This window comes from Sardina pilchardus, chromosome 10 (genome assembly GCF_963854185.1).
Source record: "Sardina pilchardus chromosome 10, fSarPil1.1, whole genome shotgun sequence".
Classification (NCBI taxonomy): Eukaryota; Metazoa; Chordata; class Actinopteri; order Clupeiformes; family Clupeidae; genus Sardina; species Sardina pilchardus.
This window is the reverse complement of record NC_085003.1, coordinates 1,519,518-1,663,696: the sequence shown is the minus strand read 5'-3', so window position 1 is coordinate 1,663,696 and position 144,179 is coordinate 1,519,518. Positions and strand designations below refer to the sequence as shown.

At 39.5% G+C, this 144,179-nt stretch overlaps 3 protein-coding genes across 3 annotated transcripts; 2 read left to right on the top strand and 1 right to left on the bottom strand.

Moving 5' to 3' along the window:
• Nucleotides 1-38,572: 38,572 nt before the first annotated feature.
• Nucleotides 38,573-42,101, bottom strand: ppib (peptidylprolyl isomerase B (cyclophilin B)). The gene is made up of 5 exons (XM_062546687.1): nucleotides 41,825-42,101; nucleotides 41,021-41,134; nucleotides 40,815-40,908; nucleotides 39,255-39,439; nucleotides 38,573-39,126 (listed from the first exon to the last, which is right to left on the bottom strand). Exons 1-5 carry the CDS (start codon nucleotides 41,957-41,959, stop codon nucleotides 39,004-39,006), a joined length of 651 nt encoding a protein of 216 aa, XP_062402671.1. The 5' UTR covers nucleotides 41,960-42,101; the 3' UTR covers nucleotides 38,573-39,003.
• Nucleotides 42,102-64,231: 22,130 nt separating this feature from the next.
• On the top strand, nucleotides 64,232-83,074 carry pclaf (PCNA clamp associated factor). Its single transcript, XM_062546686.1, has 4 exons — nucleotides 64,232-64,434; nucleotides 65,101-65,184; nucleotides 65,293-65,464; nucleotides 82,845-83,074. The coding sequence occupies exons 1-4, from the start codon at nucleotides 64,389-64,391 to the stop codon at nucleotides 82,879-82,881; spliced, it is 339 nt and encodes a 112-aa protein (XP_062402670.1). The 5' UTR covers nucleotides 64,232-64,388; the 3' UTR covers nucleotides 82,882-83,074.
• Nucleotides 83,075-86,325: 3,251 nt separating this feature from the next.
• bbs4 (Bardet-Biedl syndrome 4) lies at nucleotides 86,326-143,707 on the top strand. The gene is made up of 16 exons (XM_062546939.1): nucleotides 86,326-86,450; nucleotides 90,958-91,003; nucleotides 91,399-91,478; nucleotides 107,700-107,763; nucleotides 114,674-114,785; nucleotides 117,647-117,719; nucleotides 125,512-125,565; nucleotides 125,644-125,771; nucleotides 127,329-127,383; nucleotides 127,745-127,813; nucleotides 127,901-128,053; nucleotides 128,174-128,345; nucleotides 131,517-131,586; nucleotides 131,683-131,827; nucleotides 140,655-140,862; nucleotides 143,181-143,707. The coding sequence occupies exons 1-16, from the start codon at nucleotides 86,430-86,432 to the stop codon at nucleotides 143,285-143,287; spliced, it is 1,557 nt and encodes a 518-aa protein (XP_062402923.1). The 5' UTR covers nucleotides 86,326-86,429; the 3' UTR covers nucleotides 143,288-143,707.
• The last annotated feature ends 472 nt before the right edge of the window (nucleotides 143,708-144,179 follow it).

Below are 144,179 nucleotides of genomic sequence, written 5' to 3'. Positions count from 1 at the left end.
GAGTCTGTCTTTGTGTAGATTTAACATGAACAGATATTGTAAGTTAATGTTAACTTAGCTTAACTGCTAATATAGCTGTCATGCTTGAGGCTGAATGAAATCGTCAGGCAGAATATTCATTCATATCACAAAGGGTATGTCTCTGGGTGGACTTTTAAAATCCGCCTGGATTTCTTTTTAAAATGCAGAAGTTAAAAACAGATACATACCTTCCGAAATCGCCTGATTTCCATTGCATTTGTTGGTAGCAGCTGCTGGACTGGACGGTTGAAAGAATATGTCTACCGATTTTTTTCTTCAACCTCTCAAATAACTATGCAGCTGTGTTGAATTCACCCAGGTGCTGGGCAGTGTGCTCCACATCAGGTGGGGGAGAGGAGGGGCACAGTCCTAAATGGTCAACCCAGCAGCGCTGTACTATCAACCCAACAAGCTGGGTTACAGAAATGACCCAATACGAGTTAAAACAACCCAATAAAATGACCCAGCAGCCTCAACCCAGCGGTTTGGTTGAAAAAATAACCCAGAATTTTTAGAGTGTGAGGTGAGCTAACGTTAACGTTAACGGCGCTACGTGTTAGCTACAGCGGAAAGTTAATAATGCCACACTGTGCAGCATTTGGTTGTAATTTTCAGTCAAAAGGCAACAAGGGGAGTATTGCTCCACTGCTTTCCTCACGACAAAAAGTTACGAAAAGAGTGGGAAGTTGCTTGTGGACGAGTGAAATTGCCTAAAGATCCACGTTGTGCTCCCGCCACTTCAGTCCTGATGCATTTGAGGTATTTGGCCGGCTAAAGGAGCTCACTGGTGCTGCTGGTTACAAGCGAAGACTGAAACCAAATGCTGTGCCTTAGATTTTTCCCCACAAGGAATCTAAACGTCCACGTATAACGAGTGAAAGCCGCGCAAACAAACATCGAAGTCAAGAGATGATGGACACTCTCCTGCTAGGACGTAAACAACCCGCTCCTACAGTTGCAGTTGCGGAAGACGAATCATCGGACACGCCGATCATGGAGGTAACCGACAATCCACCAGATGCTGGTAATGAATCCAGGACTGTTGGCCTACAGTGTTCTCCTAGTATGACCGACGCAGCAACGCAGACGGATCCATACATGTCGGATGCAGCGGTACAGTGGCCAGCAGATGTGGACTACCCGGTAAAAACGGACCATACCTACGCAGGTAAACATAGCACTGAGTTGTTGGGCAAACGTGTGCAGGAGGATGAAGTTGGTAACTCCCAGGATCTGTTCCTCTCAGATGATAAACTTAGTGAACAGAGTACGGAATACATTGTAAGTTCATCTGAGTTTTCTCAAAGTACCCAGGAATCACAAGCTTCATCTAACACACATAAAGAAATGAGGCTTTTTCTAGTTTTTGAGGAACAGTTATACCAATTGCTTCAGCGTTGTGGCTGTGTGGCTCCCTGATTGTCCAGGAAGAAGTGAAAGAGCTAAAAAATGAAGGATCACAGCTGACAGAGCTCACATGTGCTAACAACTGTAGTTACAGATGGCAGTCTCAGCCTACTCTAAGTGGGACTAAAGGGTCAGGAAACCTGCTTTTAACAGCATCAGTGTTCTTCAGTGGCATCCATTTTGCTAAATTTGAGCGTTTTTGTAGTAACATGAGCCTCAAAACAATAAGTGAAGACACATACACATTGCTGAGGAAGAAGTTTGTGTTTCCTGTCATTGACAAAATGTGGATAAAAATGTGGAGTACAGTATTAACCACCCTCAAGTCGCAAGATGACGTTGTTCTCTGTGGAGATGGCCGGTGTGACTCTCCAGGGCACTCAGCCAAATACTACATACACGTTTTTGGACGCACAGAGTCAAAAGGTTGTTGACTTCAAGGTTATAAGCTGCACCCAAGTTTCGAGCTAATACCATGGAAATCAAAGGTTTTAAAGACGCTCTCAAAACCATAGAAGAAAATGGAGTGAAGGTCTCTACCATCTCAACTGACAGACATCCACAAATTATCAAAGAAATGAGGGTCAGTAATCCAGAAAAACACCATGAATTCGATCCTTGGCATGTGGCAAAAGGAGTGTCAAAGAAACTGGCAACTGAAGCCAAGAGAAGGGAATGTGACGGCCTGGGACAGTGGATTCCATCCATCATAAATCATTTGTGGTGGAGTGCACAAACCTGTGAGGGTGATGCCAAAGTGTTGAAAGAGAAGTGGATATCGGTAATACACCACGTTACCAACCGACACGACTGGCCAGGGAACAGGCACTATCACCAATGTGCTCATGAGCCCCTTGATGAGACGATCCAGAGAAGCAAGCTTTGGATGGAACCAGGATCTGAATCCCACAACGCACTTGTGAAGATTGTGAAACACAAGCAGCTTTTGAAAGACCTGGATCATCTGACAAAGTGCATCCACACAACAACATTAGAGGTATGATCAAATACAGACATATTTAATAATTAATATTTCAGTTATTATGACGTGGCAGGCTGTGACTCACATATTTCAGTTGTTTAATTTCACATTTAAATTTGTTTCAGGTATATCACTCCATGTACTTGAAATACCTCCCAAAGAGAACACATTTCGGATATGATGTGATGATCCATGCCTCCATGCTTGCTGCTCTGGATCATAACAACAATGTCAACAGGGATCAGGTGTGTGAACTGTTGCAAGCACTATGTGACACTGGATATTGCACATCAAACTGTTCCTAACACCTTGTATTTTCCATATTTGCTTGTATGATATAGTTTTGTGTTTGTTTTTCCATTTGTTTTCCTTTTTTCCATTAGGTTATTGATCTACATTGTGACATTGTTATTACAGTGCATGAAAATGCACTGTACTGTTCTTCCTCGGTCTTCTGCTTCTTCTTATTATTACAGTGCATGAAAATGCACTGTACTGTTATTCCAAGTCTTCTTATTACAGTGCATGAAAATGCACTGTACTGTTCTTCCTAGGCTTCTTATTACAGTGCATGAAAATGCACTGTACTGTTCTTCCTAGGCTTTTTACAGTGCATGAAAATGCACTGTACTGTTCTTCCTCGGTCTTCTTCTTATTACAGTGCATGAAAATGCACTGTACTGTTCTTCCTATTCTTCTTATTATTATTACAGTGCATGAAAATGCACTGTACTGTTCTTCCTATTCTTCTTATTACAGTGCATGAAAATGCACTGTACTGTTCTTCCTAGGCTTTTTATTATTCCACTTCTTCTTCTAACGCACGCAATTGAGCTTGAACCATTTAACGTAGAAACTTCATTCTTTGTTACGTAGGTCTTACTTAGGACAGGTGTGCTATGACTTTTCAACTTTGTCACTTTTATACTTTTTGAACTATTAGATAAAAACTATTAACAATTTCCCCATAGACTTAACATTGCTCATTATGACATCACGGCAGCAATTAGAATGTTACCCCAGCTGGTCAGCCACCTGGGCACCAACTGTCAGTTTCTCTCAGGCTCCTCTCTGAAGACTACATATTCTGTTCCCCTGTATCCTCTGCGCACAACAGTATCAAAATAAGTCCTCCTAATTCCATCCAACTTTATATCCATTCATCTTCTTCAAACCATTCACTCATCCACCCATTCTAAACAGTCTGCCTATCAACAACATCAATTAGACGCTCTACATTGAACTTTTAAACAATCTACTCTGTCTCAGGCTGGCTCTCTTAAGACTAGCCAGTTAAATTGATTACACCTGTATCTGTATCCACTACTCTCAGTAGAGAGCTGTGTCTCTCCATTCTACAAGAATATAAGGCACATTCCATCCAACATTCTATCCATTCATCTTCTTCAGACCATTCACTCATCCACCCATTAAACTGTCTATCAACATCTATTAAACAATCTGTCTATCAACATCCATTAAACTCTCTGTCTATCAACATTAATTAGACTATCTACATTCAACTTTTAAATGATTTACTCTGTCTCAGGCTTTAAGAGTACTCTGGCTCTCTTAAGACTAGCCAGTTAAATTGATTACACCTGTGTCAACTACTCTCAGAGAGCTGTATCAGTGTCTCTCTTAACAAGAATATAAGGCACATTCCATCCAACCTTCTATCCATTCATCTTCTTCAGACCATTCACTCATCCACCCATTAAACTGTCAATCAATATCTATTAAACAATCTGCCTATCAACATCCATTAAACATTCTATCTATCAACATTAATTAGACTATCTACATACAACTTTTAAAGTATTTACTGTGGGTCCCTCTCAAGCAGCGTTTATATGTCCTCCCTCGCTCCTCGATCCTCAATGATCTACATAAAGAAAGATAGAAGAAGGGCTAGACTATCCCATTGTTGCCGCTCCATCATTCTTTATGTAGATCAGTGAGGAGCGAGAGAGGACGCGTAAACGCTATGAGAGGCACCTTCTGTCTCAGGCTTTAAGCATACAATCTCATTAAGACTACAGATCCTGTTTCACTACTTCCTCTGTCCACAACTGTTTCAAAATAAAGGTCCTCACTGCAATAATACACTATTAAATCATTTAACCATTGAAACTACTCAACTATTGAACTGTTCAACCATTCCAACTGTCAGTTATCATCCACTATGCCTCCAGTCAACTACATGAAACCTCCATGTACCTAGCAACTAACATAGCAACCATTAAAATTAAGTGTTTATGACCGTTTCCATAGCAACCAACATGATTATACTGCAGTAACTTCTTGTTTCCTGATAGTGGCCACCATGGATACCCTAGCAACAAATGTTTCAAAATAAAAGTCCTCACTAGCAAGTTAGCTAGTTAGCATGGTTAGCATAGTTAGCATTGTTAGCATAGTTAGCATTTTTAGCATAACTGCAAAATATCATCAACTAAGTTAGCTAATCAACCTGGTTAGCATTGTTAGCAAATTTAGCATTGTTAGCATAGTTACCATTTTTAACATTACTGCTAGAAATCATCGGTTAAGTTAGCTAATTAACCTGGTTAGCATTGTAAGTAAAGTTAGCATTGCTAGCATAATAAGCATTTTTAACGTAACTGCTAGAAATCATTAGCTAAGTTAGCTAATCAACATTTTAACATGAATAGAAATCATTAGTTAAGTTAGAACTGGAACGTTTCATCTTTAACTCAATATGGACAAGACAGAGGTCTTAGTTGTTGCCCCAGACAAAGTGCTGCCCACAATACAGCAAAACCTTGGCTGTCTTTCAACTCTTGTGCGTCCTAGTATAAGGAATTTAGGGGTATTGTTTGACAAGTCCCTATCTTTTGACAGCCACATTAAATCACTCACCAAATCCTGTTTCTTTCACCTGAGAAACATATGCAAGCTGAGATCTGTGGTTTCCCAGTCAGAGTTAGAAATGCTCATTCATGCCTTCATCTCATCCCGTATTGACTACTGTAATGCTCTGTTCTCTTCACTCAACAAATCTGTACTCCACCGTTTGCAATCCATCCAGAATGCAGCTGCCAGACTCCTCACCAGATCAAACAGGCGCACCCATGTCACCCCTCTACTTCATTCACTTCACTGGCTCCCTGTGGCCTACAGGATACAATTTAAAATTCTAACACTAGCATACAGAGCCCTCCATGGTCAGTCTCCTGTTTACCTCACCAACCTCATTCACCCTCACTCTGCTCCCCTCTCCCTCCGATCCAATAACCACAACCTGCTTGCTGTACCCCGCACTCGCCTTAGGACTTGTGGCGATAGGGCGTTTGCTGCTGCAGCCCCCAAGCTATGGAATTCACTTCCCATGGAGGTTAGGTCTGCGGGTAGTATTGACCTTTTTAAAGGGAGGCTTAAAACCCACCTCTTCAGGATGGCCTTTTTAAACCTGTGACATGACCCTCTTTTAAATCCTTTGTAGCTCCCTATTTATTTATGCCTTTTCTTTTATGATTTCCTTATCTTTTTATTATTCCCTTTTAAAAAGTGTATTTTATGCCTGACTTTTATTCTTGTTATGTGTATTTTATTATGTATTGTAAAGCACTTTGTGATTTTATCTGTGAAAAGCGCTATACAAATAAAGTACTTACTTACTTACTTACTTACTTTAAACTGTCTACCTTCACACTATCAACTCTCTGTAAACTATGCAACCACCATGTTTACCCTAGCTACACCTTAGTAACCATATCTACATTATCTATCTATTTTTGCATTTTCATGCACTGGTAATTCCTTGGAATTGCATTTCTAGTTAAACTTCTTCTAACGCTCGCAATTCAGCTTCAACCGTTTAACGTAGAAACTTCATTCAAACTTTGTTGCGTAGGTCTTGCTTATGCCATATGTGCTTTGTATTTTTCAACTTTGTAACTTTTATACTTTTTAAACTATTAGTTAAAAACTATCACCTTTTCCCCCATAGACTTAACATTGCTCATTATGACATCACGGCAGCAATTAGAATGTTACCCCAGCTGGTCAGCCACCTGGGCACCAACTGTCAGTTTCTCTCAGGCTCCTCTCTGAAGACTACATATTCTGTTCCCCTGTATCCTCTGCGCAGTATCAAAATAAGTCCTCCTAATTCCATCCAACTTTATATCCATTCATCTTCTTCAAACCATTCACTCATCCACCCATTCTAAACAGTCTGCCTATCAACAACATCAATTAGACGCTCTACATTGAACTTTTAAACAATCTACTCTGTCTCAGGCTGGCTCTCTTAAGACTAGCCAGTTAAATTGATTACACCTGTATCTGTATCCACTACTCTCAGTAGAGAGCTGTGTCTCTCCATTCTACAAGAATATAAGGCACATTCCATCCAACATTCTATCCATTCATCTTCTTCAGACCATTCACTCATCCACCCATTAAACTGTCTATCAACATCTATTAAACAATCTGTCTATCAACATCCATTAAACTCTCTGTCTATCAACATTAATTAGACTATCTACATTCAACTTTTAAATTATTTACTCTGTCTCAGGCTTTAAGATACTCTGGCTCTCTTAAGACTAGCCAGTTAAATTGATTACACCTGTGTCAACTACTCTCAGAGAGCTGTATCAGTGTCTCTCTTAACAAGAATATAAGGCACATTCCATCCAACCTTCTATCCATTCATCTTCTTCAGACCATTCACTCATCCACCCATTAAACTGTCAATCAATATCTATTAAACAATCTGCCTATCAACATCCATTAAACATTCTATCTATCAACATTAATTAGACTATCTACATACAACTTTTAAAGTATTTACTGTGGGTCCCTCTCAAGCAGGGTTTATATGTCCTCCCTCGCTCCTCGATCCTCAATGATCTACATAAAGAAAGATAGAAGAAGGGCTAGACTATCCCATTGTTGCCGCTCCATCATTCTTTATGTAGATCAGTGAGGAGCGAGAGAGGACGCGTAAACGCTATGAGAAGCACCTTCTGTCTCAGGCTTTAAGCATACAATCTCATTAAGACTACAGATCCTGTTTCACTACTTCCTCTGTCCACAACTGTTTCAAAATAAAGGTCCTCACTGCAATAATACACTATTAAATCATTTAACCATTGAAACTACTCAACTATTGAACTGTTCAACCATTCCAACTGTCAGTTATCATCCACTATGCCTCCAGTCAACTACATGAAACCTCCATGTACCTAGCAACCAACATAGCAACCATTAAAACGTGTTTATGACCGTTTCCATAGCAACCAACATGATTATACTGCAGTAACTTCTTGTTTCCTGATAGTGGCCACCATGGATACCCTAGCAACAAATGTTTCAAAATAAAAGTCCTCACTAGCAAGTTAGCTAGTTACCATGGTTAGCATAGTTAGCATTGTTAGCATAGTTAGCATTTTTAGCATAACTGCAAAAAATCATCAACTAAGTTAGATAATCAACCTAGTTAGCATTGTTAGCAAATTTAGCATTGTTAGCATAGTTAGCATTTTTAGCATTACTGCTAGAAATCATCGGTTAAGTTAGCTAATCAACCTGGTTAGCATTGTTAGCATTGCTAGCATAGTAAGCATTTTTAGCGTAACTGCTAGAAATCATTAGCTAAGTTAGCTAATCAACATTTTAACATGAATAGAAATCATTAGTTAAGTTAGAACTGGAACGTTTCATCTTTAAACTGTCTACCTTCACACTATCAACTCTCTGTAAACTATGCAACCACCATGTTTACCCTAGCTACACCTTAGTAACCATATCTACATTATCTATCTATTTTTGCATTTTCATGCACTGGTAATTCCTTGGAATTGCATTTCTAGTTCTTCTTCTAACGCACGCAATTCAGCTTCAACCGCTTAACGTAGAAACTCCATTCAAATTTTGTCGCGTAGGTCTTACTTACGCGATGTGGGCTTTGTATTTTTCAACTTTGTAACTTTTATACTTTTTAAACTATTAGTTAAAAACTATTTTCTATTTCCCCCATAGACTTAACATTGCTCATTATGACATCACGGCAGCAATTAGAATCTTACGCCAGGTGGCCGGCCACCTGGGCACCAACTGTCAGTTTCTCTGGCTTTAAGCATACAGTCTCTCAGAAGACTACATATCCTGTTAACTGTTTCCTCTGTCCACAACTGTTTCAAAATAAAAGTCCTCACTGCAATAATACACTATTAAATCATTTAACCATTGAAACTACTCAACTATTGAACTGTTCAACCATTCCAACTGTCAGTTATCATCCACTATGCCTCCAGTCAACTACATGAAACCTCCATGTACCTAGCAACCAACATAGCAACCATTAAAATTAAGTGTTTATGACCGTTTCCATAGCAACCAACATGATTATACTGCAGTAACTTCTTGTTTATTGATAGTGGCCACCATGGATACCCTAGCAACAAATGTTTCAAAATAAAAGTCCTCACTAGCAAGTTAGCTAGTTAGCATGGTTAGCATAGTTAGCATTGTTAGCATAGTTAGCATTTTTAACATAACTGCAAAAAATCATCAACTAAATTAGCTAATCAACCTGGTTAGCATTATTAGCAAATTTAGCATTGTTAGCATAGTTAGCATTTTTAGCATTACTGCTAGAAATCATCGGTTAAGTTAGCTAATCAACCTGGTTAGCATTGTTAGTAAAGTTAGCATTGCTAGCATAATTAGCATTTTTAGCGTAACTGCTAGAAATCATTACCTAAGTTAGCTAATCAACATTTTAACGTGACTAGAAATCATTAGTTAAGTTAGAGCTGGAATGTTTCATCTTTAAACTGTCTACCTTCACACTATCAACTCTCTGTAAACTATGCAACCACCATGTTTACCCTAGCTACACCTTAGTAACCATATCTACATTATCTATCTATTTTTGCATGTTCATGCACTGGTAATTCCTTGGAATTCCATTTCTAGTTACAGTGCATGAAAATGCACTGTACTGTTCTTCCTAGGCTTTTTCTTATTATTATTCTTCTTCTAACGCAGCCAATTCAGCTTCAACCTCTTAACGTAGAAACACCATTAAAATTTTGTCGCGTAGGTCTTACTTACACGATGTGGGCTTTGTATTTTTCAACTTTGTAACTTTTATACTTTTTAAACTATTAGTTAAAAACTATTACAATTTCCCCCATAGACTTAACATTGCTCATTATGACATCACGGCAGCAATTAGAATCTTACTCCAGCTGGTCAGCCACCTGGGCACCAACTGTCAGTTTCTCTCAGGCTAGAGCATACAATCTCATACAAGTGCATACAATCTCTCTGAAGACTACATATTCTGTTCCCCTGTATCCTCTGCGCACAACAGTATCAAAATAAGTCCTCCTAATTCCATCCAACTTTATATCCATTCATCTTCTTCAAACCATTCACTCATCCACCCATTCTAAACAGTCTGCCTATCAACATCAATTAGACGCTCTACATTCAACTTTTAAACATTCTACTCTGTCTCAGGCTGGCTCTCTTAAGACTAGCCAGTTAAATTGATTACACCTGTATCTGTATCCTCCACTACTCTCAGTAGAGAGCTGTGTCTCTCCATTCTACAAGAATATAAGGCACATTCCATCCAACTTTCTATCCATTCATCTTCTTCAGACCATTCACTCATCCACCCATTAAACTGTCTATCAACATCTATTAAACAATCTGTCTATCAACATCCATTAAACTCTCTGTCTATCAACATTAATTAGACTATCTACATTCAACTTTTAAATTATTTACTCTGTCTCGGGCTTTAAGAGTATTCTGGCTCTCTTAAGACTAGCCAGTTAAATTGATTACACCTGTGTCAACTACTCTCAGAGAGCTGTATCAGTGTCTCTCTTAACAAGAATATAAGGCACATTCCATCCAACCTTCTATCCATTCATCTTCTTCAGACCATTCACTCATCCACCCATTAAACTGTCAATCAATATCTATTAAACAATCTGCCTATCAACATCCATTAAACATTCTATCTATCAACATTAATTAGACTATCTACATACAACTTTTAAAGTATTTACTGTGGGTCCCTCTCAAGCAGCGTTTATATGTCCTCCCTCGCTCCTCGATCCTCAATGATCTACATAAAGAAAGATAGAAGAAGGGCTAGACTATCCCATTGTTGCCGCTCCATCATTCTTTATGTAGATCAGTGAGGAGCGAGAGAGGACGCGTAAACGCTATGAGAGGCACCTTCTGTCTCAGGCTTTAAGCATACAATCTCATTAAGACTACAGATCCTGTTTCCTGAAACTACTCAACTATTGAACTGTTCAACCATTCCAACTGTCAGTTATCATCCACTATGCCTCCAGTCAACTACATGAAACCTCCATGTACCTAGCAACCAACATAGCAACCATTAAAATTAAGTGTTTATGACCGTTTCCATAGCAACCAACATGATTATACTGCAGTAACTTCTTGTTTCCTGATAGTGGCCACCATGGATACCCAAGCAACAAATGTTTCAAAATAAAAGTCCTCACTAGCAAGTTAGCTAGTTAGCATAGTTAGCATTGTTAGCATTGTTAGCATAGTTAGCATTTTTAGCATAACTGCAAAAAAATCATCAACTAAGTTAGCTAATCAACCTGGTTAGCATTGTTAGCATAGTTAGCATTTTTAGCATTACTGCCAGAAATCATCGGTTAAGTTAGCTAATCAACCTGGTTAGCATTGCTAGCATAATAAGCATTTTTAGTGTAACTGCTAGAAATCATTAGCTAAGTTAGCTAATCAACATTTTAACATGAATAGAAATCATTAGTTAAGTTAGAACTGGAACGTTTCATCTTTAAACTGTCTACCTTCACACTATCAACTCTCTGTAAACTATGCAACCACCATATTTACCCTAGCTACATCTTAGTAACCATATCTACATTATCTATCTATTTTTGCATTTTCATGCACTGGTAATTCCTTGGAATTGCATTTCTAGTTATTATTCTTCTTCTAACGCACGCAAATCAGCCTCAACCGCTTAACGTAGAAACTCCATTAAAATTTTGTCGCGTAGGTCTTACTTACGCGATGTGGGCTTTGTATTTTTCAACTTTGTAACTTTTATACTTTTTAAACTATTAGTTAAAAACTATTACAATTTCTCCCATAGACTTAACATTGCTCATTATGACATCACGGCAGCAATTAGAATCTTACGCCAGGTGGCCGGCCACCTGGGCACCAACTGTCAGTTTCTCTGGCTTTAAGCATACAGTCTCTCAGAAGACTACACATATCCTGTGAAACTGTTTCCTCTGTCCACAACTGTTTCAAAATAAAAGTCCTCAATGCAATAATACACTATTAAATCATTTAACCATTGAAACTACTCAACTATTGAACTGTTCAACCATTCCAACTGTCAGTTATCATCCACTATGCCTCCAGTCAACTACATGAAACCTCCATGTACCTAGCAACCAACATAGCAACCATTAAAATTAAGTGTTTATGACCGTTTCCATAGCAACCATCATGATTATACTGCAGTAACTTCTTGTTTCTTGATAGTGGCCACCATGGATACCCTGGCAAAAAATGTTTCAAAATAAAAGTCCTCACTAGCAAGTTAGCTAGTTAGCATGGTTAGCATAGTTAGCATTGTTAGCATAGGTAGCATTTTTAGCATAACTACAAAATATCATCAACTAAGTTAGCTAATCAACCTGGTTAGCATTATTAGCAAATTTAGCATTGTTAGCATAGTTAGCATTTTTAGCATTACTGCTAGAAATCATCGGTTAAGTTAGCTAATCAACCTGGTTAGCATTGTTAATAAAGTTAGCATTGCTAGCATAATTAGCATTTTTAGCGTAACTGCTAGAAATCATTACCTAAGTTAGCTAATCAACATTTTAACATGAATAGAAATCATTAGTTAAGTTAGAGCTGGAATGTTTCATCTTTAAACTGTCTACCTTCACACTATCAACTCTCTGTAAACTATGCAACCACCATGTTTACCCTAGCTACACCTTAGTAACCATATCTACATTATCTATCTATTTTTGCATTTTCATGCACTGGTAATTCCTTGGAATTGCATTTCTAGTTATTATAGTGCATGAAAATGCACTATATTGTTCTTCCTAGGTTTCTTATTATTACAGTGCATGAAAATGCACTGTACTGTTCTTCCAAGGCTTCTTCTTATTACAGTGCATGAAAATGCACTGTACTGTTCTTCCTAGGCTTCTTCTTCTTATTATTATTATTCCGCTTACCAAATTCATTTTTTCTATTCAGCTTGAACCGTTTAACCTAGAAACTTCATTCAAACGTTGTAACGTAGGTCTTCAATAGGGGCATGCTGCTAAGTATTTTTCAACTTTGTAACTTTTATACTTTTTAAATTATAAATTAAAAACTATTAAAAATTTCCCCATAGACTTAACATTGGCCTCTATGACATCACAGTCGGGTCGTTAAGCAATTAGAATCTTATGCCAGGTGGCCAGCCCCACCTGCAGCAGCCCTCTCTCTCTCAGGCTTTAAGCATACAACTCTCTGTGAAGACTACATATCCTGTTAACCTGTTTCGTCTTTCCACAACCGTTTCAAAATAAAAGTCCTCACTGCAATAATACACTATTAAATCATTTAACCATTGAAACTACTCAACTATTTAACTGTTCAACCATTCCAACTGTCAGTTATCATCAACTATGCCTCCAGTCAACTACATGAGACCTCCATGTACCTGGCAACCAACATAGCAACCATCAAAATTAAGCGTTTATGACCGTTTCCATAGCAACCAACATGATTTTACTACAGTAACTTCTTTATTCCTGATAGTGGCAGCCATGGATACCCTATCAACAAATGTTTCAAAATAAAAGTCCTCAGTAGCAAGTTAGCTAGTTAGCATGGCTAGCATAGTTAGCATCGTTAGCATTTTTAGCATAGCTGCTAGAAATGATTAGCTAAGTTAGCTAATCAACCTAGTTAGCATTGCTAACATAGTTAGCATTGTTAGCATAGTTAGCATTTTTAGCATAACTGCTAGAAATGATTAGCTAAGTTAGCTAATCAACCTGGTTGGCATTGTTAGCATAGTTGACATTGTTAACATAGTTAGCATTTTTAACATAACTGCTAGAAATGATTAGCTAAGTTAGCTAATCAACCTGGTTAGCATAGTTAGCATTGTTAGCATAGTTAGCATTTTTAGCATAACTAATAGAAATCATTAGCTAGGTTAGCTAATCAACCTGGTTAACATTGCTAGCATAGTTAGCATTGTTAGCATAGTTAACATTTTTAAAATTTTTGTTAGAAATCATTAGTTAAGTTAGCTGATCAACCTGGTTAGCATTGTTAACATAGTTAGCATTGTTAACATTTTTACCATAACTGTTAGAAATCATTAGCTTAGTAAACCAATCAACCTGGTTATCATTGTTAACATTTTAACATACCTTTTAGAAATCATTAGTTAAGTTACAACTGGAATGTTTAACCTTTAAACTGTCTACCTTCACACATTAACTCTCTTTAAACTATGCAACCACCATGTTTACCCTAGCTACACCTTAGTAACCATATCTACATTATCTATCTATATATTTTTGCATTTTCATGCACTGGTAATTCCTTGGAATTGCATTTCTAGTTATTATTATTCCGCTGATCAAATTCATTTTTTCTATTCAGCTTGAACCGTTTAACTTAGAAACTTCATTCAAACGTCGCAACGTAGGTCTTAAATAGGGGAAGGCTGCTAAGTATTTTTCAACTTTGTAACTTTTATACTTTTTAAACTATAAATTAAAAACTATTACAAATTTCCCCATAGACTTAACATTGGCCTCTATGACATCACAATCGGATCATTAAGCAATTAGAATCTTATGCCAGGTGGCCAGCCCCACCTGCAGCAGCCCTCTCTCTCTCAGGCTTTAAGCATACAATCTCTCTGTGAAGACTACATATCCTGTTAACTGTTTCCTCTTTCCACAACTGTTTCAAAATAAAAGTCCTCACTGCAATAATACACTATTAAATCATTTAACCATTGAAACTACTCAACTATTTAACTGTTCAACCATTCCAACTGTCAGTTATCATCAACTATGCCTCCAGTCAACTACATGAGACCTCCATGCACCTAGCAACCAACATAGCAACCATCAAAATTAAGCGTTTATGACCGTTTCCATAGCAACCAACATGATTTTACTACAGTAACTTCTTTATTCCTGATAGTGGCAGCCATGGATACCCCATCAACAAATGTTTCAAAATAAAAGTCCTCAGTACCAAGTTAGCTAGTTAGCATGGTTAGCATAGTTAACATTGTTAGCATAGTTAGCATTTTTAACATAACTGCTAAAAATGATTAGCTAAGTTAGCTAATCAACCTGGTTAGCATTGTTAGCATAGTTAACATTGTTAGCATTTTTAGCATAACTGCTAAAAATGATTAGCTAAGTTAGCTAATCAACGTGGTTAGCATTGTTAGCATAGTTAGCATTGTTAGCATAGTTAACATTTTTAGCATTACTGCTAGAAATCATTAGCCAAGTAAACCAATCAACCTGGTTATCATTGTTAGCATAGTTAACATTTTAGAATACCTTTTAGAAATCATTAGTTAAGTTAGAACAGGAATGTTTAAGCTTTAAAATGTCTACCTAAACACTATCAACTCTCTTTAAACTATGCAACCACCATGTTTACCCTAGCTATACCTTAGTAGCCATATCTACATTATCTATCTATATTTTTTTTTGCATTTTCATGCACTGGTAATTCCTTGGAATTGCATTTCTAGTTATTCTTTTTCTTCTAACGCTCGCAATTCAGCTTGAACCGTTTAACGTAGAAACTTGATTCAAACTTTGCTACGTAGGTCTTACTAAGGAGACCTGTGCAATATATTTTTCAACTTTGTAACTTTTATACTTTTTAAACTGTAAATTAAAAATTATTAAACATTTCCCCATAGACTTAACATTGCTCATTATGACATCACTGCAGCAATTAGAATGTTACGCCAGGTGGCCAGTCCAGGTGCAGCAGCTCTCTCTCTCTCTCAGGCTACATACACTGGCTCTCTTAAGACTAGCCAGTTAAATTGATTACACCTGTATCTGTATCCACTACTCTCAGTAGAGAGCTGTGTCTCTCCAGTCTACAAGAATATAAGGCACATTCCATCCAACTTTCTATCCATTCATCTTCTTCAGACCATTCACTCATCCACCCATTAAACTGTCTATCAACATCTATTAAACAATCTGCCTATCAACATCCATTAAACTCTCTGTCTATCAACATTAATTAGACTATCTACATTCAACTTTTAAATGATTTACTCTGTCTCAGGCTTTAAGCACACTCTGGTTCTCTTAAGACTAGCCAGTTAAATTGATTACACCTGTATCAACTACTCTCAGAGAGCTGTATCAGTGTCTCTCTTAACAAGAATATAAGGCACATTCCATCCAACCTTCTATCCATTCATCTTCTTCAGACCATTCACTCATCCACCCATTAAACTGTCAATCAATATCTATTAAACAATCTGCCTATCAACATCCATTAAACATTCTGTCTATCAACATTAATTAGACTATCTACATATAAGTATTTACTGTGGGTGCCTCTCAAGCAGCGTTTATATGTCCTCACTCGCTCCTCGGGCCTCGATCCTCAATGATCTACATAAAGAAAGATAGAAGGGCTAGACTATCCCATTGTTGCCGCTCCATCATTCTTTATGTAGATCAGTGAATTGTCAATTGTTTCCTCTGTCCACAACTGTTTCAAAATAAAAGTCCTCACTGCAATAATACACCATTAAATCATTTAACCATTGAAACTACTCAACTATTGAACTGTTCAACCATTCCAACTGTCAGTTATCATCCACTATGCCTCCAGTCAACTACATGAAACCTCCATGTACCTAGCAACCAACATAGCAACCATTAAAATTAAGTGTTTATGACCGTTTCCATAGCAACCAACATGATTATACTGCAGTAACTTCTTGTTTCCTGATAGTGGCCACCATGGATACCCTAGCAACAAATGTTTCAAAATAAAAGTCCTCACTAGCAAGTTAGCTAGTTAGCATAGTTAGCATTTTTAGCATAACTGCAAAAAATCATCAACTAAGTTAGCTTATCAACCTGGTTAGAATTGTTAGCATATTTAGCATGGTTAGCATTTTTAGCATTACTGCTAGAAATCATCGGTTAAGTTAGCTAATCAACCTGGTTAGCATTGTTAGTAAAGTTAGCATTGCTAGCATAATTAGCATTTTTAGCGTAACTGTTAGAAATCATTAGCTAAGTTAGCTAATCAACATTTTAACATGAATAGAAATCATTAATTAAGTTAGAACTGGAATGTTTCATCTTTAAACTGTCTACCTTCACACTATCAACTCTCTGTAAACTATGCAACCACCATGTTTACCCTAGCTACACCTTAGTAGCCATATCTACATTATCTATCTATTTTTGCGTTTTCATGCACTGGTAATTCCTTGGAATTGCATTTCTAGTTCTTATTATTCTTCTTCTTCTAACGCAGCCAATTCAGCTTCAACCGCTTAACGTAGAAACACCATTCAAATTTTGTCGCGTAGGTCTTACTTACGCGATGTGGGCTTTGTATTTTTCAACTTTGTAACTTTTATACTTTTTAAACTATTAGTTAAAAACTATTACAATTTCCCCCATAGACTTAACATTGCTCATTATGACATCACGGCAGCAATTAGAATCTTACTCCAGCTGGTCAGCCACCTGGGCACCAACTGTCAGTTTCTCTCAGGCTAGAGCATACAATCTCATACAAGTGCATACAATCTCTCTGAAGAGTACATATTCTGTTCCCCTGTATCCTCTGCGCACAACAGTATCAAAATAAGTCCTCCTAATTCCATCCAACTTTATATCCATTCATCTTCTTCAAACCATTCACTCATCCACCCATTCTAAACAGTCTGCCTATCAACATCAATTAGACGCTCTACATTCAACTTTTAAACAATCTACTCTGTCTCAGGCTGGCTCTCTTAAGACTAGCCAGTTAAATTGATTACACCTGTATCTGTATCCACTACTCTCAGTAGAGAGCTGTGTCTCTCCATTCTACAAGAATATAAGGCACATTCCATCCAACTTTCTATCCATTCATCTTCTTCAGACCATTCACTCATCCACCCATTAAACTGTCTATCAACATCTATTAAACAATCTGTCTATCAACATCCATTAAACTCTCTGTCTATCAACATTAATTAGACTATCTACATTCAACTTTTAAATTATTTACTCTGTCTCAGGCTTTAAGAGTACACTCTGGCTCTCTTAAGACTAGCCAGTTAAATTGATTACACCTGTGTCAACTACTCTCAGAGAGCTGTATCAGAACAAGAATATAAGGCACATTCCATCCAACCTTCTATCCATTCATCTTCTTCAGACCATTCACTCATCCACCTATTAAACTGTCAATCAATATCTATTAAACAATCTGCCTATCAACATCCATTAAACATTCTGTCTATCAACATTAATTAAGCTATATAAAACTTTTAAAGTATTTACTGTGGGTCCCTCTCAAGCAGCGTTTATGTCCTCCCTCGCTCCTCGATCCTCAATGATCTACATAAAGAAAGATAGAAGAAGGGCTAGACTATCCCATTGTTGCCGCTCCATCATTCTTTATGTAGATCAGTGAGGAGCGAGAGAGGACGCGTAAACGCTATATATGAGAGGCACCTTCTGTCTCAGGCTTTAAGCATACAATCTCATTAAGACTACAGATCCTGTTTCACTACTTCCTCTGTCCACAACTGTTTCAAAATAAAGGTCCTCACTGCAATAATACACTATTAAATCATTTAACCACTGAAACTACTCAACTATTGAACTGTTCAACCATTCCAACTGTCAGTTATCATCCACTATGCCTCCAGTCAACTACATGAAACCTCCATGTACCTAGCAACCAACATAGCAACCATTAAAATTAAGTGTTTATGACCATTTCCATAGCAACCAGCATGATTATACTGCAGTAACTTCTTGTTGCCTGATCACATTAAGAATGCCCCAACCATTGCCAATTTTAAAACCCAATTGAAAACCACCCTCTTTTCTATAGCGTTTCCAGCCTGTTTTTAACTGATTTTTATTTCTTATTTTTTAGTTTTGGTTTTATCCCTATTTCTTACTTTGTTTTAAGCTATTAGCCTCTTTTTATTGGTTTTATGATTTTTATTTTCATGTCTAATGACTTTTACCTAATTTTATTAGCCTCTTTTTTATTGGCTTTATGATTTTTATTTTTCATGACTTTTACCTAGTTTTATTCATCATTTTAATCTTTCTTTATTCTTCTTATTATTAGTGGTGTGTTTTATTACTGTGATATGTTCTAAGTGATATGTGTTATAGGCTACATTTTATTTTGAGGTAATGCCTTAACTGTGTAAAGCACATTGTGTCTACCAGGGGTATGAAATGCGCTATATAAATAAATTGCCTTGCCTTGCCTTGCCTTGTTTCCTGATAGTGGCCACCATGGATACCCTAGCAACAAATGTTTCAAAATAAAAGTCCTCACTAGCAAGTTAGCTAGTTAGCATGGTTAGCAAAGTTAGCATTGTTAGCATAGTTAGCATTTTTAGCATAACTGCAAAAAATCATCAACTAAGTTAGCTAATCAACCTGGTTAGCATTGTTAGCAAATTTAGCATTGTTAGCATTTTTAGCATTACTGCTAGAAATCATCGGTTAAGTTAGCTAATCAACCTGGTTAGCATTGTTAGTAAAGTTAGCATTGCTAGCATAATAAGCATTTTTAGCGTTACTGCTAGAAATCATTAGCTAAGTTAGCTAATCAACATTTTAACATGAATAGAAATTATTAGTTAAGTTAGAACTGGAACGTTTCATCTTTAAACTGTCTACCTTCACACTATCAACTCTCTGTAAACTATGCAACCACCATGTTTACCCTAGCTACACCTTAGTAACCATATCTACATTATCTATCTATTTTTGCATTTTCATGCACTGGTAATTCCTTGGAATTGCATTTCTAGTTATTAAACTTCTTCTTCTAACGCTCGCAATTCAGCTTCAACCATTTAACGTAGAAACTTCATTCAAACTTTGTTGCGTAGGTCTTGCTTATGCCATATGTGCTTTGTATTTTTCAACTTTGTAACTGTTATACTTTTTAAACTATTAGTTAAAAACTATTACAATTTCCCCCATAGACTTAACATTGCTCATTATGACATCACGGCAGCAATTAGAATCTTACGCCAGGTGGCCGGCCACCTGGGCACCAACTCTCAGTTTCTCTCAGGCTTTAAGCATACAATCTCTCTGAAGACTACACATATCCTGTTAAACTGTTTCCTCTGTCCACAACTGTTTCAAAATAAAAGTCCTCACTGCAATAATACACTATTAAATCATTTAACCATTGAAACTACTCAACTACACTCTAAAAAATGCTGGGTTATTTTTTCAACCCAACCGCTGGGTTGAGGCTGCTGGGTCATTTTATTGGGTTGTTTTAACTCGTATTGGGTAATTTCTGTAACCCAGCTTGTTGGGTTGATAGTACAGCGCTGCTGGGTTGACCATTTAGGACTGTGCCCCTCTTCTCCCCCTCCTGATGTGGAGCACACTACCCAGCACCTGGGTGACTTTAACACAGCTGCATAGTTATTTGAGAGGTTGAAGAAAAAAATCGGTACGGTGGACATTCTTTCAACCGTCCAGTCCAGCAGCAGTCCAGCAACAAATGCAATGGAAATCAGGCGATTTTGGAAGGTATGTATCTGTTTTTAACTTCTGCATTTTAAAAAGAAATCCAGACGGATTTTAAAAGTCCACCCAGAGACATACCCTTTGTGATATGAATGAATATTCTGCCTGACGATTTCATTCAGTCTCAAGCATGCCAGCTATATTAGCTAAGCTAAGTTAACATTAACAACAATATCTGTTCATGTTAAATCTACACAAAGACAGACTCATAAAAAACACAGTTCTGTGTTCACTGGGTATGAACCACTGAACAGAAACAAAACGAACTTTTACAACAAACTAAAATTAGCATAACAGCTGTAGGTAATGTTAGCAGACAAGTAGCTAACAAAATTATGCTTTTTGGTGCAGCTGAGGTTTATCAGCTAATGTTAGCTAATACAGCGAAGTAGTCTGCCCAACACACGTAACTGACGGTAATAATCATGGCAAACAACATCTTATTAACTAATTTAGGGTAACTTCATATTATAGCCATGTTACTTATTGGGTGTATTTTGGTAGTAGCGTTACAAACACCTTGGATCCACTGACTGAATAACGTGCTAACATTGGCTAGCTAACGTTAGCATCGCCACTACTGAAATTACGTTTATTAGCCTGCTTATCCAACTCATCTCCAAACGCACGTTGCCGTTTTGTATTACCTGTGTTAGGTTTAAAACAACGCCATAATATTAGGTCTCCTGGTGGATTTTTAATGTTTGTCAACATCATTCATTGATAATGGTTCATGGAAGTCTTGATATAAAGCTCTGTAAATAACTGATTCTCTTTTTTTTCTTTGATTGACAGGGCTGACCCCCGAAACGGACCGTGCCTGCCTTCATGGAAGTATCACAGACTGTTCAAAAATAAAGAAAAGTATAAAATAAATAATCATGTCTGTTTTATTTCATTGCATGGCTATTCTTGCCCATATAAGATGTTGTCTGTATTCAAGCTGTCAACAACATGTGTGACTTTAAGTTTGGCTATTTAAGTGAAGTGTTTTAAAAATGAACCAGTGGATTTTTTTGGGATTTGGTTTCAAATATAACCCAAACATTATATAAATTTCACTAAACATTCGTGTCAAAATAACCCAACACATTGGTTAAAATATCAACCCATCCGCTGGGTTAAATTTAACAACCCAATTTGCTGGGTTGAGATAACCCAATGCTGTGTTGGACCCCATTTTACTCAGCAGTTGGGTTGAAAATAACTAAATTTGGGTTGTTTTTAACCCAGCATTTTTTAGAGTGTATTGAACTGTTCAACCATTCCAACTGTCAGTTATCATCCACTATGCCTCCAGTCAACCAGAGATGGGGGACTCGAGTCTAGTGACTTGACTCGAGTCAGACTTAAGTCGCCAGATTGAGGACTTGTGACTTGCTTGATCAACAGTGAGAAAAGACTTGACTTGACTTGGACTTGCTACTCATGACTTGAGACTTGACTTAGACTTGCATGCAATGACTCGACAAGTCATTGCTGTCTTGGTTAATTGGTGAATAATAATAATAAAAACTATTTTCGATCGGATATTTCCTGTTGCATGTGGGCGAACCTGGCAACCTCTCTACTAGGTGCTAGGTGACGCGCCCGCCATCTACAGTAGAGCGGTCGGGGTTTAGAAGATGGAAGCTGTTACCAGTTCCCAAAATAATAACATTTGGATTTAAAGACTATTCAACTCAACAGAAGAAACGATTCGCCGAGTGCAAGGTGTGCAGCGCAAAAATATCCGACACATCCAGCACCACGTCAAATTTTATCCGCCATTTCCGACTAGGCTACACAAGAAAAGTAAGAAATGTCTCTAGCTAATTTCACATAATTTTTTAATCTAACGTTAGCTGGCAGCTAACATCCCATCTCCATCAGTCAAACGTGACAAGAGCCTACTATTTGCATCACATTAAGTGTTATCATGTTGACTTAGTTTCACATTGATCCCGCCTATCAAATAGGCTAACAGACAATTTGACTGAAATACGGTATCTGAAAATCACTCAGAGTGCGCAAATCTCCTCCAAGCGAACACATCACCTCCTCTTGCATCCATCCATAACTTTTTTGCGAACAAACAAACATATAGCCTACAGACAAACCAACAAACCCCGATAAAAACATAACCTCATTGGTGGAGATAAAAACTTCGAAACGGTCTTTGTCCCGACGCACATTGTTGACATTCTCGATAATGTCAAGGGGAAGCTGAGACAAATCATGCATGACTGCAAGTAGGCCTAGGCTATGTCTTTGCGTTGGATGAGAGTAGGCTACAGATGTGATGGATGTTAGCCTACATCACATCTGTACTCTCATCATGGACGTTAGGAAATGTCTATACATTCTTAAAAATGGAGTGGGAACATACAGTAAATGCATTGAATATGAGGCTATGCTGCACTAACTGGTTTTCAGTTTTGTGCTATCATTGAATGATGATTTATGTGAGCCCTTTGCACTAAAATTAATAATTTTCACTCATGTGGCTGTGAAATACTTGTATTTGTCGTTAGGGAATGTATAGGCCTATTAAAAATGCATGTGAGCATGTCACAAATGAAATGTATATACAGTATGTAATAGGCTATACATTTAATTCTTATTCAGAATTATTTTGTAGCTTCTCTCATGTCTGATGAACGAAAGTGCGCAGCCACATTTGGCCCTCTGATGGTGATGATAAAAAATTGTGGCCCTCTTAGTCATGAAAGTTGCCCATCCCTGGTCTACCACATCAATGTAGCTGTTAGTTTGTTAGCGCTAGCTGCTTTTATTTTTGTTAAATCATAAAGTATAACAGCCAAACGCATGCACAAACCCTATTACTGTAAATGTATGTATATACGTATATGAGAGATGTATGACATAAATGAGAAATGGGCCACTTTCAAGAGTAAATCGTAGTATATAACATAGAATTGTCTGCATTTCATTTCCGTATGGTATTTAATTAATGGAATATTATGCAATGAAAACATGAGCTGCTATTCCCATGATGAACTACCGTGTTGAGTACTCTGCCTGGTAATTTGGTACATCAGGCCCTGTAGTCGTTCCTAGTAATTCTGATCCTGCTGGTCCTAGTGAGCATTTATAATTATTCTTTAGCCTTATATCCCCTTCTTCTATTTGTTAGCCCTTTTGTGCAAAGGAGGGCTACATAAAACTTAGGCTGCTATCTCTTCAAGTTTTTAGGTTGTCTTCCAGCTTATCATATGACTTGACTTGTGACTTGCTTGACCTAAGCTATGACTTGACTTGACTTGACTCGACCTAAGCTATGACTTGACTTGACTTGACTCGACCCTCACAAAAACGACTTGGGACTTGCTTGAGACTTGAGGGTTAAGACTTGAGACTTACTTGAGACTTGCATATGTGTGACTTACTCCCATCTCTGCAGTCAACTACATGAAACCTCCATGTACCTAGCAACCAACATAGCAACCATTAAAATTAAGTGTTTATGACCGTTTCCATAGCAACCAACATGATTATACTGCAGTAACTTCTTGTTTCCTGATAGTGGCCACCATGGATACCCTAGCAACAAATGTTTCAAAATAAAAGTCCTCACGAGCAAGTTAGCTAGTTAGTATGGTTAGCATAGTTAGCATTGTTAGCATAGTTAGCATTTTTAACATAACTGCAAAAAATCATCAACTAAGTTAGCTAATCAACCTGGTTAGCTTGGTTAGCAAATTTAGCATTGTTAGCATAGTTAGCATTTTTAGCATTACTGCTAGAAATCATCGGTTAAGTTAGCTAATCAACCTGGTTAGCATTGTTAGTAAAGTTAGCATTGCTAGCATCATTAGCATTTTTAGCGTAACTGCTAGAAATCATTAGCTAAGTTAGCTAATCAACATTTTAACATGAATAGAAATCATTAGTTAAGTTAGAACTGGAATGTTTCATCTTTAAACTGTCTACCTTCACACTATCAACTCTCTGTAAACTATGCAACCACCATGTTTACCCTAGCTACACCTTAGTAACCATATCTACATTATCTATCTATTTTTGCATTTTCATGCACTGGTAATTCCTTGGAATTGCATTTCTAGTTAAACTTCTTCTTCTAACGCAGCCAATTCAGCTTTAACCGTTTAACGTAGAAACTTCATTCAAACGTTGTTGCGTAGGTCTTGCTCATGCCATGTCTGCTTTGTATTTTTCAACTTTGTAACTTTTATACTTTTTAAACTATGAATTAAAAAACGATTTCCCCATAGATTTAACATTGAGCTATTTCCCCATAGACTTAACATTGCTCATTATGACATCACGGCAGCAATTAGAATCTTCCGCCAGGTGGCCGGCCACCTGGGCACCAACTGTCAGTTTCTCTGGCTTTAAGCATACAGTCTCTCAGAAGACTACACATATCCTGTTAAACTGTTTCCTCTGTCCACAACTGTTTCAAAATAAAAGTCCTCAATGCAATAATACACTATTGAATCATTTAACCATTGAAACTACTCAACTATTGAACTGTTCAACCATTCCAACTGTCATTTATCATCCACTATGCCTCCAGTCAACTACATGAAACCTCCATGTACCTAGCAACCAACATAGCAACTACTAAAATTAAGTGTTTATGACCGTTTCCATAGCAACCAACATGATTATACAGCAGTAACTTCTTGTTTCTTGATAGTGGCCACCATGGATACCCTAGCAACAAATGTTTCAAAATAAAAGTCCTCACTAGCAAGTTAGCTAGTTAGCATGGTTAGCATAGTTAGCATTGTTAGCATAGGTAGCATTTTTAGCATAACTGCAAAAAATCATCAACTAAGTTAGCTAATCAACCTGATTAGCATTATTAGCAAATTTAGCATTGTTAGCATAGTTAGCATTACTGCTAGAAATCATCGGTTAAGTTAGCTAATCAACCTGGTTAGCATTGTTAATAAAGTTAGCATTGCTAGCATAATTAGCATTTTTAGCGTAACTGCTAGAAATCATTACCTAAGTTAGCTAATCAACATTTTTACATGAATAGAAATCATTAGTTAAGTTAGAGCTGGAATGTTTCATCTTTAAACTGTCTACCTTCACACTATCAACTCTCTGTAAACTATGCAACCACCATGTTTACCCTAGCTACACCTTAGTAACCATATCTACATTATCTATCTATTTTTGCATTTTCATGCACTGGTAATTCCTTGGAATTGCATTTCTAGTTCTTCTTCTAACGCACGCAATTCAGCTTCAACCGCTTAACGTAGAAACTCCATTCAAATTTTGTTGCGTAGGTCTTACTTACGCGATGTGGGCTTTGTATTTTTCAACATTTTAACTTTTATACTTTTTAAACTATTAGTTAAAAACTATTACAATTTCCCCCATAGACTTAACATTGCTCATTATGACATCACGGCAGCAATTAGAATCTTACGCCAGGTGGCCGGCCACCTGGGCACCAACTGTCAGTTTCTCTGGCTTTAAGCAAAGATAATTAAGGGCGGAGCAAGATACTTCATGAGAAGCCACTTCCTGGAACCCGAATCGCAAGAGGGGGGGTCAAAATCCCCCTTTATGCAGAGCAGAGGCAGCAACTGTTCCATTGAAGTCTATGGACATAGATCAGAATTTCAACTATAAGCTAAAATCTCCATTCTCTAGAGTTAGGAATGTGGATTTTGGGCACGGTTTCATGACCCTCAACCCCTTCTGACCACTTCAGGTACCTTTTTAGCATTTTTGAGCATTCCCGTCTGGAGAAAATCGACTTTATATCAGGTGTGCCCCTCTTGTTTATTCTGCTTATTGGCCGGTTGCTACGTACGCTCTACCTTGACAACACATTAGCCAGCCAGCTGAACCAAATCCTGATTTGTGCTAACGACGATCAGATGGCGCTGGGGTAACTTAATGAGAGCAGCGACATATTTCCATTATTCCATTGATGTTTTTATTCAATTCCTTGAAATGTATGCTTTGTGTGTGTTACTTCCATATTAGAACTAATAAATGTAGAGGGCTTGAAAGAGCAGCAAGATTATTTTGGAACATCATCAAGCATTGATAATCGAGTGCTTGATTTTGTACACCTGTGGAAAGGGACCTGATGAAACCCATGAATACGTCTGACACGCAATGACGCGCCTCTTTATGTAGAGGAAGTGATCCCCGTTTTGCGCCCATAGACATGAACTACGACGACGTATCTTGCTACGCCTTAAGGATCTTTGCTTTAAGCATACAGTCTCTCAGAAGACTACATATCCTGTTAACTGTTTCCTCTGTCCACAACTGTTTCAAAGTAAAAGTCCTCACTGCAATTATACACTATTAAATCATTTAACCATTGAAACTACTCAACTATTGAACTGTTCAACCATTCCAACTGTCAGTTATCATCCACTATGCCTCCAGTCAACTACATGAAACCTCAATGTACCTAGCAACCAACATAGCAACCATTAAAATTAAGTGTTTATGACCGTTTCCATAGCAACCAACATGATTATACTGCAGTAACTTCTTGTTTCTTGATAGTGGCCACCATGGATACCCTAGCAACAAATGTTTCAAAATAAAAGTCCTCACTAGCAAGTTAGCTAGTTAGCATGGTTAGCATAATTAGCATAGTTAGCATTTTTAGCATAACTGTAAAAAATCATCAACTAAGTTAGCTAATCAACCTGGTTAGCATTATTAGCTAATTTAGCATTGTTAACATAGTTAGCATTTTTAGCATTACTGCTAGAAATCATCGGTTAAGTTAGCTAATCAACCTGGTTAGCATTGTTAGAAAAGTTATCATTGCTAGCATAATTAGCATTTTTAGCGTAACTGCTAGAAATCATTACCTAAGTTAGCTAATCAACATTTTAACACAAATAGAAATCATTAGTTAAGTTAGAGCTGGAATGTTTCATCTTTAAACTGTCTACCTTCACACTATCAACTCTCTGTAAACTATGCAACCACCAAGTTTATCCTAGCTACACCTTAGCAACCATATCTACATTATCTATCTATTTTTGCATTTTCATGCACTGGTAATTCCTTGGAATTGCATTTCTAGTTTATTATTGCTATCCTCCTTAATGTAGCCTTACCATGCCATAGTTACTGTTATTATATGATACTTTATACTTTAATAATGACTTTACTGTTTACTTGCTATTCTCTGTTATATTCATTGTTTATTTTCATTAGGTTATTGCTTGAATTGATAGTCTATTGTTTATATTGCTATTCTCTCTGTAGTCTGACCAACGTTTTGAATTTGTTCACTGTTAAATTAATTATTGCATTGTTTTTATTTGTATGTTGCTTTGGACAAAGGTGTCTGACAAATAGCCATAACCATAACCATATTTGTGTTTTTGAACAGGCTGTTTTTCAAGATGGGGAGAGTGTTGGCGAACCCAAGTACAAAATCTCCTGGAGCAAAGTCCGCAAGGCATTCAGAGCAAGACCCCAGTGACTGTCGAAAAGGACTATAGCTACATGACCGCTATGATTGCAGATGTTCTCTCCTCTGTGTTAGATTCAAACCAGGTCACAGGCGTGACAGTGAACCCAACACATGTCATGGCTCCACAAGAGAGACCATCCAGATCACAGATCATTTCTCAAACACAGCAGTTTTCACGTTTCAAGTAGCTGCATCATTGTGAACACATGACGTACACACCAGCATAGTTAAAATGCACAGTAACTTTAATTTACTAGTCTGGGTGTAAGTACACCTAGTATTTCAATCATACATTTTATATTGTTCTACATGTAAAGTTTTTTTTTAAATTTAAACCATTAACAGTTGGTATGATGGCATATTTTGTTGCATTGTGTGTGCTCTTGATAGAATGCCTTAATATAGCTATTATCCAGCTATATGTTATTAAAATTCCTCCATGCCTCATCTACTTCTGCGTGATCAATGTCTTCATATTCGAACCCTGTATAGAGTCCACTGTATAGAGTCCACTTGGTTCAGAATAGACATTTCTTATTTTGCTAACTGCACACAATGGAATGACTCTGCGGACTCTTCTCCCCAGCCAGCCATGCATCCACCACGTAAACTGACGATATGAAGCATATCTGTAAGACCTAAAGCCAGAATTTTTAAAACAAATATACTATTAGGTTATGAAAGAATGACTGAAGCTATTTGTCTTAACTAGGGCTATCAATACATTTTAAAAAGACAATTTAATTAATTACATACTCTGTGATTAATAATGTCAATAACATATGCAGTAACCTAACCTAACACCAAGGTAATGTATGATTTGTCCTCTTTTTGGGGCCATTCAAACATGTTGTAGATGTTTATTCACATAATTTCTATGTTGTTGCCTTTTCTATCCAGTAGGTGGCAGTCCAGGATAAGAAATGGTAGGGCGCTAAGAAATAGAGACGTATCAGTTGGATAGGAAAGGAAGCAGTCGAACATCGTGAAGAGAAAGATTAAAAATTAGACGAAGGAAAGCAGCATACAAGTGCGAAGGGACATGTTGTTATGTGTGAAGTTATTGGAAAGGAAATGGATGTAACCACCTTCAACATACTTTTGAAGACATTTTGTTTCAAGGGTTTAACAGACTACGTTAGCAAAGCTGACAAGACTGGCGGCTAGCATTATGATCATCAAGGGGTCTGCTAACCTGCTAATTCGTACCTCCACGTAATAAGCTATTATGTACCATACTCAGGTAAACATGTTCACGTTTGACTTGCCTATTAGTGACCTGATTCCTGAGGCAAACTGCATTAAAGTTTTCATGTGCCGTGATACACAGAGTATCTGTAAATGTAACCAAAGCATTGTAGCGTTTTACTGTATATTCTCATAAATCAAACGACGGCAGTATGAGTATGAAATAATTTGTTATTATTATTATTATTATTATCATTATTATTATTAAATACAGATGATACGATAGTCTGATCTATAATTAGCCTACCCTGGACAGTTGCTGATAAAAAGTCTAGCTCTTTACAGCAAACGCTCTCGTTCTCGCTTGGCATTGGCAAGCAGTTGCCGCACAGACACCATCGATTTTGCCCCACTCTTGCTTCGTCAACTCTCACATCTTCATTTTCATCATGTAACTCTTGCATAGGCCTATCTTCTGTATCATTCTCCTGATTTAAGCCTACAGGGCGCTCAGGTTCAAACTGAAAAGGCTGAGCGGCAGACGTGTTCATCTCGCTGTAGCTGGGTGGTTGACGTTTTAGGCCGAAAAAAAGTTTTTGAAAAAAAATTCAGATAATATGCATGGAAATCACTTAGTTATGGTGTACTGACTCTCCCATTCCCAAAATATGTATGATCTTTTAGGATTTGTATTGGAATTCATATTTATTCACTAATGTCTTGTGTTAGTGACTAAAATTATCATATGGTGTGACATGAAAGTTATTGTGTGTAAAACTATGATGGGGTATATATTTTTTTATGTGAGTCAGTGTATCATAATCTTCTATCTTTACTTCATCAAGATCAAGCATTTCCTTGTGGAAATGTATTATATTTTACAGTATATTCATTCATCAATACACAAAGTAAGGCATTTGTCCCTAATCTTTCAATAAACTTCATATTAATTTGGACATATCTTGATACAAAAGAAATGAAATGCATACAATGTTTGCTGACCCTATTTCCTATCTGTTACATTCAGATTTGTATGATTTAGAGTCCGAAAGCCTTTTTATTTTCATAATTTCTTGATGTTTCTTGATGTCACACCAAATGATATGGTGTCACACCATATGATAAATTACACCAAATAACAATCTGTTAACGCAAAAATGTGAATATATGCATTTCACAAACAATAAATCACAGTTTAAGACAAATATATCACATAAAGGATCACTGTTAAAAACTCAGAACTTTGTAAAACAGAATTCCACCAGATATTGTATAGCACTTGGGTAATAGGTGCCACATATTAAATAATAAATGTTAACAAAATGTTAAATATGTTAAAATATGTATAACACTAAACTATTAATTAAACATATGTTTGAAAAAAAACATTATTTATGTAGGAAAATACAGATTATATCATATAGTGTGACAAATAAATCATATGGTGTGACAGCAAAACCCCATCACACCATATGATATGGGGTCACTCCATATGAGGTTTCATGCACTTAGCAGAACAATGAGTCTTGAGGCTACATGCTAGGATCAAAATCATATGCTCACTTTAACATGGTAACAGATGTAAAGGTAATTTTGACCAAAAAACTATTTACTTTTGAAATTTTCCTGAAAAATGGGTCACACCAAAAGACAGCGAAAAGTGGAACTGAGATAGGAGTGCTGGAAATACTTGATTTATTGAAAGAAATATGAGAGATAACTCAACACGTAAACTTTCAATGTCCTTCTGAGAAGTTATTATACTTCCTGAATGAGGAAGGACCCCCTATCCCTAAAGGTCTCCACACAATTGCATATTTAAAAAAACATAATTTAGGGTCACACCATATGATATTGATATTTGGGACAAAAAGTTTTTGTTTATGGCTTGTTCAAAAATATTATGCCTGGACTTTAAACACTACAGACTTACAAGTAGACATCTTTAGTATTCATTGTATTTAAGTAATGGGAAAATATATTAATTAGATTTGTTTTTATTCAAAATCAAACTTTATGAAATGGGCTCGGGACAGTCACGCCATATGAGCTTTTCCTGGTTTGGCTGAAAATTTTGAGAAATAGGAATATGACTGGCATGAATGATCCATATGTTCATATAAAGCAGGTTTTTCTGAACAATATAACCACATTTATTTGCAGATTAGACATTTGTTTACTTCAGTTTGACACTCTGGACCAAAAAAAGGCCATGTCATGTCAACCACCCAGCTACTACTGTTCTGTCAAACGCCGGTAGAGCACAGCTGGCTCAGCTGGTACAACCAAAACACGTCATTACCCAGAATGCAATAAGATGTAAATAACCATGGCGGCCTACTAGTGAACGGATTTTCTGCGTTTTTAACAAAAACTTGAAACATTTGGATTGTTTTGGTACCACCTTTTTATAGCTGTCGCTCATGTTAATTGTATTAGGCCAACACCTCGTACTAGTCGGGGTTCACTTTAAAATGTTAACTATGCTCAAAATGATAACCAGGTCGATTGGTTAACTTAGCTAATGATTTCTAGCAGTAATGCTAAAAATGCTAACTATGCTAACCAGGTTGATTAACTCTTTTAGTTGATGATTTCTAGCAGTTGTTCTAAAAATGCTAACTATGCTAACAATGCTAACCAGGTTGACTAGCTAACTTAGCTAATGATTTCTAGCAGTTATGCTAAAAATGCTAACTATGCCATCCATGCTAACTCGCTAGTGAGGACTTTTATTTTAAAACATTTGTTGCTAGGGTATCCATGGTGGCCACTATCAGGAATAAAGAAGTTACGGTAGTATAATCATGTTGGTTGCTATAGAAACTTTCATAAATGCTTAATTTGAATGGTTGCTATGTTGGTTGCTAGGTATGTGGAGGTTTCATATAGTTGACTGGAGGCATAGTTGATGATAACTGATAGTTGAAATGGTTGAACAGTTAAATAGTTGAGTAGTTTCAATGGTTAAATGATTTAATAGTGTATTATTGCAGTGAGGACTTTTATTTTGAAACAGTTGTGGACAGAGGAAACAGTTTAACAGGATATGTAGTCTTCACAGAGAGATTTAAAGCCTGAGAGAGAGAGAGCTGCTGCAGCCGGCCTGGCCACCTGGCATAAGATTCTAATTGCCCTATTGTGATGTCATAATCACAATGTTAAGTCTATGGGGGAAATTGTAATAGTTTTCAACTAATAGTTTAAAAAGTATCAAAGTTACAAAGTTGAAAAATACAAAGCACACCTGTCCTAAGTAAGACCTACGTAACAAAGTTTGAATGAAGTTTCTACGTTAAACGGTTCAAGCTGAATTGCGTGCGTTAGAAGTAGTGGAATAATAAGAATACTTTGGAAGAACAGTATTCGTTTGTGCCACCTGACGTCACAGTAACTTTGCGCCGCCATCTTGCCGACCGATTCGAGTCGCTCACTAGGCGGCGCCATTCACTCATACATGGATATCTTAAATAATAGAGACTTTTCCCTTCGTTTGTTCCCTTCGTTTTACACGCAAACGGCGATTTCGCCTCTGAATACGATTATTTATAAACAAAAGTCGGGCAAAAGTGGAGATTTGGAAATTCATTTCGCGTTGTATTTAAACTGAGAAAACCGAAGAAAAAGTGTGACCACGGAGCGACCACGGAGCGACCACGGAGCCAGCGGCTCGAGGGAAATGATTAGCTGCTAACAAGTTCAACAGGTTAAGGTCACACAGTCATGTTAGCTATGTGTTGTGCAGTTGAGGAACCTTGAACTGGTATGTTATGCTAACGTTATACCAAAAGAAAGAAGAAAGAAGTAGCTGCCATTCGAAGAGATGTTTGGATAACCACGATTCACACCCTGCAATGAACACTTTCGTGTCAGGTAAGCGAGCCTTCTCAACTTAGTAGCATCTAGGGCTAACAACAACAAGAGACACGTTTGGACAACACTTACAAAACTTGATTGACTATATTAATCAGTCAAGTTCATGAGGTTCACACGTTTTGTAAACATCACGCATGATATAATATCTTATGCAATGCGTTTGTATTAGCTGCTAGTAGATGGTAGCTGCTAGCTGGTATGGTATCTACATTTTAACGTTAGCACATTGAAATTGCAATCTTGCAATGTCTTATTCCATTTGATAGCCTACTAAAACCTATATTTCACATGAACACAAATGCTGAAGTCGGATTATTCTATTGTCATTAACGTAGTATCATCAACTTTGAAATTGTTACTGTTAATTAGCTTATAGCCCACTGTATCGTTGTTATTTGTATGGGCGTCTGCTAAATACCGTAACCATAACGTAATTAGGCTATTATGCTATCCCTATCTTTTACTGTCTGTGGCTAAACCCAGTAGTTAACTTCCTAATTTCTGTATCTGTCCCTTATTAACACCTACATCGTAAATCCTCATATTATACTTTATTTATAGCTGAGCCTCGGATAATAGCCGTGGTCGTTTTGAACAAAGCCTGCCCCAAATAAAGGTCTGTGCGTTGCGCAGCCTCTACTTAAAAGACCCTGGCCATAATTTGAGGATTTATGTTAGGCTAGGTTCTAAGAGAAATATATTTACTCAGGTTGGACAATGTAATGTCTCACACATGTCGTGTTTTATTTGACTCTGCCCTGACTTTTTAGGAGCGACTGCTTTGGACTCCAGTTTTGTGCGCAGTCTTTTTGCACACACCTCGGGGAGGGAGAAGGACAAACAACATTCAGCCAATGAAGCACAAAGTGCGTGACTTGCAACAATCTCACTGGCTGTTCAACCACCAATGTGGAGGAGCATGAAGAGGCTACTATTTCTACTGACCATCACAGTGACCTATGAAAAGACCTGGCATCGGAGATATCAGCACTGGAAAGTGAGTGTGTGTGGCTCATGAGTTAAGGGCCAGGGATGAGGAACAGTCCTTGAATGAATACTTTTTTGCTCACTTTTTTGGAATATCTAAATTCACGGTCATCATAGTGTTCATTAGCACATTAGATGTAATGTTTTTCAAATTCTCAGATCTAATCTTATGGCCACCTAAGGAACAGCAGTGAGATCACAACACATGATTGGTCCAGTGTATCCCCAACACATCACATGATTGGCACGATGTATTCACATGTCATCTTTTGGATCTTTCAAACTGGATTGTGGATCCAAACATTGTAATGCTTTGTTTGACACTGTCTTGACAGGTCTTAAATAAAATATGTTGAACCATGAGTTGAGTTGTCTAAATCTATTGGTGTAAAATAATTTCTAAATTAGTTAGTACTGTTTTGTAGTCATAGATGTTAAATGTTATTTTGGTGAACCTACAAACCTAACAGTGTTGCATAGTTTCTGCATAAGAGTAAGTTGTACTCTCAAAATCTGTCTTTATTTTCTTATTTGTGGTGCTCAATGTCATCGTGTCAAGTGGTACATTTTACCTTATCAGGTGCTGAAAGGTCACTGAATCAGTTTTAATTTTATTATTTAAATGTTGCAGAAGACACTATTACAGATGGTGAAGTTACTCAAAGTAGTATGAAATTATGCCTGTGAATGAGTGTATTTGAACACTAGAGGTGTGTTGTGGTGGAATTCACCTCTGTTATAATGTGACAGCTGTTGTGGTAAGCTTGCTCCTGTCGTTAAAGGCAAATACGCCTACCTAACTTGCTATTGTAGCAGGGTTGATTAAGCTTCCCTGGATTTCTCCTTATTCCCTGCATGTTCTGTACAATGTTGCATGGTGAAAAACTGTTTCATACTCCTCTGGGTACAGTAAATAGTAGGCTATTGGGTGTGGAAAGAGTTGGTTCCCACGCTGCGGAGGACCCCTTACTAGTTTTCATGTAGCCCAGAGGGTGCTGCGACAGTCCTGAGGCAGAGGTATGGTGTCATCAAAATGATCTAGTAGAGTTGTAGTTTGTGCTTTTTCTGTAATGTAGTCTATCTACTTGTATTGTGCTCATTATATACACTGGCTACGTTGTTTTTATATCTTGCCAATGTTAGTTGGTTAGAGTTAGCTAGTTTGCAGAGCGTGCGGTTGTGGCTGCTATCGGTGTGAATGATATAGGCTACGTACAGAAATCGATGCGTCTTGCGTGATGCATGTCTGATTGCTATTTTTATATTTTGTGCTTCAGACAGAGCAATAAACAGCAAATTAAGGTTACACCGTGTTGCTTGGTTTTATGTAATAAAACCTGCCTGTAGCCGGCTACTTCAGCAAAACCCAGTTTCGATTTTAAAAACGCAATTGCGTGAGAGGGAGAATGCCTCTTTGCGGCTATTTATTCAATTGTATGGGGCACTAACATGAGATTGCTAGCTGTTGGCCACTTAACTAACGTTACCTAGTCAGTAAACTACCACTAAAATCATGTTTTTATTATAGCCTAGGCCTACGTAGGCTATTCCCATGCTGATGCATCGGTGCAGTCTCCGGTTTCCTGTAGCCTACAGCCCCCGGTTTTGGTTGCCCGTCCCCGGGAAAAATACAGTAAAACTACCTAGCCCCCCCGTTTTTTGAAGACAAAACTTATATGTATTTAAATCGGATTGAGTCAACCGGAAAATGTCCCAGTTTTTATCCCACATTTTTGGGATTATCTTCCCGGTTTGGGCGGTCCCGAACATCGTCACCTTATCTTAAAATAGCCTAATTAACACCACTGTAAGAGGGGTTAACTAGATAAATGTATGATATGGAAAGCCAATTGGAACAAACTTGGGGCAGACAATAAGGGATAAAGGAAAACTGGGGGTAACAAATAAAGATAGGAGCCTAAAATTGAACATTTCTCTAGATCTATCTGTCTTTCTCTTCCATTCAAACGGGCAGTGTGGGCAGTCATATTGGGCGAAATCGGTCGTAAATATGGCGGGGTTCTACTTGATAGTGACGTAGGTGGCACAAATGAATAGTGCATTTTCATGCACTATAATAAGAAGCCTAGGAAGAACAGTACAGTGCATTTTCATGCACTGTAATAATAAGAAGTAGTAGAAGAAGCCGCCTAGGGATAACAGTACAGTGCATTTCCATGCACTGTAACTAGAAAAAAAAGGAAATTACGAGTGCATAAAAATGCAAAAATGTACAGATAGATCATGTAGATATGGTTAATAAGGTGTTGCTAGGGTAGACATGGTCGTTTCATAGTTCATGAAAGTTGATAGTGCAAAGGTACACAGTTTAAAAATTGAATATGGATATTTTAAAAGCTGTTGATAAAAAGATAATTTAATGAATGTTGACAGACCGATAGTTTAATTGATGTTGATAGGTAAATAATTTTAAATGGATGGCGATAGGTATAGTTTAATGGATGTTTAATGTTTCGCTAATGTTTGCTAGCAGTTATGTTAATAATGCTAATATGCTAATGAGATTGCTTAGCTAACTTAGTTGATGATTTCTAGCAGTTATCAGAGAATGTCTAATAAGGGGAGAACTGCCACTGTCGTTATACTTCCGGTTTTGAAATGGTTGCAGTTCCACGCTGGTTCCATTAGAGGCGCTCACATTTGGAGTGCAGAATGCATGGAGGTCTATGGAGCAATACCCCTCAAAATCCACTTTTCTCAAAATATAATTTTTTGTCAATTAATTTGAATGTTGTTTTCGAAAGGGGATGCAAAGAAATTACGTATTGCTTGTGTTTGATTTTTTTAGAGTCACTTATTTGCTTTAAAACGTCTTTTAAAATGTAAATGACGTCATACACTCAAGCTTCATTAGCAGAATGCTAGCGTGGTATGGGAAACAACAACTCAACCTGTAAGAAATCGGAAGGACATTCATTCAACTTTTGACCTATAACCCATGTTGAACTTGCAAAAACTACAATCAAATCTGAGATCTCTCAACGACAATTGGGTGAAAGAGCCAAATTTAGCCGTCTAGCTCCATAGACTCCCATTCATTCTGCACTCAGGCGACCGCCCCCAGTGGAATTCTGGTGGAACTGCAACCAAAAGCCGTTAGGTCGTAACCGTAAATCGCGGCTAACTTTGATAAGCCTCGCTAATTTTAGAGGGAGTTCGGTTCCATTACTCCCGCTAACAGGAATCAGCTGAGTTGCTGGGGTAACATATGCTTCTGAACTAACCTGGTCGGTGGCAGGCTAACTGCCGAGCTAAATTAATCTGTGTTGCAAAAAAAAAACACCAGTCGGAAAACGAGTCCCGTGCTGTGCTTTCGTCACCTGTAGCCTACAACTTAAAAAATAGAAGGAGAATCTTGTTTCCGACAGTGTTGCAAGCATTGATTAAGGCTACCTATTCGCTAGTTTCAAAGAATTTCTGAAAATTATGCAACTTACATTGTTTGAACTTGATCTGTGTGTGGTCCAAGCAATCTTGCGGCTCTGCACAAAGTACGTCTTAAGTGGTGTCATGCGCAGCGTGACAGGACATTAACCGAGGTATGTTTTGCGTGTTCTCGGGTTCGGTTCCCATGCGATGAATTTACATAGGCTATGTTAACACATTAATATTGCCATGTTTAGTTATACTCTTTAATGAAAGGCATCACTATTGATAAAGGGTCATGTACAGTAGCTTGTTCAGTGAGAGTAGACAGGCTGTCAGTGGGCTATACAATGCAAGGCAAGCCAGCCTATAGCCTAATTCTGTAAAGGCTATAATAATTAAAACCGCTTCATATAGTCTATTGATTAGGCCTATAGTTCGGATATCAAACCAACTGTATTACACTAATAAAATATGAAATGACATATTGAAAGCCAATATTGCATTTCAGATCATTATATTTCACAAACACTTTGGCAGAACTGATATGCTTATGGGAGACAATAGGCTAGGTTTTCTCCCAATACTCCCTGGACAATAGGCTACTAATTTATTTTATGACCACCGAAAAAATATTTCAGAGTGAACCCTTTTAATCTACAAACGTAGGTTATCTTTATTGTTGAATAGCCTATGCCAAAGTTATTTTGAGTTTAAATAGCCTACTTATTCACTCGTTTTGTTCAGAGTGAAGAAAATCAAAGTCCAAATTCAAACCATCATAATTAGGCGATTTACAGTAGCCTACAATTTCGTTATTATCCTTTTATGTTGCCAACTATCTATTTTTTTCACTCGGTGTTCAATTTGATTTTACGACATTATATCCTCTTTTCGTCAATCTATTGTTTCGGTCTACTTTTCTTCCTCGTGCACGAGCAGACATGAAGCTGATTTAAGCCTCGTTTGAATAAACGAGGCCAAATGCAGCTAACACAAGTTAATGGAACGGCTTCAGCCCCAAGTAAAAGTTGGCGCTAGTTCAAGCCAGGTTATTTCTCTTAAGCGCCGCCTTTATTAGCGAGAATGATGGAATACCCCCCAGGTTGATTGGCTAACTTAGCTAATGATTTCTAACAGTGTTTCTAAGAATGACTTGCTTACTTTCGTAAAGTGTTACCTCTCACGACAATATGGTTCTTAGTGGAGCTGATAGCAAATAGTGGATGTTTTGTTTTAGTATTTACACCGTAGTTTCTCCATCTATCAACATGTTTCCTGTTTCAAGTCCAATTCCTCAATAATGTTTAATAATGTATAGCCAAGTACTCATTTCATGTGGTATTCACCTACACATGTTAAATAGTGAATAATGCACTATAATGTACTGTGTAATAATTAGGTAAAAGGGGACTGTAAAAGGAAGTGTTACCATCTTTTTATCATTTATTTTTTAAGGTGTCTTTCAGTTACAGGTTGTACAACAACTTTGTTCCTCTTAACATGAGCCTGTGATACATTTATTAGCCTAATCACACAAACCATTCCTCAAAATATCCTCACACTGTGGTGCAATCAACCTACATTTTATGATGGTGGTATCAAAAACATGTATTAAGTAAAAACCTTTTGGACTTTGGACCAGGCTCAAATACAAACTTAACATCTTTTCTCAATGAATATGGCAAAAAAGGTCCATTCACAAACCATACAGTCGCAGAATGTGCTACTGGGTAAAGGAGTTGCCACTAGTCTGAAACTCCAGCATTTGGCCCACAAAACGGACCATAAGACTTGTACATAACGCACATAAACACCAGTGGACCCCAACCTCAGAGGTGGAAATAATCATTTTTCCACTACTCCTTTGCAATAGCGAAAGGTTTGTCTACGTCCACCTTGCCACATTCATGAACAGTCACATCTTTGAGGGGCTTATCCCGACCATCCGTCTTGGTTCCTTCAATCTTCCGCACCACATCCTGTTAAAAAAAGCAAAACAAAAAATAGAATAAGGTGTTATACATAACAAGATGAAAACTATTAAATATGCAATGGTGCTGGACAAAATGGATGCTGATTGGATATAGAAATGCATGTGCATACTCACCATGCCTTCAAGGATTTTGCCAAAAACAACATGCTTCCCATCAAGCCATGGAGTCTGAACAGTTGTGATGAAAAACTGAGATCCATTGGTGTCCTTTCCAGCATTGGCCATGCTCAACCAACCAGGTCCATAATGCTTCAGCTTGAAGTTCTCATCTGGGAAGCGGTCTCCATAAATGCTTTTACCTTCAAATACACAAAGGTTTTGTTAAATGTGTGTGACCCATTTCTTACAGCATTAATGGACAGATGACACATTGGCCCTCATTTATCAAACGAGCGTACGACAAAAAACGGGCGTAAAACAGGCGTATGCTTGTTTCCACGCAAAGTATGGCATTTATCAATATGAACGTGATCGGTGGCTACGCTCAAATCTCACGTCTAGTCTCAACTCATGTACGCAAGTTTTTCAGGCGGCATAGCACTGTGCAGCAGTAAATCGCTGGTGGATTACAAAGTTGATGAGTTGAATTTATGGACTCTCGGACATAACACCTTTCCTGTACATGTGCAGCCTATTTGCTGTAATGTAGCATATTATATTGACACATTTGATGGCTTAGAATAGCCATAGGAGATGATTATACTTTCTCTTTGGCAAACGCAACATTTATGAATTATATATTTTCAATTATTTTCAAAGGGCAAATTTCAGTGTCATATGGTTTTGTAATTAATGTATTTATAGTATGATGCGTTCTCTCTGCGAAAATAAAGTCTGTTGCGCTTAAATCGCTCTAGTTTCCCGCCTTCCTTGATGATAGCTTCTAGCTGTCAAAATGAACAAGGTTCAGCTGGACGTCACTGTGGCTCGAGATCACTAATGATCTCTTTTGGACGTATAATGCACCTTCATGTTGTAAATTCTAGGGGCGAGGCCATTAAAACAAGCATATTATAGGGGCGTGATATTTAAATGACGCTTGTTTCCAGCCGCCACATTTATCAACACATGTTTATTCTTACGCTAGAATTGGAGTGATACAAAAGTTTGATGAATCACACGTGAGCCTCGTCGTAAGATTTTTTCTGCGCTCAGATATACGCTGGTTTCTACGCTCGGTTGATAAATGAGGGCCAGTAAGCTTTATAACGATATCCTGGTCAGTCAAACTGCAAATCTTTGTCAAGATACAGCATTTTGAATTATGACCTCCCACCATCTTTTTCCAATTGAAAAACTGAGAAAATCATGTTTGATGTCACAGGTTACATGCAGGTACATGTAGGATTTGCAAACTTGAAATTTTGCCTTTTGCAACTTTACATTCTTGTCTTGGCTGTGAAACTTAGGGATATTATATCATTGATATTGATATAATACCATATAATTCATAGAATACCAAAAATGAAAAATCAATATCTCCAATGGTTTTTTCCAAGTAATCGGCCTGTATCTCAAAATTAGACTTGTGACTCATTTCGTCAGATCATGTCACATATAATGAAGCACTTCTTTCCATATCTCAGTTCACAGTTTTTATTATTTAAAAGTAATGCAAGAGAATGACCTATGGAGATAAATGAAGTAGAAATGAATGAAGAGAAACTAGCTTACCCCCTGTGCCATCTCCTCTGGTAAAGTCTCCACCCTGAATCATGAAGTCTTTGATCACCCTATGAAATTTGCTACCTTTGTAGCCAAATCCTTTCTGTTGGAAAAACAATTTGGATTTCATTCAGTTGCTATGTCATTTTTCCATCATGTCAATTTCTCTCTAAGACAGAACATTCGGTTTCCACTTATGGTTACCATTTACTTACATCCCCAGTTGACAGTGTGATGAAGTTCTCCACGGTTTTTGGCACGGTTTTCCCAAATAATCCTATTACAATTCTTCCAACATCATCATCACCAATTCTCATGTCAAAGTACACCTGCAAGGAGGAATACAACACTCTTCAACTGTCGGAGTTTACATCAGCATGCAGACACCACTGATGCTGCTCCATAGGCCGCAAGTGAGACGTGGCTCACTTTGTTACGACATTTCATTGCAGTTTACGACAGTCGTCGCGGTCTCCTGTTAAAATTACCTTTGTGTTCATTTTACAGTCTATGGTTTCATCGTTGTGTTGAAGTTAAAGCATATCATACACCTGGATACCAAACGATACATTGTTTTCAACACAAACATGTTGATCACAGAAAATACAGTACACTTAAGTCCGAAATCTTTAGTCCAAGCTGCATATGTAGCTCAGGCTAACGTTAATCATAACGTTAGAGGCCGCCGACATGTCATTAATCTTCAGATAACTTCACTATAAACGTTTGTTGACGTTGCATTTTGAATTTGCAAACTATAGGCCACTACAAATTCGTTAGGCTCCTACAAAGTTCGACATTTTTGTAACTGTAAGTTGCGTTCGTTCCTCGACAGACCTGGAATAAAGCAGACACCTAACACTCCAGCTAACTAACGTTTAGTCCATGGACATGAACGTTACCATGAACGTTACCTAACTTGTTAAGATTAATGAGGGCATTTTATACGAATTAGCTAGAAACAATTATTCAACGGTAACTGTTCAAATAAGTTGCTGACCGGATAGCGTAAATGTTACCTTGGCGGTGACTTTGGGGCCTTTTTTCTTTTCATCCGCATCTGAACCCCCTGGGAAGAGAAGGAATACCACCGAGCCAACTATGATAGTAACCGCAAGTAAAAACTTCATCCTCCTCTCACAAATTCGCACCATGAAAAAGATGGTATAAAATAGTCGTGATATATTTGTAGCTGCCTGGAGTAGGAGGGGGAACCAGAGAAAATGAAGGCTGGAGAAGAAATTCTTCTTCACTAGGATAGGACCAGCTGTGAAACAATGTTCACATCTAGCCAATAAGAGTATGAAACGCGTAAGAATGTGTAGATTTCACATTCACGCAACAAGATCCAAGGGGTGGAGCGAGACAGTTGGCAAAGGGAAAGCCGGAAAGCTCGAGACGCAAACAGACGAGCACTTCCGCGTTCTCCCTTTGTAAGTGGGAGGAGATTTTCCTACGTTCGGAAAGGTGGTGGGTCAGAGGCATTTCGGCAGGCCTTGATCAATGCACAATTCTGATTTTTTTTTTTTTTGCCTATCCATTTTTTTTGACTGCAAGTTTACATGTCATGTACGTTTCAAAGTGGCCCGTATCAAATGTGAGTGTATGTTTCACTAAAGCCCCCCCATCACATTGCACACGGCATGCGCTGCGCTCACCGCTAGGTGCTCGAGAGGTATCTACGCTGTACAAGTACTTGTGGCTGCAGACTGCAGGAAACCAAAGCCTTCGATATAACAAAGTTGCGACCAGCGACACTTCCATTGACTCCCGTGTACAAACAATGGCGGCACATCCGGAATGTCATGGTCGTTGAAAGGAACTATTCCATTGAGAATGAATGGATAGCTCAGGTGTTATAATAAGACTTTTCTACATGACTTATGGTCGTGTGCATAATAATGCATTTTCATTGAGTAATATATGTATGTGGAAATGCAGTTTATAGTATTTTTTATCGAGTATTTACCGTAAATATTAATGCGATCGCTGCTGTCAATCCCATAAACCAGGGACCAAGGGAACTATTGAGGCTCCCCACTAACCACGTGACCGCTCTAATCTGGCTTTAACATGGAAGTCAACGGCTGTCGCAACTTTGAGATATCGATGGCTTTGCAGGAAACCATAGACCTAAAAGAAATGGACAAACAGACTCCGTTGTTCTCAATGGAAGGGGGCTGAAACAAAATTCCGTTTACTTTCCGTCATACTGCGCAGACTCGTACTCACTTCGTGACGTTAGCCACCCTGCACATTGTAACTCGTCTGATAGATCGAAAACCTCTGAAATTGTTAACGTTCGTTTTTCATATTATTATTATGTTTACTTGCCTCTAGGTAATGCTTTACCCTATCAAACAGTAGGCTACCGTAGGCTTCACGCATTTTCACTGATCTTGCGCAGACTTTCCGGCATGGTTTTCGTGCAGGCTCACTCAGCTTCTTATCCAAACATTACGGGGAATCTCCCCTCGAACGTTAGCTTCCCTACAACCGACATGCTAAAATACTTCTTTACGGGAAACCAACGTAATATACGGGGAAGAAGTGAATTAATTTTGCCTTCGATACCCTATATAGAATACACAGAAGCTATAAGGGAGACAAAGGGCACATGTTACATGAAGTTATGGGATCGCAAAAACATCTGAAATCTATGGCCGTCCAAGGGAGTTAGCAGAGCGTTGATCACCAGCTCATTTCGTGTTTCTACTTCCGGGAATATGCCTGCCCCCTTGCAGGAAACCGGAGTTGGATATCCAACTCCGCCCACATCCAAGTCGGCCATATTGACTATGCCTACGTCACATGCTCAAACGTGTGTCCCTCTTCCTGTTTAGCGAACTAACAGTAAAGGAAGGATAAACCTTGCATTCTTGATGTTTATTTTCGCTCTATTAATTAACTATTACATTAGAATTGTGTGATAACTTTAGTTTACATGTAAGTGGGGTGTTTTTGCTGCCGTCGGCGTAATTATCTACCGAATAATACTTAACATTTTTAGGAAGTCGAGGGGTCGAATCCAGAGTAAAATATCGGTGAATAAAATGAATGTTATTTTTATTTTGCTTTCAAGTTGTGATTTTGTTGGAGTGGCATAGATATCACTAAAATACTCCCCATACTAACTGAAATTCGCCAATAAACATGCATTAACAACTATTTAGCACTCCATTAGCAATTCTAGTTGTTTACATTTCACACCATTAATTAATCAAACAGCAAGTAACTACAAAAACGTGTAGCCTATTGGGTGTGTTCCATGAGTCAAGGGTTTTCTACACATATTTATGTCCAGAAACAAAATTAACAGCAATATTGAAAATTAATATACTTATATATATATATATGCAGTATATGTCAAAGTCTGTAGGACGATTGACTTTGTATCATACACAGGCAAGTGTGAGGTGTGGGCCAGGTACACCACTTTAGTGAGCCTGTCCTCTAGCTAAAGGGAACATAATGGAACAACAACAATAATAATATGCAGCAGGAAAGGGTAGGGTGGTGGGCCAGGGTGCCTCCCTTTAGTGAGTCCATCCTGTGGCCTGAAGGGTGATGTTTGATAAGGAAGACAAGGAGGAACAATATAAGTACATACAGTATACACATGGCCTATATAAGGCTATATAAATACAAATATGCAATCAAATTATCATAATAAAGAGGTGGGGGTGTAGGCCAGAGTGCACAACTTCCAAGTTCAAGTTTTTTTTGTATTGTCACATATACTTTGCAGTGTAGTGAAATTATTGTGCCACCATTGCAATAAGGAGGGGTAAATAAACAGTAGGTAGATTGTGTGTGTGTGTGTGTGGGGGGGGGGGGGGCACACATAGCCAATTTATTCATATATGTACACATTATACAGTCATTCACAAACACAACCAGCATAAAATATAAGCTCATGGGTATGGGACATGTCCATTCAATATTCTGACAGCTTACGGAAAGAAATTATCTTTGATTCGTGTGGTGTGGGTGGTGATGCTCTGGTAGCGCTAGCCAGAGGGAATGAGCTGGATGGCTGACATCTTTGATGATGGACGTAGCCCTTCTCTGACAGCGTGTGGAGTACATCGTTTGAAGCTGAGGGAGGTCAGCCCCAATGATCTTGGATGCAGTCCTGGCAGTCCTTGACAACACTTTCAGGTCATGAGCAGACAGGTTCAGTGTGCCTCAGTAAACCCGGCGGCGTAGATGGTAATCCCTGAAGCCTCACAGTGGTCAAAGAAAACATTATAGGTTATAGTCTTCTTGAAGCTCAAACATAAACATAAAGCAGTCTTTTGCTTCATCGTCCCCATTTAGTAACACCTGATGTCTGTCCTCTTCATGGACAAAACGGCTGGGCATGTTGACACGGTCGGTTCCACTTACAGATGTAGTAGTCTGTGAAACAGAAACATAGGCTACTCACACATCAACAACTCTACTCAATGTTAAAGTGTTTAAAATCCTACCTCCATGATGTACAGCATGTTGCATGTGGTTATGATATGGCCCTTGAATTTATATTCATGGCCTGTGGAAAATTTGCAGCACGGGCATCTCTATCCCCTCTAGATATCTCCGTTGGCAGGACAAGAAGTGTGTTGGGTGCTGAAAACATTGACACATTATAAATGTTATTTATCATGATAGTAAAGGGGCTTATGCATGGACCTCACTTTATACAATACATATTTTCTGCGCATGCCATGCTACTGGCGTAATAAAAGTATTACTTTGAACATTAGCAGTATCTCTTGCAATGACTAAAACTATGCAGAGAGAATTATCAGGCTAATTTATCAAAGTGAAATGATAAAAGCACTACTTAGCTAACGTTAACGTTATGTAGATTGTCCAACACTGGAAACTGCAGCATGTCAAGTTGAACACTCGCGCACTCGACAGTAAAACTCACACAAATCTTACAAATGTTTTAAAACGGGAAATATATGTGTAGGTTTACACAGCGGGACAAATACAGCATGAACTCAATTTTACGAGATACATCTTTGCGGTTGGAAAAAGATATCGCACCGCTTTTATCTACCGTATCTATCTATCTTACATTATACAACATGCAAGTAACATCAAATGTCATAGATATTTTAAACAGGTCAACGAAGCAATGTCGTTATGAACATAAAAGTATGTATTTTTCACTTACCGCTGTAAGTAGAAAAGCTGCTGTTCACGTTTGGGCATGTGACGTAAATCAACATGGCCGACTTGGATGTGGGCGGAGTTGGATATCCAACTTGCTTATCCTGCAGTCTGCAGCCACAAGCTACTCACTCTGTAGCCTACGAATTTTTAGGTTTGTGGTTACCACTGGGCGGCTGCTTCAACGTGAGCGAGAGTCTATCGCCGGGAGGGAGGAAAGTTAGATGAAGCCAGTCCCGGACAGTCCTGCTGCAGTTTGCCTTAAGCCTACAGTGGGTACGGGTTGAGAATGCACCTTCTCCCGCGGGACTCCCGAAGAGATCCCGCAGTGCGTCAAGCCGATTTTTTTCGAGGCTAAGGCAATGTACCCAAACAACCACCAGGTGGCAGAAAGTTTCAACTGCATTTAATGATGAAGACCGCATATCCGTCAATAGTCGACTCCTTAATCTCACTGAATCATTAAAATGAAGGTGATGACTGGCGAAATTATTCAAACGACACTTCAATGAACCATTGTTGAAATGAATGAAAATGGTTATAGAAATCGCCTACAGCCAGCGTTATAAGAAATATATAAGTAATAGTTAAAGTCTTCTTCCGTATTAAACAGATAGCCTACGGGACGCTCTTTGTTCCGTAGGCTATTTTAAGGAACTACTCAATGCACACACACTGGGTAAACTGGCGCGCTACAAACATTAAATGTCAAATCATATTTATTTCTCTTTGTCGCCATGATATTGGGGGGAACGCGGAGAGGCGAGATGGTCAGTCCTCATATTTGTTCTTCGCGTTTCATTATAAGAAATATAGCCTATAAGTAATAGTTAAAGTCTTCTTCTGTATTAAACAGATAGCCTACGGGACGCTCTTTGTTCCGTATTTTAAGGAACTGCTCAATTCACACACACTGGGTAAACTGGCGCGCTACAAACATTAAAATGTCAAATCATATTTATTTCTCTTTGTCGCCATGATATTGGGGGAAACGCGGAGAGGCGAGATGGTCAGTCCTCGTATTTTTTCTTCGCATTTCGTTATAAGAAATATATAAGTAATAGTTAAAGTCTTCTTTTGTATTAAACAGATAGCCTACGGGACGCTCTTTGTTCCGTATTTTAAGGAACTACTCAATGCACACACACTGGGTAAACTGGCGCGCTACAAACATTAAAATGTCAAATCATATGTAGGCCTATTTCTCTTTGTCGCCATGATATTGGGGGAAACGCAGAGAGGCGAGATGGTCAGTCCTCGTATTTTTTCTTCGCGTTTCGTTATAAGAAATATATAAGTAATAGTTAAAGTCTTCTTCTGTATTGAACAGATAGCCTACGGGACGCTCTTTGTTCCGTATTTTAAGGAACTACTCAATGCACACACACTGGGTAAACTGGCGCGCTACAAACATTAAAATGTCAAATCATATTTATTTCTTTGTCGCCATGGTAGGCCTATTGGGGGAAACGCGGAGAGGCGAGATGGTCAGTCCTCGTATTTATTCTTCGCGTTCTGAGCTATGCAAAATTGGTATCTCATATGCATGTAAAACAATAATATAGCCTATATTGCCTAATTATATATAGCCTATAATTGCTCAGAATTTGGGAAACATGCATTTAGTCTACCTTTTTTTTGTTCCGTGTCAGCATTCATCCAAAAATGTGGCTGTTTGACTCAACATTGAACATAATTAGCCTAGGATTTTCCTATACAAATTCTGTTTCAGCCGTTCCTCACATGAATGCCTTGAAGCTCTCCCAAGCATGAAATGCAGGCATAGAATATTATTAAGAAACTCTTTATTAACGTCTTCATCAATGGACCAAAAGTCCATTGCTCCGCGATTATAAATTGCAGCGAGATGAAACCTTTATTGCACGACGTGGGGAAGAGCAGACGTGGGGCTTTCCAACGAGCCACTAGGCCTATAAGTTGCGCAAGGACGCACATATTGCATGCTCATACCAATTGTAGGCTATATGCCTTGATGAAAATCAGAAATATTTCCTGATTTGGGAAACTTTTAGTTTATTTTTCTTTCCATAATACCATTCGATCTTGCTGGAAATTATCAGACTTGAGAAACACGCATTGCATCGGCAACTTCGCTGCTCAGTAGACGATTCTGCCACTTTCTGTAGAGGCCAGCAGTTCGAGATAAAAGCTGCAGATCATAGACAGAGAAAGCATATGCTCTGAGAACAGAACACAACTGCATGTCAAGTGTAGCCGAGGGTCTGTCTACGCAGAAACAACAAGTGCATTTCTCATGTTCGTGACAAAATGTGGGGGATAGAATCGCGTTTCAGTGGGAATGCTGCAACTTATGTCTTTTTCTTCTAAAGACAATTATGTACGATATAAATGACAATTTATTTTTTTTACCGACCCGACCAAACATGACCCGCATATCATTAAAAATATTTTTTCTTGACCCATAACCGCGGGTGACCGCGGTCGCCCGCTCGATTTGGATCAGCCCGCGCATCACTGGTAGATACGGATGCCTGCTCTTCAGAGCCATCACCACAAAGGAGCACTAGAGCCTGGTGCAAAACCACCAACTGGGATGGATCGAAGGGCAAGCAAGCACTGCCACACAACGTCAAGACCTTTGTCAACACTAAGCAGAAAGTTTCCTACGATGGGGAGAAGTGGCCGCAAGGACTGCATCGATAAGATCAACGAATGCCTTCGCAAGCCCCGAAACCCTGGCGATACATTTTCTTTCCTTTAATTCAATAAAACATTGTTTATCTGAAGAACTTTTCCGAGGTTGTCTTGTCTACCAAATCCTAAACTTAAATAGAGTAAACATTTTATCTTATGAAAAAACTCTTAGGGGGAACAGTTAGGCAGCCCTTCCTCCATTATCGTAGTAGGACTATAGGCAATTTATTAGAGGGGTCAAAAAAAACTAATAAAGTAGGCTAGACTAAATGTGTCACTTTAGTGATTGGCTCTTTCAAATGCAAATTAGGTGGATGGGCTTTTGAATGGGCCTGCTGCAGGTGAGAGGACAAATCCTACGAAGTTATTGTTTTTAGAAAGTGCCATTATCATTGCCATATTCTCTTAAAACATAGGCTATATATTTGAAAACGAGTTGATTAAAGGCTTCTAATGGTGTCTCTATAATATGATAAAAGCAGAGATTGAGATGTGTGTTTGGAACAGTTTTTCAAATCCCCCGGGGGTATTTAGACTCCAGGGTGTTAAGCACTCATTCACAACTGTCCCATCGCTAAATGCTCTCTTGTGTTGCGTGATCACACAAGTATACCTGTCGTAGTGTGCTTTTAATTTGATATGCCTAATTATTATCTCCGCCAAGGATATAGGATGAACAAAGTCTATGGATTTGCTATCCAGTAGCCTAATAATTAGGCTATGTGCCACGTCCGATTTCGCAAGTGGTGTAGTAGGCTACATTTAAAAACAGACAGCCGCCTGTGAGATCCATTTCATGAAGAGCATTATTGTCTTGTGCGATCATTCCCCCTCCCCCACACTCGTCTAACCAGTTCACTACATTATAGCCTACAGCCTATGCGGCACTGAGGACGACACTTGAGCCCGACACTATGTCAATGTAAAAATGTGTTTGAGTGCGCGCTGAACCACGAATTAACATATTAACTTTTCTTTTCAGCAGACATCGCAAACATAAAAAGAATCTCAAAACAGGAAATCTCTCATTTCTTTTAATAAATCGATTCATTTTGTTTCGACGGGTTCCGGAGAGGTTCTTCGACTGGGTTTCGAACCCCGGTCGCTGGCATACGATACCTATGCATCAACCACTTGCGCCACAGCTGGATGTGAACTTCAATAGGCTTTATTCGGGACATGTACTTGAAACGTCGCCGGTTAAAATGAACAAGCCTCCGTTTTAAAATAGCTTACACATTTCTAAGTATTCCTAGCATGTAAATGTTGCCAAAATGTCCATCTTGTCCATCTCTTTCGTCTTCGCCTTGACGTTGACAATAATAGCCTATTCACGGAAATGCGGTCTTGTAACCGTAATGAATTCATGAATTAATCTAAGGTTGCCTTTCGAGTAGCCTATTTCAGGTTGAATTGAAGGAAATAGTCCTTCTGATAGGCCTATAGGTTTCTAAAACCATTTTCATTCATTTCAACAATGGTTTATTGAAACGTCGTTTGATTAATTTCGCCAATCACTTTCATTTTAATGATTAAATGAGACGGATATGCGGAGCATTTCTCTCCCTCTCCGTTGACCAAAACGTTGCTCTGGCATCTCTGCTGGACTGACTGAGTTATAGGCTACGTCGAGTGAGAGAGCTGTGAGGTAGGCTGTAAACATTCGAAAACTCGGGCGGTCTATGTTGCCCCCTTGCGGTTGCAGTTTTCCCGATGCTTCGGGAGTCCCGATGTGCGGGAATGAAAGGAGCATTCTCAACCCGTACCATCTGTACCTTACACTGACAATATTTTGGAAAGATTCTTGAAAGATTGTTTTTGAGTAAAGCTTGAATGAGGGGCATTAGTTAAAAGACTACAATCTTTCAAGAATCTTTCCCAAATCTTATCAGTGTAAGGTAGGCTTTACGTGACTCGCGGGAGATATCGCGGAATCTTGTGTGCAATAAATAGGCCTATAGGCTATAACTTTTACTCATTAAAGGAACACTTCACCTTTTTTTCATATTAATCTACGTTATTCGCTTAATTAAGACGAGTTGATATACATACCTCTCTCATTTCAATGCGGGCACTCACTGGCTCTGGCGCGCGGCGCAACTTTGATAGCACTAGCTAGCCCAATGCATTCAGGATCCAAACAGAAATGAAGTTAGAAAGTGATTGACCAAACACCTCCATGTTATTAAAATACTACACGGGTAAACAGGTAAAAGGGATAACTATATTGTGTGGCGGAATAATATATGGGAGCACTTAGACTCTGCGCAGTAATATCCTCACTCCAAAGTGAAACTGAATGTGCAAGAGTGAGGATATTACTGCGCCAGACAATATAGTTATCCCTCTTACCTGCTTAGTAATGCACCATGTTTTATTTTGTCTCACCATACTTGGTCGTGTGACTACTTGTGTAACTGAATTTTAATAGGGAAAACATGGAGGTGTTTGGTTGCTTCTAACTTCATCTCTGTTTGGATCCTAATGAATGCATTGGGCTAGCTAAGTGCTATCAAAGTTGCGCCGTGCGCCAGAGCCAGTGAGTGCACGCACTGAGGTGTGAGACGTACTGTATGTATCAACTCGTCTTAATTAAGCGAATAACGTAGTTTAAAATGGAAAAAAAACGGTGAAGTGTTCCTTTAAAATGAGCACGATGACAACTGATAGTCGTCTTGTCACGATACCAAAATTATTGTTTCGATACCGATACTAACTTTTTCAATGCTTTTTTTTTACAATTTTAGTTGATTTAGTGTTTAATCATCAGTAGCCTTATATTGAATATTGTGTGATCATTCATACCAGTGGCCATCCAAGATTCTGCTTGAACCTCCACACACACACACACACACACACACACACACAGAGAAAATTATAGTCATATGTTTTTCTATAGGCTAAAATATATTTTGGAATTCATAAGTGTAGGCTATATTAATTATGTGAAGTATTTTACAATCTGCATAATTACTAGTAGCTACAAATGTTTAGTCATTTGTATTGTGTACTGATTTAGCAATAGACCTCTGAAGTTTGCCTACAAAATTGGATCCAAAGCTGCCATCTTTGCCCATAAAGGGAGATCCGGGAATTAATTGAAGCTAACTGCCTATGGCAGGTTGCATTGTAAGTTAGCTCTTGGGTAGCAAAGATCAAAGTGTGCCGTCTGCGATAATTCAAGATCCCCATGTCATTTAACCATAGAAAAAAATCTCAGATCTCCTTATTTAGGCAAAGATGGTAGCTTTTTTGTAGGCAAACTTCAGAGGTCTATTTACCAGGCCGTGTCATTCATGGGAGTGTCCTGTGATGGCTATGTGTCCTGTGACCTTTGTGGTGAGGGTGTGGTCGAAGTGAAGTGCCCTTAAAGGTGGAGGGCAACAAACGGCTAATTACAGTGCATGAAAATGCACTGTACTGTTCTTCCTAGGCTTCTTATTACAGTGCATGAAAATGCACTGTACTGTTCTTCCTAGGCTTCTTCTTCTTATTATTATTACAGTGCATGAAAATGCACTGTACTGTTCTTCCTATTCTTCTTATTAGAGTGCATGAAAATGCACTCTACTGTTATCCGATATCTTCTTATTAGAGTGCATGAAAATGCACTCTACTGTTATTCGGTTTCTTCTTATTATTAGAGTGCATGAAAATGCACTCTACTGTTATCCGATTTTTAGAGTGCATGCAAATGCACTCTACTGTTATCCGACATCTTCTTATTATTTTCGGCGATATTCTTCTAACGCTTTTTGTGCGTTCAATTCAGCTTCAACCGTTCGACGTAGAGACTTCATTCAAACTGCGCTGCGTAGGTCTTACTTAGGTGACTTCAGCTATGTAAATTTCATCTTTGAAAACTTTATCGTTTATTTTATATGAATTTTTAAAAACATTTTTTCTCCCATAGACTTAACATTGGATTATGACATCACAATGAAGTCGTTAAGCAATTAGAATCTTAAGCCAGGTGTTCAAAGCCACCTGGCAGCAACTCTCTGTCTAAGGCTTTCTGGCTCTCTTAAGAGTACATATCCTGTTCAACTGTTTCCTCTACCCACAACTGTTTCAAAATAAAAGTCCTCACCATTTTTGCATTTTCATGCACTCGTAATTTCCTTGGAATTACATCTCTAGTTTTTTATTTTTATTTTTCCTCTAACGTTTTTGTGCGTGCAATTCAGCTTCAACCGTTTAACGTAGAAACTTCATTCAAACTGCGGTGCGTAGGTCTTACTTAGGTGACTTCAGCTATGTATTTTTCAACTTTGTAACTTTTATACTTTTTGAACTATTAAATAAAAACTATTAAAATTTCTCCATAGACTTAACATTACATTATGACATCATAATAGGGCAATTAGAATCTTATGCCAGGTGGCCAGTCCAGGTGCAGCAGCTCTCTCTCTCTCAGGCTTTAAGCATACAATCTCATTAAGACTACAGATCCTGTTTCATACTTCCTCTGTCCACAACTGTTTCAAAATAAAAGTCCTCACTGCAATAATACACTATTAAATCATTTAACCATTGAAAATACTCAACTATTTAACTGTTCAACCACTCCAACTCTCAGTTATCATCAACTATGCCTCCAGTCAACTACATGAAACCTCCAGGTACCTAGCAACCAACATAGCAACCATTAAAATTAAGCTTTTTATGACAGTTTCCATAGCAACCAACATGATTATACTACAGTAACTTCTTTATTTCTGATAGTGGCCATCATGGATACCCTAGCAACAAATGTTTCAAAATGAAAGTCCTCACTAGCAAGTTAACATGGTTAGCATTGTTAGCATAGTTAGCATTTTTAGCATAACTGCTAGAAATTATTAGCTAAGTTAGCTAATCAACCTGGTTAGCATTGTTAGCAAAGTTAGCATTGTTAGCATAGTTAGCATTTTTAGCATAACTGCTAGAAATCATCAACTAAATTAGCTAATCAACCTTGTAACCATAGTTAGCATGGTTAGCATTGTTAGCATTTTTGCAAAACTGTTAAAAATCATTAGCCAGGTTAGCTAATCTGGTAATCAGGTAAGCTAATTCAATTTTAAACAGTCTATCTTCGCACTATCAACTTTCAAAAACTATGAAACCACCATGTCTACCCTAGCAACACCTTAGTAACCATATCTACATGATTTATCTGTACATTTTTGCATTTTCATGCACTCGTAATTTCCTTGGAATTACATATTCTAGTTCTTCTTCTAACGCTTTCCTGCGTCTAATTCAGCTTCAACCGTTTAACGTAGAAACGTCATTCAAACTGCGTTGCGTAGGTCTTACTTAGGTGATTTGTGCTATATATTTTTCAACTTTGTAACTTTTATACTTTTTGAACTATTAAATAAAAACTATTAAAATGTCCCCATAGACTTAACATTACATTATGACATCATAATAGGGTAATTAGAATCTTATGCCAGGTGGCCAGTCCAGGTGCAGCAGCTCTCTCTCTCTCAGGCTTTAAGCATACAATCTCATTAAGACTACAGATCCTGTTTCATACTTCCTCTGTCCACAACTGTTTCAAAATAAAAGTCCTCACTGCAATAATACACCATTAAATCATTTAACCATTGAAAATACTCAACTATTTAACTGTTCAACCATTCCAACTGTCAGTTATCATCAACTGTGCCTCCAGTCAACTACATGAAACCTCCACCTACCTAGCAACCAACATAGCAACCATTAAATTAAGCTTTTATGACAGATTCCATAGCAACCAACATGATTATACTACAGTAACTTCTTTATTTCTGATAGTGGCCATCATGGATACCCTTGCAACAAATGTTTCAAAATAAAAGTCCTCATTAGCAAGTTAGCATGGCTAGCATTGTTAGCATTTTTAACAGAACTGCTAGAAATCATTAGCTAAGTTAGCTAATCAACCTGGTTAGCATTGTTAGCATAGTTAGCATTGTTAACATAGTTAGCATTTTTAGCATAACTGCTAGAAATCATCAACTAAATTAGCTAATCAACCTCTTTAGCATAGTTAGCATGGTTAGCATTGTTAGCATAGTTAGCATTTTTGCATAACTGCTTAAAATCATTAGCCAGGTTAGCTAATCTGGTAATCAGGTTAGCTAATTAAATTTTAAACTGTCTATCTTCGCACCACCAACTTTCAAAAACTATGAAACCACCATGTCTACCCTAGCAACACCTTAGTAACCATATCTACATGATTTATCTGTACATTTTTGCATTTTCATGCACTCGTAATTTCCTTGGAATTACATTCTCTAGTTATTTTTATTTTTCTTCTAACGTTTTTGTGCGTTCAATTCAGCTTCAACCGTTTAACGTAGAAACTTCGTTCAAACTGTGCTGCGTAGGTCTTACTTAGGTGACTTCAGCTTTGTATTTTTCAACTTTGTAAGTTTTATACTTTTTGAACTATTAAATAAAAACTAGAGAATGTAATTCCAAGGAAATTACGAGTGCATGAAAATGCAAAAATTTACAGATAAATCATGTAGATATGGTTACTAAGGTGTTGCTAGGGTAGACATGGTGGTTTCATAGTTTTTGAAAGTTGGTGGTGCGAAGATAGACATATTTAGATTATACTATTAAATCATAGATAGATTTAATAGTATAATCATGTTGGTTGCTATGGAATCTGTCATAAAAGCTTAATTTAATGGTTGCTATGTTGGTTGCTAGGTAGGTGGAGGTTTCATGTAGTTGACTGGAGGCACAGTTGATGATAACTGACAGTTGGAATGGTTGAACAGTTAAATAGTTGAGTATTTTCAATGGTTAAATGATTTAATGGTGTATTATTGCAGCGAGGACTTTTATTTTGAAACAGTTGTGGACAGAGGAAGAATGAAACAGGATCTGTAGTCTTAATGAGATTGTATGCTTAAAGCCTGAGAGAGAGAGAGCTGCTGCACCTGGACTGGCCACCTGGCATAAGATTCTAATTGCCCTATTATGATGTCATAATGCAATGTTAAGTCTATGGGGAAATTTTAATAGTTTTTATTTAATAGTTCAAAAAGTATAAAAGTTACAAAGTTGAAAAATATATAGCACAAATCACCTAAGTAAGACCTACGCAACGCAGTTTGAATGACGTTTCTACGTTAAACGGTTGAAGCTGAATTGCACGCACAAAAACGTTAGAGGAAAAAAAAAAAAAAAAAAAAATCGGATAACAGTAGAGTGCATTTTCATGCACTCTAACTATTAAAATTCCCCCCATAGACTTAACATTGTGATTATGACATCATAATAGGGCAATTAGAATCTTATGCCAGGTGGCCAGTCCAGGTGCTAGAAATCATCAACTAAGTTAGCTAATCAACCTCGTTAACATAGTTCTATCTAGTTAGCATGGTTATCATAACTAGAAATGCAATTCCAAGGAATTACCAGTGCATCAAAATGCAAAAAATTTTATAGATAGATAATGTAGATATGGTTACTAAGGTGTAGCTAGGGTAAACATGGTGGTTGCATAGTTTAAAGAGAGTTGATAGTGTTAAGGTAGACATTTTAAAGCTTAAACATTCCTGTTCTAACTTAACTAATGATTTCTAACAGTTATTGTAAAAATGATAGCTATGTTAACAATGCTAACCAGGTTGATAAGCTAACTTAGCTGATGATTTCTAACAATAATGCTAAAAATGTTAACAATGCTAACTATGCTAACAATGCTAACCAAGTTGATTAGCTAACTTAGCTAATGATTTCTATCAGTTATGCTAAAAATGCTAACTATGCTAACAATGCTAACTATGGTAACAATGCTAACCAGGTTGATAAGCTAACTTAGCTAATCATTTTTAGCAGTTATGCTAAAAATGCTAACTATGCTAACAATGCTAACTATGTTAACAATGCTAACTAGGTTGATTAGCTAACTTAGCTAATCATTTCTAGCAGCTATGCTAAAAATGCTAACTATGCTAACTAGCTAACTTGCTACTGAGGACTTCTATTTTGAAACATTTGTTGATAGGGTATCCATGGCTGCCACTATCAGGAATAAAGAAGTTACTATAGTAAAATCATGTTGGTTGCTATGGAAACGGTCATAAACGCTTAATTTTAATGGTTGCTATGTTGGTTGCAGGTACATGGAGGTCTCATGTAGTTGACTGGAGGCATAGTTGAAGATAACTGACAGTTGGAATGGTTGAACAGTTAGATAGTTGAGTAGTTTCAATGGTTAAATGATTTAATAGTGTATTATTGCAGTGAGAACTTTTATTTTGAAACAGTTGTGGAAAGAGAGTTTAACAGGATATGTAGTCTTCACAGAGATTGTATGCTGCCTGAGAGAGAGAGGGCTGCTGCAGGTGGGGCTGGCCACCTGGCATAAGATTCTAATTGCTTAATGATCCGATTGTGATGTCAAAGAGGCCAATGTTAAGTCTATGGGGAAATTTTGAATAGTTTTTAATTTATAGTTTAAAAAGTATAAAAGTTACAAAGTTGAAAAATACTTAGCAGCATTCCCCTATTTAAGACCTACGTTGTGACGTTTGAATGAAGTTTCTAAGTTAAACGGTTCAAGCTGAATAGAAAAAATGAATTTGGTAAGCGGAATAATAAGAAGAAGAAGAAGAAGAAGAAGCCTAGGAAGAACAGTACAGTGCATTTGCATGCACTGTAATTAACATTGTTAACATAGTTAGCATTTTTAGCATAACTGCAAAAAATCATCAACTAAGTTAGCTAATCAACCTGGTTAGCATTGTTAGCAAATTTAGCATTGTTAGCATAGTTAGCATTTTTAGCATTACTGCTAGAAATCATCGGTTAAGTTAGCTAATCAACCTGGTTAGCATTGTTAGTAAAGTTAGCATTGCTAGCATAATTAGCATTTTTAGCATAACTGCTAGAAATCATTAGCTAAGTTAGCTAATCAACATTTTAACATGAATAGAAATCATTAGTTAAGTTAGAACTGGAATGTTTAAACTTTAAACTGTCTACCTTCACACTATCAACTCTCGGTAAACTATGCAACCACCATGTTTACCCTAGCTACACCTTAGTAACCATATCTATATTATCTATCTATTTTTGCATTTTCATGCACTGGTAATTCCTTGGAATTGCATTTCTAGTTATTACTTATTACATTGCATGACAATGCAATGTACTGTTATCACTGTTCTTATAGTTATTCTTCTTCCGACCAAAATCAACGATCAAAGGCTCTAAAACCACCGAACCGTTTGGCGTCATTCAAGCACTCCTACACAGGTCTTGAAACGGAGATTTGTTTAATGTATTTTTCACATTTGTGAACTTTATACTTTTTGAGATATTTACGATAAAAGAGTTCAAAAATCCCATAGACTTAACGTTGAGACGCTTTGGCGGCAGAAATGGATTGTTACGTAGTGCTCATTAAGCTACAGCTGTAGCAAAGAATCCTTCATTAGCCATCTGCTCCGCTTTAACCCTCTCTGGCTGTAGTGACTAGAAGAAGCAATCTAACGTTGATACCATGCCACGGAACGTTATCGTCTTCGTCTTGTCTCCTGCAGTAGCCCACTCCTATCTTGCTTCGTTACAGTAACCGGTTAGCTCTAGGTGACGTTGTGTGGGAACACCTAATAGTTAGACCAGTTTAGACAATCAAACTCTAACGTAAGCACTATATTTAGCTAACGACAATCAAATGTAACGTTAGCTTCTAGCCACGCCAGTCTTAACTCAGCGTCCAACCTGATAGACATGCCAGTTGTACCATTTAGGTTTAGCAGGCTAAGCCTTCTTCTCACAGTCATTTGTACAGTACAAGCTACATTGTTATCATTCTCATCATTGCCATCATGTTTGTTGTTAGCAAGCTAGCTAACGTTATATTTGCTATATCATTTCCTCAGCCTACCTGTTGCTGCATAGCATCATTCGTTTCACTGTAGGTGAACTTCAGTAGGCCTACTAACCAAAGTGTCAGCGCTTGCAACTCGTTTAAAGTTGGCAACTTTATTTCAATCTATTATTTTAATAAATTAAGAGTTATTTTCCAAAATACTATCCACAATTTTAATGCATTTTCATTAATCACTTTTTAAATGTGGGTTTCCAAGTAATTTCAGTGGAACTGTAATTGGGTTATTGTTATTCATCTATTCTTATTGTGTCATACAGTATGTTGTCTTTTTAACTAATTAATACAATGTTTTACACAGCAACCTTTTTACATTTACATGCAATGGTAATTCCTTCCATGGAATTACATTTTCTAGTTACAAACTGCTACACTCTAAAAAATGTTGGGTTAAAGATAACCTTACTTTAACTCAGCCACGAGTTAACTATTGGACCAATGCCGCATTGAGTTATACTCCGTGTTGGGGGTAACCATGTTCATGATTTGCACAAGGTTTAAAAATGAAGTTAAATGAAAGAATAGGCTGTCTTGTTTGAGCGTGCATTTTTTGTACAGGATTTGTATGAGTGGGGTAAAAAAGTAAAGTAAAGTAATGGGGTAGTGAGTTACTTTTTAAAATTAGGAATGAATAAAGTACTCCAATTACAGTTCAAAGCAGTAACTTAAGTAAAGTAACCTGTTACTTTTTTTAGTAACTTACCCAACACTGGTTATACTGACCCAATGTACTGGGTACAAGTAAACCTAGCAGGTTGGGTATGATTCTAGCCCAAAACGGTGAGTTATATCAACACAACGTTAGTTAGATTGCCACAATATATAGAATAGAATAGAAGTAACCAATTTGCTGGGTTATAACTATATAATTGCTGAGTATTATTCACACATTATATTGGGTATATTATTAAACCCAAACCACTGGGTTACATCAACAGAACTGCTAGGCCTAATTAAAATTACCACAGCTAGGTTTTCCAAACCCAGTGTGGGTTGCATTGAGAAAATGGGCAAAGAAATGAAATTCAACATAATTATTTATTTGACAGTTTATTTTTGAACAGATAGTCTAGTCAAAAAAGCATGTGATACTTCCACTAAGGCAGGCAGAATCTACAGTCCGTTTTGGGGGTCAGCCCTGTCAATCAAAGAGAAAGAGTGCATTAATCACTGTACAGAACTGTACGAAGACTTCCATGAACCATTATCAGTGAATGATGTTACAAACATTAAAAATCCACCAGGAGACAAAATATTAGCTCAACACACTTGGAAACCATGACAACCTGATATTATGGAGTTGTTTTATATAGACTACCGGTTGTACAAAATGTATGGAGATGATCTGGAGCAGACTGACAAACACAAGTTCAGTACGTTAGCCAGCTGAAAATAACCCAACATGAGTAAAAACAACTCCTCAAAATGACCCAGCAGCCTAAACCCAGCCAGCGGTTGGGTTGAGAAAATAACCCAGCATTTTTTAGAGTGTAATAATTACTGTAGTGGTACCCCTGGTCAGTTAGAGAAGCAGAGTTGTCATAGCATGTACAATGTTCGTAGGTCCAGATGCAGATGTTTAGCTTTTTTATGAATTTATTTAATTTCATGTTTTGGAAACTGAAGTAGCACTATGACTTTGTATGACATTATGAAACTGGATACAAAATCAAAAAAATTGTAATGAAACATGATTTATGTATGTAGCCTATTTCAAATCATAATATGATAATTGCAATAATGTACTGTGATTTCAATATATAATGTCATATTTTCAAAATTAACATAGTGGTTATAGCATTAAAGAGTAATTCCGGCGAAAATATACGGCGAAGGGTGTTTTTCTGAATGAAAATAGGCTACATCAAGTAAGCTGTTTTTCATTAGTTTAGTTTAGTTTAGTTTATTGGTTTTGTTTGACAGAGACCATGCATAGAATAACTTGTATTGGGGTCATTCCACGCCAAATCAACCAGAGCCCACGCACTTGCGGCTCAAAAAAATCTGAAAAAAATACCATGTGTGCCTATGTTACCCAGGAGACACTCTGTAAAATGTTTTTGTGCTAAGATCAATACTTTTCAAGTAACAGCCAGTTTTACAGGGGGAGGGGGGTGTCAAATTTGTTCTGCCTCTTCTTTTTGTCAAAGTTCACAAGCTCATTGCTCAAGAACTAGAATCCGTAGGAGGCTCAAATTTTGCAGGCTGGTGCATAAATAGGAATAGTATGCAGTAAAATCATTACGAGTAGTCTGGATGATCCTGCATGGTCATAGCAGTCCCTCAAAGTTGATCAACATTTTATTGGAGTTTTTGGCTGTGTTCTGTTTAGGCCTTCAGAAGCATTTTTACTCAACATAGACTCTTGGGTTTTTTTTCTTATTGAGATAAGTAGAAACACTCTCCGAAAAAGCAATGAAGAGAAAAGAAAATCCATCAGGGACTGAACAGCAGACCTCACAAGTTTGACAAATAAATTTGGATCTCATATTCAGAGCACCCTAACACCTTGTGGGAATATACAAAGATTTTTAAAATATTTTTTTCTATAATCTGCATTACCTCTTTTGATCTCAACATATTGATCTCAATCGTGCATTTTGTCCATGTTTAGGGTGGGAAATGAAAAAGAAAGATTTGCATAAGACAAGTTTCCTAGCTGATGTCACAGACGCGAGAATTCTAGGTTTCGTCCCCGTTTAACACCAAGGATAGCGTCCAAGCTTAGAGGTTTCACTCTCAGTTCCTTCCAAACGGCCCTATATCACAACTTTGAACTGACGTCATTGGGGTGGGTTTCAGCCAGCGCAGTTGCTGAAATGTGAACTGCGCTGACTTAGCTCAGACGCAGTCTCCCGCGACAGAGAATAGGTGCGTTTGACTTCACGAAAATCTGCGCAGATCTGACTTGATGTGATGCATGCTGGGTTAAACACAGTGCATACTGGGACAAACGAAATGCAAACTGGTTAGAAATCATGTCCGACTTCTTGCAGTCGCGGTGGGAGTTATCACCGTGACATCATGTCACATGTCCTGAGCTAAGTCAGCGCAGTTCGCATTTCAGCAACTGCGCTGGCTGAAACCCACCCCAATGACGTCAGTTCAAAGTTGTGATAGGGCCGTTTGGAAGAATCTCCCCATGACGAGTATGACAGGTGTCTCGTTCTGCCTCCTTACCCAAGACTCTAGAGCGGACCAAGACGGATCAGTTCAACTGCACTAAAACCAGCGTCTGGAACGACGCTGGAGCTTATCCCTGTGATCCATCTTGCTCTGTTCTAGAATCTTTGCTCCTTACGTTAGAATGTTCTAAAATGAACAGAAATCGAAGGGATACCTTCTTATTTGTGATTTCTGGAACAGCGGTAGGCTAGCCTACTGAAAACGTGAGGATATTCTGCTATTTTATGCTGTTGGTTAAATATTTACACACGGAAAACACTTGATATTTAATTAATGTGCTACAATGCAGGCCTGTTAACTGTATGACAATAGTTGTTTATATAAACACATCATATCAATTTATTTCGTCAGTCATCATGCTCATTTTAATGAGTAAAAATGAAAGTTATACTATATTTAATTCAAAATCCCGCAATATCTCCCACGAGGTCTCCAGCAAGGTCTCCCGCGAGTGAATTCAGTCACATGGCATCTCAGGTGGAGTGTCCGGGATCAGCTGCGTGTGCTTGTTGCCCCAACCACTAAGACTCTGCAGCTCTCGTTGACGTATGAAACCAGCCTAAGTCAGCCGCAGCTCATCGCAAACGAGCCTAATGTCTAATAAGGGGAGAAGGACCACTTGCTAAATACTTCCGCATTGTACTGCAACTAGAGGGCGATCGCGAGCAAGTGATGAATGAATGGGTAGCAATGGAACTGAACCCCCCAATACCACATTTGTCTTTATATAATTTTTTCTCCTGAAATTGCATTAATGCATGCGATGCAGGATAACTTGACTTGACAATTAGCTGACCAATGCAATTTTCAATATTTGTTGTTATTCCTAAAAACCCTTTCAAAGTTTTCATGTCACGTGACACAAAAGCGAACCACTTTACGGCCTTAAACCTAAAAGAAGGTTCAGCTTCACGACGGTCGTAATCGGTCGCGATTATCGCGAGCATCCAAGAGCTAAATGCTAGCATGTTACGCGGAAAGCGGCCCATCCTGTGAAAAGCAGAAAGGACATGAGTGACTTTTTATTTCATTTCCAGTGGAAAACCTATACTCAGGTAGCTACTACGACAATGTACATTAAAAAATGAAGTTGTCAACTGTGAAAAAAACGAGTTTTAGCCACTTAGCTCCATAGACCACAATTCATTTATCACTTGCTCGGCAGCGCCCCTAGCGGAATTTCAACAGATTGCAGGAACAATCCGGTACAATGGAGTTAATAGAAAGTGGACCGGCTCTCCCTAAAGGGGCTCTGCCCGCGATGTTTTAAGGACATGTGACATGATGTCACAGTGGTAGCTCCCACCGCGACTGCAAGAAGTCGGACATGATTTCTAACCAGTTTGCATTTCGTCTGTCCCAGTATGCACTGTGTTTAACCCAGCATGCATCACATCAAGTCAGATCTGCGCAGATTTTCGAGAAGTCAAACGCACCTATTTTCCCATTGAAAAAATCGCCAGATACCGAATCATCAAAGATGGCAGCTATTTTGTAGGCGAACTTCAGAGGGAACAGCCAGAGAATGGGTATTTCTCAAAGTCAAGAGCTCGTCCTTGATAGAATGCTTTCTTTCAAGTCGAGTGCTAGAGAGACAAGGCTACACACCTTCCCAGTACCCTCTCCAGCCGTCAAGATCACATGCAATGGAACAGCCTAGTGAGTGTGGTAGTGCACGTCAATTGTGCACGGTTCCGGCTGCGCGCTTAATTAGAACCGTGGAAATTGTGCTGCTTTTACAGGAGTTCCGACAACTGCGGCTGCACTTTCCTCTAAATAAACTTTTTGGAGTAGCCTACAGTATGTCCACATTCGACTTGGTCTTCACATATCACAATCCGTAGTTTATGATTATGTTAGTGTCAATGGAAAGTTATACCGGTAATTGGCAACAACAGCAACGGTAATGTTAAACTTCTACAAAGTTCGTATTGGGCGAAGTTCTGAGATAAATTAATAACAAGTCTATCACAACTTGTTCATGCACATTGACATGCATTTATGATGAATATGCACAATAACTTGATATAAATGCCTGAGCAAATATACGATGGCATTAACAAAACACTTGATAAATCATATTTAGCCTACATTAACACGCTGCTTCTTTGCATCTACTTTCCATCTCCCTCTCTCTCTTTTTTTTAAACCGCACCGTCAGAAAATTTCTAATTGTTCATACGCAAAGGATTGTGGGTTATTTCTTCACTCCGAGGATCCATCGATGCATCCTCCAAAATTCTCTGAAATTCTCAGAACGAAGGACTCAGTACTTGCTAGAATTTGAAAGCATCCTTGACTTTGGAACAGTGCTTGACGAGATTTGATGACGTAACGTCCTTGAAAAAGTGGCTTGGAAGGAGCAATCCTTAACTTTGAGAAATACCCAAAGTCTAATGCAGCTCTGCAAGGGGGATTTTGCCCCCCACCCTCCCTCTTGCGATTCGGGTTCCAGGAAGTGGCTTCTCATGAAGTATCTTGCTCCGCCCTTAATGATCTTTGACGCAGAACGGAACTGTACGTGAAGGCGGAACACTAACTACCCAGGCGTCAGATTTAAGCCCTGGCGGGAATCCGGAAAGTCACAGGCTGTTTTTTTCCCTCACTAGTTCTCAGCTTGAGCTTTATTTTGCGATTTCATTAGAGCAGATCTCTGCAAAAACTCTAATATGGTTCGTACAAAGGCTGATGGTGTACCTGGGACGTACAGAAAGGGTAAGTTAAGATTTTGCCTTTAATCAGTAAAACAATGATAATGTGTCGAGTTCTATCGCTAACGTGAACGTTATCACAAAGTTGGTAGGGCCGGTTAACGTTAACAATATCTGGTCACTCCCTTCGTAATTTGGCGTATTTTGTTTTTCTGTTTCAGTACGACTAATGTCTGTTGAATTTAAGCGGAGAGTGCCACTTATCATGAGACTTCAACAATTTCATAAAACATACCCGTGTGTTGTCTGCTGCCAGATCATGGTAACCCTGTGTATCTCCGCGGAAAACAACATGAGGTTATTAGTCTGACTCACTTTAGATATGTTTTATGGTTCGTTCAACGTTACACCATATATCTTGATGTACAATTAAATCCAGAGGAGATAAAGGATTTAACTTTACTTGTCAAGGCAAACAGGGAGTTGGCCTAGTTGCTGTGATGTTAAAACTGGCGCCAGTTTCGTTCGGTCCTGAACACGTAGCTAACCTAACTTGCACAAGCTAACGTTACCGTAATTTGGCGCCATGATTGGCCATTGTTTATGTAGTCATTATCGATATAATTTGTACTTGTCTCTTAATATAACATTGACATAGATTATATCATTTTATACGCGCTCTGCCAGAGAAGTGATTCATCATTCTTTTTTTTGTCTTTTATTCGCCCAGCTGTAGCTGCATCCGCACCAAGAAAGTCGCTTGGAGCCTCCAGCTCTGCAAATGCATCTAGTAATTCTCAAGCAGCTGCTGCTGGTGAGGTTTCATACAACTACGTAGTCAGTGATTTGTAGAATCTCCATACATTATTTAAGATATTACTACCAGTTAAAGCTGTTTTTGACGACGTAATTCTTTATTCAGCCAAAGGTAAGTATGCTGGTGGTAATCCAGTGTGCCCGAGGCCGACCCCTGCGTGGCAGAAGGGCATCGGGGATTTTTTTGGCGGACCTGGCAGGAAACCAGAGAAAGAGAACGAGCTGCCATTATCGGATGAAGAAGCTGGTAGCAGCAGTGCATCCAAAGCTCCTAGGAGGTAATTTAAATTGATGGCAGGACGAAATATTGTGTGTGTGTGTGTGTGTTTGTGTGTGTGTGTGTGTGTGTGTGTGTAGGCGCATAGGAACCGGGGGGGTCGGGACACCCGCAATGTTGGACCCCCTCCCGAAAATAAATGCTGCAAAGTACAGACATTGTTGATTTCTTAGGCTCAATTATATCCTCCTGAGTTACGGTCCCATAACTATAGCTGGGTCATTCTACATAAATGGGGGAAATGCCTGTCACTGACATTTGCAGGCCCATAACTCAATAATTTGACTTCACAATCACATTAGTTATATATATTTATGAAAATATAGACTGTCCCTGATATTCTAAAAAAATATATATTGGGTCATTCCACGTCAAATCAACCAGAGCCCACGCACGTCTCAAAAAAATCTGAAAAAAAAATACCATGTGCACCTATGTTACCCAGGAGACACACTGTACAATGTTTTTGTGCTAAGATCAATACTTTTCAAGTAACAGCCAGTTTTACGGGGGGAGGGGGGTGTCAAATTTGTTCTGCCTCTTTTTTTTGTCAAAGTTCACAAGCTCATTGCTCAAGAACTAGAATATGTAGGAGGCTCAAATTTTGCAGGCTGCTGCACCTGACGCTGCTTGGGTGAAAAGTATACATTTCTTTCTCAAGTTTCGTTGTAGACGTTCAGTTTTATAGATTAATAGCCTCTTATGACCGTCAACCTCTTGCTAAAAATGATCTGTGTGGATAGCAAAATAATCAATCAGTGCATTGACAGGCGAACAGCTAGCAGGCTGCCTGCATTTCCTACTACGGGATTTAGGCTTTAGGTATGCTGATCAGTTAGTGTTCTAACTTTATTATGCTGATCAGTTAGTGTTCTAACTTTATAGCATTAAATATGAAAGTAGTAAAGAACCAAAACTGTTAACTTAAATCCAGTTTTACAGATTGTATCTACTTAGCTACTTAAACTACTTATTGATAATTAATATGCTAGATTTGCTTACCTTCGAGCAGACATACGGTAACCTCCAAGCAGTTTTGTACAGGTATCTTTCAACACTGTTCTTCATGGTAAAATGTCATTTTAGGTAGGTAACTAAGTTAGATACACTTAAGGTGTGGATGCTTGTGTTTCTTTACGTATCCGCCGTCTTAGTGTGTAAAGAGATTAATGTTAAGTGCCACATAGGCTACATCAGTGGTTCCCAAACTTTTAACAGGCATGTACCCCCTGAGACATTATAGATCTTCCCGAGTACCCCCACACCACCAATTGTTAACACAATTAATAATTATTAATATTAATTCGTATCAATTTTGTCAGACAGATCTCACACACATTAGGCCTACAACACATGTCCAAGATCTCATTAAAGCTATTGTTAACTTTTCACATACTGATAACAAGTATTGCTTTTCATATATTAACATTGTATATTTTCTTAACTTCTCTGCTGTAAAGTAATAATTAAAGGAAGCACATTAACAATAGTTAAACTAAATTGGAGTAAACCACACAGAATAGGCCCTCTCCACCTCTCCTCTCCACCCACGTCACCAATCAATGTGAGGGATGTGCCTGGATGTTCTTGCATAATGCAGCGATGTTAGGCCGAATTGGGGACAGTTTCAGTCTACGATAATTTTCAACAAACAGTCTGTACTCCTAAGGCAGACCAACGCTGAGAATCCAGTCTCGCATAATAAGTACGTTGTAGCAAATGGCATCAACGTCTTAATAGCCTGGACCGGATAGGCTACTCTGCCCGCAAACTAACCCAGACATCTGTCACTGTCTTCTGACCGAACTCTGATAGTTTTAGTTTGCTATGATAGTGTCCTGAAAAGCTATTGACCTGAAAAGCTTGTCCCGACAGCAGGTGACAGCAGCTCCTTTGACGTTTCTGTTGTTGCTGCGTGAACCCGTTGCGTTTCAGCCATTTATCCATCGATTGCAATTTTCTTTGTCAAATAGGCTAGTCGTAGTTTACGTGCGACAAATAGCAACATTTATTATGACGCCGAGCTGTAATCAGCGCTGCAACAGGCTGCTGTAAAGCTCTACTTTACCATCTCTGTCTCCACTCTCCAATATTTAGTTAATTCTGAGAAAATACGTTTTTAATATGCAGTGCAAATGCGGAAGTTAAGTTACCTCCGTGGGATATAAAAAGCGTTTGGAAAGGCATATGATTTTTATATTTTTTCACGTACCCCCTGAAATCAGTCCATGTACCCCAGGGGGTACGCGTACCCCAGTTTGACAACCACTGGGCTACATGATGTAAGAGGGTGATAAGGTGTCGTTCTGATATGGAAAGTATATTGAAAAGGCGAAGGTTTGAATAAAGGTGTCTTTTAAGAGAGAAAGTGGCCACAAGCGGCAGTGACGGGTCTGTGACCTAAATTTGGTGGGCTTGTGTGTTGCTACCTATAGTCAGAGACAGAACTCTGGCCTAGGGTGTGGCTTAGGGACTCTATAGTGCCACCTAGCGCATTGTCTGTTGTGGGTGACGTATACATCCATGAAAATGAACCAAATTTGGTGGGCATGTGTGTTATTGCTACTGCTAGTCAGGGACCGAGCTTTGGCCCTGGGTGTGGCTTAGGGACTCTATAGTGCCACCTAGCGCGTTGTCTGTTGTGGGTCACACATTCACGAAAATGAACCAAATTTTGTGGGCTTGTGTATTATTGCTACCGCTAGTCAGAGACAGAGCTCTAGCCGAGGGTGTGGCTTCCGGACTGTATAGCACCACCTAGCGCGTTGTCTGTTGTGGTTGACATGTACACATTCAGGAAAAGGAACAAATTTTGTGGGCTTGCGTGTTATTGCTACACTAGTCAGACCATGGAGGTATTATATAAACTGGAGAGAGGGACTAAGTCCCGCCCCCATTCATTTCAATGGCCCATGCTAGGCTAGCTACTTCAGCCAAAAAAGTTTGAAATTGGCCGCAGCCATCTTTGAGAAAATGGCGTTCCATGGGTGTTCATTTCCGTCACCAGCTAGAATGAGCCAATTAGGTTCCACGTTACGAGACAACGTAAGTACATCGTTGATGAAGAGTGAGAGAAGGTGTTCGTGAACGCGCACCTATCATTACAGGTGCAAATGTAGGCTATTTAATTATTTGAGATTACATTTTGGGATGGTGGTGGACAAGTTTGCCCCTTGTCTCGAAATCCTATAATGTGATAGGCCTATTCATATGTCATGATATAGTAAACATGTCGAAGAATTCACTTAGCATACACAAATAAATATGATCCCTACAGTAAATGCTTTGAACTGACTGTAGCCTATGTGCGCAGCTTGTGTGTTATTGCTGCCGCTGGTCCGAGGCCTTGCCTAGGGTGTGGCTTAGGACTCTATAGCGCCACCTAGCACGTTGTCTGTTGTGGTTGACACATTTGTGAAAATGAACCAAATTTGGTGGGCATGTGTGTTATTGCTACCGCTAGTCAGGGACAGAGCTCTCGCCTAAGGTGTGGCTTAGGGACTCTATAGTGCCACCGAGCGTGTTGTCTGTTGTGGTTGACACATTTATTTATGAAAATTAACCAAATTTGGTGGGCATGTGTGTTGCTCATGCACATGCTCACCAAGGCGCACATGTTGCTTTGTTAGATTCTGAAATGTCACAGGTCCGCACCGCAGGTGCTCGGCCCCGCCTTCGCCGTTTGCGGCTATATTTTTTTAGTGAAACTCTGCCAGATCGTTCCCAAGCCCACCCATGCGCCCTCCCCATTGAAAAATGCAATTGACGTCCCTCAGTTTGCCTTGAGATGGGAGAAATACAGATTTCAATGTTGGTTTTTACATCATTGAAAGCAGGAAGTCCATCATTTACATCATTGAAAGCAGGAAGTCCTATTCATGGGTTTCATTGAAATATCTCTCCCATTTCAAGGCAAACTGAGGGAATGATGCACAACCATTCAAAGACATGACTTGTTTTCCAGAGAAACAAAGCTTAATGCTAATCGGTGAAGTGTCCCTTTAGAATAAGCCTACTTAAAGAGAAACTATGCAGGATTGCCGATTTCGTTCGTTTTATGCTTGCATATTTCTCTTCAGAGCTTCCCCTACAGCTTTAGCATGTATATTTATACATATATAGGCTATATATTTATAAATTGCAAGTGTGGTTCTTCTTGTTCCTAACGCGTCTCAGACTTCCAGATGTAAACAAGGAGCGATCGTCTCCTGCAGAAACTGCAAGGTTGCAATAGCGGATAGAGACACTGGGGGCGGGAGGAAATATTACTGTTTTCGATGAAACTGGTCAGTCAAGCAAAACGACGATTTCTAAGCGATTTTATGACTGAGTTGCATAGGCAAGTTGCATAGGGTCTCTTTAACTTGTAATTTTATTGGGGACAGTTGGGATCTTGTCTCCTTCAATTTGACAACACTCCCAGTGTTTTCAAGGCTTCAAGGTTTTATTAAATGCTACCTCTACCTAAACATACATTGCAATTTTAAGAAATTCATGTTTTATTTCATTCAGATATGTAAATCAACATGTGTATATATAGCTTAGTCCATTAGTGGGGAGATAATCGAATCAAAATCGAATCGAACTGAAAAAATGAATCATTACATTAATCGATGCATCGAAAAAGTAATCGCTAGATTAATCGTTTAAAAAAATAATTGTTTATCCCAGCCCTATGCAAGAGTGATATAACTGCGCCGAGTCGAAGTGCTCCCAATTGTTATTCCGCCACACAACATAGTTATCCCTCTTACCCGCTTAGAAATGCACCACGTTTTATTTTGTCTCACCATACTTGGTCGTGTGACTTTAAAATGAAAGTCAGTAACAAAGTCACACAAAGTGCAGATTGCAAAAATATGAAAATATTAATAAATCTGTGCCTTTACCACACTCAGTTTTTCAGATATTTCACTCTAATGAACGTTATATGTTCTGCATACAGAAATTTGTGATATTCATGACTGCACACTTTATGCAGTTGGAATACTATTCTTTACATCTCTTTAATTCAGCGGTCTGGTTGAAGACTCAAAATATTGTAGCATAGTCATGTTGGAACAGGAAGGGGCCCATCCCCGAGCTGGGCTTGGTCCCTGAGTTTCAGTGAAAATGCTGAAACATTCAGAGTTTAACCAAGAGATTTTGGACAAATCCATGCTCCCAACTTTGTGGGAAGTTTGGGGATGGCCACCTCCTGTTCCAACATGACTGTGCACCAGTGCACAAAGCAAAGTCCATAAAGGCAAGGATGACGGAGTTTGGTGTGGTTGAACTTGATTGGCCTGCACAGAGTCCTAACCTCAACCCAATAGAACACCTTTAGTAAGAATTAGAGTGGATCCTGAGAGCCAGCCGCCTCATCCAACATCAGTGTGTGACCAAATGCGCTTATGAAAGAATGCTCAAAAAATCCGATAAACACACTCCTAAACCCTGTGGAAAGTCTTCTCAGAAGAGTTGAAGCTGTTATAGCTGCAAAGAGTGGACTAATGTCATAATAAACCCTATGGATTAAGGATGGGATGTGACTGAAGTTCATATGTGAGTCAACCGGTGAGCGAATACTTTTGGCAATATAGTGTATCGAGGATGCACAAAGCCTTAACTCTGGTGTTAAGTTAAGTGATCCTACGATAGCAGGTATGTGATAAATTTGTCAAACTAGGCTTTCAGCTCAGATCTGTGCGCGTTCTTGTGGTTGGGGTGATTTTGACCAATCGGGAAACGTGGAGATGCACAAGACAACCTAGGTTAAACAACGATTACTTCCGCATTTGAGTGGTAGCGAAATCTAGGGTGGTCTTTTTTAGTGTCTATAGCATCAAAAAATCGATGGTCATCAGATATTGTATGGTATGCATGTCCATAGTAGCGAGATATCTGCATGCGCAACATGGTCAAAAGCGCCTTCGAGTTTCAAAATGTTTGAAGAGGCGGAGCTGCTCAAGTAGATTCTCACACGTGAGATGACTTCGTTTTTCAAGATAATTGTTTGGTCAGTAGGATTAGTCAGAGGGCGGTGATTTTTCACGATTTGAGCTATAAGTTAGCACATAACCTGCTCCCGACCAGGTTTGGTTGTGAGCATAAAATACCATGGGGTCATTCCACATCATTTCAACCGCACGCACTTGCGTCTCAAAAAAATCAGAAAAATACCATGTGTACCTATGTTACCCATACCAGGAGACACTCTTGAAAAGTATTGACCTTAGCACAAAAACATTTTACAAACACCAATTTGACTTGTCTTATGCAAATCTTTCTTTTTCATTTCCCACCCTGAACATGTGCAAAATGCACCATTGAGAGATGTTTTGTATAGAGTAGCCACTAGGTGCCACTAAAATCACTGAATTACTGAAACTGCAGGGGTGGGGACTAGGGCTGGGATAAACGATTATTTTTTAAACGATTAATCTAGCGATTATTTTTTCGATGCATCGATTAATCTAACGATTCATTTTTTCAGTTCGATTCGATTTCGATTCGATTATCGATTATCTCCCCACTAATTGACTAATTGCAATATATACATGTTGATTTACATATCTGAATGAAATAAAACATTGCAATGTATGTTTATTGCTCTTAAAATTCCAAAATGAAAGACTATGCAAGTGCAAAGTAATGCATTCTAAGTCAGAGGTAGCATTCAATAAAACCTTGAAGCCTTGAAAACACTGGGAGTGTTGGGAAATTGAAGGGGACAAGATCCCAACTGTCATCAATAAAATGACAAGTTAAGTAGGCTTATTTTAAGTCTTTGGGACTTTGGAGCCATAGGGCCCACCTACACGTACTGTATACCCCCATCAAATCATCATTATGATGATCATTATTACAATTATTATTATGCTGTATTAGAGGTTAGATTCTCTGCCCGAGCCCGAGCCCGACCCGCGGGCCGAGTCGGGCCGATATTTCCCGCCACTATCCTCGGGCCGGGCCGGGTCGGGCCTTTGATCAAGCATTTGTGTTTTTTTAAAAAATATATAATTTCTTTATTAGCCTAACTGGGTGGGGAGACTATGCCATTATCTGAAATATTAAATATTTTTTTTAGCAAAGTAGGCTTAAGTAACAAAATGTGTACAAAGTTGCAAGTTACAAAATGCAACACATCATGCGCACGGTCTCCTCCACTGGCACGCATCACACTGCTGCTCTGCTGTAGAACATTGTGTGGCCTAGCTTAAGCGCAACATGGAGATGGACGATATAAAGAAGAAAATTAAATCAGGAGAATTAACTTTGAGCAAGTCTGGAGGAAAGTCGGACGTAGCCTATGGAAGAGTTTCGAACAAGTCGTGGACAGTGACAACATTTGCGTTGGCGTTTCGTTTTGACATTTGCGTTTCTTCATTCGGATCCATTTGTGATCCATTTCAGAATAAACAAACAACAAAGTTTACATGCTTAGTCCTTGTTTCATTATTCATTAAGATAGGCCTAATTCAGATTTATGTAGTTCAAACAACTCGTAATTGTAGTTGAGAACGTCAGTTATAAGGCTCACGCATTTAAAAAAGTGTCGGTTTAAATCGGGCTCGGGCTCATAATTAGTTAATATGTCGGGCCGGGCCGGGCTCGGACACAACGTGCACGGGTTCGGGCTTGATTTTTTGGGCCCGATCTAAGCTCTATGCTGTATTAAAGGGATATTCCGTTTGGAATTTTTGGAAATACGCTCATTTTCCACCTCCCCTCGAGCAAAACAATCGATATTTACCTTGTTCCCGTTCATCCAGCCATTCTGTGAGTCTGGCGATACAACTTTTAGCTTCAGCCTAGCATAGATCATTGAATCGGATTAGACCATTAGCTTCTCGCCTGCTAGCTTCATATTTAAAAGTGACTAAGATTTCTGGTAATTTTCCCATTTAAAACGTGTCTCCTCTCAAGTTAGAAAGTGCAATAAGACCAACTGAAAATGAAACCTGGCGTTTTTCTAGGCTGATTTGACATGGAACTACACTCTCATCTGGCGTAATAATCAAGGCAACTTGTAAACTACTGGCACTACTACTGCTTGTTGTCTATGGGGACTATTTTCAGATGCCGCTTACGATATCACTGCGCCTATGGTACGTTTGCAAGTTGCCTTGATTATTACGCCAGATGAGTGTAGTTCCATGTCAAATCAGCCTAGAAAAACGTCAGGTTTCATTTTCAGTTGGTCTTATTGCACTTTCTAACTTGAGAGGAGACACGTTTTAAATGGGAAAATTACCAGAAATCTTAGTCACTTTTAAACATGAAGCTAGCAGGCGAGAAGCTAATGGTCTAATCCGATTCAATGATCTATGCTAGGCTGAAGCTAAAAGTTGTATCGCCAGACTCACAGAATGGCTGGATGAACGGGAACAAGGTAAATATCGATTGTTTTGCTCGAGGGGAGGTGGAAAATGAGCGTATTTCCAAAAATGGCGGAATATCCCTTTAAGTGTACTTTCACTTCAAAGCAGTCAATGTTTTAAATGCTAACATTGTTCACAAAAAGTTTGTGAAAAAATCAGAGACCTGGGGCCGGTTGCACAAAGCACCTTAAGATAAGGTTTTCCCTTAAAATCTGACTTAAGGCCCCTTAAGATAAGATCGGTTGCACAAACACCCTTAAGTATTTTCCTTAACATTTTCCCTTAAGTATTTAAGGTTTTCTACTTATCTTATAAGAAATCCCTTAAACCGTTGCACAAACGACCTTAGCAGCCTAAGTAAGGGGAAAAACCTAAGGGACCTCTGACCCTACCTTAAGCATATTATTATCAGAGTAATGCTGATAATTTAAGTTAATTAACCACTTTTGGCAATTGAAAATAAAACTTTCGCTAATATCATTACTCTTCTATCAAATAGGCCGACCAGAATTCGTTATGTAGCCTAGTTTATTTAGGCCTAGCGATGATAACATAGGCTACTCAATTCGCCCTAATTGAAGCTTACGATGGGCTTTGGTTCGGTGCCCCAGTCAACAACACGTAGCCTACTGTAACAAATTTTTTTTTATTTTGCTGCAGATGACAGCAAAAATCATAGCGCACACACAGCGCAGGATAATATCTAACTAGCTAGCTCGTTTTGTTCAGTTCATGTCTATATCAGGATTTACTTGATGAATGGATAAATGTCACCGAAAATTATTACGGTAAGATTATAAGATCATTAGGCTATTGTTTGGTGGATTGCTGGCTAATAGCATAACTTACTAGCAAGCTAGTTACAACAAGTGTGCTGAACCAGAGACACTTGGCTGAACGTAGGCTATTTATTGCTAACGTTAGCTATTGATAGGTAGGTAGATACATCGATAACTTCGTGAAAGTATAATGTCACTGCTCTAAGGTGCACCGTGTTTGGCCGTCACCTGTCAAACTGGTCAAAGTTAGTTACACTAGTTACACTCTAGGGATGCAACGGTTTTCAATAATTTATTGAACCGTTCGGTTTGGCCTGTTCGGTTCAATAGACTCACCTAAACCGCAATATTTCGGTATACGCGACATTAAACTTTTTATTTAATACAAGGTTATTGCGCGCGCGTAGCCTGGGAGCGATAGGGAGGAGTGCTTAGGACCCGGGGGATGCGTTTTCTCTGACTGTTCAGCTTGCCTCTCGTCAACCTTGCAACAACCAATCAGAATTTTACTGAATTTCCCAAGAGCCAATAAGCGCGTTGAAATGCAAATGAAGGAGTCATGTGAGAAGAAACAAACTTTACCGGCGGCTGCATGATCATGGCGACATTTGAAGTAGCCCACGAACAAGGCAAAAAGACCGTCAGTAAACAAAGCACAGTGTGCATTGCAAGCACTGCTTCACAACGATCACCTAATAAAGGTAACACATCCAACATGTCGGCCCACTTGCGCCTTCATCACCCGGCTGTAACCTTAAGTGGAGCAGCACGGAGAGTTAGTTTGCCACCGAAAACCCAACCATCCATTGCTGCAGCCTTTCGACAACAATATTCCTATAATTCCCAAAGACATAACGAATACGACGGCGTATTAGGGCCACGTATATATACTTTGTAAAGACGCAAATTTGCCACTTTAGAAGGTCGAAAATTTGCCACATTATAAAGTCTGTGTGTAACAGTGTAACCGGTGGTTTCTGCCCTGCGTTGATTGCTCGCTAGAGTAGCCTAAGAAAGCGTGACGCCGACACAGCTGAGTGTATTCTCTTTTTGATAGTTTACTGGAAAATATTGTAGGGATGGGAGGTTATAGGAGATGGGGAGGCTGACATGTCATTCCAAACTCGGGTCATTTATTTTCCTGACGTTGTACATGCTAGGCTACGGGCAGCGGGAGGTGTCCACTCGAAAAACAATAAACTCACTGCTAAATCAGTCAATCGCTCGTCCACTCGTCAATCACACAACTCTCTCGCACACACACGCACACACACACACACACACACACACACACACACACACACACACACACACACACACACACACACGACAGGAGACACAGGGGAAACAGACACTTTGTGAAGTGGCAAATTTGCCACTTTCTTCTCGGAATATTGCCCCCCCCTGACAACAGGTTGCAATAATGTTCATTTCATTGTTCTAATATTTTTAATGCTGCACTGCACGTTTGTCTATGTTTACATTTTCTACGTTCATAAAAGAGGACAGGGCAGGCACTCCCAAATCAAATATCCATTTGAAACTACACATAATACTACCTCACCAATTATTTTGAGAAGATTATCAGAATTGTTCACTACTTTTTTTAGGGTGTATAACAGTTAAGTATTTTCTTTAAATGTGTGAAGAACAGTGAGTTTATTAAATAAATAACTACACATTACTTTATGCTGCACTGCACTATGGATAACATTGCCTGTTTATGACAGAAGGCAATGATGGTGTTTTTTTCTTTTAATACATTTTTGTGATTCTGCTTCATCTGTGTCAGGCTATGCATTTAATATTTTCTCTGCAAGTGTAAGTAGAAGCACATTGTTGATTTGAAATAGAAAAGGCAAATATAGCCTCCTGTATGCTAGAGCCAAGATAATATTGATATATTGAAACCGAACCGTTACCGTGGCCCAAAAACCGTGATACAAACCGAACCGTGGCAAAACTGTACCGTTGCATCCCTATTACACTCAGACTTGTAATGTGTTATTCGCTATCCCATTTCATAGACAAATGCACACAGCTTGATATTATTTTGGACAGTCCCGCATTTCACCCTCAGAAAAGCAAGCACAAATTAGCAAACAAACAATCTCCGTGGAAACTGTAGAATTTTCGTGCCAGAAAACCGCTTTCAATGCAGTAAATCACTTAACGGAGTTCCTTACCTAAGGATACCATTTAAGAAGTTTTGTGCCCTTAAATAAATTCCTTACCTAAGGAGAAATTAAGCCTTAAGGTTGATACTTAAGGAACAAAACTTAAGGTGCTTTGTGCAACCGGCCCCTGCTTTAGTAATGTAAGATGCAGTAGGCCTATAATTACAATAGCTTTTACATGGTTGCATGATAAATACAGTACTTCTGAAGACAACAGCAATAATGTGGGTGCTATTGTTTTGGGATGTTTCCCTCATGCAAGCATCAAACTCTGGTAGGCAAATGGAGACAAAATTGACATACTTTTTAATGAAATTCCATTTGAATCTCTGAATGTAAGGATTCAGGAAGCACAATACCAACTTTAGTCTATGTATTACAGCCGAGCAGATAGGCGTAAATCACTGATCTGGAGGTTTTTAAATGAAAGACTAAGGCTACAATCGTTTGACCATATTCAAATTTGACTGAACTATACTCTGCTCTGTATCAATAATCCACGTTGTTCTATTAAATGTTGTTAAATAATTAAACAGCAGGTTGAAGCGGAACTTGGTTATCGGTTATAGTTTCAGTTTCAGTTTCAGTCGCGCAAACACGCACATGCATGCATTCAATGAACGCTCATACCGACACTTAATTGTGTTGCTGTATGTTTATTCACATCGAATTAGCAAGTATTTCCTCCTGATTGCTGAAACTTTTGTTTTCTTTTTCTGTCGGGCCGCGGTTGCTTCCTCAATTGCGCAGCAAATTATCAGGTGAAGCCCCGAGCCTAATTTCACTCCACGCCTCACGGACCAGCAGTCTCTCTACATTCCGGACCGGTGCAGCTGCGCGGCCCATATTGGAGAAACGCTGTAGAGGAACGAGTGCGTGCTGCAGCGCCTTGCACTTTTGAAATTCTGAGGAGTCACTCACGTTGCCGCCAACCTTGTTTTGATTTTGACGACGTGTCGATTCGCATATTTTGAACCGACGTATTTTTTGCGTCGAACTAATCGGTTAAGTCGATGCGTTGTCCCAGCCCTAGTGGGGACAAAACATAAGGATCTCAATGGTAGCCTGATAAACCAGCCTAAATGGATTGGATGTCTAATTTAGTCTGGCTCCGATGAATGGATACAACGGAACATTGTTGATGAGCACAACCCGTTGTCTTTCAAACCGTGTCTGTGCCTATAGGCCAACGCTCTGTCGTCACTCCCTCAAAACCCCGCCCCAGAGCCCTCTGCCCCGCCCGCGTTGATTCAAAACACATCTCTGCGTTGTGATTGGTTTAGTTGCCATCTGCCAGATTCAGGGCAGTGTTTTCAAAATGTACAGTGGTCCGAGGCCAGACCCAAATGCAGGCAAAACATTTTGCCGTCCAGCAGTTGGCGCTGGTTTTCCAGGCTATCTCAATGGTGCATTTTGTCCAAGTTTAGGGTGGAAAATTAAAAAGAAAGATTTGCATAAGATAAGTGAAATTGGTGTTTTTAAAAAGAAGAGGTAATGCAGATTAAAGAAAAATATATAAAACAAATCTTTGTTTATTCCCGCAAGGTGTTCTGGTGCTCTGAATATGAGATCCAAAATAATTTTTCAAACTTGTGAGGTCTGCTGTTCAGTACCTGATGGAATTTCTTTTCTCTTCATTGCTTTTTCTGAAAGTGTTTCTACTTATCTCAATAAGGGGGGGGGGGGGGATCAAGAGCCTATGTTGGTAAAAATATGTCTTCTGTAAGCCTAAACAGAGCCCAGCCAAGAACTACAATAACATTTTTATCAACTTTGAGGGACTGCTATGACCATGCAGGATCATCCAGACTACTCTTGGTGAATTGACTGCATACTATTTCTATTTATGAACAAATTTGACATCCCCCCCTCCCCCCGTAAAACTGGCCGTTACTTGAAAAGTATTGATCTTAGCACAAAAACATTTTACAGAGCGCTCCTTGGTAACATGGGTACGCATGGTATTTTTCAGATTTTTTTGAGACGCAAGTGCGTGCGCTCTGGGTGAAATTACGTGGAATGACCCCATGGTGATACAGCGAAGCTAAAAACAAATCCACTTTTGTATGACCGCATACCCTGGCTTTGAGCGCAACATACCTCACTAAGCCACTAATCGAGCTTCGTAGGACACCCCAAGGGAGGGAGAGCGAGAGAAAGTGGGCCAAGAAGAGGTGTTTACTGTTTGTTGAATTTGCACATAGTCTACAATGAAAACTTGCGAAAGACATTCATGCTTTCACCCGAGCAGCGTCAGGTGCACCAGTGCAACCTACAGTGGATTTCTTGTCAGTCGCACTCTTAAAATTGTTGGTGCCATGGTTTTATTGAGCCCGAGGCCATCGTGTACAGCTTGCCGAGTTCACTCTTTGATAGACTGTTTCACATTTCTGCTACTTAACGCGCCCATTTCACGTGACCATAGGGTAATCGCAGCCTTTGCGGTTAGAAAATTGCACTTGGATCATATCGCGTTATTATCGCAAATGCAATATATCGTTCAGCCCTACTATAAGTAATTATGCAGATCCTAAAATATTATAAATTATTTACAAAATATGTAAAGTTTATGAATTAAAAGTATGAAATAGAAACAAGACCAGCCATTTTCTGTGTGTAGAGGAGAGACTAGAATTGCCACTGCTGTGAATGATCAGTATCCTGCTGAAGGCAATAAGGTTTTGCCTATATTTTTTAATGTAATAAACATGGTCACACTCTTTTGAAACTATTTCAGCTTGTGTACACCTATCAGTGCTTTCTTAACATATTGAACACACATTTTTTTAAATGCCGCGATAATGCCGAAAGCCGTGATAATTTTGGTCACTTTAACCGTGGGGTTACATTTTCACACCGTTACATTCCTAATACATACATCTCGCATTTCAATGCGTGCAGTCAATGGCTCTGGCGCCCGGATCTACTTTGATAGCACTTAGCTAGCCCAGTTCATTTATTAGGATCCAAAAAGAGACTAAGTTAGAAGCGGCCAAACACCTCCACGTTTTCCCTATTAAAATACACTTTCACGAGTAGTTACACGACCTAATATGGTGACACAAAATAAAACATGGCGCTCTTCTAAGCAGGTAAGAAGGATAACTACTTTATGGCGGAATAGCACTTGGGAGCACTTTGACTCGGCACAGTAATGTCCTCACTCTTAAGTGAAACTGAAAATCCGAGAGTGATATTTCTGCGCCGAGTCGAAGTGCTCCCAAGTGCTATTCTAAGCTTGTAAGAAGGATAACTATGCTGTGTGGTTAGCTAAGTGTTATCAAAGTAGAAAAACGGTGGAGTGTTCCTTTAAGGTTAAAAGGAACTCCTAACTGTCGAATTTAGGAGAAACCCCTAAAAAATAATGGGTGTGTCACTTGTAACTTTAGGACTCCTAAATAGTAGGACGAAATATTAGACATCTTTACAGAGGGTCGCGTTTGCACAGGATTAATATTACCTACGGTAATTTCTCGGACCTACTCCGTTTTGTTTACTGATATGGCATGTCCGGACGTGACTAAAACTAATCCCGTCCGAATAGGGCTAAAGACTATCGAACGGCACCAGTTCAACACCAGGTTCGTTTTCGGTGGAAAACCGCCTTAAGAGGAACAATACAGGTGGAGGTCTGCGCTCTGAGTGCATTTCTAGTTGTGCATTGTTATAAGGGATGCTGTAACACTTAGAGATGCACCGATTGCGATTTTTTGGCCGGTTCCGATTTCCATTTTTCATAGAATTTGACCGGCCGATACCGATTTTAGCCGATTCCGATTTCATTTCTTCTAACCACTTGTCGGCACACACAAATAGTTATTTTCTATCTTTTCTTTAATACAACATGTTATAGAAATGTAATCAACTTATTAATGGCTGGTAAAAAAAATTGGAATAGACAGATTCTTTAAGTCCTCTTCAGCTGCAGTATTTCCAGTGTGGGACATTAATATCACACACTAGGCTACTAGGCCTAATAGAAATGCACTGTGGGAACACCTATGTTTTTCTTCTCACATCCAATATCCCACTGTAAATATCTTCAGAATATGCTACTGATAAGTGTTACTGGATAATTTGGTATACCTAGGTGCTACATAGGCTTGAGATGTTGGAAAATTGCAAAAAAAACTAATTTTGAGAAAACAGCCTTGAAACTCAGCCAATGACATGCAATTCTCAGTCTACACTCTTCTTTGAACTTTCGCGATTGCTTGCGGATACAAAGGAAGTGTCCATATTTGGATGCCATAACGTCATGCAGGAGAAACACAGCTTTCCAACGACACCACACATGATATGTTTTGTATCACGGTCGCGGTAGACAAAAGGTAATGAAATTAAGCCTCTAAATGTGAAAATCGGACTTTGTTGTTGTAGTAGTGCGAAAGAATACATTCTAAGGTGGCAAACCGGAGCAAAATGTTTATTCCTGCCGTGTCTCGCTTTAAGTGCATAACTACTCCTAGACTATGTCGCTGCTTGTTGACAGCGCGTGTGGTTCAGCTGTGGGCACGCAATTAGCGGCAAAGACGGGCGGAGATGAGCGCTGTAACCTGAAGTGACAGCTTAGTAAATTCCACGCAATATGGCAAAGCACAGCGTTCGCTGCATAGAAAAACTCAGTATTAGAGCTTTATCCAGCCCTGACTCTTAGCTGAGTTAGCAAAGTTTGATGAAGCTAGCAAAGGCCAAGTGATGTTGTTACAAGTCCGTGCGAGTGCATTTGACCGGCATAAAATCGGCATGTCTCAGATTTGACCGGCCGGTCGCCAGTCATGGCCGATCACGTGAAAATCGGCCGATTCCGGTCACCAGCCGATCGATCGGTGCATCTCTAGTAACACTACCAACAGCCAAAATCATAATTGCATGTAAACTAAATGTAACGTCTCATCATAGCCTGTCAAATTAGGCCTAAATGGTTTCTCCTCTTGTGAATATACGTGTTTGCATAGAACTACATGTCATTTTAAAACATGTTGCAAAGGTACTGCTTCAATCTGTATTTCATTATGCTACTAGGCTATTTGCTTTGTCTTACTCTTTATTAATTTAAGCTATTTATTAATCATCTTCCATCCTTCACAGTACTTATAGCGCACGCATTCTCATCAGCTAAGACATGTCACTTGTCATCGTAGGGGAGGTTTATGCCATCATTCTTGTGTTAAAATCATCAGCCAATCAATGTGGTCACTTTAGTCAAGCTTGTGCATGAGTAATGACGTTAACCATTCCAACGGAGCTCTTATCTTATGAGTTGTTCTTTTTCCTTACTAAGAGTAGATCTGAGAGGCTTTGTGAATAACTTTTAAGAGAACTCTGAATACGGGCGCTGATCAGTAGCCCACCAACAATATTATAGAACAATGATATTGAAAATAGCATATTGATATTGTTCAATAGTGCTGGCGCGATTAGTCAACGTATTCAAACTAGGGGTGGCACGGTTCACAAAATCTACAGTTAGGTTCGTATCACGGTTTAGGGTCACGGTTTTCGGTTCGGTCCGGTCTTGTTGTGTTTTTTTCTTTTAATCTTTAACACTCCAGAAACATATTTCAGCATACCAGTATAGCTTACTCATCCACAATTAGGCTAGAGTATTTAAAGAATAGTTATCATGTAATAATGCACAAACTGAATTTGACTTCACATAAAGCACATTATTGTCTGAGGAAACAGTTGAGATTTGTTATGTGGGTGAAATGACGAAACAGAAAAGAAATCTGCTCAAATATGTTCATCATTTATTGAAATGTACATAATTCGAAATGGTTGCCATCCAGTGATGTCATGATATGCAAATTAGATGAGCAAATGAACCCCCATCATACATTTTTCAAATTTACTGTAGGACTTTATCTCTGACCACTTTTAAGCCATGGCATTTTGAAATGTCATCTCATTCTATTTATTTTTTATTTGATTTGCAGGTCATTGTTATAAATAATATCATTTTGCAACAGTGGTTCTAAAACAGCGGGGTGGAAAGAAATAGGATTAGGCCTTTGACTCAAAGGTGAAAGTGATCATGTGTTTTGTTTTTTCATTCATAGAGCCAGACCACTGTCAGATGATGAAGAGGATGAATGAAGTGTGTACACCTGTTTATTTTAAGCAATTTTAAATGATTTGGGTTGTAATTTGTGGAGTTTCTTTTTGTATATTTTTGTACATAGCTTCTTTTTTGATGAAGAGAACAATAAATGAAATTTCTCTCTTTCATCTTTGTGTGTATGTACTGGTGCCTTTTTTGATACTGTATGAATAAAAGTTAAAATGTTAATTTCCCTGTAATTTATTCAGTGATTTGCAGTGATGTGGGTTGAATGTTATATAGCACAATGGTCACACAAACGTACCATGGGCGAAGTGATATCACGCACTACTACTGCTTGTTGCCTATGGGGACTATTTTCAGATGCTGTGTGACTAGTGCTGGGCGGTATACCGGTTCAAACCCAATACCGCTGTATATTTTCGTTATGATGTGAAATTTGAATATACCGCCATACCGGTGTATTTGATTGCACTGTGGGTGGAATGCTGCGTCGCGTGACATTGTTTCAGACAGGACCCTTTTCATATATTTATATTGAATCTTGAATTTCCCCTTGGGGATCAATAAAGTATCTATCTATCTATCTATTTCCTTTATATAGCCTATTTACTTAAACTGTATAATGTACCTGGGCTTGAACTTGAAGCAGTATAATTATTGCAAGTTGCACTACTTGTGTAGATCAAAGATACTTAAATACCATTTTTTAAACCGTCTCTGTGTAGATTTAAAGTATGTTTGTGAAATTTGCATAATACAAGTTCTGTTGACTGCAATTACCCATTAGAATCATGAGTGCCTCTTTGTAAACAGCATCATTGGGGCCATGCAAACTTGTATTAGGCTAGGGCTACTAGTGTGGAGTTATTCTACAATATTCCAATATCATCAATAGACCATCCCCAAGTCAATATACTGCAGTAATTCCTCTCTCAACCAGTCATACCGTCATATACCGTGAAACCGTCAGAATTTTGAAAAATACCGTGATATACATTTTTGCCCATACCACCCAGCACTGTGTGACATCACTGCGCCATGGTACGTTTGCAACTTCCCTTGGTTATTACGCCAGATGAGAGTGTAGTAGTTCCATGTCAAATCAGCCTAGAAAAACGGCAGGTTTCATTTTCAGTTGGTCTTATATTACACTATTAACTTGATTTTAGATGGGGAAATTACCAGGAAATCTTCAGGATGTAATGTGGTCTCAAGGCACTTCACAACAGAGGTAAGAGCGACAGGGCGGTAGTCATTAAACAGATGACGAACAGTGAGAGGTTGAAGATGTCTGTGAATACCTCTGCCAGTTCAGAAGCACAGGCCTTGAAGGGATATTCCGCCATTTTTGGAAATGCGCTCATTTCCCACCTCCCCTCTCGCAAAACAATCAATATTTACCTTGTTCCCGTTCATCCAGCCATTCTGTGAGTCTGGCGATACAACTTTTAGCTTCAGCCTAGCATAGATCATTGAATCGGATTAGACCATTAGCTTCTCGCTTGCTAGCTTCATGTTTATAAGTGACTAAGATTTTTGGAAATGTTCCCATTTAAAACGTGTCTCCTCAAGTTATAAAGTGCAATAAGACCAACTGAAAATGAAATCTGGCGTTTTTCTACGCTGATTTGACATGGAACTACACTCATCTGGCGTAATAATCAAGGCAACTTGCAAACTACTGGCACTACTACTGCTTGTTGTCTATGGGGACTATTTTCAGATGCTGCGTACGATATCACTGCGCCTATGGTACGTTTGCAAGTTGCCTTGATTATTATGGCTGTGGTGACTGATGTCACAAGTTGGGCTTTATGCTTAAGTTTTGGATATAATGAGTTGGCTGCTGTAGACTTGTCTGCCTTCCTCCGAGCTCTACCAGCTGATGACCTACCTTCTCCCTTGACCATGTGGATGGGCCTTAGTATGGTCTTTACCTCATACTGCTCTTCTGATTTATTTGTGTAGCAATTAAGTTGGTCCAGATGCTTGTTCAACTTCAGCACATACCAAGGGCAACAAGTGCAGTAGGCCCAACATTATAGCCTTTGAACCATGAATATCCTTTTAGTCTGATAAACCACATGATGGATCTGAAAAACCACCACAATACCTGAAAAGGGCAACAGTCTTTCTCTATAACAACTCTGACCTGTGGGGTGTCCTACGAAGCTCGATTAGTGGCTTAGCGAGGTATGTGGCGCTCAAAACCAGGGTATGCTGTCATACGACAGTGGATTTGTTTTAGCGTCGCTGTATCACCATGGTATCTTATGCTCGCAACCAAACCTGCTCGGGAGCGGGTTATGTGCTTAGTTATAGCTCAAATCGTGAAATATCACCGCCCTCTGACCAATTCTAACCAATCCATTATCTTAAACAACGAAGTTATCTCACGTGTGCTAATCTGTCATACTTTGAACAGGTTCGGCCCCGCCTCTGCAAACATTTTGAATCTCGAAGGCGCTTTTAAGTATGTTGTGCGTGCAAATATGTCACTACTGTGGACATGCATGCCATACAATATCTGATGACCATCGACTTTTTGATGTTATAGGTTAGACACTAAAAAAGACCACCCTAGATTTCGCTACCGCTCATAAATGCGGAAGTAATCGTTTTTAAACCTAGGCTGTCTTGTGCGTCTCCACGTTTCCCGATTGGTCAAAATCACCCCAACCACGAGAACGCGCACAGATCTGACCTGAAAGCCTAGTTTGACAAATTTATCACATACCTGCTGTCGTAGGATCACTTAACTTAATACCCGAGTTGAGGCTTTGTGCAGCCTCGATATGTCTAGATAAGATTTGTCTAACTTGCTTCGTAGGACACCCCACTGGTGGATGTCTCAAACTGGGCATAGAAGGAGTTCAGCTACTCTGCAAGACAGACCGAGGTCGCATATCTGCTCTGTGGCTCTTTCCTTTGTAGTCAGTGATGGTCCTTAGCCCATCCACATGGGTGTTGTATCCTATAATTTGACACCACTTTTTCTCTGTACTGTCTCTTGGCTATTTTAATGGATTTGCTTAGTTCATAACGGGCTATTTTGTACTCACTCGGGTTACCAGAATGAACATTTTTGGGAATTGTGGGCCTGGGGTGGAGACTGGAGTTAGGTGGTGTGTGTGCGTCTGTGTGCGCACTTGTCCAAGTGATGGAGTTGGACATAGGTTTAGTGCTCTGTTTAAAAACACGGTTGTTAGGCTACTTGGTTGATAAATAAAGCACGGGAAGTTCCTGTTAAGTGTGGCAAAGTGTCTGGAGTATCACAATAAGAATCCTTACAGAAACGAACCATGGACCTGGGTCCTTCAGTGCCCGGACCCTAGGCGGCAATGTACGTCGGCGATTGAAAAGCGCGGAATAAATTACGTAGCCCAGGGGCGCTTGCCTGCGATTCAACGACCAATCACATTGTACTCCACATAATACGTAGGCACGTAGAATCTACGTTGCTTCCGTGTTTTGAGTGTGGTCACCTCCTCCAATCATCAACATTGGCGGTGCTGGACTTTGCTGGGTTTCTTCATGCCTCGAAAGGAATAAAGACGAGCCTAATCCGTCGCTGATAAATATGTCTGATAATCTGATACTGGTGAGTCCAATTTCGTATAAAGCTGTTATGTAAGTTTACCTCACTGTTATTTTGATGTGACCACGAGTTGTAGGCTAGGTTATCAAGAGAAACCCTGTCGTCACTGAAGTTAAATGATTAGCATGACGTTACTTTGTGTGTAATTTAAATTATTGTGCAAATTTACTAGTGTGCAAACATTGAACGTTCATTTAACATTAACGTACTGCGCGGTCATTTCATTCGCCGACGTTCACTGTGTTCATCTCCGTTAAAGATAATGTCATTACTTATGATACTTCAACTGAACTGAACACGTTATTTTATAAAACAGGATTCTGCGTCTATAATTTTGAATAGGAATATATTTGGGGAATTTCAGTTAGAAAGCTGCTGAACGCTATAGTAACGACATATAAGATAGCGTTTGTAAGGGACAGGTTAGATCTAAACCCATCACCAATGCTTCGTTTTTGTAATCCTCTTAGTCGCTAAGCAACGACCAAGCTTGCATGGAGTGGCATTTTAGGGCCCGATCACCGATGCTATTGTGGGTACCTGATCTGCATGGGTTACTAGATCTCAGTGGCGTGCGGTGAGGTCTGTGGCAGGGTAGGCAGTGGCCATTCACATATGTAAATTCCATCCGTACACTCGCAAATTTTACTATATTTTCATGGTAATACTCCTTCTACTTAGTCATTTCACAGAATCAGAGGTGTCAGTAGGTGTGCAATTTTTTATTTTATTTTTTCAACCTACGGGGGTCCAGGGGTTTCTCCCCCGGGACATTTTGAAAATTGGGCTGTTAGAGATGCAGTTTCAACGTAGTTTGAGAAGGAAAGGGAGAACATTTGTTGGGGTCCTTCTCATCATATTTTAATAACAAATAGCCTAAAGCTAATTTCCCTCACTAGACCTACTGGTATATATGGGGGATTAAGAGGAGGGGAATCGTTTTAACTGAGACCCAAACTTTTTTTTCTGCCCGTGACGATGATGAATACCTGGTGCTTTGTTGGCTTCTTTAGTAGCTATCACGCCGACCTGCTGCAAACGTGAGACATCTTGTAGGCTACTGTTGATGAAATATAACCTCGTTTTCTAGCCTCTCGGTGTACTTGGTCGACCATGGTTATCCGTCTGGGTTTTTAATGAGCTAAACTACATAAATCCACCATTAATTTGTAATTGTATGCCTCCTCCCTGCTGTTTGTTTCCTATGTAGAATAGAATAGAATAGAATATATACTTTATTGATCCCGTGAGGGAAATTTGTTTCTCTGCATTTAACCCAATTTAACCGAATTAGTGAACACAGCACACACACAGTGAGGTGAATCACACACTAACCCAGAGCAGTGAGCTGCCATGCCCAACAAGCGGCGCGGGGAGCAGTGAGGGGTTAGGTGCCTTGCTCAAGGGCACTTCAGCCGTGGTGGACTGGTCGGGGATCGAACCGGCGACCCTCCGGTTACAAGCCCGAAGCCCTAACCAGTACACCACAGCTGCCCTGTGGAGTTGTCCGAGCTGATGTCCCGAGTCCCGTTGAGGCCGGACTGCTATTGGCTTATCTGCGTTCTAAAGGCAGCGCTTGGCGGGAATAAGCATGCTTATGCTCCCCATAAACTTTCACATGAATCATGTAATACGCATGCGCAACCTCCGAAATTCGCAGCATTGAAATGAATGGTGAGGATAGACAGAGACCTTTAAAGCCTACCCTGGCCTTCGGAATCAAAGCAAGCTTCGGGACGGCTTGCTTGGGCGTTCCCACGGTAACCAGGCATGTTTGCTTTGCTGCGTAGTTCAGTGTTGTGAATCGCTGTTTGTGTAAGCCTTCACGTTTGAGTTTTTGACCTTAAATAAGACGTAAATTTACTTTTTAGAATTGAAATTGCATTCTAATTGTATTGTTTGTGACTTCAGTGTGAGCTTTTAATAATATTTTTTATAAATATGTGTCGTCCTTCTTTTTAAAATGAAATTTACTCAGGGTAGGCCCTGCCTACCCTGACCGCACGTCACTGCTAGATCTGCATGGCGCGTCATTCAAACACATTCTGATTGGTCTATTAGCCGTTACACTTCAAGAATTTCATTGGCCAGCCACCAAAACAACGATGTACTGTTACCTTTTTTGTAATTTCAAACACGATACACTGTATTTACCTACCGTTTTCGTCATGAGGACTTAACATTTTCACAAAGAAAGCATTTGTTGCAGTATTAGATTGCAAGCTTCTTCTAACCTGTCAAAGCTTGAGACAGAAGTAGCCTACCCAGCTAGCCACCAAACATCGATGCACTGTGTTACCTATCGTTTTTGTAATTTAAACAAACATCGATACACTGTGTTTACCTACCTTTTTTGCCATAAAACTGCCGTTTTCACACACAAAAAAACATTTATTGCAGTATGAAATTACACACTTCCTCTAACCTGACAAACTTTGAAACATCAAACATCGATGCACTGCGTTACCTAACGTCTTTGTAATATAAACAAAGAAAGCATTTGTTGCAGCATTAAAATGCAAACGTCAGTCAGTAGGCTCTATTTCTTATCCTGGACTGCCATCTACTGAATAGAAAAGGCAACAGCCTAGGAATTATGTAAAAAAAAACATACATGACTATGACTAATCATGGGGGTATACCACAGTGGAAACTTAAATCATTTGCATTTCTCATGCTAAAAATCTGAAATCAAAGGGGACATTATAATTGAATTGATTAGCGGTTCATGTAAAATGTAGTTTGTCCATACATCTGGAAATCCATTACCACCAATATCAAACAAATCAATTCCAGAGAAAACAACAGTTGACATGTTTATTAGTGTGTAAAGCGTTATACAATGTGTGTTGCATCTTGTAAAGATATTCATTAAGAGAAATCAAGTTTCAGTGTCCATGTCTCGTTGGTGCAAGTCCAAAGGTAGAGCACTGTCTAAAAGTCAAAAGGGGTTGTCTTAATTTAGTTGATTCCCTTTAAAAGCCTTGCGCATTGTTCAATGGCCTGTTGGTGTTATCATGGCGTATTTACCTGGGTGTCCAGAAGAGACCGATTTAGCCTTCCCAAATTTTATTGCTGGAAAATTGTGAAAATAATGTACATGATGTGTGAATATTATTTTCTAACACGGATAGTTCCGGTCCTTGATGATGATTGGCTGAATCGCGTTCGATGCTGTTATAAAATCCAACACAAACCTACACCATGACCGCATTTCGTTAATGCACTACCACAACTTGCACAAAAGTTAAAGTGGTTGCGTCTCGATGTTGCATGGCAACCATTCATATGGAGGAAATATTTCTTGGCGGAAGAATGATTATCTATGAATACATCGTTACATTTGTCGTTGCTGTGCCTTTGTTTCATGAAATCAAATCAACGTATAGTTACCGTTTTAGAAAAGTAAGATAAGGGGTGGTTTTAGGCACTAGCCTAGGGTCTCCCGGGGCTTATGACATAAGTAGATGATTTCAGAATGAACGCAGCAGCCGCAGCAGTAGCCAGAAGCCAGTTCTCACTATTGATCATTATCATTATTACATTTCCCTTGTGTGTGTGTGTATTCACACCAAATTGGCATGCCATACCATACCCTCCCAATATGCACAGCATCCCATTAGCTGCCTGCCATCAGGCTATTTACAATTTTCTATTTTAAGATAAAGGCAGTCAACACGTTATCAAAATTAACTTAATGCAGCGCTATATCCACGCACACACATTTCGTTTGAACAGGAGAGATTACGCACGCAGGCGCGCAACTAGGCTACTTGTTGTATTCTTTTACTCGGCTATCAGCACAAAATGTGAAGTTAATTCACTAACTCAATAGCCTGCTCATCATGGATAATGTCATCTTATTGTCAAAATGTATGTTTACTGTCATAGGCTTTAAGAAAAAAAAAAAGTCCCTTCCATATTTCACTCAAATCTGAGTGGAAAGGAACAGAACATCAATGAATTGCAATGGAATGACTGATTTGATCACTGTTGACCTCTCCAGGGCTCCAGAGTGCAACCAGGTCTAGGTCGCACTGATGCACCTGACGCTGCTCGGGTGAAAGGACACATTTCTTTCGCAAGTTTTCATTGTAGACTATACGTGCAACTTTACCAAACAGTATCGAAGTAAACCCCCTCTCCTTTCGCGCTCAATGGTCACCCGCCCCTCCAAATGGACATTTAATCCAAATAAACGTTCACAAAGCTTTTTCTACACTATTGTGTATCATTTACATTATGTGAAAGGAGAGCGATAAAAAGGTGACCTTTTGGCATTAAAGGCGATGCAATGAAAAATGTAGGTGCACCTCAATTTTGTGTTGGTGCGCCGTAAAAAAAAAAAAAAAAAATGCCTCACCTGTGCAACCAACGCAAAAAGTTAGTCTGGAGCCCTGCTCTCCTAGAAATGGTTTCACTGCTAGAATTTTAGTTTTAGTTTTTGTTGAGATTATTGAATTAAAGAGAGTGTGCCTATTGTTTCTTATGCCCCTTTCTCTGATTTTAGGAGGGTCAGCATTCAAATTCTGAGAAGAAACAACGATCCAAGAAAGGTACATCTTTATAATACAAAAACAATCTCAGGAAAAAACATTTCATGGTAGGTTAGTGGTCCAGGAGAAATAAATGCAACAGAGACAAAAACAAATTCAACAGAGAATAATGGGTGTGAATTTGGACTGTATGGTATTTCAACATACCATTGGAAAAATGTCAAGATACCGCATCTCCTTATATGGGCAAAGGTGGTAGCTTTTTTGTAGGCTAACTTCAGAGGTCTATTAAGATAGACAGATCAGAATTTAACACTGGTTGAATATGATTGGCTTATTCAAATTCACTTAACTGGTGAGGTCTCGTCCATTTCGGAGTCCCCACCTTGACGTAGCCTCCCACTACCTATATCGCTGATGAAGTTTTTTGAAAAGATTTTTTTTCTCTCTTGTAGCTCCAGAGCTTCCAATACTGGAAAAGAGGAACTGGTTAATTCATTTATATTACATTCGCAAAGACTATGAGACCTGCAAGGTGAGTCTTTGTTTTCTTTTCTGTTGTGATTCTGAGGCCTATCTCTTGTGTGTTGATGGGTTACATGTTGTGATTTGAATTTTCCTCTGGCAATGTTGGAATAATTACAGATTATTATAATAATGTGACTCATATATTAAAGCAACACTAAAGAGTTTTTCGTACCTTAAAATAATGTTTCCAAAATCATTTCAGTGGTTCATCAACTTGTAACAGGGTGAACGGCACTTCTGCATTCACTTCGCGGCCCTCTATCGGCTATAACCGCACTATGTGACTTTACCAGAACGGGTAGCATACCTGTAGTTCCATGAAATGAGACCTAAGAAACTATAAATTTGACTTGCTTCGATGTCGCAATGCATCATACTTTCATAAAATCATGCAACATGCTCTACCTGGTCTGTGGACATCGTTATTTGGTGGATTAACAAATAGCGTGTGTGTAACAGAAGAAAAGTGCTTTAGTGTTGCTTTAAAATAGAAATCATCAATAATGTTTTAATATAATTTCCAGGGATTGGACTGGTATGATTTATTCTAGCCTGCTGAATCATACTAACATGATTTAAAACATCACAGGGTGAAAATGAGAATTCATGAAGTTCTTTTGAGAAAATTTTGAAATATCGAGATATATTTAGGGGTGTCGCGATTTACCGGTATTATGATAACCGCGATGATAAAATGTGAAAATATGAATATCATATAAATATTGTATAAACGATATTATCGTATGACACAATCGTTTTTACATAAAAAGGCTTTTCGTGCTTGTTGTTTCTCCATTTCTCTCTCTCTCTCTCTCGCTCTCTCTCTCTCTCTCTCTTCCTCCCTCCAAAAAGTCACACACGCAACTGTGGTCCGTGTTTGTTGACATTTTTTCCTGCTCGCTCCGGTAGCCTACAGCTGCTAACTTATAGCAATATCGATCAACTTTTTTCCCCAGCCAAAAAAAGTGTCAATTGTAACTTGGTGATGATCAGCTGATCAGATGATCATGCACATTAGTGCAGTGTTTCTCAAACTATGGGCCGCGCAAGGTGGAGACTGCTGGTCAGCGAGACATGGAGTGAAAGGACCGGTGCGTCACCTGATAATTTGCTGCGCGATTGATCAAACAACCGCGGACCAACAGAAAAAGAAAGCAAACGTTTCTGCACTCAGGAGGAAATGCTGGCTAAATCGATGTGATTAAACAGACATAGGCTATTAAGTGGTGGCATTCATTGAATGCATGCGTGAGCGCGTTTGCGTGACAGAAACTGAAACTACACGATAACGTAACGTTGGTGGCAAAGCTCCGCTTCAACCTGTCGGAAGGCTATTTAATTATTTAACAACATTTAATAGAACAACGTGGATTCTCGCAACTTCCATATAAACAGAGCAGAGACTGTAGGCCTACAATACATTATTTAGCTTTGAGTATTGCTTAGTCAAATTTGAATACCGTATAACATGGTCAGAAGATTGTAGCCAGTCTTTCATCTAAAGATCTCCAGATTTACGCCTATCTGCATGGCCGTTTACCATAAACAAAAGTTGGTATTGTGTTTCCTGAATCCTTACATTCAGGCATTCAAATGAAATTTCATTATAAACCATATCAATTTGTTCTCCATTTGCATATAGTTGCTGTTGTTTTCAGAAGTATCTCTCATGCAACCATGCAAAGGCAATGAACTATTTAAAATTATATCTCATAGTAAAGCAGGCCTCTGATGTGCATAGGACATGTGCATATGTGCATGTGCATAGTTTTCACAAACTTCTTGTGAACAATTTTGACACTTTAAAACATCAGTTCTAGTCAGGTGATAAGCCTAGTGTTAGAATTAGAAGGCTAGTTGTTGTAGATATTCTCTGTAAAGCAGGGTCTTCAGAAGTTTTCGAAGATGGAGAGGGATGTCCCTGCTCTAGTAGGAACTGGTAGCTCGTTCTTTCAAATAGTATGTTTAGCAGCCAGAATTTCAAAATGTTCATGCTCTATGTTTTGTCCAAATGATGTCCGTCTATATCGTCCTTGCACTTGGAGAAAACGGAAATGTTTCATTTGTCCAGTGTTTCAATCGTCCCGGTTGTACCTACTCATTGAATCAAAAGCTTTACTTTGTTAAAAGTCTAACAACCTTAAAATATACCAGAAAATTGTGTCTAGCTCATCATTTTCTGTCTGGGGAGAGCCCCCAGACCCCCCACTGACCTGTCCCACCCACTCTCAAAAAGCCTCCAATATTTTTTTTTTACTATAGATATCGTGATAATATCGTTATCGTGATATTTTTTGACATGATAATCGTATTGTGAAATTTTGATATCGTGACACCCCTATATTGTATATCGTGAAATAGGCTAAACATATCTAGATATTATTATTATTATCATTATTTTTATTATTATTATTATTATTATTATTGTTATTATTGTTATTATTATTATTATTATTATTATTATTATTAATAATAATAATAATAATATATTCTTTATTTATTGGTCAATAGGAATATTACAATTCAGGAGGAGTAACATAGATAATACATCCACCAAAGTTATCTCCCCTCATTGCCCTTTTTTCTGTCCCTACTATATATCACAAACAGTTCAGAACTATTTGACAAGAACAAGGGATGTAGTGGTTACAGCATATTTACCACATAGGGATTTCTCTCATGACATAGGAAAGAAAAAGGATAAAAATAAGAAAAACATGTTTTAAGATCTGACAGTATGTTCTTCAATAATCATATAAGCATAATGCAAAGGTATACAAATCATTTAGGTACTTCAGTTTTACAAAATGTATTTGTGTGATGACCCTCCCACAGTGTTTGTGTGTAGTATATGATGTCCATTTAGTCCATATTTTAACAAACGTGTTCATTTGTAACCGATGTGAGAATGTGTTTTTTTTTTCTATCAAATATATGTTATTGATTAACTCTGTCCATTCCTCTGTGGTGGTAGGGTCAGGTTGTAACCAGTGTCTAGTAAAAGTTTTCCTCCCTGCTGATATCATAACACTAAACAGATACTTATTAAAGTAAACATTCATATTTAAAAGAAAATGAATATTTCCTAATACCATGGTACTAAACTGAAAGGGTATGTTGATTTGTAATATATTCTCTATTGTTCGGTGTATCTCAGACCAGAATTGTACTATTACGGAACACTCCCAGAATATATGCCAGTGATCAGCTTCCTGATTCCCACAGAGTCTCCAACACTTGGAGTTGTCTTTTGAAATATGTATTATCTGCTTTGGGGTGATAAAAAATCGAATTAAACATTTCCACCCAAACTCTCTCCACCTATAGGAATTAGTAAATTTCCACTGAAATTCACAGCAACTACACCACTCTTCCTTTGAAATGGTCAAGTTACCTTCATTCTCCCATTTAGGAGTGTACGTTTTTAGTTATAAAGGCTTTGTATATTCTAGATATAATACTCTTGATTAATATAGAGTATGCTCCAAGTAAGACAACTTTAACCACAGGATCATCATTATCTATATGGGTTTTGATAGTTTGATCAAAGTAATGGCGTAGTTGCAGGTATCTGCTTTTCTAAGCCATGGTTTTCCTGAAGAGTTTGGAAGTCCTTCAGTTGCCTTGTATCGGAGTAGAATGTAGTAATACCTTTGGCTATAAAGGTTTTAAATCTACCATCCATTTGGTTGGGTTCAAAATCTAGGCACACCATTTAAGTACTTTCAGTTTGTCTTGTATATTATATTCCTTTTATATTGTGTTCCATGATTTAAGTTGGAATTTTAACCATGGGTTTTAGATACCATTGATGAGTTTTCTTAAGTCTGTATTATCCAGTACTGTCTGTATAGGAGGGTTCCTACTTCCTAATCAAAAATAGTTCAATGTCTTTTCATCTGGTGATGTGACATTTACAGTAAGCGTTACTTGAGAATGGCCATTTCACTCACGCTTTGCCTGATTCACGTTCGCCGTGAAATGTATTACAGCTGCATTACAACTTACCGCCACTAGGTGGCAGTACAGTCCGCTGTAGCATTGCTGCGGTGTGATTGATACTGAAGCCCAGTTCTACTCATTCAATAGGCGGCCAGGAAGCAACCTCCAGTGGCCCAGCCCATATAGTAGGCTATATTTCGGAAATGCCAACAGAAATCCCTAGGAGCCTAGTCACCTACAGACTGCAACAATGCGACTCTTTTATTGTTTTGTTTTTTCGGGTGTTTGTAAATTCAGTCTGGCACTCTGAAAATGTTCGCAAGGCTCTGCACTTCGAAAAAGACGAGCATGAACGAACAAACTATTTGTCATAGTTCAAAATTGCCATTAACACAAGCAGCAGATTGAAATAACACTTTATGTTTCATTCGAGAGTTTGACAACAGTGAGGATGATTAGCACTATGCAAACAAGTTTTATTGAGTTAGACTGCTTCTCTATAATAGTTCCGTAATCTGACGTAGGCTATTTCCTCATGAATGTAATTCTGTAATTTCTCTTTGGATAGCTATCTATCTATCCAATGGCGTCAGTGTGGTTTTCAGGGGACAAAACCTATGGACAAAACGCTATTTTACAGCTTGGTTTGATAAGTGCTGGGGACATACATTTTATATGATCTTAACGATGTTGAGGACTGTTGCGCTGACTCTGCTGCGCTGTTGTCGCCAGAACTAGGCTATATTTAGGTTACTTTATCAGCTTCGTACTTAAATGGCTCATTCCGAGGAGAATGAAGGCTAGTTCGATGGTTTCTGTCATGTCCTCAGGACTCGGCTCGCCCAAAAAAAACGAAACCAGAGCCAGAGTGATGCTGAAATCGATGTAGTCATTCTAACTCCACGAAAATTACCACCGCTGGTTTGCTTTGGTTTGTGGAGTAATCCATATGAATTTGAGAAAATGTATAGGCTTTAGTTTAGACCTACTTTCTCGGGGGGCAGAGACATTTTTAAAGGTGGTCTAGGCCCTCTATGAAATACAGTAGCCCAAAGCATAAATCTTTTAATCGTAGTTCCGTGGGCTATTCGAAATTACGCTCTGATCAGCGGAGGACGGGAGCAGTGAATCTAAATATTGGTCGTTTATCGAAGAACAGTAGCCTACCATGCCTTACCATTATCTTTGATATTTCAGTGCATGGTTTTGAATATTTTAATAGTTGCCAAAAATATAAGGGATTCAGTCAGTCGAGTTTATATTCGCGGTAGGCTATACACTTAACGCACGATCAAAACTTCTGACATGCAAGAGTCTATGCTCTGTCAATCTCAGACTCTCACAAAATTAAGGAAGCAAGTAAAACGCAAGATGCACGGGAAGTAGGAGTATGAATGATGTAGCCTACGTTTCTTAATGATTGTCGAAATGTTTCTTTCGGGGGGAAACACGTCCGGCATGGTCCAGCGACATCGTTATAGTCATTCATTCACCACATGATAAAATGCAGTCTAGCTTGACGTACAGTAGACAACGGTAGGCCTATGCCTATCTCTGAATCAACATGAACATGAGTATAAGTTGCTAGAACTTTATTTTGCATAGCTATAGGTCTAGTCAATGGTGAAAATGAATCACCGCTCACTGTCCTGTCAAGCGTAGCCATGTATTAAAGACATTTTATTTTCAGTTGGCAAAAGTGATGGGGACAAAATCTGTGATAACAAAAAGTGTTAAAATGACGCCTATCTATCTATCTGTCTATCTATATCTATCTATCTATCTATCTAACGTTCAGTTTCACTTGCGCAAAAAGACGAGCATGAACTTTGCGAGGTTATCCGGTTCCTCAAATTGGTGAAGGTTCTGTTACATCTGCGATCAAGTGATTTGAAACATAGAAAATATTATAACGATTAGCCTAGTCTAGTCTTTGACTTTTGAGTCGTTGTCCAAGCATCTATGCCGTGCCGACGACGGCTACCACAAAGCCATTCTAAATGGCTCCGAAATGGGCAGCAGCATCAAGTGTTGGAAGCTAACTGTACCATCCCCCCTCTGTGAGCTGGCCTCTACTTAGAACACGAATTTAAAAATCCCCCACCCCCAAGAGCAGTTTCACACATCATTAGCAATCTTTTGTAGCCTATATGTTGAGTGTGCGTCTGCAACAGTGAGCCTACTCCTTTTCGGCTTTCGGAAACAGCATCATTTTCGCCGGGGACCGCGTAGCCATGTCTCCACCACTTTTTATGACGAACGATTTTGTCCCCACCACTTTTTAAATGTTTATCAATTCATCGAAAAAGTTGGTGCCCACCAGTGATGCGCGGGTACGTGTCTGAACGGCTCGCCCCGCCCCGCCCTGCCGTTTACAACTAACCCGACCGCAACTCGGACCACAAAAAATAATTATTGAAATATTATACCCGACCCGCTTATTGTAAAAATTGGTCTAACTTAGTCGTAGCGTCATTGAGCTACGCAAAACTGGTATCTCATGCATGTAAACAATATAGGCCTAACAGTCTAGTGATTGCTCAGAATTTGGGAAACATGCATTTAGTCTAGCCTTTTTTTGTTCCGTGTCAGCGTTCATCCAAAAATTAGACTATTTCAACATTGAACATAATTAGCCTAAGGATTTTCCTATACAAATTCTGTTTCAGCCGTTCCTCACATGAATGCGTTGAGACTCCCAAGCATGAAATGCAGGCACAGAATATTACCGTATTACTATTAAGAAACTCTTTATTAACGTCTTCATCAATGGACCACCAAAACAAAAATCAAAACCAAAACCCATAGAGCCCGATTGAGTGCGTCATTGCTTGCTCCGCGAAACCTTCATTGCACGGAAGAACAGACGTAGGGCTTTCCAACGAGCCACTTTATAAGTTGCGCAAGGACACACATTGCATGCTCATACCAATTGTAGGCTATATGCCTTGATGACATTCAATTAAGAAGTATTTCCTGATTGGGGACACTTTTAGTTTATTTGTCTTTCAGTCCATGGTTCCACCATTCGATCTTGCTACAAATGATCAGACTTGAGAAGCACGCATCGCATCAGCAACTTCGCTGCTCAGTAGCCGAATCGAAGGGGCCAGCAGTTCGAGAAAAAAGTTGCAGATCATAGACAAAGAAAGCATATGCTCTGAGAACAGAACACAACTGCATGTCAAGTGTAGCCGAGGGTCTGTCTACGCAGAAACAACAAGTGCACATGTTCGTGACAAAATATGGGGAATAGAATCGCGTTTCAGTGGGAATGCTGCAAATTATGTTTTCCTCTTCTAAAGACAATTATGTACGATATAAATGACAAAAAATTAACAGCATATTTTTTTTATACCGACCCGACCAAACATGACCCGAATAGGCTATCATAAAAAATAGGGCCTATGTTTTCTTAACCCATAACCGCGGGTGACCATATTATGTGCAAATCTAACAACTGAGATGCATCCCCTATAATCATTATAGATCAAAAAAGACAAGTAGAACACACAAACAACCATAGGATTCATGAGGTCATATCATTTTTAAATAAATTAAGTCACCGTTAATGCGACGGGGCAAACATGTGTTTCTTAGCGTCTTGAAACTTTCTCCTGAGAACTGAAAGTCCGATCAAACGTCATTCAAAGGCAGTCCATAATTCAAATGAAATTGTTTTCTAACGAAAAAGTCCTACCTTTTACAATAGGCCCAAATAATAGAATATTTAAATAGACAAGATGTGTGTGATGCCTAATTGTTTCCCGCCTGATCAAAACCGTTCAGGAATTATTTACGCAAAACTGAAACGTTCATAATTCATTCTCCCTCCTTCGCTTTCGGTTCGGAATGAAACAGCAGAGAGCATAAACCATATAGTTTCTCCTGTAGCCTAGGCCTATTTTAGGCTATTTGACAGCAGCCTACTATACATTTCAAATAAACATAGGCTATAGCCCAATGTAGCCTATACATAGGCAAGAGGTTTGTGGTGCGTCGGAAAATGGGACATTAATTGTTTCCCGCATTTAGAATCAAGAATAACATTCGTGAACCATTTTGTTTTGTTGCCAGCATAAAAACAAGCGTAGGCCTACCATCAGCCTATCCGCACATTTGAAATAAAATGTATGAATTGATCCAAAAACGAGAGCACAAGGACATAGGCCTACGCTTATGTTTTTAGTGGAAACTGGCCTCGTGACCTCATTAAACCGTTAGTGACAGCAAAACCAACCTAAACGAAACAGCCAGATGCCTCTTCATACAATAGGCTAACAGAAGACACCTTCATAAACAATAACAAGTTTTGTCGTGAGACTAGGCTATTAAAAGCAGAAAAGATGTTCAGCTTGCTTTGGGATTGAATTCAATTTGGGACTGTTTGGCTAGTGGTAAATGCCGACATTCCTAACCCTGCTCACAAGTGCCACCTGGTGGTTGTTTGGGACATTGCAGCTTCACTTGGGAAAAATAAATAAAATACACGTGATTCACGTGTGATTCTCATGAGAATCTCACGTGAAAGCGGCCAATGTCAACCAACACCCACTGTAGCAGAGGTCTAATCTGGGCAGAGAAAAAATAATCTCTCAGGTGGGGTACTGCCATACCCCCCTTCCTCCTTTGATAATTGATAAGTTTTGTGTTTAACTCTAGGTTTTTTCCCTTGCCAAATGAATCTGGAAATAATGTTATCCCACTCTGAGAATTGCTTGGTGGCTATTTCTACAGGAAGAGACTGGAATAAAAACAACAGTCTTGGGAGAATGTTCATTTTCACAGATTACACAGGAATGGATTGGTGTTCCATCTCTGTATATCTGGTTTTATTCTTGACAAAAGGGGGTCATAGTTGATCTTTGCGAGTGATGAGATTTCCTGGGGATCAATATTCCTAGATATTTTAGTGTATTTTGGTCCCATTTCAGATTAAATTGACCCTTAAATTGTCTGGGTGGTGTAGAGTTCAGTGAGAGGAGCTGTGTTTTTTGGATATTAAGTTTGTATCCAGCATATTTTCGAAAAATGTCCAGGAGCTTGAATAGTTCAGGAGGTGAATTAGTAGGTTCACCCAAATATATCAAAATATCATCTGATCGATAGATAGATAAATACAGGGACGTGCACAGGAATTTTGAGGGGCGGTTGCTCTGGCCTAAAAAAAAGCAAGTAAAAAAAAACTAAGGGAATGGTCATAATTCGAGATAAGGTTTATTTCTCCCGTTTGCCTCCTAAATGGGAGTGGCACTACGTCACCGTGAAACCGGAATTTACCCTCATATGAATCGTCTCGCTTTATAAACCGTCTCTGGCGATATTGCCTCTACAGGCCACACTCTGATTTCTCTTACTACAGGTTTGTGCTGTTGTACCTTTGGCCTATATGCAGGAGTGAGCATGACCACTAGGTGGTCAGAGTTGCCGATGTGGGGGAGTGGAGCTGCCCGTAGCAGTTCTTAATGTTCGTGTACACATGGTCAAATGTCTTATTAGCCCTAGTTACACATTTCACGTGCTGATGGAACTTCGGAAGCACAACTTTCAAGTTTGCTTGATTGAAGTCGCCGGCAACAGCGATGAAGGAGTTGGGGTAGGCAGTCTGGAGCCTGCTGATGTTATGATACAGTTCGCTCATAGTGTCCTTCACATTTGCGCTCGGCGGGACATAGACTGCAGCCAGAAGGACTGCTGACAGCTCCCGCGGGGAGTGAAAGGGTCGGCACTTCACGATCATGTACTCACTGTTCGGTGAGCAGTGCGTGGAGACCACCTTAGCGTCCTGGCACCACAGGTTGTTTATATACAGCGCCAGGCCTCCTCCTCTCGACTTACCGGAGGCAGCCGTTCTGTCCACTCGGTGGAGAGTTAGCCCATCCAACTGAACTGCGGTGTCGGGAATGCAGTCATTGAGGCACGTCTCGGTGAGTACCAAGACACAGCAGTCTCTCACGCTACGCTGTGAAGTTCTCCACAGTCTGATGTAATCCATCTTGTTGACAAGTGAGCGTACATTAGCTAGCATGATTGTTGGAACCGCTGGTCTGTATGGATTGCCAGCAAGCCTAGCACGTATTCCTCCTCGTTTGCCCCGCTTTCTCGTCCTGTCACACCGTTTCCGAACACGGGCCCACGCTGGTTTGCCTCCCGGTATGGTGGTGGGTGTTGGGTCAGAAGATTTTTGTAATCCCAGTTCCTGTATTAGCCCGAGCCAGTGGTAATCCTCAGGATAAGGGTTTTTAGCTCTGGTGTCTAGTAGAAATTCGCGATCATACACTATTCTAGTTGACACAGACACAGACATAGACACTTGTACTGCCCTACTATACTGCTAGGAGAGGCCGCCGCAGACATGGGCCACGCCGCCATTATGCCTCAATTAAGCCTCGTTTGAATAAACGAGGGCAAGATGCAGCTAACTTTAGTTAATGGAACGGCTTCAGCCTGAAGTGAAAGTATACGCTAGTTCAAGCCAGGCTATTTCTGTTGAGCGCCGCCTTGTTTAGCGAGGTTGATGGAATACCCCCCTGATCAATTAGTTTAGCTTCCATGTTAGCCTGGCGTTGGGATAGCCTTTTCAATAGTGTCGTAGTCAACTCCGTCAATCCGCGCTTCTGCTTCCTCAAGTCTGTTGTTTGTTCTAGATAACTCTTGTTTGATGTCTGTTAGATGTTGTTTGTTATCCCGTCTGAAATCCTTGAGCTCATTCAGTATACTTCGCAAGCTAACTTCCGCGCCCTCCTCTTCACCTAGGAGCGGGGAGTTGCCTCGGCTAGCAATGCGTTGTTGAGACAATTCTTCTGTTCGATTAATTTCTTCTTCATTCACAGATTGTAGTTTCTTGCCTTTTGTGTTAACCCTGTTTTTCGCTAAATCTCACTTTAGTATAATCAAAAAAATTTTCAGGGTTTTTAAAGCAACCCCTAGTTCCAGTCGGTTGCAGCACACTCACGTCCAATACGTTTTTTGGAAAAGGGTGGCTGTAGGCCCTTACCTGATGTTCCTGATGTGTTATTAATATGATTTGCCTACTCCATCAAACCTCCACACATAGGTTAGGAGAGAGCCCCAGTTATATGCGGTGTGGGAAATCAGCTAATCTGGAGCACGTCCTCCCATCGTGTCAGTCAAACTTGGCAAACATATTTTTAATTGGCATAACTTTATCCACTTTGTCAGGTCAGGAGAGAGCACTGCAGCAGGATGAAAGGGCAAAGGGGTCCTGGCTTCTGCATATGATTAGGAGATGAGGGCAGACCTGAAGAAGCAGCTAATATTCTCAGAGGAGATGATCCACGTATAACCTGACTCTCGCCAGATCCTTGTAGTTCCGCAATGCTCCACCAGAGGCGTTTCACTGAGCTCCACACAAGGATCTAGGATTGAGGGCAATGCAAACTCCTTCAAGGCAGCAAAAAATAATGAACCAATCAGGATCGCCGGGCGGGATTTCATAGATGTGACGTAGCGCCGAAGCGACTGTTTGATTCAAACAACAATGGCGGCACGGAGAGAGAGGTCGTGTGCTGACATTGATTCTGCTATTTCAACTGTTTTGTCGAATCTATTGAATATTTATTCTTTAAAAGATGAACAGAGAACGGTTTTGAAAGTATTTATTGGTGGCAAGGATGATTTCGCTCTTCTTCCGACCGGGTTTGGCAAGAGCTTGAAGTAGCACATCATTCAAGACAACGGACAAGTGGTTTATCCAATCACATACAAGGATTTTTTTTACAAGGCCCCGCCTTCTGAAATACATATCCTATTGAAAAGTCCCAGATCCTTGTGTGGAGTTCGTCGAACTACAAGGATCTGGCGAGAGTCAGGTTAATCCACATAAGCCTCAGACCAGACATTGTCTAGAGGTTCCAAATAGGAAGTGCTCTTGTCTTAATATATAAAATTAACAGTACCCTGGGAAGACAGGATGGCCCAATCCCAATGTCAGCCCTAAAGACTAAGGACTAAGGACTCACAGACTTAATTGATCTCAGGTGCTAAGTGAGTGAGTGTGTGAGGCCACATGGGCTCAGATAGGTATTTGGGATTGGGACAGCACTTCACGGGATCACATGTACCTTGGCGATGTTTACTAACAAAGACGCTGCTAACATTTGCACCATGCACGTGTGTGTCGTGCTGTTGTTTACTTTTGTCATTTCCGGATTTTCCTATAATCTCCGCGGTAAACGTCACAACACTTTGAACTGTGGGTAATTCCCTTAGGATAAGTCTGCACCGATGCAGACTCACGGAAAGGGCTCGGTAAGTGTGTACTCAAACCCTCACGCCTGTTGTAATTCGACATTGGGACAGCCCTAAACCCTTACGAATTTCGCGAGAACGTGCACCAAAGTCCGTGAGTCTTTGAGTCCGGACATTGGGATTGGGCCGATGGATGCCGCCTTATCCCCAAGGCCTTATTCGTAAGGGAAATGGATCGAAGGCTTGGAATCTGCCCGTCGAGGTCCGTTTCAGGGGCTTTGCCAGGCAGTCACTGGAGAACCCTTGCTGGGGACCAAAGATCCGGCCAGAAAGCGGCTAGTAAGCAACGTCACTTAACAGGTGGACACAACGGCCCAATCCCATTGTGAGCCCTGAGGACTAAGTACTAAAGACTCACAGACTTAATTGCTCTCAGGTGCTGAATGAGTGTGTGAGGGCACATGGGCTCAGATAGGTATTTGGGATTGGGACAGCACTTCACAAGATCACATGTACCTTAGCGATGCTTAAGAACAAAGACATTTGCACCATGCACGTGTGTTGTGCTGTTTTTTACCTTTGTAATTTCCAGGGGCCTGTTGCACAAAAGCAGAATTAAGACATCCGGGATAAGTTAGTGAGCTGCGCTCATGGAGGTATTATAAGAACTGGAGAGAGGGACTAAGTCCCGCCCCCATTCATTTCAATGGCCGATGCTAGGCTAGCTACTTCAGCCAAAAAAGTTTGAAATTGGCCGCAGCCATCTTTGAGAAAATGGCGTTCCATGGGTGTCCATTTCCGTCACCAGCTAGAATGAGCCAATTAGGTTCCACGTTACAACGAGACAACATAGGTACATCGTTGATGAAGATTGGAGAGTGAGAGAAGGTGTTCTAAACGCGCTCCTATCGTTACAGGCGCAAATGTATTTAATTATTTGAGTTGGGATGGTGGTGGAGAAGTTTGCCCCTTGTCTCGAAATCCTATAATGTGATATTCATATGTCATGATATAATAAACATGGCGAGTCAATATTGAGCAAGAATTCACTTAGCATACACATAAATATGATCCCCACAGTAAATGCTTTGAACTGACTGTAGCCGTTATGTGCGCAATAGGCTGTCTACCTGACGAAAATGACTCTTAATAAGTAGACATGGGATGTAAGAAACGTGTGGATACCAGATATGCTATTTGTGCTGCACCCAGTGTGAATTTGCAGTTTAAACCTACATTTGTAGACAGACGAAATGAAGCCAACGCATATTATAGGCTTACCGGTAGAAGCGCGCATCCATGTGTTATGTTTCGAGCAGCATATGCATTTTAAGTGTGCTGTCACTGTCGGAAACTTTTGCCGTTATCTACTGTAGGCTGTGACCCCCAACGCTGCCTTGTTATGAACTAGGCTACAGGTCTGCAGCTGAGCGTTTTAAAATAGTTTTCATAGCCTAGCCTACACGACAGCGAGTAGGTTAATAATTGGGTTTAGTTAGAGAATTTCTTCGCATTTCCTAGAATGTCTTATCATACCTTGCCAACGCATACATAGTCTAATGCAAATAATAGTAACCTATTAGAACGACATTTGCTTTTTTCTTTTATTCACAAAGCCTGGTATAATGATAATTAACAGGCATCAAGTATCGGTAACTTAATCCTAGTCGTCAGTCATTTTATTTATGTCTTCTAGAATGCGTTATCAACATGGACGCGCGAGGACGCTCGTGCCGAAATCGAAACTCGTGCATGAGCTGTCTCGTGCATGCGCTGGTGCCGGATATGGTACAACCATGGAACGCCATTTTTTCAAAGATGTCGGCGGCCAAATGACATGCTAACTGGCTGAAGCTAACCCTCCAAATCCTGACCCCCTGGCTGCGCTCAATGAATCCAAAACAAGAGCATACAGGCTTAATTGGTTGCACAAAGACCAATCCAGGATGAGCAGACACGAATTCATCAAGCAAGGTGTAAGTTATTCGGTATGTGTGCGCGTTCTCGTTTCTCCCCCAAATAACTCACGGTTGGAATAAAAAAGATGCGAAAAATAGCGTCTTGCACACAAAGTGAACAACGGCTTTTGATAAAGACTAGCAACGAGGTAACATTTTACTTTTTTGAATGGGGGATCATGATTATTTCTGTTACATGAGTAGGTGTGGCAGATCAGCTGAATGCAAATTTACGTATGCACCCACGTGTGAGAGCTTCCTTGTCTCGGCACGCAACGTCATTAAGAAAGCGCTTTGCCACCGCAAAGATGCACAAAGTATGTCCTATATATCTTAATTTGTCTTAAAAGTCGAATTAGTTGAAAACACCTTCGAAAAAAATGTCCCCTCCACTTCCAATCAACTACTACAGCAGGCTATTCATCAAACATCCATCAAAAAAAGAAGCAAATAACGAGTATGTTATTAATTATAAGGACACCATAATTTAAATGACATCCATATGGTATGAGGCAGACATTCTGCTGTGTTTTGCGAGTAAATGCAAGTTGCAAATAATATATAAATGGAATACAGCTCTTTATAAAAATCACATGGAGGTCTGATTTGAATGACAGCTAGCTGAACCAATCAGATAATGTAATTACCATTAGAATTAACTTAGCTTGGCTGTTAGCCTGGTCTGGAGCAGGCTAGCTCCACAGAATAAATTGCCATGGTAACTTATACCATAACATATCCTGCTGCCCCCTATCCCGCTTTTGTGCAACTGGATCACGGATAAATTGAGCCAGGATAACCAAGATATCCCGGCTTAATCCCTTATCCTAGTTTTGTGCAATAGGCCCCAGATTTTCCTGTGATCTCCACGGTAAACGTCACGACACTTTGAACTGTGGGTAATTCCCTTAGGTGAAGTCTGCACCGATGCAGACTCACAGAAAGGGCACAATGAGTGTGTACTCAAACTCTCACGCCAGTTGAAATTAGACATTGGGACAGCTGTAAGCCCTTACGAAACACCAAAGTCTGTGAGTCCTTGAGTCCGGACATTGGGATTGGGCCAACATCCCGATGGATCTGGAGATGCAGTAGTGGACCAACATAATATTTTGCATGTATTGATTAATGAGATCACCTGTGTTAAGTGCACAGGCAGAGGGCGGGTGCTTTTCTTTTTGGGAGGTTGTCCACTTGCTCCCTCAGTTTTTAAGATGACACATACGCCTTGATGGGAATAAAGCTGCTGATCCTATTAGATTTTTTTGTATTTTTTTTTAACAATTTATTTATTGATTTTCAAAGTTTTTTTATCCCACAATAATACATGACATATTAACATTCGAACAGCCATGTATCAATTGGATTCCATGCTGTGTCTTCTCAAGGAAAAGTAAAGCAACGACTATTCTAATGCACTTGAGAGCACCTGATCAGAATAGAATGTACCCCATGTTAAAGAGACCCTATGCAACATTTTCATAGTCATAAAATCGCTTAGAAATCGTTGTTTTGCTTGACTGACCAGTTTTATCGAAAACAGTAATATTTCCTCCCGCCCCCAGTGTCCCTATCCGCTATTGCAACCTTGCAGTTTGTTCAGGAGGCGATCGCTCCTTGTTTACATCTGAAAGTCTTGAGACGCGTAAGGAACAAGAAGAACCACGCTTGCAATTTGTATACATATAGCCTATATATGTATAAATATACACGCTAAAGCTGTAGGGGAAGCTCTGCAGAGAAATATGCAAGCATAAAACGAGCGAAAACGAAAAGTGAAACCGGAGATGAAATCACCAATCCTGCATAGTTTTTCTTTAACAAACGGCACACATTTTTCAATCGGAATAGTTTAATCAGAATGGCAAAAAACTATCCATGTAAACCCACCTACTAATAGCTTTATTTGGGTGTTTGGGAAAGACATTTTCTTTGAGGGACATGGGGGATGTTATGGACTCACTGATGGGTCTAAATGCCTGCAAATGTGGTTTGAGAGATTTTAACACTTTTTTTTATCACTGACTGTGTGTCCTAGATTTATGATCACCTGCTTTTGCATTGTAGTCAAACAGCTTATATTTATAACCAATTTTAACTTTGATTTATTTCCTCAGGCTATCATCAGAGAGCAGTTGCGGGACACTCAAGGCATGTGTGAATATGCCATTTATGTTCAAGGTCTGTATTTTGGCTGCAAAGCTCAGTTTGATAAGATACAGTATATGTAGAGAATGGTGGCTAATGGTGGATGATGGTTTCACTGGTACCAAGGCTTCATGTACAGGGACATCTAAAAAAAATAGAATATTGTGGAAAAGTTGAATTTTTTCCATGATTTCTTTCAAAAAATGAAACTTTCATATATTCTAGATTCAATACACATGGAGTGATATATTTCAAGCCCTTTTTGTTTTAATCATCTCATGGAGATCAAATATCCAGTATCTCAAAAATATTAGAATAAAGAATTTATAATACAGGGAAGTCTGTTTTCCTGAGCCTCTAATCTCTGTGATTGTCTTTTGGACAACTGGCAGGTATTTCCCATGATTGTCTGATTCAGTAAACACACTCACTGACGCCACTGAGATTTGCTAATGAGGGGAGACGGCACATTCTTTATAGAAATGCACGGGGTTAGTTCGTAAGGCCAATATGGCAGTAGTCTACACATGGATCGTTTCACAATTAGTGTGCGCTTGACGTTTTTCACACACAAGCCTGTGTACCCCAAAATGTGTCGTAATGTTGGAATATTGTATATCATTATTAATGGCTAGACTTTACAACTGAAAAAAATGCACCTTTCAGTGATCTCGATCAACAAATTGGTGTTTCATTTTAAAGCTAAACCACTTCCACGACACAGAAAATGTAACCACATCAGGCCATTTTGTAGGTTCTTACAAATCCAATGTAAAAAAGGTTTAGTACACTTGCTACTCATGACTTGAGACTTGACTTAGACTTGCATGCAATGACTGGACAAGTCATTGCTGTCTTGGTTAATTGGTGAATAATAATAATAAAAACTATTTTCGATTGGATATTTCCTGTTGCATGTGGGCGAACCTGGCAACCTCTCTACTAGGTGCTAGGCGGTGCTAGGTGACGCGCCCGCTATCTACAGAGCGGTCGGGGTTTAGAAGATGCTACTGCAGCAGACAGTGTTCCCAAAATCATAACATTTGGATTTAAAGACTATTCAACTCAACAAAAGAAACGATTCGCCGAGTGCAAGGTGTGCAGCGCAAAAATATCCGACACATCCAGCACCACGTCATATTTGATACGCCATTTCCGACTACAAAAAGAAAAGTAAGAAATGTCTCTAGCTAATTTCACATTATTTTTAATCTAACGTTAGCTGGCAGCTAACATCCCATCTCCATCAGTAAAACGTGACAAGAGCTACTGTTTGCATCACATAAGTTTTATCATGTTGACTTAGTTTCACATTGATCCCGCCTATCAAATAGGCTAACAGACAATTTGACTGAAATACGGTAGCCTATCTGAAATTGCCAGATTGATTCACTTGGCAGATCAGGTCTAGCGCTAGTAGTTGCTAGTCCAATCTACTAGAAAATCACTCAGAGTGCGCAAACCTCCTCCAAGCGAACACATCACCTCCTCTTGCATCCATCCATAACTTTTTGAGTTATCTTGCGAACAAACAAACATATACAGACAAACCAACAAACCCCGATAAAAACATAACCTCCTTGGTGAAGATAAAAACTTCGAAACGGTCTTTGTCCCGACGCACATAATTGTTGACATTCTCGATAATGTCGAGGGGAAGCTGAGACAAATCATGCATGACTGCAAGTAGGCTACTTCTTTGCGTTGGATGAGAGTAGGCTTGGCTACAGATGTGATGGATGTTACATCACATCTGTACTCTCACCATGGACGTTAGGAAATATCTATACATTCTTAAAAATGGAGTGGGAGCATAAATGCATTGAATAGGCCTATGAGCCTATGTTGCACTAACTGGTTCTCAGTTTTGTGCTATCATTGAATGGTGATTTAATACTTTTCACTCATGTGGCTGTAAAATACTTGTATTTGTCGTTAATGTATAGGCCTATTAAAAATGCATTTGAGCATGAAAAAAAGCCTATATACTGTATGTTAGCCTATATACATTTAATTCTTATTCAGAATTATTTTGTAGCTTCTCTCATGTCAGATGTGCGAAAGTGCGCAGCCACATTTGGCCCTCTGATGGTGATGATAAAAAATTGTGGCCCTCTTAGTCATGAAAGTTGCCCATCCCTGGTCTACCACATCAATGTAGCTGTTATTTTGTTAGCGCTAGCTGCTTTTATTTTTGTTAAATCCTATATAAAGTATAACAGCCAAACAACATGCACAAACCCTATTACTGTAAATGTATGTATAAGTATATGAGAGATGTATGACATAAATGAGAAATGGGCCACTTTCAAGAGTAAATCGTAGTATATAGCCTAACATAGAAGTGTCTCCATTTCATTTCCGTATGGTATTTATTAATGGAATATTATGCAATGAAAACATGAGCTGAACACACATACCGTACACACACACTCTCTCTCTCTCTCTCTCTCTCTCTCTCACACACACACACACCCTCTCTCTCTCTCTCCCCCCCCCCCCCCCCCACACACACACATTCACAACATACAGTATGAGAGAGTGAGGCCTTTTTGAAGGAGTAGTGGACATAGAAGTTGTATTTGTTCAAGTTCATTTCTCCTTGCACTTCTTTGTCTTAATTGTCTTTTGCAACACATAAAAAAGGACTGTCTTTTGCAACATATCGAAAAAATGGTTGTAAATAAATGGAAGTGGTTTGCTGCTGTTCCCATGATAAACTACTGTGTTGAGTACTCTGTCTGGTAATTATTGTTTGGTACACCAGGCCCTGTAGTCGTTCCTAGTAATTCTGATCCTGCTGGTCCTAGTGAGCATTTATAATTATTCTTTAGTCTTATATCCCCTTCTTCTATTTGTTAGCCCTTTTGTGCAAAGGAGGGCTACATAAAACTTATGCTGCCGTCTCTTCAAGTTTTAAGACGGTTGTCTTCCAGCCTATTATATGACTTGACTTGTGACTTGCTTGACCTAAGCTATGACTTGACTTGACTTGACTCGGCCTAAGCTATGACTTGACTTGACTTGACTCGACCCTCACAAAAACGACTTGGGACTTGCTTGACACTTGAAGGTTAAGACTTGAGACTTGCTTGAGACTTGCATATGTGTGACTTACTCCCATCTCTGGTGTAACGCAACATGAGTGCAAGAAAAGAAATCAAACACAGGATAAACTCATAATGAAGAACAAAAGCAAAGACGGCAGACGTAGGGAGCCACCAGCCGTTAGTAGCCCTGCGCGCCATCTTTTCGAAGTCCGGCCTTTTAACAGGCAGCAAATCAGGTGCGGCCTTCAACGGCGCCGAAGCCACGCCTATGAGTGCTCGCAGGAGCAGCGGCAGTGCTCAGGATCGTCACACCACCTAATCAGTCGCTTTCAATCATTTGTTCATATTTGGAGGGATTTCCCTTCTTTAGATTCTGCACATACACTGCCCATCTGCTTTGGTTTTATCATGGAATCCACAGATTGTTTGGGGGGCAGGCCATCCGCATTTTATTTTTTTTTAATTCTGGTTGCTAATCACATTTTTTAATTCTGGTTGCTGACACGTCACATAACCATGTCACTGCTTGAGCATCCTGAACATGGACATCGCCGTAGTTCACGTTTGCAATGGAGAAAACGTTAGGTTTGTGCCAACATGTTATAGAAACACAACCACTGCCTTTATTTCGTGCAAATCATCTCCTTTACTTTGGTTATGGTCAGCGATTCACATTAACTGTAGGCCATTACTACCCTGGAAATCCAGAGTTCTAGCGAGAGCACAATTTGAATTGTGTCCGCAAGATATTCTGGCAATGAGCAATGATGCACCTTACTTTACCGCAGGAATCGGGGGACACCAAAAAAGGAGTGGGCGAGTTAAACTGATGACGACAGTGCTACAACTTTCGTTTTTGGTCGTAGTGTTATCCAATTGCGTCTAAGTCCAGAATCAGTGAGAGGTAAACATTGGTCATAGTGTTATCCAATTGTGTGCAGTGAAACTTTCAAATACATGCTTGGTGCTGCCCCTCGAGTTGGGCCATTTGCATTATTCGTGGCCAGACCCTTAATCTGAAAGATTCCAGGGTCTGGTTTACTACCAGGCTAGGCCATCACCGCAAGTGCATACAAGATGATTTTACCCAAGTTGTCTGCCATTCCCGGATTTGCAAAATTGCTTTACTCCCATTTACTTTCATTACTAGCCTACCACTCGATACTTTTTTACCTGCATTGAATCTTAATTGAGCGCTTATCCAGTGTAACACTCGGTGTCACTCCGTGGAGAGACATCCACTCTCCAAGTTTGATTTTTGGTGTTGTTGCGAGCTAATAGGCAATGATATGGGAAATACTTTCTATTTGTATGGGTGTATGGGTTTTCCAAAAATTGTACCCATAGTTATTGCGAAGCACATGCCACTAATACCTATAAAAACATATGTATGGAATAAAACTAGACGGGTAGCCGATTAGCCTTGTTGTTTATTGTTACAGTTTTTCTCGATTGTTAACACACATTTTCTGAAAACATGCCTCATACTCTCAGAACTCTACACACAAATCCAAAACAACACACACAATGGGCAAAACCCTGCAATTCTCCTGCAAAATGACACTTTACCTTCAAAACAATGTAATTTCTCCTGAAAATGCTCTTTTGTTCTCAAGAGACACACACAAACCATCAGATATCAAGACATTTATAAGGACCAGTTGAACACTGATGTGCTCAGTGTAAAACACTGCAATGAATTGAAAACACTTCTTCTCCATTCATCATAATGACTTGGGCCTTTTTTTGTTCAGTGTTACCCTACAAACAGTACTACAAACAGTAGATAAGCGGATACAATAAGTTGATATGCTTACCCTATCAATATTTTTAAATATCTCATTGTTTTCTATTATTTTTCTTTGTATTTGCCGTAATGTTATGCCGTTTTCTTTTAGGACAATGCTCATGATTTTAGTTTCCTGTTCAGGAAACAGAAGCCCTTGTGTTGGTAATCCTTCAGCTGACAAACAAATAGTAAAATACTGTAAAATGTGTAGGAATACAAAGTAGGAATACTTTCCCCAAATAAACCGCTCACAAAAAGTAAGGAAACTTGACTTTGGCCCATTATATCTCCACTTTAATAATACCATTCACTAAAGTGTTTTATGTCATTTTCATTGTTTATTAGTCACCTTTACAATGAGCTTGTAAGCATTGGGCTGGCAAAACGCAAACGTGTAACTAGTGCCAACGAAAAATGTGCCAAAATGGCCTGTTATGCTGTTGGAATTCACCTTTGTTACTTCAAGCATTGACGATTGCACTCTCCCACAGAAATGAGGAAAACAGAACATGTTAGGCATACATTTGTTCATTCTATACTCCGTGTCAGGGTCCTCAGTAGCGTGTAGAGGATCCATATGGAGCCACAACAGCTTGGCACCTTCTTCTCATGCTGGTCACCAACCTGGCTACATTCTGCTGTGGGATGGCATTCCATTCCTCGATAAGGATCTGTTAAGTCAGCCAACCTGGTTCTGTTGGTGACTCTGGCACGTACAGCACGCCCAAGCTGATCCCACAAGTGTTCAATTGGGTTGAGGTCTGGACTCACGTCACGGCAGGCCATTCTATCCTCTCCACTCCCAAATCTGGAGGTCCTCTCCGATGGTCCCAGCTCTATGGAGGCGAGCATTGTCATCCTGGAGGATGGCATTTGGTCCCATATTCTGGAGATATGGGACCAAATTGCAAAATCCAAAATCCAAGATTGCAATTGAATTGGAATTGAAGCCCAAAACGAGATGTCTGGCAGCAGAACCCTATTACTGGCCATTTTGGCACATTTTTAGTTGGCACTACTCAGACATTTGGCTGTATTGCTCATTCCATGATTGCCCTATACTTACAAGCTATACCTCATTGTAAAGGTGACAAATCAACGATAAAAATGATATGAAACACTTGGTTGGTATTACTAAAGGGGAGATATAATGGGCCAAAGTCAAGTTTCCTTACTTTTTGTGAGCGGTTTACTTGAAACATACTTTATTTTTACAGTCCACAGGCAATGCTGTACTACTGTGCTCATTGAGCTTGTACTGTACGGTACTGTGCTGTTTTGATACGCAGCACTGCAATGTTCTAGTGGCTCGGATCTCATCGGAGATTACGGTCCTTGGCCTCCCAGTCCTCCTCCTCTTACAGTGCTCTCACTCCTCTGGCTCTGCCTCTGGCTCTGCCTGTACTACTACTGTATACTGAAGCTGTGATTGATAATTGTAAAACTGTGTGACAGGTGTTTGCCCATGTGATGAGTCAGTGTGCATGGTAGGGCAGTTAGCTTTAGAATTTGAATGGCAGTGTGTTCCTTGAGAGAACAAGACATTTTCTTCATGAAAAATGCAGAGAATTGTGTGTAGTGTTTTGAAAACAGTGTGTTTTAGAACAGCAATTTGAGTGTAAAGCAGAAATTGTGCTTATAGTTCAGCAGAATCGGTTCAGGAGGTTGGTGATGAGCTACATATTATTGGACTTGTGTCTCAAATACCAGAAATTGTGTGTAAACAATTGAGAAAAACTGTAAACTGCAAAGTTCTGAGCAACAGCCAGCAGAGGGCATTTATTATGCCTTTATAGCTATACTAGTGGCAGTGAATACTTTTTTATATAGGCACTGTATGTAGAGATGACTAGATAGACCAGACGGAGTCAGAATGATCTAATTGTTGATCCCCCTATATTCCTGATTTTCAGTTGCTTTTAAATTGCTGTTGCTTTTACATGTACATGTTCTTTTAAAGAACCTATTCATCTACTTTGTAATACCTGAACGTGTTTTCAGTGTTAATACGTGATTGTCAATGTAAGATGCTATAGTTTTGGTGTCTTTTTTTGTCTTGAATGGTCACATTGATTTCAAATGGATGCTCATCGCTTTGTTGCAGCTCTCATCTTACGTATGGAAGGGAAGATTCAACACTCTCTTGAACTGTTCCAGAGCTGTGCCATCCTCAATCCCACCAGTTCTGACAACCTGAAACAAGTGGCCAGATCACTGTATGTGAGAGATTTTGACATTACCAAACATACTGTATTTTCAACATTATTGAATCTTAACAACGACATTACATTTATATAGCGCTTTTCTCGACACTCAAATCGCTTCACATGGGAGGAGGAACCTCACGAACCACCACGAGTGTGTAGCACGGCAGCCATTATACGCTAGAATGCTCACCACACACCAGCTTGAAGTGAAGAGTGAGGGAATGAATTAGCCAATTATACTGGCGGATGATTAGGGGGCCAGATTGGTAACTTAAGGCTACTGGGGAACCCCCTACTCTTTGCCATGAATGCCATGGGATCTTTAATGACCACAGTGAGTCGGGACCTTGGTTTAACGTTTCATTCGATGGACGGCATCTCCTACATTAGTGTCTCTCCATCACTGCAATGGGGCATTGGGATCAATGTTTTTGGGAAGAGAGAAAAAATGCCACCTTCTGGCCACCCACCAACACCACTTCCAGCAGCACCTAGTTTTCCAAAGAGGTCTTCCATCTATGTACTAACCAGGCCCAAGCCTGCTTAGCTTCAGTAATTCAGCTAAGACAGGGTATCCATACTGTAGGTCTGGTTGCTGGCTTTGGAATGTATGATGCATGGCCTCTCACTGATTTTGATTAAATTGTGTTAATTAGGGTGCATCTAAAAACGCCACGGTTACTCAAGGTAACCTAGGTTCTGAGGAAGAGCATGATGTCAACACTTTGGAAATAATGCATTCCATGTGTGACTTTTGCACAACAAACCTCAGCCAACTCTAACTGAATGCTCCTTACTCCTCATTCAAGGAATGGGTTGGCTAAAGTTCTCAGCAAAGGCACGCATGGAATGGATTATCCCCAAAGTGTTGACATAAAGACATTTGTCTAAAAGAGAATGCAAAAAGCCAGTAGAACACAGAGCCAAATAGGTCCAATGAGCAACCTCCTACAGTACTTAAAAATAATTTATGTCACCAAAAAGATTTTCAGATGTCAGTGCCAAACTGCCCCCATGTTGTTCCAAAGTTCAGACTACCTTTGCTTGTTGTTCAGGTGGACTCTTCAAACCGGCTGCATTTCATTGAAAATAGTGAGGTTTGTGTCGCTAGGTCCTCTCCAGGGCACATGAGTTTATAATGTGATGCCCCCTGGAGGTTGCCCTGATGACCGGTACGAATGTTTCGTTACGTGTCCGCCCGTACACCAGTCATCAGCGGTTGAATCTAAAAGGCCAGGGACCCACTGTCAAGTGAAGTTACGCTCTTACCTATTTGATGTCAATAACCTAAAACATTAAGGCCTTGACAGTTGGCCAACGCATAAATGATTCGGTTTCAGTGAACAGCTGAAACTCGGGTTATTTTCAGTATTTGCTTAGATTCAAGAAATAAACCTAAGACTCAGAAAGAATAGAAAAGAATCACAGAAGAGAGACGTTATCTTACCATCCTGTTTGGAAAGTGGTATGCTCGTCCCAAAACAGAATAAAAGCTGAAAGAATTGGACGTTGGATTACCCTAGTCGGTAACACTCCATAATAAGGGTCCTTAATAAATATCAAAATAATCATTAACTAACCCTTTGTTAATATTTGTTAATTGTTACTAAATATCTATTTGCCACAAGTTAATGTTTTTTCATCATAAATGAATTAATTAATCATCATTTTTGTCTGAACCTGAGCATCACCTTCAGTAGTTTTCGCATAAATTCGCGACATCTTTCAGCTTGGCTATTTTGTTTTATCGAGGACCTTTGTGAACCCTGTGATCATTCATTTCCAGTGTGAGAGACCCATACTGATAGAATTACTAATATTAATGATGAAAAAAACATTAACTTGTGGCAAATAGATATTTTAGTAACAATTAACAAATATTAACAAAGGGTTAGTTAATGACTAGTTTGCTATTTATTAAGGACCCTTATTATTTTGTGGTGAAAAGGAAAAAACAAAAGAAATTAATCCAATAGTCGTCGTAATTCCATTTTGTGTTGAAAAGGGAAAAACGAAAGAAAGTAATCCAATAGGGTCGAAAAAAGCAAAGATAGTCCAAACGAATTCTCGTTCAGTGATCTCCCTTGTCCGAGTGTAAGGCCACAAGCAACAGGTGGATGATGCAGAGTTCCAATGCTCACTGCAGCACTAAGTCCCGCATCCTTGGCTTCGCGACGAGGTACGGAGTTCACATATCGCGAGCAACAGAGTAACTCAACACGTAAGACGAGGAAAGAAGAAGAACCCCCGACTTTGGTTGACCTGCTACTTATAGTCCTCATTTTCCCGTGACCCCATGATCCTCCCCTACACATTCCTGGGGCGGACCTCTCTTCACAGAACTTCATGGAAACTAAACGAACTTCAGAACATTCTAGACAGTCAAAGGCATACATCAGCACTTTTATATAGCATAACATTTTCACGTTGTTCAGTCATTCTGTCGTTTATTGCATAATAATTTCATAGCGTCATTCATCCAGTCTTCACAACTTTCAGTCTCACACGTTCCTCATCACCAAGCATTCATTTCAGTCTTTCAGAGCTCTTTGGTGAAGTAGGCCGAATCACACACTCTTCAACGCACATTCCTTCTCTTTCATTCAAACTGGCGCACTTAATCCAAAAGTTGTTAGCGGGACAACGGTGGACACATCCTTATATGTTTTCTGTTATGTTACTTTCTTTATCTACCTAAGCATGGTTTTCAAGGCAGGTGTCTCTCCTTGAGAGGACACCTCACATCTGGCTGATTTGCGCTGACCCAAAAGCAGCAAAGTGGGCGCGAATTCACGCATGTGTTGGGTGCTTCATGGATGGGGCCTAGGAGACACGACAATAACCATGAGTTGTCTCTGTCTTTTGTTAAGATTTCTCCTTGGAAAACATAAAGCTGCAATAGAGGTTTACAATGAAGCTGCACGCCTCAATCAGAAAGACTGGGTGAGTCTTACTCTACATCTGCATGAGCTCACAAATTAAACATTCCTATCCTGCCTTAAAGATTTATGATGCCCTATAATGAACACATACATAATGTATACATTCATTGATACTAATAACTAATAACAGCTGTCATGAACTGCACATGAAGCTTTCATGACTGATTCATGAAACATGTCTCAACATTCATACCAACACTTTCATGAATGTGGAAGACAAAACGACGAAAACTTGTCAAAATAAAAGTCCAACAATCTAGTGATCCATATGCAGGATATTATGAATCCTCTCCAGCGTTTGTAAACATCTCATAAATATTTTATGAAGTCTGCTTCAAATGTCACTTTACTATACGAGTTGTGAAGTATTCATCATACTGGGAAGTGAACTACTGACCATCTGTGGACCTCTGAATGGTTGGACATTCCTGTTTTATATATCTATATACAGTCATTGGTGTAGACAATTATGCATTCTTCAGAGGCTACTATCATATAATAAACAAACAGACAAACAAAAAACTAAATTCTCCTAGACACTGGACTTCCCCGTTGACTAAGATGTGACATGATCAGGTTGGCTAAAACAAAAAAGACAGCAATGCTGCTTTGCGATTGTTGGACTTTTATTTTGACAAGTTTTTGACGTTTTGTCTTCCACATTCATGAGAGGGTTGGTATGAATGTTGAGTCATGTTTCATGAAACAGTCATGAAAGCTTCATGTGCAGTTCATGACAGCAGTTATGAATGTGTTATGAATGAACCCGTCAAGTAAAGTGTTACCAAAATATGGGTAACACTTTACTTGACGGGTTCGTTCATAACACATTCATAACAGCTGTCATGAACTGCACATGAAGCATGACTCAACATTCATACCAACCCTTTCATGAATGTGGAAGACAAAACGTTAAAAATGTGTCAAAATAATAGTCCAACAATCGCGAAGCAGCATTGCTGACTTTTTTGTTTTTGCCAACCTGCTCATGTCACATCTTAGTCAGTGGGAAAGTCCAGTGTCCAGGAGAATTTTGTTTTTTGTTTGTCTGTTTGTGTATTTTATGATAATATAACCTCTGAAGAATGCATAATTGTCTACACCAATGACTGTATATATAGATATATAAAACAGGAATGTCCAACCATTCAGAGGTCCACAGATGGTCTGTAGTTCATTTTTCAGTATGATGAATACTTCACAACTCGTATAGTAAAGTGACATTTGAAGTAGACTTCATAAAATATGCATGAGATGTTTACAAACGCTGGAGAGGATTCATAATACCCTGTATATGGATTACTAGATTGTTCGACTTTTATTTTGACAAGTTTTCGTCGTTTTGTCTTCCACATTCATGAAAGTGTTGGTATGAATGTTGAGTCATGTTTCATGAATCAGTCATGAATGCTTCATGTGCAGTTCATGACAGCTGTTATGAATGTGTGGTATATGAATGAACCCGTCAAGTAAAGTGTTACCGAAATATCTCACTCACACACCTGATGTCCCATCCCTATGACTGCCCCATCGGCTGCTGATGTCCCCTTGCCTGCATTCCTGGCCCACGCACCCATAGCATCCCACTACTTTCCCTATGACAATTACTAATCCATATGGACAATTCATTCCCTACACTGGACTATTGGAAGTTTCTGACACTAAATGACCTTATTGTCCTGTAACTGACCCTAGTCAGATGGGTTGGGCTCTTGAGTCGTGGATCTGTCCGGTTTCTTCCTATATATATCTCCAAACTCTAGGGAGTTTTTTCTCACCTCTGTTACTGTTACTCTCTGAATGTTTAACACTTTGTAAAGCGCCAGGAGACATAATGTTTCGGAGCTCTATTAGTGAAATTAAGTTGAAAATTAATTGAAATTTAAATTAATAGTTTTGATGATTGTAATTAAAGGGGTAGTTTGGAAATATAACTAACCTTGCATCGCATTGCAGTAGTACGGAAACGCAGCAGGTGTTCTCATCAGACCTGTTAGTGACTGATGTTCTGTTTTAAGCTGTTTTAATTATCAGTAGCCTATAAAGGCTACAGAATGTTGGATTCTTTAGTGGTTTGCGTTGTGTTTCAGTTTCAATGTTCTAATGTCTGAATTGAAGTTGGTCAATAAAGCTTGACGGCTGGATCAGGATCAGCGATTGAATGATGATTTATTGTAGGTAGTACAATCAGTGAATAACAGAACACGGGCTAAGTCTCGAACAGTAAAACCGAACAGAGTCTAACTCCTTGTGGTTGCTATCAAAATGTGGCGCACAGTATCTCCGCGTAAGATGCTGCAGGCTTGGCTTCTCGATCCGTCTCTCAGTCACATCCTTAGTACAAAGTTAGTTATACATTCTAGCAGGAATCATATCCACGTATAGGTGGCAACCAGTGGAAAAACCTAGCTCTGACCTACTTGGCAATAACAGACACAACGGCTCCGGCCCTCGGCCCATGTTATCTGGAAGTTCCGAGCTACAAGGCCTTCTCTGACGTAAACATGCCTACTTGTGCACCTAATATCAGAGCTTAGAGCTTGTCCCATTCTATGAGTAATATATATGAACACACCAGAATACAGTAAGAATACCCCAGAATTCAACAAAAATTAGGCTATAATTTGGCCTGCATCATATATAGTCTAATGTAGTCCAGTGACAGCCTATTTACTGTCACAGAATAGGCTCCTAAATATGCATGACCCTTTATCAATAGTGGACATGCCTTTCATTAAAGAATATCACTAAACATGCCATTATTAATGTTAACATTCTTCATATGGGAAGCGAATCCGAGAAACTCAAGATTATGATTTGTTTACTATCCCGACGCGCTACGCGTCTACCATGAAAGACGTAAATGACTCAGAGTAGCATGACTCTTTTCTGACTGATTTTAAGTTGCACAATTTTCATAAATTCTTTGAAACTTGTGAATAGGTAAATCAATGTTTGGTGACACTGTCGGGAAAAAAAAGTTTCTACTTCTATTTTTGAAGTTGTAGGCTACAGGTGATGAAGGCACACAGGTTGACGGAACCATCTTTTTGGACTCGTTTTCCAACTGATAGGGTACCCCCCAGGCAACAAAAACAACTTGGTCCAACCATAAAAACATGACAAACTCTTCCAGCCAATCACCGATGAGATGCACGTTTAGGAGAGTTTCAATTGCATGGGAGGGAGTAGGAGGGAGTAGCGAGCCAGCTCTCTGTTTTGTTTGAACGTTAACAGAAGTGACGTTACCAAACATTGTGTAGAGCACCTTTAAATTACCATATATCATCTAAATGAATTGGATAAAGAAAGCTCAAACCTACGGAGCCCGTGAAGGGTCAGGTGTGTGAATATTTTTGAGTGCACTTTTGCATTCCCTCGCAATACTTTTTGCGTTCCCTCGCAATACTTTTGCGTTCCCTCGCAATACTTTTTGCGTTACCTCGCTATACTTTTGCGTTCCCTCGCAATAATTTTGCGTTCCCTCGCAATACTATTTGCGTTCCCTCGCAATAACTTGTATGTGTTCCTGTCAACTTGGGCTCCATGCATTAGCCCACCATACAGGTTTACATGGACTGCAGTTCAACTCATGGATAATCTGGACATTATTAAGTTTTACTTTAACCTGGGGCTCACATAGGCTACAGCAATATACTGGCGGATTTGTCTGTGAGACACAATGTGATTATAAGCATGAAAACTCTGAAGCGTCTGCTAAAGAAAAACGGCTTGTTTCGGCGCAGCATGAGAGTTGACAGCGCATTAACCTGATGTAGCCTAGGCTAGCCACCGTACGGAGCCCAATGTTAACTTTTGTTTACGTCTCAGTAGTTTGTAGTCAGGTAGAACTTTGTGGAATTTGGGCATAAGTGTGACATAAGGTACTAATGCAATTTTTTTGCATAAATTGATAGTTTAGGGGGTGTCCTTTCAGAATCTGATGGGTGCCGCTCCGGCACCCTTGAGCATTTTCTTTAAAATGACATCATCTGCCACACCCCTTTTTTATCATAGAAAGTCGTCTGAATACACATTAACATATAAACCCATCATGTATGGTATCAAATTAAAGCTCTTCTCATGCAGGAATCAGCTTTGACCATCAAAAAGATGAAAAAAAATAGTTCAGGTCCCTTCAGAGAACAAAATACCATTTGCAAAGTGACCTTTAAGGTCAGATTACGTTCCTTTTTGCCGCATAATAGCTGACTCTAAATCATGTCATATTTTGGTATTAAATTGAATAAATGATGGAACTGCCATTTAGCCTAATACAGTGATTCTTAACCACAGGGCCGCGGCCCAGACTTACGGTGATTCTTAACCAGAGGGCCGCAAGACATGTTCAGTGTTGCACCTGTTGGCCGCAAGGGCCGCGGTACTGGGTAGATTATCAAATGAAGACATCAGAGATATGTAATGCATGAGACTTAATTCCCTGCATTCACCTTGTGGGTATATCCGTATCGAGGATATGTACTGCAAATGCTGCTAGCTACGTTAGCACATTGTCGTTATAACTATGCACTCACAAGAATCCTTACAAAACTGCTGGGATTCTGACACTACACATTTCACTAAAGGGGAGACTTGCCCAACGTGTTAGAATGAATGGATGGCCAGAAGTTCATCGCCAGAAAGCTACCATTAAGTGAATCCAGCCATGTCTAAAAACAAATACCGTTAACGTAACGTAATGAAATTGCACTTGTGAAATGTCTACCAATAAATACAAAAACGTGCGCTTTTTGGATGTGAATGATGAATATTAAATGGGCCCCGGGCCACTTTCTACTATAACAAATTGGGCCTCAAGGTTGAAAAGGTTAAGAACCCCTGGCCTAATACATACAGGAATACAATCATTCAATAGTAATTCATTTTATTGTGAATATTATAGCAAGTCTGATGTACCCTTGTTAGTTAGCATGTTAGTTATAATTTCCCTTGAATCTGTCACTGAATTTGACAGCAATGTTGTGAGGTACTTCCCAGGTAGTTAAGCACATTAATTATGACTGTCCTTGGATCCCCCCCCAGAATTACAGAAAACAATATTTTTCATCCTATCATTTCTTTAATGCTTTAAGAATAGACACCAAACGGGGTAAAGACAGCTGTCTTCTCTCTATCCTGGTCACCCATAGCCACTTGAAAGTAACCCATGTCAGGTCCAAAGTGGGGAACAGCTGAGCCTTGCCCAGTGCATGAAGCGCCTCCTCTATCCGTGGAAGTGGGTATGCATCTTTGCACATGACCATGTTCAGCTTTCTGTAGTCACAGCAAAAGCGCACACTCCCGTCTTTTTTTCGCACAGTGACCACTGGCGATGCCCAGGGGCTGCTACTCTCTTTGCCCCACTATGTCCTGTACATGTCGCTTGAACTTTTGATTGGGTGGGTGTCACCAGTTTATATGTTATGTCATGTGTCACTGTAGTTGTGTAGCCATAGTCATTGTCGTGGCTTGAGAAGACATCCCCGTAGCTTTTCAACAGTGCACTAAGCTTTACATGCTGTGCCGAGTTAAGCTCTCCTGCAGCTACCTGTACTGGAAGAGGCATACATTGGTGTCCATCTTCGGTAGCCTGAACACTGTTCAACATGCAATACCCCATCCATTTCATCAAACCCCACCACCTCTTTTGGACAGATCCTCTGTGACTTGGACACCATAGCTACCCTGGCCCTGGATATTAGTTTTATGGCCTTCTCACAGGTATTCATAACCCCGACAGGGACTTTTCCACCTGCTGCCTTTCCGAGTATGTTGGCAACCAGAAGCCCCTTCTGGATGCTGATCTTTGGAGTGGCTTCCACCAGGAATGGCATTCCACTGTTGGAGGCACCAGCCTTCAATCACCTTCTTACTGTGTGGTGGGATGGTGATCACTTCTCTGCCAACCACCTTGACAAACCCAATTTTGCCATCTGAATCCAAGAATTCCACCTCATTCTTGACCCTAGCCAACACACGACGGACACTTGCCTCTGGTTGAGCAGCCTTTTCATCCTCATTGCATCCACACCCAGCAGAGAGGTCACTAGATCTTTGATGATGTTCATCCCCATAATGCCAGGGAGCCCATTTTTACATCTTTACAACATCCAGATGGGTGTCTCTCAGTATGAAGATGCACCACCACTAAAGAGTGGTTCCAAAACACTCAACATCTGCTTCAAGACAACCAAGGACCGGCATGTTCAGTCCATAGGCTCCACCCAATGGGTGGACTTTAGCTGTTCCTCCCCAAAGTGTTCTCTAAAGTGAGACTCTTTGATGGTGGTGACCTCAAACCCAGTGTCCCAAAGGCAGCATGTCTTCACTCCAGAGATCATCAGGTCAACCGTCCAGCAGTGACCAAATGCATTTTGTTTCAGGAACTGGTTGACTTCAGTGTCAACACAGTCTGCCAGCCCACTCCTGATCATTGATTAACCAGGGGGCCTTGGTTCGCTCTCTGGTGGAGTATTCTGTGCACGGTTTGCCTCTCCTGGAGCATGTCTTTGCCGGGTGACTTGGCCATGACTGTTGACTGGTGTGACCGGACTCTCCACATGTGTAGCAGATGTACTGCCCTTCCTGGTCTCTTAATGGCTCTCTCTTTGGGTCACGAGGTGGTCGTCTGCTTCAGGGATCCATTGCAAAGGTGATGAGCAGTGTGCAAATAAAAATTCGACTTTCAGTGGAGGATACTGATGACAGCGAGGGAGAAATGTCTGATTGAATGAATGTTCTTTGGAGGAGACATTTGATGTTTGTGATGTGTACAAGGACATTTGTACACATCATGTATTTTTTAAATTGACATCATTGATTTGTGTTTGAGAAGAGCTTTCATTTGATACCATACATAATGGGTTTTATACAGTAATGTGAGTCTAGTTCTTTTTTTATGGTCAACAAAAGGGGGCGTGGCAGATTATGTCATTAAAAACTTTTTTTTTTTCATCTTTTTGATGGTCAAAGCTGATTCCTGCATGAGAAGAGCTTTAATTTGATACCATACATGATGGGTTTATATGTTAATGTATATTTAGACGACTTTCTATGATCAAAAAGGGGTGTGGCAGATGATGTCATTTTAAGGAAAATGCTCAAGGGTGCCGGAGCGGCACCCGTCAGATTCTGAGTCTACACCCCCTAAACTATCAGATTATGCAAAAAAATTGCATTAGTACCTTATGTCACACCTATCCTGGGGTTCTACCTGACTATTGAGATTTCAGGGGAGACTTATATTTGGCTGCTCCAGGGCCGAGGTACTTGAATTGACTCGGGTTAACTCCCTCTCTCCTTCACAACAGCAGCGGGTTAATAACTTGCACAGTGGTTTGGATCAGAGAATTTATTTTGTGATCTTTATAATATAGCCTACATTCACATCACTCAGGTCCCTGTAACATGCCTCTCTCTCCCACTCCAATCTCACACACCAGCACGCACACACACACACCCTTGCTCCCTCTCTACCCCTCCCACTCCGCAAACGGAACCTGCGGCTTAAGGGCATACATACAAGTTATTGCGAGGGAACGCAAAAAGTATTGCGAGGGAACGCAAAATTATTGCGAGGGAACGCAAAAGTATTGCGAGGTAACGCAAAAAGTATTGCGAGGGAACGCAAAAGTATTGCGAGGGAACGCTAAAAGTATTGCGAGGGAACGCAAAAGTGCACTCAAAAATATTCACACACCTGACCCTTTACGGGCTCCGTACAAACCACTTCAAACTATCATGCTGCAAAAATTAACTAATGTGTACATAACCTGAGTGTCTTTATTTTGCAGGAAATGAACCACAACCTGGGTGTGTGCTACATGTACACAAAAGACTTCAGAAATGTGAGTTGCAATTGTATTTGGGTTTGTAAACTCATGTTTCTCTGAACAGGATGTAACTAGTGTGTATAAATCTTGCAGGCAGAAGATCAACTGAATAAAGCCCTACTATTAAATAAACATGACTTGACTTATACGATGCTTGGAAAAATCTGCTTGCTTGAGGGGGACACTGCAAAGGCCATTGAGGTGTACAAGTGTGCTGTTGAGTAAGTGACACTTTCATCTACTTCCATTTTGAATAAAATAGTTGGAGAAAATATTTATATATTTACTATTTGATATATTTCAAGTGCCTTGCTCAGGCACAAATTTTGAGATAGGTCACATACATTTGCATGTTGTTTGGTTTAATGCCAAAGATCATTGAATCGGTTTAAACCATTAGCATCTCGCCTGCTAGCATTACACTTAAAAGTGACAAGATTTCCGGTAATTTTCCCATTTAAAACTTGTCTCTTCTCAAGTTAGAAAGTGCAATAAGACAAACTGAAAATGAAACCTGACGATTTGCTAGGCTGATTTGACATGGAACTACACTCTCATTCTGGCGTAATAATCAAGGAAAGTTGCAAGCGTATTATGGGCGCAGTGATATCACACACTACTTCTGCTTGTTGCCTATGCGTGATATCACTGCGCCCATGGAACGTTATTATTTAGCACATTTATCAATTTATGTAGTTAAGTTGGGAGGTTGTGCTGCTTTTAATTACAGTGCATGAAAATGCACTGTACTGTTCTTCCTAGGCTTCTTCTTATTATAGTGCATGAAAATGCACTATATTGTTCTTCGTAGGTTTCTTATTATTACAGTGCATGGAAATGCACTGTACTGTTCTTCCTAGGCTTTTTACAGTGCATGCAAATGCACTGTTCTGTTCTCCCTAGGCATCTTCTTATTATTATTCTCCTAACCAGGTCAAATTCAGTTCACAGGAAGGCTTCCATGTCTTTCCGGTGTATAGAAAAATATGAACTGCCGAGAGGGACATAAAACACTACCGCTACCGCTAAACACTACCGCTAGGGAAAAACGCGTTTTTGCATTTCGCGTTACACAGAGAAGCATCGTGAAGACGGTCATACTTAACCTACTGACAATCACTGCACTTAGTGACATAGTTCATGCCTTTAGAGCAATACAAGCATTAGCCTATACTGTCATGTCAAGTTGTTAGCTGCTGCTATGCTAATATTACGATAGTAAGCTAATGTAAACAATATAAGCATGACAACGTAATTCACTATGTTGCTCGAGGTGTAATTACTCATACATGATCATACAAATTATTCAAATAACTTTGGAATAACTTACATCATCACCGGAAAGAAAACTCGATGAAGTGGTAGAAGACATCTTGAATGAATCTCGACCCATTCAACTTCCCGTAGCTCTAGCCATTGTTGCAACGCACATTTGAAAACGCGTGGCGCTAGAGCATGCATGCAAATTTAACCACTAGATGGGAGCAAAAACTACATAGTGTACGTTTAAGTTAGAACTGGAATGTTTCAGCTTTAAACTTTCTGTAAACTATGCAATCGCCATCTTTACCCTAGCTACACCTTAGTAGCCATATCTACATTATCTATCTATACATTTTTGCATTTTCATGCACTGGTAATTCCTTGGAATTGCATTTCTAGTTATCAAACATATTTTTATTGATATTGATTACAAGTCTGTCGAGATGTATATCACTATAATTTCATCACCCAGCCCTGTTTAATGGAAGATGGTAAAGTAGTTGTCCTAATTTCAGGTCGTCTCCTGAAAATACCGATTTTTTGGCAACGCTTGGACTGCTCTACATGCAGGTAATGTTATGCTGTCATTTAAAGAGCCTCTTGAAAGTTAGCAACCAACTACTACTGACAGGGATAAAAGCCGGCTCAAACCTAAAAACTTGTTTCTGGCTGATACATTTTGTTACTAGTCATGTAAAATCTCTAAAAAAAAGATCTCTAATCTCTAAAGAAAAAACACTAAAACACAGTATATTGTATATATTTTTAACATGCATTTTATTGTCCAAATTTGAAGTTGTGATAAAACTTGCCACCTACAAGTACATTACAAAACAATATAATCCTATGGTGTTGTAACAGTAGTTAATTCAATCTTTGTGAGAATTGTTTTAAAATAGGCTTTTATTTATGTCTTTTATTCACCTTGAAGAAAGGGAAATATCAGAAAGCTTTTGAATACCTTGGAAATGCTCTGACCTATGATCCCAACCATTACAAGGTAGGTGGTAGGTAAGCATTTTTCTGTATTTTCTGTATTTTACAAGTGTTGTGTAAAATTCAGACAGCTATGTTTGTGTTTCACCAGGCTATCCTTGCAGCTGGCAGTATGATGCAGACCCATGGGGATTTTGATGTAGCCATGAATAAATATCGTATTGCAGCCTACGCTGTCCCTGAGAGCCCTCCACTGTGGAACAACATTGGCATGTGCTTCTTTGGGAAGAAGAAATATGTCGCTGTAAGTGTGTCATGTATCCATCTCTATCTTCAACATTTCATTATTTCCTTTCTTGTAGTTGACGATGTTTACAGTTTTCTTCCTCATGTCTTCATTCCACCCCGTTTCCCTCTTTTTAAGGCCATCAGTTGTCTTAAGAGGGCTAACTATCTGTCACCATTTGACTGGAAGATCTTGTACAACTTAGGCCTGCTTCACCTGACCATGCAGCAGTATGCCTCAGCATTTCACTTTCTCAGTGCTGCCATCAACCTCCAACCTAAGATGGGTGAACTCTACATGCTGCTGGCAGGTTAGGAGTCTCACAGAATCTCCACTACTTACTTTGGTACCAAAAGGGAAATAGGAACTTTTGCATCCTTTTGCATGTTTAGCCTACGGGTTTGCCGCACTGAGGCGGTGCATCAAAATAATTCCTTGCATATTAGTAAAGGAAAGTTCCTGGAAACATTGGTGTCTAGGCCGATGACAGTTCAAAATAAAAGTCTCTGCAGGAAATCCAATTGCCGGCAGATTGGGCTGGGTTTACAGTTAAGAAAGAATATAGATTTCTTGATCTTAATAAGAGATTATTAATAATAAGATTAACACTTAGTTAGATTTTGTTTTTTGCAGTGTAGAAACATTCTCATTTTTGTGCAATTTATACTTTTTGAGATATTCGATAAAAACTAAGAAATTTCTCTCATAAACTTAACCTGCCCAATGTGGCATCATAGCAGGGCAATTAAGGACCAGTGCACCTGTGAGCCAATATCTGACGTCTATTTATGAAAATAAATAGGCTTTTTGGGTCTAAATCATAAAAATGTCAATGAAGGAAATGAGAAATAGAGGCAGAAAGAGTTACAAGCGCTTCCTTTTATATCAAGGTATGTCAAAATTAATATGAAGTTTAGGAGTGTGAATCCTCACTGGTCTCATGATTTGATTACGGTTATCATGTCAACAACCCAATTCCACAATGCATTAGGATTAAATGATTCTCAATGTATCTTTGCCTTTACAAGCAATATGCTGTTTCACCTTGTAGTGGCGCTTGACCTTAAATATACAGTGCCCTCCATAATTATTGGCACCCCTGGTTAAGATGTGTTCTTTAGCTTCTAATAAATTCATTTTTTTCCAAATAATATAGGACCACAATGAAAAAAAGCATAAAATCCAACCTTTAATACAAGTGCATTTATTTAGAAGGAAAAAGATCCCACATTAAGAAATAATTATTTTACATCAAATCATGTGTGCCACAATTATTGGCACCCCTGATGTTAATGCTTTGTACAACCTCCTTTTGCTAATAAAACAGCACCTAATCTTGTCTTATAATGTTTCACAAGATTAGAGAAAACAGAAAGAGGGATGTTCGACCATTCCTCTTTGCACAAAATCTCCAAATCATCCAGCGACCTGGGTTCTCTCCTCTGTACTCTCCTCTTCAACTCACCCCACAGGTTTTCAACTGAGATGGCCATGGTAGGAGCTTGATACGGTGTCTGGTGAACCATTTCTGTGTAGACTTGGCCATATGTTTAGGGTCATTATCTTGCTGAAAGACCCAGTGACGACCCATCTTCAGCTTTCGGGCAGAGGCCACCAGATTTTGATTTAAAATGTCCTGGTATTTCAAAGCATTCATGATGCCATGCACCCAAACAAGGTTCCCAGGCCCTTTGGAAGAGAAACGGGCCCACAGCATCACCGATCCTCCCCCATACCTCACAGTGGGCATGAGGTGCTGTTCTGCATACTCATCTTTTTGTTACGCCAGACCCACTTAGAGTGTTTGTTGCCAAAAAGCTCTAACTTTGTCTCATCTGACCAAAGCACACGGTCCCAGTTGAAGGCCCAGTACCGCTCCAGACGTTTGTGCTTATGATTTTGAGTGAGAAAGGTTTTTTTTCCCTGCATGCCTCCCAAACAACTTGTTGGCATGTAGATAGCGCCTGATGGTTGTTTTGGAGACTTTGTGACCCCAAGATGCAACCATTTGATGCAATTCTGTAACAGTGAGATTTGGAGATTTTTTTTATTTCTCTTACCATCCTCCTCACTGTGCGTGGTGGCAAAATAAACTTGCGTCCTCTTCCAGGCTTGTTTACTACTGTTCCAGTTGTTTTAAACTTCTTAACGATTCCTCTGACCATAGATATGGGCAGGTGTGCGAGTGGCTATTTTCTTATAGCCATTGCCTTACTTGTGAAGGTCGACGACACACATCTGCCTTACTTGAACAGTGTGTTCCTTTGTCTTTCCCATGTTGAAGAGAAATGGCCTCTGTGTCACGTCATATGTATAGCCCAGGGAAACAGGATGTTAAGAATTACAGTACTAATTAAATGTTCCTACATACTCTGATTGACTTTGTAAACTACTGTAGAAATGACAAATATACTTTAATTACATTTATTTCCTAGGAATTGTTAGGGGTGCCAATAATTGTGGAACAGGTGATTTTATGAAGAATAATTATTTCTCAGTCAGGGATTTTTTTCCCACCTTAAAATTCTCCTAAGTTGAAGGTTACATTTTTTTTTACAATTTTCAGTGTGAGAGTATGCTTCTACAATATTTTTTTTAATTTATTTAAGGCTTTAAACGCATCTTAACCAGGGGTGCCAATAATTGTGGAGGGTGCTGTAGCCCTCAGATGCTTAGCGGGAAAGTTGCTTAAGTCAGTGGCAGAAATTGTATAAGAAATGTCTGGATTTTGGAGTAGGTCCTCCCAAAGCGTACAACTGGCTTGATGGCACGTATAGACAGAATTTACAAAGTTCCACAGCTGAGCAAGGCATCTAACCCCTCACTGCTCCCTGAGCTCCGCTGTTGAAGTGGCAGCTCACTGGCCCGGGTTAGTGTGTGCTCTTCACCTCACTGCGTGCTGTGTGTGTTTCACTAATTCACAGATTGGGATAAATGCAGAGACTGAATTTCTCTCACGGGATCAAGAGTATTTATACATCAAGAGTATATATAAATGTCAAAAGTGTCTCCTAAATACCATAACCATTAGTGGGGAGGGTAGTGTTTCCAATATCTGAAATGCACAAAATTGAACACATCTATTTCACACACACCTCACTTATAAGTGTATTATTGGATAACAAAATATCAAGGATTGTGGAACTGGAGGGTCTTTCAACGCCGTTTGCGGCTGTATTGATTTTTTGTTTTTGCTCAGTTTTTTCAATGTAGAAAGAGAGACACACTTTGTCCCTTCTTGCTCAGAATGCCAGAAAGGTTTGTGTGTTAACGAAAGGAAGGGTTTTCAGATTTGTTTCAGATTTTGGTTTGATGATGGAGAAGTAATTTGGGGCTGTCAAAAAAAGATACTTGGAGAAAGCTATGGATTGCCAATTATACAAATAACAGAACATAATTCTGAATTGTTGTAGTTCAGGGACCTCACAAAAAACAGATTAAATTATATTTGTATCTATTATTCTCTTTACTCTGTCAATAGTTGCATTGACCAATCTGGATGATGTGGAGAATGCACGACGGTCCTATGAACAGGCTGTACTTTTGGATGGGTATGGATAGGTATAATGAGTATTTTTGAATGGGTACAGTGAGGACTTTTGGTAGCACAGTATTGAAAAAAAAAAAAAACTTTACTCTTCCCACAGGTCCAATCCCCTAGTAAACTTGAACTTTGCAGTTCTGTTGTACAATCAAGGAGATAAGAAGGAAGCCCTGCAGCAATACCAGGAGATGGAGGAGAAGGTCAACTCACTTGTGGAAAACAAAATGAACATAGAATTTGATGCAGAGGTAAAACTATAACCTAACAGTTCCTCATTAAACAAAGTATCAACAAACATTTACCTATGTAAGTCTTACAAGTGGCTGTTGCTGCCAAGTTTCAAGGTTTTATTGCTATGTCCTTAGTATTCTGTACAATGAAATGCTTAAAGGTTGGGTATGGAATTCGCAAAACGGCCGGCAGATTTTGAAAATACACAACTCAAGTCCCACCCTCCATTCAAAGAACATGGACGTGCATTCATGCTCGAGCGAGAATTCAGATGCGCGAGAGCGATCCAGGTGCCTAGTCGTGCTTGAGCTGCATAAAATGAAATGCCAGCCTGGTGTCTGTACAGCACAATATCGACTCTAGTCTCCATACAAAACTTCCCCAAGCAGGTTACTCAGCTAGCTAGTTTTACATTCTTTTTTCACCTCCAAAGGGTTGTCGGTACACATGTTATAGTTCCACAAATCCCCGAAGGCAGATGATTTTATACATTATCGTAAAAGCACCAATTAGGCTACCGCCCATTTCGTTTGGAAATTCTAAAACAACGATGCTTTTTAATGCGCCAAAATAACATTTGATAAATGAACCTTACATTTTTCAGTAGCCATAGGTGTGTATATTTGAACAGAATCTGGTTTGGTTCTTACCGGGGCTTTTACCTCCTGAAATATCAGAGTGTAGTTTGCCTATTCCACTGTAGCTCCAATCGGTTAAGTTTCGGTTTCAGGTTTAGTACACTCTTCGAGTCACGGTAAAATGTAATTTTTGCTAGATAGCTTATTTATTGCGTGTTTGCTTGAGTTTCCATAGGAATCCGCTGTCTTAGTTTGTATAGAAATAAAGTGACACATACACCAACGGCGGACATAGGGGACGTGCAGTAGGCCTAGTTGGTTTCGTTCAAGCACTTGTTCACGGTGCACCAGCTTTGTGTATGTGCACGAAAGGGTTGCACGCGTGAGAGGGAGGAGGAAGAGGAGGAAGACTGTTAGATTGACGAACGAGCTGTGAAATGATGCTAGTGGGTTAAGAATATGATTGGCTGGATTTCAAGTGATTTTGCAAAAATGGCCAAAAAAGCAAATTCCATACCCTACCTTTAATTGAGTTCTTTTTAACGGGGCAGTGTCCAGCTTTATGCCATTGTGGGTTTTCCTTTCTTAGCAACCGTTGCTACTAGTAAACAAAGCTATCTTTTATCTTATGTTATAGCAATAGTTGTAATAATAAAAAATATGACTTAAGGCAGAGCAATGTCTGTCGTGCCATTGTTAATTTAAATGTGTAAAATGGATAGTTCTAGTCTTTGATTATGATTGGCTATATCATGTTTAAAAACATACACCTGAGCACACTTTGTCTTACGCCTATAATGCCCAAAAGCTGTTCTAAAATCACTATAAACCACAGCATCTTGGGGCTTATTGCTTAATTAACTGAAACACTGTAATGCTTTGTAATGTCTTATAACCATTGTAGAACGTAAGATGTGTGCTATTATGCCCTGAAAATAATATTATTATTATATCTCGGCCCACAGTGGAATGGCTTCCAAGTCATAATTTATTTCAGCCACAATTTATCTCGAAGTTTGACACCTGCTGATCTGTGCTTTCAGTGCTCTCCAGACTGCCAGTAAGATGTGTTCAATGGCACCATACTGTGCATTATGTAAGGGATAATGTATAGAACGCTGGTCATTATCGGGAAAATAAGGACCGACAGGGAGAACCGGACCCCTACGTGAAGCGGAGGGGTCTTGTTTCGCCCTGAAGGTCCTTATTTTCCCGATAATGACCTGCGTTCTATACATTATCCCGCTTATTATATGGCTACTTGCCAAAACGAGAAGAAACTTATCACAATGTGTCTTTAGTAATGACTTAGCTACCGTTTCGTGGCTTCCGCTATCAAAACAAATAGAACTAGTTCACCACACAGATAGAATGTGACTGTTTTAGAGGTTGCTAGGTAACCTCTTTACTAGCTGTCTTTCACTTTCAACGAACTTGCAACGCGGAGTGATATGAAAGACCTGAATTAGAAGCACAAACTCCGTTGCCATTGACAGCGTTCATTATTTTTTTCAGAGGTCCTCTATTCATTTGTGCCACCTACGTCACTATCAAGTAGAACGCCGCCATATTTACGACCGATTTCGTCCAATATGGCTGCCCACACTGCCCGTTTGAATGGAAGAGAAAGAGAGAGAGATCTAGAGAAATGTTCAATTTCAGGCTCCGATCTTTATTTGTTACCCCCAGTTTTCCTTTGTCCCTTATTATCTGCTCCAATTGGCTTTCCATAGCATACATGTATCTAGTTAACCCCTCATACAGTGGTGTTAATTAGGCTATTTTAAGATAAGGTGACGATGTTCGGGACCATATCCGGGTTAAAAAGTTAAAGTTTTGTCTTCAAAAAACAGGGTTTTTTTTCTGTATTTTCCCCGGGGACAGGCAACCAAAATCGGGGGCTGTAGGCTACAGGAAACCGGAGACTGGAGCACCGATGCCTATCAGTAGCCTGTCATTATCAGCATGGGAACATATACGTAGGCCTATAATAAAAAAACATGATTTTAGTGGTAGTTTACTGACCAGGTAACGTTGTTAGTTAAGTGGCTAACAGCTAGCAAGCTCATGTTAGTGCCTCAAATAAATGAAATAAATAAATAGCCGCAAAGAGGCATTCTCCCTCTCACGCTATTGCGTTTTTAAAATCGAAACTGGGTTTTGCTGAAGTAGCCGGCTACAGGCTGTCTTTATTACATAAAACCAAGCAACACGGTGTAACCTTAAATTTGCTGTTTAATGCTCTGTCTGAAGCACAAAAAAATAAAAATAGCAATCAGGCATGCATCACGCAAGACGCACCGATTTCTGATAGCAGCCACTACCGCACGCAAACTCTGCAAACTAGCTAACTCCATAATATCTGCAGCCAAGCTGCAGTGTGAATAAATTTGTGCATCGGACATTGGCAAGATATAAAAACAACGTAGCCAGTGTATATAATGAGCACAATACAAGTAGATAGACTACATTACAGAAACAGCACAAACTACAACTCTACTAGATCGCATTTTGATGACACCATACCTCTGCCTCAGGACTGTCGCCGCACCCGCTGGGCTACATGAAAACTAGTAAGGGGTCCTCCGCAGCGTGGGAACCAACTCCTTCCACAGCCCAAGCCACACACACCCAATAGCCTATTTACTGTACCCCAGAGGAGTATGAAACAGTTTTTCACCGTGCAACATTGTACAGAACATGCAGGGGATAAGGGGAAATTCGGGGAAGCTTAATCAACCCAGCTACAATAGCAAGTAGGTGTATTTGCCTTCAGCGACAGGAGCAAGCTTACCGCGACAACAGCTGTCACACTATAACAGAGGTGAATTCCACCACAACACACCTCTAGTGTTCAAATACACTCATTCACAGGCATAATTTCATACTACTTAGTTAGTACTACTGAGTTACTTCAACACCTGTAATAGTAACTTCTGCAACATTGAAATAATACAATTAAAACTGATTCAGTGTCCTTTCAGCACCTGATAAATGTACCACTTGACAAGATGACATTGAGCACAACAAGCAGTTGCTCCTAAAAAGTCAGAGCAAAATAAAACACGACATGTGTGAGACATTGTCCAACCTGAGTAAATATGTCTCTCTTAGAACCTAGCCTAACATAAATCCTCAAATTACGGCCAGGGTCTTTCAAGTAGTTAGGCTGCGCAAAGCACAGACCTTTATTTGGGGCAGGCTTTGTTCAAAACGACCACGGCTATTATCCGAGGCTCAGCTATAAATAAAAAGTATATATAATTTGAGGATTTACGATGTAGGTCATAATAAGGGGCAGATACAGAAATTAGGAAGTTAACTACTGGGTTTAGCCATAGACAGTAAAACAGGGGTCTCCAACTTTTTTGGGGATGAGGGCTACCGGAAGAACTCGAAATCATATGGAGGGCTACCCATTTGAAGAGAACAGCCCCTCACAACCTTTTATGCGAGGGTAACCCTCCTAAATAGTGGGTGATTTACAATGTTAAATTATCAATATGATGTGCTGTAGGCCCATACATCTTTATATATTTTAAACAACTGTATTTTCATCTGATTCTTCAATATTTTAATATCAATATGCAACACTACCAACATCTTGTTCAGTTTGTTCATTTCAAAGTTTGCATGGGGAACCTAATATTTATTTTTTAACAACAACAAAAAAAAAATGTTTTGTGCAACTAATAATTTAGGTTAGCTACATTTTTAAGGCATTACTCACCATTAAGAATTTTGAGGCTGTTTAAGTTCTGATTTCAGTGGACAATTAACATTTCAATAGCAATCAATTTCAATTTTCAATTTAATTTCGCTTATAGAGCGCCAAAACATTACACATGTCTCATGGCGCTTTACAGAGTGTTAAACATTCAAAGAGAGCCCATGAGTAACAGGGGCAAGGAAAAACTCCCTAGAATTGGAGATTCATATAGGAAGAAACCTCAGACAGATCCACGACTCAAGGGCCCAACCCATCTGCCTGGGGTCAGTTACAGTAAAGTCATTTGTATTTTGAAAGTTACAATGACAATGAAAGTTCAAATAGTCCAGTGTAGGGAATAAATTGTCCATTAGTAATCCATTAGTTATTTCGGAAAGTGATGGGTCGCTAGGATTGCGTGGGCCAAAGATTCGGGCAGTCATAGGGATGGCAATGGCGATGGTAGGGCATTCAGAGGGATGTGACTTCAGGTGTGATGAGGGACAGGCACAGCGATGGTTGATGGCTGGTAATGGTTTACCTCACAGGTGAGGTATAGGGGAAAGGGAAGAGAAATAGAGTGTGTTAGTATTACTGTAAGTCATGATGGTTGGTATTAATAAGTATATCAATGGTGATATAAATGATTATACTATAGAGGGTTTACAAAACGCTTTTACACACCTCTTTTGTGGGGACAGGTGCGTCGGAATAGGTTACCCAGTTAAACCCGAAAAGAGAATCCCGCACATCGTCCACCACGCATGCAAACATCCACCTACCCACCACGCACGCAACATCCACCCACCCACAATCACCAACACCACCTTCCCCAGTGGCGTAACTATAGTAGGTGCAGCAGGTGCAGTCGCACTAGGGCCCGTGACCTCCCGGGGCCCGTCGCTACCCCCGCCCTGCCTTTTTTTTTTCAATCTATCAAATCAAAATCAAAAAGAATCAAACTATCAAATAAAAACGGCTAAATCAAATTACCATCTTTCCTTGTCATCATACTGTTGCGCCAGAGTATCTTTCTTTCTACTGAGATAGATCAAGGATTTCTGGGTAGGCTAAGTCATTTTTTTGCGATTTTTTTAATGGATAGTGCGGCTGCACATTTCAGTCATCATTCCGTGCAAAATCCACATTCGGGGAAGTGTGTAGCCTGCTACTCTGTTGTTTCTGACATTGCCTGTGACTGTGACAACAGCTAAGCGATCTTTTTCCAAACTCAAACTTATTAAGACTTACCTAAGGAGCAGCATGGGGCAGGAGAGGCTCAGTGGGTTAGCTATCTTGTCCATTGAAAATACGAGAGCCAGAGCATTAAATATTGGGAACATCGTTGACGATTTTGCACAACGAAAGTCTCACGGCCTAATTCACGCAAAGGCTATTGGGTATTGTATGCATATTAATGATTTTATTTGGTTTCTGCACGGTTGAATAAGTTAGGCTACTTTAAGTTTAGTTTTTGCGCAGTGTGAGTTTATAAGCAAGCAATCCACGCTTGCAGTTTCAGCAGAGGGTTGAAGAGGTTTCAGCGCATTGATTGTTCCCATAATTCCATGCGAGTTGATGCAACTTCCGTTGTCGATTGAATGGGAAAGGTATTCTGAGCCAAAGGCTAAAAGTTAACCAGCTAGGCCTACAACTTAAGGTATCACCCCCAATATCAAGTTAATGTTAATGTAGTTAAGGCTACAGATTGTTGTCTACATACATGATTAAAAACGTCACAACGGAGGATGTTTTTAGAGCGTGATCTGCAGACGATTTGTGGGCTATTTTTAGAAGGTGCGCTGCGGGTGCCTCATATGCGTCTCGCGGGCACCACGTTGGAGACCCCTGCAGTAAAATATAGGAATAGCATAATAGCCTAATTACGTTATGGTTATGGTATTTAGCAGACGCCCAGCGACATACAACAACGATACAGCAGGCTATAAGCTAATTAACAGTAACAATTTCAAAGTTGATGATACTACATTAATGATAATAGAATAATCCGACTTCAGCATTTGTGTTCATGTGAAATATAGGTTTTAGTAGGCTATCAAATGGAATAAGACATTGACATCGGAGCAAGAATGCAATTTCAATGTGCTAACGTTAAAATAATAGATACCATGTACCAGCTACCATCTAGTAGTAGCAGCTAACACAACACAAACGCATTACATAAGATATTATATTATGCGTGATGTTTACAAAACGTGTGAACCTCATGAACTTGACTGATTTGATATAGTCAATGAAGTTTTGTAAGTGTTGTCCAAATGTGTCTCTTGTTGTTAGCCCTAGATGCTACTAAGTTGAGAAGGCTCACTTACCTGACACGAAAGTGTTCATTGCAGGGTGTGAACCGTGGTTATCCAAACATCTCTTCGAATGGCAGCTACTTCTTTCTTCTTTCTAAAATACCAGTTCAGGGTTCCTCAACTGCACAACACATAGCTGGCATGACTGTGTGACCTTAACCTGTTGAACTTGTTAGCAGCTAATTATTTCCCTCGAGCCGCTGGCTCCGTGGTCACACTGTATTGTGGCCACTCTGTTTTTCTTTGTTTTTCTCAGTTTAAATACAACGCGAAATGAGTTTCCAAATCTCCACTTTTGCCCGAGTTTTGTTTAGAAATAATCGTATTCAGAGGCGAAATCACCGTTTGCGTGTAAATTAAAGGCACAAACTAAGGGAAAAGTCTGTAATATACAAGCTACCTATGTATGCGTGAATGGCGCAGCCTAGTGAGCGACTCGAATCGGTCGGCAAGATGGCGGCGCAAAGTTACTGTGACGTCAGGTGGCCCAAACGAATCAAGAAATAATGACCGGTAGAACGTTGGGAAATCCCATTCAAGTCAATGGAGTGTTCTACTTGCATTGTGAAGAGCCGTATAATAAGAACATAAATGGAACCAGAGCCCGTCTACGGAGAGCCTTGCCACTCGCTATTAAGTCCTATTGTAACGTCTTTTGGTCGCAGTTCCACCAGAATTCTACTGGGGGCGATCGCCTGAGTGCAGAATGAATGGGAATCTATGGAGCTAGATGGCTAAATTTGTCTCTTTCACCCAATTGTCGTTGAGAAATCTCAGATTTGATTGTAGTTTTTGCAAGTTCAACATGGGTTATAGGTCAAAAGTTGAATGAACAAGTACAATATCCTTCCGATTTTTTACAGGTTGAGTTGTTGTTGCCCATACCACGCTAGCATTCTGCTAATGAAGCTTGAGTGTATGACGTGATTTGCAGTTTAAAAGACGTTTTAAAGCAAATAAGTGACTCTAAAAAATTAAACACCTCGCAATGCATCATTTCTTTGCATCCCCTTTCGAAAACAACATTCAAATCAATTGTATTATATTCTGAGAAAAGTGGATTTTGAGGGGTATAGCTCCATAGACCTCCATTCATTCTGCACTCCAAATGTGAGCGCCTCTAATGGAACCAGCATGGAACTGCAACCATTTCAAAACCGGAAGTATAACGACAGTGGCAGTTCTTCGCTTATTAGACATTCTCTGATGGAACCAATGGACTAATTTAACCGTTTTCTTTTATTGTTGTTTGTTACGTTTTAACTTTCTATGGGTACATCGTGTGTCATGACACTACCAGACCTACCAATCTGTGCACATTGTGTACAAATTTTTAGGACATAACTGCTTAACGCACTGGCAGACACATTTGAAGTGAAACACTTCTTAAATTAAGTCAAATGATTTCATGAGAAAGTGCTTTTTAGTTATTTATTTATTTTATCTTGAGACTGTTCGCAAGAAAAACAACTTTAATTTTCATCATATTATGCTACATACTGTTCTTTACTCATCTCCTTACCCATGTTTTTTTATTTGCATGTTAGCCACTGTTATTATATCAGAGAGCAAAACAATGGCAACAGCAACCTAGACTGTATTGTACTTTGATATAGCCTGACATTTCTGTAAAAATGTTTTAACATGTTTACCGGAGATTATGTTATTACAAAGTATAAATATGCTTTAGATGTACTAACATATAAACTGCTTACATGCCTCACCTCATTTTCTGATTTTCAGATTTTATCATGATTTTGAGATTTCCTGACAGACAATATCTGGAAATGCATTTTTTAGCTGGTTTACATGTTAAGACCTTGGAGATGTTATTACTGTGTAGAGTCGAAAATCAAAGTAGAGATATGATTTAGATAACTTAGCACATCAACCATGATTTTCATAGAACACATCATCAGGCTGCTGGTAAGTGTATCACAATGGTAGTGTTATAAGAATAGAAAAGTGTAGACACCTAGTGAAAATTGCTTTATTTGCATATCTGCATAACTGTTAATTTTCCAGTGAACAAAACCGATTGCAACAGCAACTTTTTAAGCAATTTCCCTCCGTTAATGTAAGCGTGACGTTAGCTTTGTAGGCGGGATTTAGGACAAGACAGCAGGGGCGATCAGCCTGATAATCGGGAAAGAAACGTGTTTTAAACTTTACAAAAAGCATCAGTTAAATGACTAAATGTAAATTGTTGATGGCCTGTTTCTGTGCTTTGTGTTAGTTGATTGATATGGCTCAGAAGCTAGGATCAGCCCTCCAGTCGGGAGAAAATGTTTTGTGGACCAGACCCAGCAAAGATGGCAAAGCCAGTCAACAACAGACGACCCACCGAACCACCACTACTCAGCAGCGCCTAGGCACCAATCAAGCCTTGGGGCAGGCAATGTCCTCTGCAGCAGGATATAATAAGAGTATCCAACTTACTGCAGGTTTGTGTGTGCTGTGGGTAGGCCTCATCTTTTAGAAAATGAGTAAATCATATCTTGTGGCATACTTACATCATGGTAAGATACTGTATAACAGCAACAACAATTATCCAACTGTAGGGTTGGGCTTGGAGACCCAGTTATGATATGTCACCAGTGCCAGACCGAATAAGAGCGCAAATTTTGGAGCCACTTACATCCTTGAAAAATATATCGAGGGCTGAGAAGCAAGAGGGCGTAAGGGACATTTCACCACCTTTACAGGAGAGCCAAAACAAATCTAACTCCTTCTATATGTTCACAGTTAAAGACCTTTGGTTTTTGTTCAATAACTTTATATTTATAAATATTTTACTAAAACAGGAATATAAAATCATCATTTGACAATTGATCTTAATGCCTTAATTAAAAAAAATGAGTAAAAATCAAAACGCCAAGGACAACAATTTTCTTTGTGATTGAAGAATGTATCGTAAATAAATAAATGTTTCCTTAAAGAGGAATTATGCAGGATTGGTGATTTCATCTCTGGTTTCGGTTTCGTTTTTCGTTTTCGCTCGTTTTATGCTTGCATATTTCTCTGCAGAGCTTCCCCGACAGCTTTAGCGTGTATATTTACACATATAGGCTATGTATAAATATATAAATTGCAAGCGTGGTTCTTCTTGTTCCTTACGCGTCTCTGACTTCCAGATGTAAACTGCAGACGATCGCTTATCAGAAAGTTGCAAGGTTGCAATAGCGGATAGGGACACTGGGGGCGGGAGGAAATATTACTGTTTTCGATGAAACTGGTCAGTCAAGCAAAACAACGATCTCTGAGCGATTTTATGACTATGAAGTTGCATAGGGTCTCTTTAAATGCTAGGGGAAGAAAGTATTTGACCCCCTTTGTAACTTAACGGTGTACTTAGCGGTTTTATTTTTACTCATTTATTGAATTAAGACATTAAGATTTATTGTCAAATGATGATTTTATATTCCTCTTTTTAGGCAACTTTAGCATGGTATCAAATACATTTTCTCCCCACTGTATACTGTAACTCAATTTTGACCAAAATGTCACTTACGAGTTACGCCCTCTTGCTTCTCAGCCCTTGAATGTATATTTCAATTCAGTTTCAATTTAATTTCACTTATAGAACGCCAAAACATTGCACGTCTCATGGCGCTTTAGAGTTTTAAACAAGGTATACAGGATAAGGTATCACTGAATGTTATGTTCGTATTATCTCTAACATAGTACCTGATGGCACCTCAGCCTATATAGTTTGCTGCATGATGTTTTTTTCCACAGTAAGATCTGATGTGTTTTCAAATTGTGTTGAGCAGTGTATGTTTGTCAGCTCGCTTGACCCTATGCAAAGTAGCCCATTTAGCAATAGCAATATCATCAGCTGTTGTCTATAACCTTAGCAATAACTACAAAAGGCTTTCAAACCACATCAACAGCCCAGTTAACACAAAATGTTTGCCCGGTTTTTAGCGCTAATAGCTCTATGGAAGAATCAGTAAAAATAAAAGGAATGCTTTGGGTCTGGAAAGGGTCACCCCTCACTCATAACTCTAGCTTATGGTCATACTTATATACTTATACTTATTGTTTCTCTGCAGAGCTTCCCCTAAAGCTTTAGTGTGTATATTTTACAACACTCCTCAATTGGTCAGTCTGCCTGCCTTTTCATGAGCATGATCTCAAGGCTGCAAGACTTTCTCTTTGTCAGTGCAGCGGCCTGCCTGTCTAAGGTTGCAAGGGTGGGGTTTTTTTTTCGCTCACAGTGGAAGCGAGACGGCCACCATTCAACCCGAAAAAAAGACATAACCATTCCAATAAATTAAGCTAAAAATAACCCAGCATAGTTCCCCTTTAACATCGGATTTTCCCTTTAATAACAAGTTTTCTGTTCTATATAAACACCATATCCTGAAATCTGGATAAGCCCCATAACTGAGCTACTGGTGCGTGTAAATGCAGTCATTTTGATGTCAAAAATATGGAAATAAGGCTAATATATTTGTTCATTTATGATCTTTAGTCACTTGAATTGTTAATTTTCAAAATTCCGGCCCCAGCCGTGGCGCAACTGGCTGGGGCACCTGCAGCGCACGACGGCGACCCGGGTTCGATTCCCGCCCCGTGGTCCTTTCCGGATCCCACCCCGATTCTCTCACCCATTCGCTTCCTGTCTCTCTCTACTGTCCTGTCAAAATTAAAAGGCACAAAAGCCCCAAAAAATATACATAAAAACAAAAACAAAAAATTCAAAATTCCTCAATAACATGTGGTGTATATTAATAAGGCTCATCTTCCATTCCCTCAGCACCTGATGTGGAACCCGGTCCGAACTGCACACCACCAGATTCCCCTGGGGACGAAGACGCTGCAGATTTTGATGAACCTAAAAGTACAGACAAATCATCCCAGTGAGAAGCAATGGCTGTGTAGTTTTGCAGGGAGACCTTTGGTATTCTAAACTGGGAGTAAACTTTTGTTGTTGTAGATATCTATGGTAAATCTGTATAAATGTATAGGGCTAGGACATTAACAGTTGGTATTCATACTTGCCATTGTGTTATTTGCCATTTATACTTGTATTGTGTTGGTTATGATTAATATTGTTAGAAGTGAAAGTTTATTCTTTTCTGAAAAGTATATTGAAGGTGGTTACATTTATTTCCATTCCAAGAGCTTCACACATTAGGCTACATTTCTGTGCGCACTTGTTTGCTCATTGTCTTTGTGTTGTTTTACATCTTATTCTACTCAACTTATTGAGCTTTTTTATTTTTTATCCTGGACTGCCATCTACTGGATAGAAAAGGCAACAATAAAAATCTATAACATGTTTGAATGGCCAAAAAAAGAACAAATCAATATTACCACACATTACCTTGGTGTTAGGACAGCCTACTGCACATGTCATTGACAGTGAGTGGAAACTTCAGTCAATTTGATTTATCATGCTGAAAATCTAACACCAGGCACTACACCGATGCCTGCGCTAAAGGGAAAATTATAACTAGAAATGTGCATGTCCGAGGACCTGCAAGAGTGGGCTCGCGAAAATGCTAACAATGCTAACCAGGTTGATCAGGGAACTTGGCTAATGATTTCTAGCAGTTATGCTAAAAATGCTAATTAAACTAACAATGTGATCTGAGCTAACAATACTAGCCAGGTTAATTAGCTAACCTAGCAGATGATTTCTAGCAGTTTTGTTAAAAATGCTAACTATGCTAACCATTCTAGCTATGCTAACAATGCTAACCTGGTTGATTAGCCAACTTAGCTAATGACTGCTATTATGTCAACAATGCTT

What these genes read in the sequence shown, in the direction of transcription:
- ppib (XM_062546687.1), bottom strand. Translation starts at nt 41,959, where the DNA reads ATGGTGCGAATTTGTGAGAGGAGGATGAAGTTTTTACTTGCGGTTACT. An exon ending in TCACACTGTCAACTGGGGAT is followed by an intron (nt 40,909 to 41,020) that starts GTAAGTAAATGG and finishes TTTTTCCAACAG; the next exon opens with AAAGGATTTGGCTACAAAGG. An exon ending in GCAAAATCCTTGAAGGCATG is followed by an intron (nt 39,127 to 39,254) that starts GTGAGTATGCAC and finishes TTTTTTTAACAG; the next exon opens with GATGTGGTGCGGAAGATTGA.
- bbs4 (XM_062546939.1), top strand. Translation starts at nt 86,430, where the DNA reads ATGTCTGATAATCTGATACTG. An exon ending in GAAACAACGATCCAAGAAAG is followed by an intron (nt 91,004 to 91,398) that starts GTACATCTTTAT and finishes TCTCTCTTGTAG; the next exon opens with CTCCAGAGCTTCCAATACTG. An exon ending in AAACAAGTGGCCAGATCACT is followed by an intron (nt 114,786 to 117,646) that starts GTATGTGAGAGA and finishes TCTTTTGTTAAG; the next exon opens with ATTTCTCCTTGGAAAACATA.
- pclaf (XM_062546686.1), top strand. Translation starts at nt 64,389, where the DNA reads ATGGTTCGTACAAAGGCTGATGGTGTACCTGGGACGTACAGAAAGG. An exon ending in ACCTGGGACGTACAGAAAGG is followed by an intron (nt 64,435 to 65,100) that starts GTAAGTTAAGAT and finishes TTATTCGCCCAG; the next exon opens with CTGTAGCTGCATCCGCACCA. An exon ending in GCATCCAAAGCTCCTAGGAG is followed by an intron (nt 65,465 to 82,844) that starts GTAATTTAAATT and finishes TTTCATTCATAG; the next exon opens with AGCCAGACCACTGTCAGATG.